The 135,264-nt window shown below is 42.5% G+C and overlaps 1 protein-coding gene across 1 annotated transcript; it reads right to left on the reverse strand.

The window, feature by feature from the left end:
• Positions 1–58,053: 58,053 nt before the first annotated feature.
• On the reverse strand, positions 58,054–120,325 carry Znf366 (zinc finger protein 366). The gene is made up of 5 exons (XM_013015949.1): positions 120,240–120,325; positions 77,168–78,546; positions 73,267–73,458; positions 62,041–62,215; positions 58,054–59,144 (listed from the first exon to the last, which is right to left on the reverse strand). The coding sequence occupies exons 2-5, from the start codon at positions 78,530–78,532 to the stop codon at positions 58,612–58,614; spliced, it is 2,265 nt and encodes a 754-aa protein (XP_012871403.1). The 5' UTR covers positions 78,533–78,546; positions 120,240–120,325; the 3' UTR covers positions 58,054–58,611.
• Between the last annotated feature and the right edge of the window lie 14,939 nt (positions 120,326–135,264).

Genomic DNA, 135,264 nt, shown 5'->3' on the forward strand with positions numbered 1-135,264 from the left:
GGACTAACCAGTCTACCTCACGCACCTACCATCCCTGTGTCTGTGGACATAGTTACACCCCTCACAGTATAGCATGGGCTGGAATCGCCAACTCATACTTTTTACTGCACTCCAAGGTTCATTTAATAAAGAGTGTTTAGCAACTATCTATTTACTTACTTATTTGTTTGCTAATTTATTTGCTGGTACCGCAGCTTGAACTCATGGCCTGGATATTGTCCCTTCGATTTTTCACTCAAGGCTGGCACTCTATCACATGAGTCACAGCTCTACTTCCAGCTTTTTTGGTGGTTAACTGGAGATAAAAGAGTTTCTCAGATTTGTTTGGCCAGACTGGCTAAAAACTATGATCCTCAGATCTCAGCTTCCTGAGACTACTGGCTCATCACTGCTTTAATTTTTACTTATTCCCTTATTTGTTTGTTTGCTTGTTGTACCAGTCATTGGACTTGAACTAAGAGCCTGTGTTTTGTCACTTAGTTTTTTTCACTTAAGGGCTGGTATTCTGCCACTCCAGCCATAGCTCCACTTCCGGCTTCTTGCTGGTTAATTAGATATACAGAACTTTCCTACATGGGCTAGATTTAAACCTCAATCCTCAAATCTCAGGGCCCTGAGTAGCTACGATTATAGGCACTCATCTTTATTGGGATTTAGTGATGATAATAGAAATATCTTTTCTTGGGGCTGGGAAGGTGGCTCAGTGGTAGAGCGCTTGCCTTGCATGCATGAGGCCCTGGGTTCGATTCCTCAGCACCACATAAACAAAAAGAAAAAAGCTGGAAGTGGCGCTGTGGCTCAAGTGGTAGAGCGCTAGCCTTGAGCTAAAGAGTTGAGGGACAGTATTCAGGCCCCACGACTGGACCAAAAAAAAAAAAAGAAATACCTTTTCTTCTTCGCCCTTAGCTATCAAACTTTCCCATCCAAAAAGAAAAAAAAGTGCAAAGGAAACAAGATCAAGTAACACAAAGTGAGCTTGGGGCTGGATTTGTTCCTGTCAGTTCCAATAGAACCACATGGAGTTACTAAGGACATTTACCCACTGGCAGTAACAACAGCACAGCAGTGAAGCAGTGGCTCAGGTTTTGAGAAATTTAACCTGCGTGCAAACACGTAACAGTGTTTTCCTGGCAATCTGCAGTTTGACAGACTAGGAAATGAAAATCATCATTATCACTATAAGCTTCCTTTTTATGAGTTTCCATTGCTGGGAGAGGTACCTCTGCTATTTATTGCCTGTCCCTCTCCCCTTCACTCTTTCCTTCCTTCCTTCCTTCCTTCCTTCCTTCCTTCCTTCCTTCTCTTTCTTTCTTTTTCTTTCCTTCTTTCTTTCTCTCTTTCTTTCTTTCTTTTCTCTCTTTCTCTCTCTCTTTCTCTTTCTTTCTCTCTCTCTCTCTTTCTTTCTTTCTTTGTTTTGCATAAACTTCAAATTAAAAACATGATTAAAGGTCTCAGGAGGGGCTGGGAAGGTGGCTCAGTGATAGAGCGCTTACCTTGCATGCCTGAGGCCCTGGGTTTGATTCCTCAGCACCACATAAGCAAAAAGAAAAAAGCTGGAAGTAGCACTGTGGCTCAAGTGGTAGAGCGCTAGCCTTGAGCTGAAGACCTGAGGGACAGCACTCAGGCCCAGAGTTCAGGCCCTACGACTGGACCAAAAAAAAAAAAAAAAGAAGACAAAGAGACAGCTTTTACTAAATCATCCATGCGTACGCTTTGGATTGTGCTTGCCCCTCAGCTTGAGAGGGAAAACCTGGGCCATACTAGTCCCGCTCTTAATCTTGCTGACCATCAAATCAAGAATAAACTCCAAAGTCCACATGGTACATGATCTTCACCACTGACCTCTCCAGCTGCAGCCCTCATCTATTTTCCTTGCTTGTCTTATTCCTACTACCCAGGCTTTCTGACTGTTCCTGAAAGACCTCAAGAACTTTGGGGTCTTTTCATTCTTGTTCTCCCTCAGAGCTGCCTTCCTGGATGACCCACTCTAAGTAACATTATCTCTGTTCCTTCTCCATCATCATGACCTTTGAAAAATAGAACATTTATGAGCCAGATATGATGGTGCACACTTGTAACCCCAGCTACTTGAGAAGTAGAGACAGAAAGATGGTAATCCATAGCTGATTAGGGAAAAGTTAATGCAAAGCTATCTGAAAAACAAACTAAAAGCAAAAGGGCTGTTTGGCTCAATTGATAGAGTTATTTGTCTTAACTGAAGTACTATACTCACAAAAAGGCATTTATTGCTCTAAATTTATATTTTTTGCCAATTAGTTATTGTCTCTGGAAAAGAGATTGGCAAAGTGCAATGTAAGGACCAAATCACGACTGCCTTTGGCATTTTTCAGCACAATTGTAGGGCTGAGTCACTACTGGCAATGTAGAGACTACATCGTCCACAAAGCTGGACATACTTATTATCAGGTCCTCTACCGAACAAGTTGACTAATCTATGGTCTAGAATGGAGGGCCCCTGAGGACAGGACTTTGTCTCTGGTTCACTCCTGTAGCTTCCATTCACAAAATATCCCCTAGTATTGAGTAGGTGTTTGACAAATATTTACTAAAAGATTGAACAAGTGGGTGAATGAATAAATAATTCAGTGTGTTTAGAAAATGCTTTTCTTACTTCAAAGGCTACTTAGTGAGCCCCAACTTACATCTGCTGTTGGACTCTGAGCAGAAGACACCATGATTATGACAGACCAACAAATTCAAAGCACTGTGAAGAATCCCACAGTACAGGCAAGTGCCAAGGACTGTGGGAGCTGTAAAGATGGAGACTTGCTCTAGGCATGTGCAGATGGTGAACTAAAGGATGATTCTCCAAAAGAAGCACGAAGGTTGCTGCAGGCAGAGTAGATGGAACTCTGTCCCGGAGGAGGCCCTATAGTTCTCTGGGGAACAACAGGCCATTTTGGATATGAATAATTGGAAGGAGGCTTGAACAATTTCTTCATAGGATTTCCATATCCACCATCTCCATTCTCCATACCTTGCTGACACTTCTTCTTTTGTTGTCATTTAAAATTTGGAAGATAATAATAATAATTCTTTTCTCCTGAGGCTTTCAGATCCAACACAATGTACACTTTATGCATCTTTTGAATGGACATCTGGGACTCCATAAGATCAAGTTTTCTCAGCCTTGGCACTATTGATAATTTGGGCCAAAAGATATTTTGTTGTGGGAGACTCTTTTGTAATGTGGTCTCAGTCTCTGGTCTCTGCCTTCTGGATGCCAGTTATATCCTGTAGTCATGACAACCAACAGTGTCTCCAGGCTTTGTTATTTGTCACAGGGGGTGCAATATCATTACCTCAGAGAGAGTGTCAGCAAAACACATAGGTAACTCACAGTTCAAGCTCTTAACAACTTGTAAAAGCTGGCTAGAAGGAGCTTTTGTTTTAATTTTGAGATAGAGTCTTGCTTGCTTTGCCAGGACTAGTCTTGAGCTTGGATCATCCTATCTGTCTCCTGAGTAGCTGGGATTACAAGCATGGACCACTGTGCTTTGGTTAGAGGGAGATATGAAAACCTGAGGTGCTGAGGCCTGTGCATTCTCTACACTTCTTTTGTTCTTGAATAAAATTTACCCATTCCTCTTCATCTCCCCATGATCACCCAACTATGACAAATATGACGAGCAACCCAAGAAATGGAAGAAAAGACTTTAGTTTCTTCCTCACCTTAGTTGGGTTACCTCACTGGTAGCCTTATACTTCCTAGCATTCATGGGATCTGTATTAATCTGAATTATGCTAATGTAAATATGCACTGAACAGTAAAATACTACTCAAGAATTTACAAAAAGAACTAGCTGAGAGACAGTCAGCACATGTTCTCTCTTATATGCAGAAGTCAGATCTAAAATATACTGGAATACGATAAATTATACAGGATTCTAGACCTGACACACAGGCCAAAAGAGGATACTCTTAGGGAAGAAACACAAAGGCACAATAGCTATGTGCCTCTTTATATTTATAGAAAGTTTAATATATATGTATATATATCAAAGCAAATTCTAAGATACGGAAATAAGAGATCTCTTTTTGTTGTTGCAGTTATTGGTTCTATTTTCTTTCCTTTCTGTATGGTTTATCTGTGTGTCGATCCATGGTGAGGGGAGGCACAGAACTCAAGGGGAAAGGGGTGAAAAGTGCCTCAGTGGAGCTCACTGAACACTGTGAAGAAAGTGAACTCTACAATTTCTGGGTAGAGATGGGAGAGAGGGACTGGGAGACAATGCGGGAAGGGAAGACACTGTACAAAAGGAAATGTACTCATTACCTGACTCAGGTAATTGTAATCCCTGTATATCACCTTTATAGTAACAATAAAGTAAATAAAAAATAGTTGTTGATCAACACAACAATATGAGTGACTCAGAGGGTGATGCTGAGGGAAAGATGTCATATTGTCTGATTCCATTTACTTGATTTTCCAGAAAAGGTGTGATCATAGGATAGATGAGGGACTGGGAGGGAGAGAGGTGGACTTTAAAGAGTGAGTAATGAATGCATCTGGGGTAATAGAAATGTTACATGCCCTTATTTGAATATACATATATACACATATATATGTATGTATGCATGTACATGAATTCACACATATGTTAAAACTCAGAAAATGAACATAAAATTATACACAAAAGCATAGTCTCTGAAGAATATGATGCACTTTCAATATTCACATGTTTTCCTCTAACCACAAAGTATTTAAAAAATACACCAGGTAGCCAAAGCTTTTACCATTGGTGATACTACTTGCACAGAGCTCAGGAGAGGGAAGAAGAGCAACATTCTGGAACTAAATGAAGGGTTGATGCTTACTTGCTTCAATTCCTCTTTCACATTCCATAGAGCAAGGTGATCTTCGTTTCTCAATCCCAGGTTACCAAATTTCACCCTGAAATTCTCTCAGCCTTCTTGCCCAGAAGAGGAGGAAAGGTTTCCAGAAATCTGATAGATATTAGAACAGATTGGCCAGGGTCACGAGGTAACCACAAGATCCCAACCTTGTGTCTGATACTCTCAAGCAGGTGAAAAAGGCTCAGGGAAGTGTTAGGTGGGGCTTTTCTGAAGGAGCCTGTGGGATTCTCTTTCCAAGGTTCTAGGAAAAGAACATCATGAAATAATAGTGGCTTGATTCTAAAGGCAAGTAATATCCTTTACGTAAATAGAACTCGACTTTTTCCATCAGAGCATGGCATTGCCCCGTTCATAAGGAAATAGAAAGATTTGGGGGAAAATTACATTAAGTAAAGTAAGGCAGACCTAAAGAAACAGAGGCTGCATGGTTTTCCTCATTTGTAATAATTCAATTGTGACTATAAATCTACAAGTAAGTCCAATCGATAGTAAAAGACAAAAAATTACACTTGGACATAACTAATTAAGCAGGACTCTAAACATTCACACAGTGAGACCAAACAACAGGATATTGCTAGGAGAGGATCACAAGGGCTCAATAGCCACGATCACACAAAATGATGCTAATCGAAATGAACTCCAAGAAAATGGAAACAAGAGGGTTTTTTTTAAATTGTACTGTTTGTGGTTCTTTTTTTCTTTGTTAGTCTTCTGGTTTTCCCCCCCTTTTGTCACTGTTTCGTATTTCTGTACCCGATGTCTTGTATGTAAGTTTATCTGATTTGGAGAGGGGAAGGGAAAGTACAGAACCAATTCAGCAGTAATACTCACTAGACACTAGACACTATTGGAAATGAAATATACAACTTGGGGGAAGGTAGGGGCCAGGCGGGGAAAAACTAGGAGAAAATGAAGGAGGGGGTGACACTGTTCAAAAAGAAATGTACTCATTACCTGACCTATGCCACTATAACCCCTTTGTATATCACCTTTACAATAAAAAATGAATACAAGGTTAGAAAAAAATCTTATGTGTATTATTTACGTGAATAAGGTCACAAGATGTATGTGTATTGTGATTAATCTGAGAGGGGATTTGTCTCTCTCCTTCCACGTCTCATCTTTTATCTACACTGAGGATTGTGAGAATGCTGGAGATATGTAGGAAGGTAGCGGTGACTTCCATGGGGCATGTGCACATATGTGTCAGTTGAGGGTACAACTATCCAGCATTCATGTCCCCTTTTAATTTGAGCAACTACACAATGTGGTAAAATGCTTTCACAGGAAAACATTATTCACTGCTTATGCAATAATAATAATAAATCACAGCATGATCATATCAGAAAAGAATGCTTGGCACCCCACAGAATGAAATACATGACAATGACAAGAGACATAAAGTGTCATCTACTGATGGTTGTCCTGAAAGAGCCTGCTTGTGGTTACTCAAAGCAAGCCATGGCATAATTATTGATATTATACTTCTTCCCTATTTTTTAATCATCCAGAATCTGAATCAGACAACTGGAGGTCTCTGAGTGTTCATAGGTAGCGAGTACATGGCCACCCTTGGGGAACTGTTGGTTCGTTTCCCTCTCAGGTGAATGTCTACTGAAAAGATGAGCTAGATATCTCAGCCCCTCAGTGTCTACACTGTTCAGGAAGAGGGGTTGGCAAAGGCAAGAGGTAGGTGGCAGAGCGTCTAAAGCTCATGGTTTGACATGGTTTCATGGGAAGCAGAGCTTTGAACTGCTGAGGAGCACATTGCATCATTTATCAAATTTGATCCTTGCAACTACCCTTCTCTCCACACCTCTAATGGCAGGAAAGACTTTTCTAGAAGCTGGAGACACAGCATATGTAGGAAATTGCCAGAAGCCACTCAAAGGCTATCGAGAAAATAGGATGTCTGTAAAACTTGAGTCTCTGGATTTCAGAGCCCCTGCCCCCCTTCAATCAATCACATGGTAGGTCACATAGACCACAACCTAGAAGGTGAAGATGAGAGCTTCCCTCAGAACTCCCACCACTACCTCAGTATCCCAGGCCTGGAGATAGGGAGCATACATACTTGAGAATGTGCCTGACCCCCTGAAGAACTATGTCAAACCTCCGCTCTCTAGGAAGACTGTTCTTGCCCACCAAGAACACTAGCTTTACATCCAGGGCTGTCTTTGTACATGAAAGTTTTTACATGCCCCAGGGCCTGAATCTTCCTGAAGTATATTCAGATCCTACAGCTACAGCAGTGCCTGAACAGACCCTGAACTTTATTCCTTAGAAGGAATAAACAGCCATTTATACTGTGTTCTGTAAAATTGAGGATCATAGCATAATACAATCCTTGCATGTATGGTGTTTGTCAAGGTACCTGCCTTATAATTAGCTTGTGATAGACGGTGGCTCTTTGGGTTCACCAGCTTCCAGGGTGGTCCCCAATGTCTTTCATCTCCTGTCACACATACCCTTGGGAGTCGTCTCTATCAAAGAAATGGCATCATCATAGGATGATTTCTGAGATGAGGTCATAAAAATGAAGGAAGCTTCTACCTTGCTCTTCTTGGATCATTTAATCTGGGGGGAAAAGACACTTAAGCATGAAGACCATGATGACACTTCAGCAGCCATATGGAGAAGTGTAGGTGGAGAAGAAACAGGCCCGCTACCAACAGCCAGCAATGAACCACCATGCATGTGAGTGAGCCATCTTGGAGACAAGCACTCCAGCCCCAGTTGAGCTTTCAGATGATTTAGCCCTCGTTGACAGTTTGACTGCTACCTTTTGTGAAACTCAGGGCCAAGTAAGCTACTCTTAAACTTCTGACCTATGAAAACTCTTTACAAAAGTATTGACTGCTGTTTGAAGGGAACTTGACATAGAGCAATAGATACTAAACAGGTTATAATTGTAATGACTGTGTGAGTATCAATAGATAGCTCATACATGGTTAGTTCTGTGTTTTGAACAATCTTAATTCACAAGAGGCAAGAGAGTTGGTTTCTCACAAATTAGGGGACAGGTGAGAAGGCGAGAAGATCCTCTTAGTTTTGTTGCAATAGTAGGCAAACTTTCAGAGTCTATCAGAGAACACCAAAGTGGATATTCGAACGTTAATGTGTCCACATAGTGAGACAATTCTGATCTTAACAGCTAATCTTGGAGTGCCCTCTCTATCCTCTACCATTAGCTAAGTGCCAGGACAATCTCTTGCTTACATTCTTGTTGTATCTGTAGCATTCCAAAATTTGGATGCAAATGGTTTTCTCCAAGTAACTACTACTGGACCAAGTTGACAGAAACTCTTGTTTCTTCTAGCCAGGCAGCCTTTGGCTGATGGGCACAGATGTATTTGGCTATGAGTTCCCATGTGGTTGTTTTTCTGTAACTCCAAACTCAAGTCCCCTCCCTTCCCCACTATCTCCGTGGAGTCTTGGGACTGCTTCTGGGGCATTCCATTTCCCAACAACTGGCTTCATTCTTGGCTGTCCCTAATTCTCCTACAGCCCCTGATCTGCCCTGTGTCTGTCAAAACTTAGAAGTTTTAGACCCCAGTCCCACACAATACAGTTCTTTCGGATAACCTTGAATTGTCTGATCCTTAAGTGACCCTAGACTTCTAAGGCCCCTAGAGACAAATTTCCTAGGCAAAAAGACATGGCTCTTTGTTGTACCCAAAACTATCCATTGATGGTGAGAAATGAGTGTCTCAGTATGAGAACCAACTATGTCCCTCCTTCACCCCACTGGGCAATTCTCTCTTTCTGAATGGTTGGCATAGCCTGAGCCCTCTTTGTTTTGCACCCCAAATTCCTGTCATTTTTGTTGGTTTTTATTGGTCATGGGACTTGAAATCTGGGCTTGAATGCTGTCCCTGAGCTCTTCAGCTCAAGGTGAGCACTCTACCACTTGAGCCACAGCACCACTTCTAGCTTTCTGGTAGTTAATTGGAGATAAGCGTCTCATGGAGTTTCCTGCCCGGGCTGGCTTTGAACCGTGATCCTCAGATCTCAACCTCCTGAGTAGCTAGGACTACAGGCGTGAGCCACCAGCACCCAGCTATTTCTTGTCATTTTTAAATTTGTTTTTTTAACCAAGGAGTTAAGATACCAGTAGTTATCAGTTCTATTGTGTCCAGTCTGCACTGAATTTCTAAATTCCTAGTGCTATCCATATATACATGAGACCCCATCATACTCTTCCTGGATATGAACTTGATACCAAATAGGATGATGCACAAAGTTTCCCTGAACTAAGTCAATTGTGTTTGATGAATGCTATTTCTTTTTCTTTTCTTTCTTTCTTTCTTTTTTTTGTCGGTTGTGGGGCCTGAACTCTGGGCTTGAATGCTGTCCCTCAGCTCTTCAGCTCAAAGCTAGCGCTCTACCACTTGAGCCACAGCACCACTTCTGGCTTTTTCTGCTTATGTGGTACTGAGGAATCGAACCCAGGGCCTCATGCATGCAAGGCAAGCACTCTACCACTGAGCCACCTTCCCAGCTCCTGATGAATGCTGTTTCTTACACTGTACTCTACCTGCACTGATCCAGTTGTGATGAGACCAAGTGGGGGACACAATGATCATAATCAGTAGAACATTGTAAGGAATCAGTTTGGAGGAACAGGCAACACCTCCTCTGTATCCACACTTGACAGCAGAGCCCCCGTGGCTTGTCAGCCAGGGTTAGCTTTTACATCTGCACGGTTCCCTGAACATGTTGGGGGGGGGATTGGTGGTTTTGTTTTTTTTTTTTGCAAGTCTATGTGTAGAGGTTAGTGGCCTATATTGTCAATGCTGGGAGTTCATGTTAGCACTCTGCAGAGAAAGTACTGGGTATCATGTACCCTTGGGGTCTTCAAATGGAATTTGAAATTTCCAACAATTCACCTCTGCTTTGACACCGATCTTTGCAAATATAGCATGTGGTTTCTCTGTCACTAAACTCTTAAAAATGTTGTGCTTCCTCCTAGCACATTGGCTTACCCATGAAAGGCAGCCAATTAAGGGTTTTGATTTAGGTTTTATTAATATTTCATGAGGTGAACGGATCACCCTCTTGACTTTTGCACAGGAGACTTCTTCCTGTATTTAATCAAAATTGCAAGTTAGTTTTATTACTTCATATATGTCAAGGAAGAAAGATTCCAAAGTTAGCCCGGGACCAGAGGAAGAGCAGATCCACCTGTCACCGTTGCTATTCACAGGATTCCTCAGGGACTTGGGTGAAAGTCTTTCACCTTCAGTTTTCTCACCAATAAAACTGACAAATGAACTCATCTCCAAACTTTATACCTAATCCCTGATGACAGAAAGAGATGTTTCAGTGCCAAGAGCATTTATGCTATTTGCATGCCCAAAGGAGATAAATATTCTCACAACTGCTGTAAAATGCATAGGGAAAAAAATTAAATTTGCTGATTTTCTTTCCCTTACTCTTCCCAAGTGCTGTTGCCATGTTGACAGATAGTTTTACATTGGAAAATGAGAAGTAGAAGGTGAAGTCCCAGGAACTTCTCCTTTATCTTAATCATCTTTCTTCTCATACTTGGAGTGACAGGAACAGAGAGTAAGGGTGGAAATGATATGATTGATACACATACAGAATCTCATCAGTGGTTGAGACTTTCAGGGGAAATTTAGACCACAGCCTCAGCTTCCCAGAACTTGCTACCCTCTGGAGTAGTTTTGTTTTGAAAAGTCAAGAATGAGCCAGGTGTCAGTGGCTCACGCCTGTAATCCTAGCTACTCAGGAAGCTGAGATCAGAAGATCATGGTTCAAAGCCAGCCAGAGCAGAAAAGTTTTTGAGACTTTTATCTCCAAAAACTACTAAAAAAAAAAAAGTCAGAAATGGCGCTGTGGCTCAAATGATAGAACGCTAGCCTTGAGCACATAGAGGTTCAGAGACAGTGCCCGGGCCCTGTCTGGCAAGCCCCATGACTGGCAAAAAAAAAAGAAAAGAAAGAAAGAGACAAAGAAAGAGAGAAAAAAGAAAGAAAGAAAAAAGAAAGCGAAAGAGAGAGAGAGAGAAAGAAAGAACAAAAGAAAGAGAAAAAAGAAAGAAAGAAAAAAGAAAACGAGAGAGAGAGAAAGAAAGAAAGAAAGAAAGAAAGAAAGAAAGAAAGAAAGAAAGAAAGAAAGAAAGAAAGAAAGAAAGAAAGAAAGAAAGATCAAGAATGCAATCTTTGGAAGTTTCAAGGAAGATTTACTTGATGCTACTTGGCAAAGACCAGTTTCTACAAAAATCCAAGATAATTCCAAGCTTGAGATCATCCTAAAGAAGGGAAGAGAGGACTTGGGAAAGGTTCCTTGGAAAATGAAGCTCCATTGTGAAACATTCTCTAAGATGACAGGGGCCTCCAGAGCTATTCATGCATAAATCACCTTGATCTTTTCTTATTCCCAGCCATCTGACAGCCTACCTCCAGACTAATCCCTCTGATCTAAACAGCTGTCCTGGAGACATCATGCCTGGCCTGGCTCGACTTCCTGGACTGTCAAAGGCCTCCAGAAATGTCAGCTGTTCCCTAGCTTGGTCTTTGAATTGTGGAAAAATCTGAATCTGGCTGCCTCTGAAATCTCATCAACTCTCCTTGCAACCTCAAAGGAATTGCCTGTCAGGTCAATGGTCTCTGAGACTTTCTATTTGCTCATCTCTACCCCTTAGCCTGTGGTGTTTTTCTCTCTCTTCAACTATCAACTCCAAGCCATGATACCAAGAGTAGAATTTGAAAATGGGAAGATCTGCCTTCTGTCTTGGCTCTTCCCACTGCCTCTTGGGTATTGCTGTGTTAGTGTCTTGTCTTCTCAGAGATCATGAAAATGAGACTGATCTTGGTAGAGGCCTAATAAAGGAAAACCTTTCCTCTATATGGCTGGTGATACATCCCTCAAGCCCCTAAGTTTTGTCCCATGGACTATAGAACAGAGTTTACAGATGAGAGTAAGGTTTGGGTACAGTATTCCAGAGTTTCTATTTATTTAAGATGTCATGAAGGAACAGGCTGGGGCAGGAATGCCGAGATCATAAGACTTCTCAGCACAGAGCTCAGAGGTCCAGGCACCTGGGGTTGCTCTCTGTTATTGCTACTCTAAAATCTCAGTTCCCAGGGAGGGGAGCCCAGTACAAGTTCTTGGTAAAGAGCCAACTGGCTCACAGATGGAAATTATAGCATCATCGTGACTCACTGTAAGATAGTTGAAACATATCCTGAATAACATATTTTTGTAAGTCATGAGAAATTTATAAAGGATGCCAATGAATAGATTCAGTTCTACAGCACTTGAAGCTTAAGATTAAAAAACAAAGTTTTAGGGCTGGGAAGGTAGCTCAGTGGTAGAGCGCTTGCCTTGCATGCTCGAGGCCCTGGGTTCGATTCCTCAGCACCACATAAGAAAAAAGCCGGAAGTGGCGCTGTGGCTCAAGTGGTAGAGTGCTAGCTTTGAGCTGAAGAGCTGAGGGACAGCACCCAGGCCCAGAGTTCAGGCCCCACAACCGGACCCAAAAAAAAACAAAAACAATTTTTAAACATACATACAGTGCCTCTACTGCTATTAAAGAAATTGTTCTACCTTATCCTCCTAATTTGCCAGTTCATTTACCATGTGATGGAATCTGTCTTTGGCTATATCAGATTGGTGTAAAGATGAGCTTCCTGGGATGTGGAATTGTCAGTGCAAACATGGTAACAGAAGGAGTGGCATGGTTGGCCCACTGTACTAGGTATGCCAGAAGATTATATTTCCCAAACTCCCTTGCAGTTGAAGAAAATTAGATGCCTAACAACTAGTCAACAGGTTGTGGGCGGATGTGAGAGCCTATGAAATCCCTCTTGACCCTCTCTGCACTCTTCTCTCTGTGTGTCTGAAAACAAACATCTCTGAGCAGGTGCAGCCATTCACTGGAAGAGCCCTCGTCCCCTCACCCTCACTAGAAGCTAAGCCTCACAACCTTTCTCCCATATGATGAGAGTGATGAAAAAGGCTTCAAGTTGCACAAAGCCACTGAGAACAATGTGGGGATTGTTTGTCTCTGCAGTGAGCTATACTGAGAAACAGCACTATATCCTCTGTTAGCTAACCTGTGCACCTGTTGCTGTACATTCAGATCTAGCCTATAAATAGTCATACAACCTTGGACCAGTCACAAAATATCCAGAGGCTTGATTTCCTTGTACTTTAAATTAAGATTCAATCAATGGTTCCTAAATAGCTTTGGGTCACACTCTCTAGAAAGTCTGACAAAGGGCAAAGCTTTAAGGGATTCCGTATTTACCTCTAATCTCAAGCTCTTTGCCACTCTCTGAAGCTGTTTCAACTAAGTCTCCCTGAGTGAGAGATAGGCTACTTTCAACAGGGAAACTGCCGCCCTGGGTGTAAGGAATTTGCTGCCATGCCAGCCACACCCCTCCTGCGGGCATTGGTCTCTAACATCACCATTTCCTTCCTCTTCCTCCCATTTTCTCTTCTCACTCCCTGCTGGACCCTTGCCTAGTCACTCATCTGAATCTGCATTTGCTGAAGTCATCAATGACATTTGTGAACCTATGTCTGCTGAACCAACATTCGTCCCTACCAGCAACACAGGACATCCATTCCAGGCCCACATCGGGCTGGTCTTGAGCGCACTTCCCACCCCCCCACTCCCCCACCCCCGCTGCCATGCTGCGCCCTTTGCATGCTATCACAAGGCCCTTTTTCAGGATGACTTGGAAATAAGGGGTTGCACATGTCACCAAGTCCATTTCCTTCATAGAGTCAGTCCATCTATCTTCCCACGTGCTCCTCTCCTCCTAGTTCTTACATCACAGCTGTTACCAGTTACCATGGTGTTGGGGCTCCTGGGGTCTATACTAAGAAACACTGTCACTTTCAAAGTTTAATTGTCAGAGGCCATTCATTTAAAAACTGTCAAATGAGCATAGTGGAGTATACCTGTGATCCCAGCTACTTGAGAGGCAGAGATAGGAAGATCATAGTTTCAGGCTAGCTCAGGAAAAGTTAACTTGAGACCCTAGCTGAAAAACAAACTAAAAGCAAAGGACTAGGGACATGGCTCAAGTACCAGAGCCCTGGCCTCACTGATGAGAAGCCCACCTCTGGTGCCATGACAAGAAAAACCACAAAGTATTCCTAAGTCCTTGGAACTTGAGGAAACAAGCAGAGAAAATGAGACTGGTCCATTCCTCGTAAAATTCACAATCTTCTTGTGTCATCTTAGTTTTGCATTCCCAGGGAACACCTGAATAATATTTCCCAACAGAAGCACATTTTTGATGGTAGAAAGAGCTCTGAGCTACGGAGTCAGAAAGATCTGAGTGAAATCGTACTTCTCCCATTTACCAGTGTGGTTTAAGTAGTCAATGAATTTAAGTCAATGACTCACTGTGGTCTCCTGGTATGTAATGGTAAATAACTATGGAGTGTAAGTGCAGGATCGTAGAGTAAGGATGAAAGATAATAATGCATGTAAAATCTCAGCAGAGAACTAGAAAGTTTAAGCACCTAATAAATGTCAGAAGGCATCAACTTATGGAATAACTATAAAATATCATAGTCTCTGAATGCCCTCCCCTTTTTAAAGGCTAGTCCCATCTTAAGGCTATGAAAGACACTCAATAACTCAATAACTATCCATTTGAATAGTTAAATAGGATTCATGGCAAGCCCTCATCTTAATCAGTCTTCTATTTTGTTGGTATCAACCATCATGGCTGTTTTTAATTTTTTTAAACTGTGTAATAGAGATAAAGTATATCTTGCAAGAATTCATACTTAATTTGCTATATCCCCATCAAATAATAACTCTTAATTTGGACTTTGACTGAACCTTCAAATATACACATAAATTTTATTATTAAAAACTAAAGCAATTGAAGCTCTGGAAGTATTTATTTGTATTTAACAAGCAATCATCATGACAGTGTACATGGGAAGGATACATTTGTGCCAATGTGACAGCAAGGTTAAAATAGTCTCCTTATTTGAGAGGCCAGATTACCAGTGATTCTGAATTTCTTCTTGTTTCACATGAACGATGACGCCATTGTGGAACACTTGATTTGGGTGCGAGAAACTATGCTTCTTCATCTGGCTCTGCTCCCTGTCCCCTCCTCTTTCCTCACAACAAAAATGGCTTCTATACCCCTCACATGGATGAAATGCTCCAGTAATCTGAACTCTTGTCTCGAATTGTCTGTTTTCTGTAGCCTAGCTTCCTTGCTATTGACTGGAAATTATCACTTGTTCAATATTTTTTATTATTTTTTTTATCCCAGTAGTTATACAAAGGAGTTTCAGTTCCACAAATCAGGTTATTGCTAGGTCTGCTCCCTCCTGGGCAGACCTAACAATTATGAGCATCTTGATCAATGTTACCTCTTCCTTCCATCAATCTACCTAATCCTATCTCTACTCTCAAATTACGTAGTTCAGTTTTTCTATAATGTACACTGAATATAATCACTGCATTTGCTTACCCTACCTCCCTCTACTCATGTGTTCTCCCTTTACCCTCCACTACTTGTTTAATTTTAACTGGAATATAACAGATTCTAGAACTGGGCATTGGTGGCTGGTGCCTGTAATCTTAGCTGCTCCAGGAGGCTGAGAGCTGAGGATCAAGGTTTGAAGCCAGCCCAGTAGACAAATCTGTGAGATCTTATTTCCAATCAACCAACAAAAAGTCAGAATTAGAGATGTGGCTCAAATGGTAAATCAGCAGCCGTGTGCAAAAAACCAAGCAAGACCATGAGGCCTTGCGTTCAAGCCCCAGTGCTGGTCCCAAAGATTAAGAAAATAGTTAACAGATTTTAGACTGTTGGCAAATTGTTGTTCCATGTGAACAGTATGGAATAAAAAATTCCCAGAGGATAAGTAACATTTCCCTTCCATAAGGATGTGTAGATTTGACTGATCAGTGTTTGTCATTTGCTCCACCCACTGGGCAGCCGAACCTACCCACATCAACCCCAAGCATAGGAAGTCAAAGATGGTGATGTCAAGTCCTGCTAAGTCAATTCCTGCTCTCAGTGATTAGCAGAGGCTCAGTCACATGACACCAAGCTGTCTTCAAATAGGTTGTACCACTGAGGGAAAAGGAGGAAAATCACTCACAAGTTATTCTTACAAATCTCCTGTGTGAGCATTGGTGCAGGTTGGAGAGTTCTGTTATCAAAGATGTATCAGATTACCCTGAGAGGGTGCTGTGAGTAAAGTGTGTGTGTGTGTGTGTGTGTGTGTGTGTGTGTATTAAAGTACCCACTCTTTTAATCGTCTGTGTATCATCATAGCTAGCTATAAACAAGGCAAGTTCATAGAAATTCCGTTGGTGAAAAAGATCAGAGGAAAGTGGCTTTATTTGGTGATGTAAGTATAAAACCTCACTACAATAAACTTCATGGAACACTGACATTTCTTGGCAGCAAATAAAGCAGGTTTGAAGTCAATGACTTGGTAAACTCAGAAGCACTGCCTTCAAGGCAGAACTCAGGCCTGTTCCCTACATAGTGAGTTAACTAAATAAATAGTACATTTAGGATTGAATCCAATAAAGAAAAAAGAAAGTTCAGAGCCTGGGCTGCACCTCAACCTTTAAACTTAACTTCCTTTCTCTTCTCTCACGGCCCTGTGGCTTGCTAGGTTTTGGGTAAGTGATTAAGATGTTTAAAGTGATTAAGATGTTTGAAGTGATAGGAGAGAGAGTGTGTGTGTGTGTCTGTGCACGCGCAGACACATATACAGGATAGCACTGGGACTTGAATTCAGAGCTTCATGCTATTGTTTGGCTTCCTTGTTCACAACTGGTGCTCTACCATGTGAGTCATACCTCCAGCCCAGCATTTTTGATGGTTAATTGCAGATGGAGATTACAGACTTTTCTGCCCAGGGTGGTTCCAAACCACAAACCTCCAGATTTCAGCTTTTGAGTAGCTCAAATTACAGGCCTGAGCTACTGGTGTTCAGCTTGTGATAAGATTTTTATCTGAATATTTAAAACTCATTGATTGATATAAACTGTAAATTACTTGAATTTGTAGAAAACTGAAGTCTGAAACACTAAGGAACCCATTCACATTCTCAGAACACTGAGCCGCCTGCCTAATTCTTGGGCTGGTGTCTGCCCTGAGGAGCCAGTGGGTGCCCAGTGTCTTCTGGGGATGGAGAGGATGCTGAGCTAGGGAAGAAGCTTGTTGTGGAGAAAAGAATTCAAGGAAAGGAGACAGGAAAGTGACACAAGGTCAAGGGAAGAGGGAAGCAGGGGGAGGGGAAGGCTGCTCGACCTTACCAGGCCCCGTGGAGATGAGAGAAGGCTCAGGAGTGGCAGGGGAACTGTGCAGGGCGAGATCCTGGTGCCAAAGAATCATTTGCTGCCAAAATAAAGTCCCAGGGAGAAGCCACAAAGTATTTCCATAGGAAGGACATTGTGAAACCTGGATTAGGTTCTGTGGTGGGTTTAAACATTGACATGACTCATGGCAGAATATAAAGGGCATGAGGCAAGCTAGGAGGAGAAGGATTTTCCATGTGGTTATTCTGGGATTTAGGTATGCCAGTAATGGTTAACAGAAGGAGATATATGTTCCTTACAGGCAAAATTACAAATGTGTGTGTGTGTTTGTGTGTGTGTGTGTGTGTGTTACTAGGGTTTGAAATCAGGGCCTTGTGCTCACTAGAAAAGTACTCTACAACTTGAGTTTTACCCCAGCTTTTGCTTCAGTTATTATTATTATTATTTGGGGTCTGGTTGTGGTGCCTGAACTCTGGGCCTGGGTGTTGTCCCTCAGCTCTTCAGTTCAAGGCTAGCGCTCTACCACTTGAGCCACAGCTCCACTTCTGGCTTTTTTCTTTTTTGCTTCTGTGGTGCTGAGGAATCAAACCTAGGGCCTCAGGCATGCAAGGCAAGCGCTCTACCAGTGAGCTACCTTCCCAGGCCTGCTTCAGTTATTATTTAGATAAGGTTTCATATTTTCACCTGGGGCTGGCCTATGATCCTACCTGTGTTTCCTAGTAGCTGGAACCACAGGCCTACGTCACCAAGTTGAAATGGGGTCTTGCTTATGTTTTTTCCTTAACCCTCTATGCTCCTGATCTGGGCTGATAGGTGTGTGACACCACACCCAGCTCAGAGGCCAGTAGTGACATTCCATTTTGCTTTTCTCCCAGATTCTGAGGTAGAGGTTGGGGTATCTTTTCATTTGTCTTCCACTCCCAAATACACTGTCATAGAGGCAACTCCCAAGTTTCTACAGTAGAGAAGCCAAGGACAGCAGTTTGGTAGAAGGGAAGGCTAGCGCCTAATCTTGGAGTTGCATCTATGAGGCAGGAAAATCATTTTTGCCTGCTACAGGTTATAAAGCAAAGGAAATATTTTTTAAAGTTTCCAAAAGATGTTTTGATTCACACTAAATAAAATGAAGAGTGAATCCATCTTCCTCTCCAACATTATTCCTCTTATTTAATAGGGATAACTTAGGGAATGATGAAGAGAAAGATGCTCTTGAGGGCAGGCCACAGTTTTGACCCTGTGCTACTCTGCCCTTTCCGTTTCCTTCTTATCAGAAAGATGACAACACAGCCATCTGTCACAGTGACCTCTTCTGTGGATGATGCAGGGTAAGAACATTCTGGAGAGACAGGCACTGGTGCTTTTAGCTGTACTCTTAAAGGGAAGAAATGAGGTTGCCCTTGGAAAGTTCATTCTTTTTAGTTTTTAATTTTCCCTTGGGGAAGTTAAAGAATAGGCTATGGTAGCAGTTCAGTCCAGTTGCTGATGTACAACTAACCCTTCTTTCCCAAGTAGACACGGGCCAGCAGGGATCAGCTGCTAGAAGCTGAAACCATTCTAAGTATTCTAATCAGAATGATATTGAATCCAAGGGATTTGATGTTTTGGACATTGTAGAAGGGTGGAAGACTGGATTTCAAGCCAGGACTATCAAAATGACTTTTGGAATAGGACCATGGGGTGAGTTTCCAGAGAAGCTGGCACATTAGCCACCATGCAGGGATGGGGAGTTAGGAGCCATCATCCGACTCTAGAACATGGATAGCCAAAGTCATCTCACCACAGCGGTGACCCAGAGGAAAGGCAACCTTTGGGGAGATAATGGTTAGCCCCTAAGCACCAGGTGGAGGGAAATGTCATTTCCAGTTCCTAGGCCTTGCAGGCAGTAGGAAAATTCCTCTCCACTTCCAGCTGTTCTGCCAACAAATCTTGTTGAGGAGCCCTCATCTGGTAGAACCTAGTTTGCATCTGGAATCCTATCTGCAAAAGAATGTGAAAGTCATTATTTTAAATTTTACAGTAAAGGAAGTACACACACACAAATACACAAAAGGAGATTGGAATTGATGCCGGTTCAATCGATGGTTCAGATAGAATTGAGGTGAATTCATTTATAAGATTATTTCTTTGTTGCTTTGTATGTCCCTCCCCCACAGTATAACCCCTGCTTTCACTGTATTTGATGTCAGTATAATTTGTGGAGGGGAAGGGGAAAAACAAATCGTTTAAATAGGGATACAGGTGGACCCATTGCAACAATGAGATGTACAAGTCGTTATGTCGAAAATGAACTTTACAACCTTGGTGCGGGGGTGGGGAGTGAGGGTGGAGGAAGGATGGGCTGGGAAGGGGAAACAAAGGAAGAGGCTACAATGCTTGATAAGAAAGGTACTCATTATCTTGCCCATGTAATTGCAACCCCTCTATACAGTATTTTCACAATAAAAAAATTGTAAATAAAAAAAAGAACTCAGGTGAATTCATCATAACTGGGAGGTAATTCCCCTCCCCTCAAGTTAAAAGAGAAGGATTTCAGAGACACTACTCAGAAAACCAGTGTTCTCTGCAGTATGTATATGTGTGTGTCTGCGTGTGCATGTGCACACAGGCACGTGTGGGTGTATGTTTATGCCAGTACTGAGGCTTGAACTCTGAGCCTGGGCACTGTCCCTCAGCTTTTCTATTCAAGGCTAGCACTCTACTTACTTGAGCCTCAGCTCCACTTCCGGTTTTCAGCTTGTTTATTGCAGAATAGAGGCTCACAAATTTTCCTGCCCAGGCTGGTTTTGAACCATGATCCTCAGATCTCAGCCTCTTGAGTAGCTAGGATTACAGGCATGAAAACATTAGCAATCCAGCATCCTTTACACTTTGAGAAGTTAGGGAAGGAGGGATTCTGGTTTTTGCTTGAGGAATCTACAAATGAGAGATGGTCCAGTTGCAGGGCATAAACAATCTTAGTGCTGCATTGTGACTGTTTTGTCCTCCCACAGTCCAAGGCTCAAGAAGACCAAAGTAAAAAGAAGCATGAGAGTTTCCAAAGGATTTGATGGCCTACACGTGAAAGAGAGCTGGATGGGCCTGAGTTGTGTCCATGGTAGTGGGTTCAGCCAGAAGAGGCTGAAGGTCAGCCATGGAATTCCTAGGAGCTGGGAAACAAGGCTCCACACGGAGCTAGAAGAGAGCCCAGCATTCATAAACATTCTCTCTAACAGAAGGGAGCCAGTTTGCTGTCTGCTCCCTCAGCTTCAACACTACAGAAGGTGCTGTCTTCTCCATCTCCTCTCTTCCAAGATCTTGTGGGTCAAAACTAGACAGGAGAGGATGGAGGAAGAGGTGCAAGGTGGTGGAATTGAACACTCCAGGCTTAATTGTGTCCTGCAAAAAAATGTGTCCTGTATTTGGAGATAAGACTTTCATGGAAATAATGAAGGTCAAATGAGATCATAATGCTTGATGTGATAGGACTAGCATGTAAGTTGGGGTTGTGGAATGAATCCTAGCCTAATTTCATCTATTTCTGGCTATTGTGTCCTTGCTTGAAATATTTGCCAAGGAGAGTTACCATGGTAGAAGATATATTTCATGGGTGAAGGGTCAACAGGTGTGCAGCACAGAGCCCAGTGATCACCTGTGTAGAAACATAGTTATGTAAATAATATGAAATAATTTCATTCTAATTGCTTGTATGTGTGTGTGCGCGTGTGCACATGTGCGTGGGTGCACAATCCTAAGCACATGTGTACCTCTATGCATGAATACACTGGTCCTGGGGCTTGAACTCAAGGCCTGGGTGCTGTCCCTTAGATCTTTTTGCCCATGGCTTATGCTCTTCCACTTCAGCCACATCTCTACTTTCAGCTTTTTGCTGGCTAACTGGAGATAAGAGTCTCACAGATTTGTCTGTCCAGGCTGGATTTGAACTTCAATCCTCAGAGCTCAGTCTCCTGAGGAGCCAGGATTACAGGCATGGCCTAGTAATGCCTGAATTTATTTTAGAAAAAAAATTATTGCCTCTTCCTGCCCATTTGCTATATCTTCACTCTGCCCTTCGCCACAGGCAACCATAATCTAATCTCAGTCTCTATAGATTTTGTATAAATGGAACACAGCATGTAGTATGATTTTGTACATCTGACTTCTTTCAGTTAACAGAGTATTTGGCCAGTATGGATAATCCTGCAATGAACAATGCATATGAGTCTTGTATAAACGGTTCCTCCCATTTCTCTTACACATAGATACAACAGAGTAAAGTCACTGACTTGTATGTAACTTTGTTTGGCTTTTTATGCAACTACCAGTCCACCATGCTAAGTGGCAGTACTATTTTTCATCCCATCAGCAAGCAGGAAGATTCCCATGTTCTGTGTCAAATATGTTATTGTCTGTCATTTGTGTGAGCCAGTGAGTACTTATGAAAAGGTCATATTTTGTGGCATGAATCTGCCTTTTCCTACTGAGTAATGACACGAAGCATCTTTACAAAAGCTTACTAAGCATTTCTATATTTTTGATGAAATATCTATTGTTCTCTCTGTGTGTGTGTGTGTGTGTGTGTGTGTGTGTGTGTGTGTGTGTGTGCTGGTACTGATACTTGAGCTTAGGATCTGGGCATTGTCTCTAACCTTTTATATTGAAGGCTAGCATTCTACCACTTCAGCCACACCTCCACTCCTGGCTTTTTTGGTAGTTAATTGGAGATAAGAGTCTCACAGACTTTCCTGCATGGGCTGACTTCAATCTGTGATCCTCAGATCTCAGTCTCCTAAGTAGCTAGGATTACAGGCATGAGCCACCAGTGTTCAACGTGTTGTTCATTTTTTGATTGGGTTTAGTTATGAGTTAGTTCTTTGTAAATTCTGAATATAAGTTCTTTACTAGATACATGATTTGCAAATATTTTCTCCCAATGTATGATTTGTCTCTTCATTTTCTTAGTGGAGGGGGTTCTCTTAAAGAACAAAAGTTTTTGTTTTTGAACAAAAATAATGTATCATCTGCACAGTATCTTTACAATAAATATATAGTTATAAAAATAATTTATCAATAATTTTATTTTGGTAGGAATAGTAACTGTTAACACTATTAATAAATTATGATTCTGATTTCACTTCATAGAGGACTTGGGCCAAGGGAGAGGGGCGGCAACCCAGCAGAAATACCATAGAGATCGGGGAAAGTCTAGGATCTGGGCATATTAGGGTAGGTTAAAAGTGCACAGGCAGGGCTGGGAAGGTGGCTCAGTGGTAGAGCGCTTGCCTTGCATGCCTGAGGCCCTGGGTTCAATTCCTCAGCACCACATAAGTAAAAAGAAAAAAAGCCGGAAGTGGTGCTGTGGCTCAAGTGGCTCAAGTGGTAGAGCGCTAGCCTTGAGCTGAAGAGCTGAAGGACAGTACCCAGGCCCAGAGTTCAGGCCCCACGACTGGACCAAAAAAAAAAAAAAAAAAAAAAGTGCACAGGCATCAGATCCCAGAAAACAAGGACCTGGCAACATTCTACATTCCTACTAGAAATCTAGAAGATGCTGAGAACAAATAACTCTTCAGATGTAGGAAAAGCTTCTAGGGGAGAAAGAAACCCACTGTGTGTGTGTGTGTGTGTGTGTGTGTGTGTGTGTAGTATGTGTGTTGGTCTTGTGGCTTGAACTCAGGGCCTGAGTGCTTTCCCTGAGATTTTTTATTTTGTCAGTCGTGGGGCCTGAACTCTGGGCCTGGGCGCTGTCCCTCAGCTCTTCAACTCAAGGCTAGCACTCTACCACTTAAGCCACAGTGCCACCTCCGGCTTTTTCTGCGTATGTGGTGCTGAGGAATTGAACCCAGGGCCTCATGCATACAAGGTAAACACTCTACCACTGAGCCACCTTCCCAGCCTCTCTGAGCTTTTTTGCTCACAGCTAGTACTTTACCATTTGAATGACAGCTCCACTTATGCTTTTTTGATGGTAACTTGGAGATAAAAGTTTCTTTCCTGGGCTGGCTTTGAACCACCATCCTCAGATCTCAGTCAGAAGAGTTTCCAGAAAACACTACAAGGTGGTTCATGGGTTTCCTAAGAGTGAAAGCAGTTTGGATGTAGTAAGAAAGCAAAAGAATCCATACCTTAAGATACATAGGCTCTGCTTCAAATTTTGCATATAAAATATGAATACTCTCATTTCTATATGAACCTAGAAAAGTTGATATTTTAGAATGTGCTCGTGGGGATAAGAACATGGTATTAGGTACCGTAATGAAATGCATAAAGATTTTGAGATTTGTAACTAGGTACTAGGGATTGGGAAGGCATCCAAAAAACAGATCACGTAGAGTCTGGGCTTATACCTGAGCTTGGAGGAATACTGTGACCCACATATGTCACCATGCAGTAGATGTCACTGAAAAGAATATTTTCAGAGACTGGCAATTTCCCCTGATTCTGTAGCCTGCAAATCTCATTATTAGCACCCAGCCACTTAATTCTACCAGCCAGACTTATTTGTGGCATACATTAACAGCTGTCACTGAGTTTTAAAATAGATGCTTCAATACTGGAAGGTGATGTATAAAAATATAACTACTTAAACAACTTAGACATTCATATCCATGACTGGATATTTTCTGCTCTCCTTTACTTGTCTCTACAAAGAGGCTTTTTGCCTGGAATATGGCCCAGTATGGATCATGGATCATGATGGGTCGTTTGCCTTCTGATTTCCTATGGAGACCCTGATATACAACATTTTTATGCTGGGCATGAGTAAAAAATCTTGCTTCAAGTCACTAACCTGAGGAGAATTAAAGGCTTTAAGAAAATGTGTAGTGTGTGTGTATGTGTGTGTGTGTGTGTGTGTGTGTGTGTGTGTGTGTGTGTGTGTAAGGGAGAGAAGGACAACACAAATAACTGGGCCTCTATTTGTAGTTAATTGCAGCCCTGCAAGAGGACCCTTTGTGTTGTGGGCACAGGGCTCTTTGTCCTCTGTTTGTGAAGTAATGACTGTTTTATTGTGTTGCCAGGTGCTGGAGGTTCATGCTTGTAATCCTAACTACTCAGGAGGCTGAAATATGAGGACCCAGGTTGGAAGACAGACTGGGCAAAAAAGTCCATGAGACATGTATGTTTCTCCAATTAACCAACAAAAAGCTGGAAGTAGCAGTGTGGATTAAGTGACAGAGTTCCAGCCTTAAGTGAAAAAGCCAAAGGAGAGCATGAGTACCAGCACAAAAGAGAAAGAGAAAGTTTTATTGTGTATTCTAATGATGGTAATACATACAAATTACAAAAACTCTACGCAAGTTATAAAATAACTGTATAAGGTGAAAACTATTTGTAATCCACTAATTAACACTGGCAGTTTGAGTATGTCCCTCCAGACCCTCTCCTTTTCTACGTGTGTTATGTGTATGTGTGTTTTCTTTGGAAGGGGAGGTATACTAATTACAATAACAATACACACTGATTTTGAAAGCATTCTGCATATATCATTCTGTATAGAGGAAAGCTTGAGAATTATCATCTTCCTTTGAATCAGAAGTTTCTGAAAGGACATTAAAAAATCTCTTATTTTTAGACAGCATCTCACTGTATAGGAAGTCCAGGCTGGCCTCAAACTCATGGCCTTCTGCTTCACTTCCCAAGTGCTGAAATTACAGGTAAAAGGCGCTTCAATGGCTGCTTTTGCTGGGTCCATGAATTGACTAAAAGCAAAAGGAAAGCTTGACATCCCTGCCTCCATTTCTGTATGTGTGCTTGCTCTGAACCATTCTGGCTTAAGTCACTTTGCATTCACCCTGGCTTATAGGAAGGATAGCACATCTATAAGGAGGAAGAGAGGAAACTTCCTCAAAAGAAGAGAACAACCAAAAGCTCAGGACTGACCTTCCTCCCCTCAGACAAGTGATGAATCCATAGCAACTTTTGCAGAACCTCTCAGAAAACAAAGTATGAAATAATGCTCAGCGAGGCTGCTTAATCACTAGGCTTACCTGCCCCGCTCCCATTCTCAATTTAAACCTATCACTCAGATGTGTACCCCAAGGATGGCCGAAGATGGTCTAAAGTACTATCTTTAGTAGCTTTCATGTTATGTAATAAGTTTCCTTCCTTGGCCCTTCACCATGTGTCTTTGTTTGGTACATTATTAGGGTGAATGACATGTAGAACTCCTAGATTTGGGGGCATAGGGCTAGAAGATCACTACATGCTCAGCTCAAGTAGTTTAAATATCTTATTTCATAGTGATCTAAACTCTTTCCTCATTCAGCCTTCAAAGTGTTAATCTCACAGCACATAGTCATCTACGCAGTCTATAAGCTGCTTTGCATAACACTTGTCTCCTAACTTTAGACACCCCCACACTGTTTCTTCTCTCCTTTCTTCAATGAGTCACACTAGTGAAAACCTAGATAATCATAATCTTAGAGGGTGTAAAGGCATTAGGTAAGAATTCTTTCCCTTTCTGAGCAACATAAAGATGTTTTCAAAGAAAAGAAATAATTTTTCATTATAAAAGTTCATTATATAATTACTGTAAGTTTCTAGTAATAGAAACGTAGTTAAAATCAAATATAACCTTGTTTAATTTTTAGAACCTAAGAAAGTTTACCAGTAAAGCAAAGTGAAGCAAAGTTGCGAAGATAGTGCACAACCCAGCCACGGGAACCGGCAACACTGATAATAGGTGCAAGGAGTGTTCAACATCGTGAGTGTTTATGATGAAAAAAGTTAAAGTTGAGGGTTGGCTCAAATTCACATTAACTAAGTGTTTGCCTTTGTTCTTATATTCACTTGGGTTCAGAGACTTGAAGATTGACCTACACGTTAAGGTTTGGCCATTGTTGTCTGGGCATCTCTTCGAAGAAAGATCAGATTTTGCCACATATTCCTTTTAAGACAGATACCCATCCTTGACATAACTAAAACTTTAAAACACACTGTGCCAAAAAGAATCATTTTCCCCTGGGCATGTTTTTCCAGATGAATGGATAACCTAGCTATATTTCCCATCTAAGAGCATTCAATCACTTTCATCAGTAAGCAGATAAAATATAGATTTTTCATTGATTCTTTCTTCTGTTTAAACCATCAATTGAATTTACTCACTTTTTTTGTTCCAGAATTTCCATGTGTTTCGTTTCTTTGTTCAGTTTATTTGGAGACTTTCTATTCTTCTATCAAGCAAGTGCATAGAATTTTTGTTTGATGTAATATTTAAACTTAACATGTTCTTCCTTAGGTCTCAAATTCCCTTATATACTTTCTTCCCCCTCCCCTCCAAGTTATGTTGTGTTTACTTGTTTTTGCTTCTTGGTCAGTTGTGGGGCTTGAACTTCAGGCCTGGGCTCTGTTCCTAAACTTTTTTGCTCAGGGCTAGTGCTCTGCCACTTTGGTGGTTAATTGGAGATAAGAGTCTTATGGACTTTCCTGCCTAGGCTGGCTCTAAATCACAATCCTCAGATCTCAGCCTCCTGAATATTATTTTTATTTTATTGTATTTTTTATTTTAAATGTGCCTGTTTTCTTCTAAGTCTTTATCCTCAAGTCACCCCAATCCCCACTTCTCATGACTCCCTACTGATGAAATTATATTATAAAAAGAACTGAGTATAGAGAGGGAAATCTCTTCAGATATCAAGACTTTTTTTTGAGTTGGAGGAGAATTAGCCTACATCTTGCCCATTTAAAATAGGCAGAGTGGGGTTACACCTAAACAAAATGGATTCAGGGTTAGAAAGAAACTTAAACATTGATGGCCAAAAGAAAAAAGAGGTCAAAGCAAACAACCATCTGGAGAGAAAAACTGTATCATAGAGAATTCAACTTGTTGGAGGGAAACTAAGAAGAAATTCAGTATTACCATTTTAAGAATTGAAACTTCCAGAGAGAAGTAGAGATAGAATGTGGTTCACACGGCCTGGAATGAGGAGGGCTTCTGCAGGGTGATGAATGTCTCCTCAGCTAGCGCTAGACATGAGGAGAGCTGGCTTTGGTGGTTGGCATTTGAATTTGAAGCACAACTAAACACAATCTATTTAGTAAAGAGAGAGAAAGGAGTGATGGGAGGGTCCGAAACAGTTGGATTTTAGGAAAAAAAAATATGAGTTGAGGATAGAAAGTTGATGTGAGAAGAAAGACCCGGTGACCCATGGTACATTGTTGTAATTTTAGGATTAAAGATGATGATTATATTTAGAAGGTGTGGCCAAGAACAACTAAGATGTTTACAAAGTAGTCCATATCTTAGTTTATGGCCATAAGAATCCCAAAACTTTCTAGAAATTTGAAACTGAGATCCTCTCTCTCTCTCTCTCTCTCTCTCCTCTTAATTAGTCCTTATATTTTTAGAGATCATTGAGTTGGCATTAGAGCGCCAAAGGCAATTTGCATGAGAAAAGAAAAAAAAGTGAGATCTTGCACCAGCTTTCACAGAACTAATTATGGACTGAGCCCATTTAGGAAAGAGAGACAAATCTTTAAGGGGAAGTGGGAAGAAAAATGAGGAACAATACTGCTAGAAAGAGGTAGAGGAGAGATGGTTACTGTTCACTAATTTTGTGCTATCGGTTTCTGAGTGGGGTGTGAAAATTTAATAGAGGATGATTGAACAGGAAGTGGAGAAGTGGAGAAAAAAGAATGAATTCTCCAAAATAGAATTGAGCTATTTCTGTTATTGTTGTTAAGTGATTAGTATTCATTGTGCTAGGTTTCTCTCCACTTTTTCCTCTTTATGTATAGGACTTAGGAGGATTTAAAAAATGGGTTAGCTGGAAAAACATTTCCTTGTTATTGTATTTAATTTCTTTCTCCAGTAAAATGTGTTGCCTCATTGGGTAGAAATGTGGCTTTGAGAAGTCAACAGCCAGCACCTGCCCTCGCTCTGGGTAGAGAGATGCTCAGCTGAGGAGAAAGGAAGACGGCAGAGCAAGTCTCTCCCCCAGAGGGCAGATGGAAGACAGCAAGAACAGAAGGAATAGCAGGAAATAACAGGCCAAAACTGAATGCTTCCACCTCTAGTCCTCAGTGGCTTGTTCATAGCCAGACTGTCAAAATGGCAAAGTCTAATTGAGCTCTTCAGCATAAACCAGAGGCTTAATAGCTGCATTTTTTATATTTATTTTATTTTATTTTACAGATAGTCTTGTCATGTAGCACTGACTGGCCTAGAACGCCTGGGCTCCCATGATCCTCCTGGGTAGCTCCCTCAGCAGGCTGCCTATCAGCTGTATTTGAAAAGATCAAAAGGCCTACTTGCATTTCAGCCTGTAAATATCAAGTGTCCTTGTTAAGGTTAGAATTCTTCTGACAGTAAGGAACAGCCTGGTCCCATGCTAGTACAGGAGGAAGCCCTGTTCTACCACCAAACTCCAGGGTAATCTGATTGCTGGGCTATGGAGAGGTTGAGAACCAAGGTAGTTTGTAGCTGGGGCTACATTCTTACTTCTGCCCTCCATTTTCTTGTCTCCTCTACAACTTCCTTTCTACCCTTTCTCTCTTCTTCCTTTCTTGGCTACTTCCTTCTTTTTTCCCTGTCTCTTGTTTTTTCTGTCTTTTCTGTCTCTTCTTCTTGATTTATAGTATCTTCTTTTGAATATCCATCTTCATTCCCTCTTTTGTTGGGACTTGCATAGGCTGCATGCTCACCTTGGACAGTTCCCTCTCCTTCTCTTATTCTGCCTAGATCCTCTCTGCTTGTTGAGAGTCTTCTCAGGTACAGCTTCTCTTGATGCCCAAGGCTAGGAGAAGTGAGCTCTATGGAGCTTTCCTCTTTGTACTATAACTGTGTAACTTCTGCAAGCCCCTGGAAGACAGGGTCTGTACCTTTTCCCTCAGTCCTTTGTACTGACATGCTCTAGTATAGTGCAGTACTCCCTCTGACCAGGATTTCATTAAATGCATTCGTTTTTTGAATGAATGAGTAAGAGAGTAATTGAATCTATCATTCCAGTTTCTGGAATGTATTGGTTTGCCATTTACCCTTTTCTTGCTATTGTCTGCATCAGATTAGCTCAGGTCTAGAATTTGAGTTTAGTATTCTGTCGTGCATATTATTGCAGGGCTGGAACTAAATATATCATCCCACAGAAAAGCTCCTGAGTCATTTCTCATCCTGGATCACTGACTGCGACTCCCGTGGCTGATGGATCCCTGTTCGCTAAGAAACAACACAGCTCCAGAGAAGATGGCTTGTCATGTTGGCTTTGTCCACATCCAAGAGTAGAGCTGTGCTTTGGATGTCAGGTGACTCAACTGATCTGTGTTCCTACTGAAAACCTTCACTCTCAACAGCAGAAATTCACAACGTGAAGGCAATCAGTGGCTTGTGATTCAGGGTGCTGTGATCTTCAAAAAATTCCAGGAGGCAGATATCTTTTCACAAGATTCTAAACTCTTGCTTTGGGTCTTCTGCTAGATTTCAGAAATTGATTTTTTTTTTTTTGGTCAGTCATGGGGCTTGAACTCTGGACCTGGGGCACTGTTCCTAAGCTGAAGTCAGCTCAAGGTGAGTTCTCTACTACTTGAGCCACAACACCACTTCCAGTTTTCTGGTAACTGGAGAGTCTCACAGACTGTCCTGCCTGGGCTCTTTGAACTGTGATCCTCAGATCTCAGCCTCCTGAGTAGCTAAGATTACAAGCACAAACCACCAGTGCCTGGCGAGAAATTGATTTTTAAGAATTTTGATTTGACTTAATCTTGATCTATGAACACCACACATTAGCCATGCCTAAAATGTAACAATGTTCGATTTCACAGTTACAGCATGTTTCTCCAAGAGTTCATTACCACCCACACCAACCTGGGCTAGGCTTATCTGCAAAAGGAGAGTAAAAGTGGTTTTGAGTCCTGACATATCTCAGTCTAGTACAGATAATCTCACTCAAGCTCTTTTCCACAAGCCCCAAATCCAACTTCTTATTCCCAATGGGGCTTATAAGAAATTCTTGGGATTCCAACATTGGGAAAAATCATGTTCTATTTCTAACTGGAAGTAGAAGAGATAATCTCCATTTCTTTGTTAAGAAGATTACCTCCACAGTTCATAAAGACATTGTTGCCCAACCTCATAGGTCCAAACATCTTCAAGTACAAGAATTTCATGTCTAGTGTTTGAACTCGGTATCCTAACTTGAAAAGTAGTTTCTACCTTGGCTAATTTTAGTGTCCCTGTCCTTCCTTCCTTCCTTCCCTCCTTCCTTCCTTCCTTCCTTCCTTCCTTCCTTCCTTCCTTCCTTCCTTCCTTCCTCCCTCCCTCCCTCCCTATTTCCTTCCTCCCTCCCTTCCATCCTTCCTTCCTTGGTTCCTTCCCTCCATCTTTCCTTCCTTTGTTCCTTTCTTTTTCTTTCTTTCTTGTTAGCACTGGGAATTTGAATTCAGGGCCTTACACTCGCTAAGCAAGAACTCCAATATTCTACCCTTCGAATCACATCCCCTGGCTCCTTTTGCTTTAGTTATTTTTCAAATAGGGCTTTGTGGGTTTTTTCCCTAGCCAGCCAAAAACTATGGTTGTCTTATATATGCTTCCCATGTTGCTGGGATTACAGGTGTACACCACCACACACATTCCAACAGAGATTGTTTCTCTCAAACATTCTTTACTCAAAAGAAAAAAATACAAAAAAATCCATGGAGTCCTGAAGGGTCTTGTGCTCAGGAGGAGTTTCTAAGAAGCAAATAAGGTTCTAGAGGGGGAAGGTCAGAGAGAGAGAGAGTCAGGTCAATCATGATTAAACATTGAGCCTCCCAAACAGGTAATTGCATGGAATTTTTACATCTAGGATAGGAAAGAGGATGGTCACTAAATATTTTGTTTTGTTCATTTCAATCCTAGCATTTAGTTCATAGAGCAGCATTTTGGAATTAGGCAGAAACTGAAGAAGTAACTTGGAGGAAGTTACTTCCTTTGGTAGTATAAATAACCCAATGGTAACATGTTGGCCAAAGGCCATCACCATTTGTGCAGGTCTTAGCCAAGATTTGTTCTTTCCTGGATTAGGAGTTTTCCAGAACCATGTTTAGGAGCAACTTCATGCTTCCCTTATTAAGGCACAAGATATAAAAGAAGGAAAGGAAAGGGGCGGGGTAGTCTGTCAACATGATCACTAAATATTCCATTCCAGAATGCCAACTGGCACTTGGTCAGCCATTCAGAGTTGAAAGGCCACAAGACACCTGGATCAGGTGTATCCTTTCTTCAGTTAATAGTTCAGAAGCACATATTCAAATGATACCAAGTGCCTCCCAAATTCCCATGCAAATCACGTATCAGGTATCAGCCAGTGCTAAGAATAGTTTTCTAGGCAAAAATATCTGTCCCACTTTCTTATCTTAGATGCTTGAAATACCACCATTAAAGATTTCTATCTTTGTATTAAAGAGATGACTAAACAAACCTGAGACTTGGGACCTGTTCTGTTGCTATGGCAAGTCATTTAACCCCTTCAGTTTCTTTCTTATCCATAAAATCTAACCAATAATACCATCTTTTAGGTTGGTTTCAGAGCTAAGCAAGATAACTTTGGTATGTGTGGAAATTGTCTTAGATATTTGTTAAAAATATTTGTTCTTAGGTCTCTTTCTGAAGACATATATATCAGCTTATCTTATAAGTATTAATAAAAAAAAACTACATACAAAAGCAATTGCTGTTAGCTGGTATTAGTGGCTCACTCTTGTAATCCTAGATGCTCATGAGGCTTGAAATCTAAGGATCATATTTTTAAGCCAGACCAGTCAGGAAAGTCTATGAGACTGTGATCTCCAACTTACTAGCAAAAAGCTAAAATTGGAGGTGTGGCTCAAGTGGTAGAGTGCCAGCCTTGGAGGTGAAAAATCCAAGTGAGAGCACAGTGCCCTGAGTTCAAGCCCCAGTGCAGGCGCACACACACACACACACACACACACACACACACACACACACACACACACACACTGTATTGTTCAAAAATTAAGAGGTTCAAAGGAGCAAGGTAAAAATTCTCCCTCCCACCATGACCCTCCCTAACTAGCCACCCCCTCTCTCCATAGGCTACTAAGGTTACTACTTCAGCATACATCTTTCTAGAGGTCATCTAGACATTTAATCAATGGTACACAGATTTCAGCATGCTATAGAATTTTCTTTGCTTTGTTTCTTAAGCTTACTATGTATTATCTCTCAAACCATTATATTGAGATACTCGATATAAAAGTATGAGATAATTATCCATGTGCCTTCCAAAAGAGTGTTGCCAGAATAAAAGAACATTCTCATGTAATTTGCTCTTGTAGGAAGTAGTGCTGCCTTTATAAGCTGCACCATGTCTGATTCTGCCATCTCATAGTGGTTTCCTTGCTGTTCAAAAGTTGCAGATGAGTAGATGTCCGTGAGGCTGGAGAAGGGAGATGGTCATGTACCAGCATCCCCCTTTCTCACCAGGAGTTGTCATGGTTTAGTGAGACTCACAGAAGATGTATAGATGCCTTCTCTTGTTAACAACACTCAAGAGTCAAGTGGACTTCTATTAGTTAACAATCCTGTCTTTCCACCAGAGGAGCTATCTAGGATGCCAAATTACTATCTAGAGGGTACTTAGTAAAAGTGGGCAGACCTGAGACATTGGTTGGTAATGTCCCTAGCCTTTGTCATTGAGTTACTCTTTATCTTTTGGCAAGGAAACTCAGTCTAGCTTTTTTTTCTGGTATAATTATGACTTAGTGCATGTTATATACCAAGTGCTGTGCTACTATTATTGCATTCAATGCTCACACAATGGGATACACCTTATTTATGATACAGATGAAGAAACTGAGGTTAAAAAGAGTTAAACAACTTGCCAAAGCTCCCATGCAACTCATCAGTTCACTCCACTGCCTGTTTATAATCTTAGGCAAATCTTTCCACTCCTTCATTTACTTTTCATATAAGCTAAAGAACCCTGAGAGTCACAGTTTGCTTTGTTATACCTCAGTTCTGATTGCTCACTATGGCTCTTTAGCAACCATTTTCCACCACCCTCTAACATCTTGTAGCTCTTCAGATGTGGAGATACAATGGGAAGGGACCCTACTCCACGGGGAAAGGAAGGAAAGAATACAATGAAGATGCCTTTATAGAGAGATATAGCAAACCTTACCTAAGGATGTCAGGAAATGGTTAAAAAAATAGCTAATGTTTATTAACACTTTACCTACAATGGGAAGTGCTTGGTGTTTTTATTTTATTATTTTTATCAACATTATCATTATTTTATTTAAGTTATTTTTGTGCTGGTACTGGGGCATGAACTCAGGGCATAGGCGCTGTCTGTTAGCTTTTTATGCTTAAGACTAGTGTTCTACCACCTGAGCTATAGCAGCACTTTTGGCTTTTTTGGTAGTTAATTGGAGATAAGTTTCATAGACTTTCCTGCCCAGGCTTGCTTTGAACCATGAGCCTCAGACTTCAGCTTCTGAGTAGCTAGGATTACAGACATGAGACACTAGTGTCTGGTTATTTTTAGTTTTCATTACACTTATTTAATCCTCTTATAACAATCCTCTGAAAGAGGAAGTATTATTGAGATAAACTTCTGCTGCTGATGGCCATAGGGCGCTCGTGTAACTGACCTCCATGGTATACAATGTGAACTAAGCATCGCTGTTGGGTATTTTCCTTACTTCAGTTCAGAGAATGACATGTGTGAATTCTGTGGTATCTTCCAAGATAACTATGTCATTATAGTTAATGCTTGACAATGTGACAGCTAAGGTAATTTCTATAAAGAAAGAATAAAACGCAAAACTATTCAAAGACACCACTGAGATTCTTTGAAATTGTAACTCATTACATTTCAGGACATGGATTCCATTCCTGGATTCTTTCTTCCCTCTCTGCACTGACCAGCCAGTTTTTGTCCTTTCAATGGGCAAAGCCCTACTTCAGGGCTAGTCATAGACTGTCTTCCCCAAACCAGTCAGTTTTCTCTTCAAACTGTAATAGCTGTCACAAAGGAAACTAGTCTGGGTGAGTCAAGACCTGTCATTGCCACGAGAAAAATAACCCAACCCAGAGCGCGTTGTATCTGATTTCCCAGTGTCTTTAAAAGAGTCAGAAGTAGCATGATCTCATTCATCCTAAAGGAGTTCCCTTTGGAAAGAGGATTTCACAGCAGCACAAAAATGAGCAAGATACATAAAATTCTATGCCCCACATGGGTGGGTCAGTGGGAGAGAAGACTCCAGGAGACTTTGTAGAATGGGCTAGTCTGAAAGGGGGCGTGGAGAACAGGGAAAGGGAAACCGGAATGGCTTATCCTAGAAAAAGACTTGAAGTCTGTTTTCCAGTTAAGAGTCAGGGAAGAGAGTACAGAGAATAGAAGCCTCTGGCAGCATTGTCTATTCCTTAAGAACTCGCCTCCATTCCTATGGGCGGGCCCCACATGCTAGTCTGATGCACATAAACATATTCTCTCGTGAACCTAGTCAGCACAGCTGATCTGAAGGGGCCAATCAGGTTTGTCTATGCAGAATTTGGAAGTTTAATGTGCTTTTGAATAAAGTTATGGTTTGATCCGTTGCTAATACTAATGTCTGAACCTGTCCTGAGTTCCTTCATCCCTCATCCTGGTTGTCCAGCTCTTTGCTTCCTTCCTTCTTTTTTTAACATATTTAACTTGACTAGTTCTGGTTTCTAGAATTTGAGATTAACACCTCTTCAGAATTCAATGGTATATTCTTAATTTCAACAGAAGGAAACAATTTCTTCTAAGTAAGATTAACAGGTCAATTAATTGGAAATTAAGGATCTGTTGAAGAGTGAAACAACCTAAGAATGGTAACCAAAAAAAGTGGATTTCTTCTTCCTCTTCTTCACCCATGAAAAGTTTGGCTATAAAACCAAACTGATTGCATGTGGGTAGGGTCCAGGAATCTATGTTGTAAACATGCTTCCTCATTAAGTTCTATATTCTTCATTAGGTTATTGTACATAAATATAAAAATAACCTTGGGAGGGTCAGTTCCAGGTCTTCTAAGAGATTTACAACCATTGGCTCACCATATTGGCTTTCTGGGGCTGCCTAAATAACCAGATGATGTAAAAGAGCAGAAATGTATTCTCATAGTTTTAGGCCAGGGTGGGAACCATTTTTCTGCCAATGGCCATTTTGACATTTACAACATCATTTGAAAGTATGTATTTATTACATTCTACTTTGAAAAAAAAGAAAACTCCTACTAGATTTATTTAATTTTGAGTCCAGCCCTCATAGGGCCAAAGCAAATGATTTTACAGGCCTCACTACTCACCAGCTCAATGTACCACACCCTGCTCTAGAGGCTGGAAGTCTGAAATCCAGGTGGGGGCAGCATGTGCTCCCTCTGAAGGATCCAAGGTAGAATCCTTCCTTGCCTCTTGTAGCTTCTGCTGACAAGCCTTAACTTGTGGCTGAGCCGCTCCAGTCTCTGCTTCTGTTATCCCTGGCCTCTTCCCTATATGTGTATGTCTCTATTTCTCTCTTCCTACAAAGATCCCGTCATTGTCAAGTGCCTATAATCCTAGCTACCCAGGAGCTTGAGATCTGGAAGATCACAGTTTGAAACCAACCTAGGCAGAAAAGTCCTCTAGATTTCCTCTCCAAAATAACTACCCCAAAACTGGGCTGGGGACTTGTCTCAAGTGGTAGAGCGCAAGACAAGTAAGCAAGTTGAGCAAGCATGAGGCCCTGAGTTCAAGCCATGATTACAGCAAGAGCAAAAAAAAAAATCAAAATTCATTGGATTAAAGCTCATTTTAACCCTGTATGAGTCATCTAAACTTCATCCATCTGGAAAGACCCTATCTTAGTAAGGTTACAATATCACAGATGGGGCATAAAACTTGAACATTTCTATTTTGGGGGGAGGGGTATGCATAATTCAATCCACAGTTCTTGCTGTTGGACACTTTTTCTCAAAAGATCATGTTATAATGAACAATACTTTCCTTAAGTCTTTGATGTCCCCATCCTGAGCTGTTTCTCTATGAGATTACAAGACGAGAATGATGGCTCACACTGAGTACCTATTAGTCTAGCCAGGGAAACAGGACACTCTCTTAAGGTTTTATAACCACACAGAAATAATTTTTAAAGTTGATTATACAGGTGCTAGAAGTCACTGTGGAGCCATCAGAGGAGGTGTAGCACCTCAAAATTTAGGAGCAAAGCCACTTTCACCCCTCTGAGCATTGTGGGTGATGGGGATCTGATGGGACGGGGCCATGGCCAGCCTTGTGGGCAGGAGCTGGATCCTTAGCAGTGACTTTCAGAGGTGTCACCTGAGCTAGAAAGTAGACTCATTCCCTTTCTCCCCTAATTCCTCAGCCTCCCAGTGGCACTATAACAGCCTTTCCCCTTGAATTACGAAGGCCACGCACTCATTGCGAAAATTTGGCAACTAGAAAAACCCAACAGAAATATATGTACATCCCATTTAACCTTCCCATTCAGAGACAATGATTATTAGTGTTATGTGTGTATGAGTGTGTGCACGCACACATGCACAGATGTATATGTGTGTGTGTATTTCTTCTATATAGTCGTGCCATTCTTTATTTGCTATTTGTTATCTTCACTATTTTGTTTGTATAAGATAAAAATCTCACCATACAGCCCACGCTGACCTCAAGCTCATGATCCTCCTGTCTCCACCTCCCAAATGCTGAGATTATAGGCACTCACCACCACCCCTACAAGTTCCCTTCCATTTGAATCTTATATATACCGAGGAAAAGTTTTTTAAAAATTGGCTTTGATACTAAATTGTTTGATGGCTGCTTAGCATTAGATCATATGGACAGGTTGAGATTTTATCAATTTAACATTTTATCAATTTAACATTTCTCAAATGTCTAAGCTTAAAGAAGATAGTCTTAGATAGTGCTCACTGCTGGGAGTCTGAAGCTTGATAAGAAGGTTAAGAAACCACTGTAGATTGGTCAGGGAAGGCCAAGAATGGCAAAGCTTTAAACATGCTCTGCAGTCATTTGTTTCAGCGTTGTTACTTGATGAAGCAGGTGCTGCTATTTCATCCACTTTCCAGATGGAGAAACTGAAGCACCAGTAGCACTGTACTTGCCTAAAGTCATGCCATTTGTGTGACTAAGACAAGATTTGAAAGACAGAGCCACCATCCTCTCCCCAGAAGTACTGTAAATAACTCCCAGAGCCTTCCTGCGGGCAGCTAGCTCCCCTGGGTTCACACCAGCCCTTACAACTTTGTTCAAACATCTGTCCAAACATAAGTGCATGTTGCTGCTGTCTATCCCTGCGTACTCAACACCATAGTATACACATCTATTTGAGGTTCTCATTTTACTCAAATATAATATTATTCAATATAGTATTTTATATTGACACAAAATCTGGTTCTTATTGGAGAGAAAGAAACTTTAATATGGATATTTAAGACAAACCAGAAACTCAGGCAAATGTGCTGTGAGCAGCCATTACCCACTCAGACCCCAGTCTCAGACTCTGCAGGGCTTCTGTTCCTTGCCCTGGGCCCTTTGGAGGACATCTGTGTGGAAATCTGAGAAGACCGGCAGGCCTGCCAAGCGCCCCACTCTCCGTGGTGGGTGTTTAGTGAGTGGAGCGACTGAGTGCAATTCTGCTTTTGGTGCCTTTCACATGTGAAATAAGAGTCATTCACAGCTGTCCTTTCTATTTCTGAAAGTTGGAATTTCTTCTGGACTTCAGATTTGTGCTCTGAAGTCAAACTTGTATCACTGGTAAAATACATAGAGTGATACAAAACTCAAAGATCCTCCAAGGAATTCCACAGACTTTGCCTTGTGATTCCCCATCTCAGTGACTCAGCTTTTGCTGGATGGTGTGCGTGCAGAAAACCTTTTCCCCTCAGCTTCATATACCAAGTCTTAGCTCAGTTCAACAGGCTCATAGGAGTTATATGTATGCAGTCAGCCCTCTATATTTTTGGATCCCATACGTATGAATTCAATTGGGTAGAAAATATTGGAGTAAATTATGTACTAAACATGTAGGGACTTCTCTTTGTTTTCATTCTCTCTCTGTCTCTGTCTATCTACCTCTCTCTCTCTCCCCCTTCAGTCTGGAGGCTTATATTCAGAGCCTGGGTGCTATTCCTGAGCTTTTTCCACTCAAAGCTAGTGCTCTACAACTTGAGCCATAGCTCTACTTCAGGCTTTTTGGTGGTCAATTGGAAGAGTCTCACGGACTTTCCTGCCTTGGCTTTCTTTGGGTGATACTAGGTATTATCTGTCATCTAAGGATTGTAAGGTATATTAAGTAGGTAGGTTTCATTAGGTAGATGATGAAAAGAACACCACACGCTATTCAGGCAGGAAAAGAAGCTTATTTATCGAACTAGGCCGGGCACTGGTGGCTCATGCCTGTAATCCTAGCTACTCAGGAGGTTGAGATCTGAGGATCATGGCTCAAAGCCAGCTTGGGTAGGAAAGTCTGTGAGACTCTTATCTCTGATAAATCACTCAGAAAACCAGAAGTGGCGCTGTGGCTCAAGTGGTAGAGCGCTGGCCTTGAGCTGAAGAGCTTAGGGACTGTGCCCAGGCCCAGAGTTCAAGCCCCACTACCAACCAAAAAAAAAAAAAAGTTTATTTACTGAACTGCTGCTTCGCTGTGCATGGTGGAAAGGCATGGTCAAAAGGGGAGACCCCACCCTCAGATCAGGACTTATGTAGGCCAGGGACAGTAAGAGGCGTGACCAGGTGGGAGAAAGGTGTGGCCATATTGGATCTGGATGAGACTTCAGGGCCTGGGACCCTCCTAGGATCAGATGGGAGGCATGACCAGAGGTAGCCTGGGATGTAACCTCGAAGGAGGGGGAGGTGACTATTTCCAGGTGAGTCAGTTACCTAGGTAACAGATACTGGGCAGACACTTAGCCAAGAGGTAGGGAGGTGTCTGCACAGGACCTGCATGGCCCTGGGCAGACCTTAAAAGAGTGACTTGAAGCCATCCTTATAATATTTGGGACAGGAATATAATGTCTATGGATATCAAGTGATGATTTTGTGTTTGTATATGTATGTATGTATATGTGTATGTGTGTGTGTGTTTGTATAAAAGAGAACGAATGTCTGAATGTTCTCTTTGCCTATTACTATCCTGATATAAACTGGAAAATAAAGTAGGATATAATTTTCTCATAGAATGCTATAAGAAAATCACTGCCCCTTGGTAATGTGCTCAGTAACAAACACTTGTCTCAAGATCTAAAATTCCTTTCTGGGGGGTAGTAAGGAGGCAACTTCCAAAGTCTGGGCCTAAACAGATTTCAAACTAAGCAATCCATTAATACCTGGAGGAATTAAACCAAAAGACCAATCCGCTTTCGGTACATAAAAGCTCTAGGAGCCTTCAGAAAGGAAATAGCAGAAGTGGGGCTCCTGTCCATGCAGGTCCATTAACCACAGTGCTGCACAAGCAGGCTCTCTCTGCCCTCAGGCTCCCTCAGGGCTTGGTATCAGAGGCTGACAAATCAAAGGCACAGGCTGCCTTCAGTTCCTGTTATTGGACTTGACTTATATTTCACTTCCCCACATTGCTGAAGTGATGATAGAAAGGGCCCATCATCACCATAAAGGCTCAGAAGCATTTTTCAGCTTTGTAGAACCTTTGAAATAATAGTAGACACTTGTTTTTCAAAAGGGAGGGGGCAAGCTCACCACCATGCTTGTTCATATGGTCAGAAAAAACTACGTGTTAGGAAGGATGGAAAAAAGAGAAAGGCTCTGTGTTCAGTGTAGGAAAAACACATTTTGAGTGTTAGGTCCAAACCAAGAAGGGCTGGCCTTTGTACCATGGATTCTATATTTATGATTTGTGGCTTTACTGAAGAAATACCAGTGTTTTCCCTTGATATTTGCCCTAAATGATACAGAATATCAACTATTTACAAAACTCTGTTAGGGAAAAGGATGGATGTCCAAAGGGCGGGGAGAATGAAAGCAAAGATACCAGCCTTGACAGACCAGAGCAACTTTAATGGAAAGTTGAGGAGGGATGCCATGGTGACCTGAAGAGAGTCAGGAGACACAAGGCATAACGGGGGCAGAAGAGGAGGGATCTAAGTAGAGTCTTAGGTGGGGGCAGAATCAAAGGTAGCTAGAGAGCTACAAGGAGTTCTGAGATGTGCCTTGAGAGTTTGCGGTAATAACTTGAAATGGCCTGGTTCCCAGAATCTACTGAGTAGATTAATTGCTTGGCCAGGTGTGGCCTGCTGGGAGGAACTCAGATGCCAGACAGGGGTAGGGGTGGGGAAGTGGGCTTTCACATTTACATTAAGATTCAGGGCTGGAGAAAGGGCTAGAGAATTTTGGGAAGGTGTCCAAGGGGGGAGGTTAGCCAGTGGGCCATGCCACAGGAGCAACATTGAGTTATGAGAACAGAGCAATTTCCCATCAATGTCTATTGCATTCAATATTATAGGTTAGCTACAGGTGTTAAAAGTATTCGAGAGGATGTACACAGGTTATGTGCAATTGCTACATCATTTTATGTAAGGAACTCGAGTGTTCATTGTTATCAGTATTCTCAGACATTGATGGTCTGAGGCATTATTGCATTTCCTAGGGAACCCGTGGGACTACTGCTGGACCAAACCAAACAAAACAGAACAAAAAAACAGAATCAAAATAGAGAACTCTTCTATGAGAATGGACAAGCAAGGAAGGATTATTTGTACTTCAAACATACTGAGCTGTTCTGGGCTCCAGTTTCTATGAGATTGAATTCATCTTCCTCAAATGGTCTAGTAATTGTGGCTTAAGAGTGTATCTTTTTTCCTTTCCTCCCTCCATTTTTAAGCTAAATTGGTTAATGGGAAACTTCAGCAATCAATGCCTACGTTCAGAGGCCCTGCCCCCAGCTCCACTGGGAGTGTCAGCACCTTTCCATGCCCTTTCTCACCTCAGTATCCTTGTGATTGTCACAGACTCCCAGAAGGGGGATATGGCTCATTTTCCTTGCTCTACCTTCTTGAACAGCACTGTTAGCCTGACCCCCACATACTAGACATTAAACAGAAACAAAAGAACATATTAGATTAGGCAAGTCATTTATTTACAAATCCTTATCAAGTTCTGATCCTGGCTCAGGCTTTGTTCCAGGTGTTGGTGCAGCAGTAAACAGAACACAGTCTCTGCTCCAGAGGCTGATGACCTAGTCAAGAGACACAGACAATAAAGAAAAAAGTAAATGTATGTATGGTATGTTGGATGGCAATAAGGACTGTGGTAAGTGGGGATGACAATGTGATATTTTATTTATTTTTTTGGGGGGGGTCCAGTCGTGGGGCCTGAACTCTGGGCCTGGGCCCTGTCCCTCAGCTCTTCAGCTCAAGGCTAGCGCTCTACCACTTGAGCCACAGTGCCTCTTCCGGCTTTTTTCTTTTTGCTTATGTGGTGCTGAGGAATCGAACCCAGGGCCTCAGGCATACAAGGCAAGGGCTCTACCACTGAGCCACCTTCCCAGCCCCACAATGTGATATTTTAAATAGGATGGAACAGAGAACCAAAGAAAGCAAGAACATAAGCCATTAGACACTTGGGTAAAGAATATTCTAGGAAGAGGACATAGTAGGTGCAAAGGCTTGTTCCAGAAACAGTGAGGAGCATAGGGAGGCTGGGATGTGGTGAGCATGGGAGGCTTGTACAGGAGCTCTACCTGAAGATAGTCCTGGCTTCAACCCAGGAGGTGGAGGTGGAGGTGGAGGTGATAGTGGTGGTGATGGTGAAGACATGGGAAGATTTATGTTATATTTTGAGGACAAAGCTTTTGTGGTTTGCCAGGGATATAAGAAGAATGGAGGACCAGTAGGTTGGAGGTAGGAGGAAATCAAGAATTAAAAAATATATTTATTAGTTTGTGTTAGGTTTTTAGAAAGAGGTAGCCGAGTAAGAACAGCAGCACGCACGTGGTATTCAGGTAAGGGGTAGATTTATTCATCGTTCCGGCTGGTACCAGGCCATCTTGGTCCTCCACGTGGTGGGGAAAGGTCTGGGAAAGAGAGCTGGGAGAGCTGGGAAAGAGAGAGAGCTGGGAAAAAGAAGGGAAGGAAAGAGCTGAGAGAGAGAGCTAGAGGAGGGAGAGAGAGAGAGAGAGAGAGAGCAAGCAGAGAAAGCAGAGAGGCAGAGAGAGGGCGTATGGGCCTGAGCTAGGCCTTATCTAGGGTACGGGCAGAGAAAGGTGTGGCCACATCAAATTCAGATGTGCCCTCAGCGGATGCAGATGTGACCTCTTCCAGGTGTCCCAGTTGCCTAGGTAACGCAGGTACTGGGTGGAGACTTTGCTGCGAGGAGGGTGGAGTCTGCTAGCCATCCAGGAGTGGACCTTACAGTTTGAAATCTCATGTACATATTCAATTGGACCAGTCAAGAAAGCAGTTGACCCTGGAGGTCTGAAATTTGGAGAAGATACTAGTTTTGAACTTCTATGGGCACACATATAGATGGGATTGAGAGTAGACAGAAGGAGTGACAAAGACTGAGCTCCAGGATCCCAACAATAGGAGGTCAGCAAGGCAAGAAGGGATGGGCAGAAGAATTTGAAAGGGAGTAAAGGAGAGAGGAATAGAAGGAAGGTAGCACTGCAAAGCAAGGGCATATTTCCAGAAGGTGATTGATACTCACTCTGTCCAAAGCTGAGAAGAGTCTACAATGATGCCAGAGGATAACGTAACACTGAGGTAATGGTGAAATGCACAGCAAGATTGTGGGTGGAGTACAGAGGAGGCTCGAGGGACAATGGAGGGAAGTTTTAGACATGAGGAAAAGCTTTGCTGTTCTCATAGCAAAGCTCCCTTCCTAAAACTTTGCTCACTTGGACAGAAAGTAAAGCAGAAGCTGGCAGAGACATGGGGCCAAGGGAGTGCTTCTTCATGGAAACCAAGTGCTGGTTTTTCTCTTGTTTAGTATTCATTTACTTATTTGTCACATAAGGAAGACAGATTGGTTGGAGCCACATTACAAAACAGGGATTAAAACACATTTTCAGAAAACAGGAAGAAGAAATTTCCTGAAGAAACTCTAATCCTACCATGAAGACCTATAGCCTCTATAAGCATGTCGTGACTTCTCTCTCTGCTGTGCAAGCTGTTAAGTAACCTACTTTTGAAAAGTATAATTTGAATATCTTTTCATGTCAATGTGCATTTGTATCATCTTTATTAAATGGCTCACACTCCATTTATTTGAATATTCTTAGATTCACTTAGCTAGCCTCTTATTGTTACACATTTATATTGTTTTCTTCCTTTCCCTATTAAAGGGTTTCTTTGTATATACATCTTTGTGTACCTGTTCAGTGAAGTCCTTAGAGCAAACTTACTTAAGAAATAGAGCAAGGCTGTATGAACATTTACAAATGCTGTTTAGTATATGGTTTTGCTTGTATCTGTTATCTGTATCTTATTTACTAAGACCCTAAATGTCAGGCTGTAAGGTACATTCTCTAGGATCACTATAAAATGGAAATTAAGTCTCAAAATTTTAAATGCAGAAATTAAACCAAAGGTAAAGATCACAAGGTTTTAAGTAGCAGTATCTCCCAAGCCCTACCCTTTCCTGGTATCTGATAAGAAACCTGTCCCCTAGGCTGGATGCTGGTAGCTCCACCTATAATCCCAGCTGTTTAGGGGAGTGAGATGTGAGAATCACAGTTTGAAACCCACCTAGGCAGAAAAGCCTGCAGACTCTTTTCTCCAATTAACCAGAAAAAAGTTAAAGTAGAGGTGTGGCTCAAGTGGTAGAAAGCTAGAGCGAGAAAAGACAAGTGAGAGCATAAAGTCCCTGAGTTCAAGACCCAGTGCTGGAACAAAAAAAAGAAAAAGAAAGAAAGGACAAAAGATAACAAAAAGAGAAGAAGAAAGAAAAAAGAAAGATCCTCTTCCTTCCTCTTCAAAACATGAGTTTCTCCATTTAGAAGCAGCTCTAATTTTTTTTTTTAATTTAAAGAAGGCCTTTGAAGCTTTCTCTCTCTTCCCCCTAACCTGCTCAGGGTGTGTGTGTGTGTGTGTGTGTGTGTGTGTGTGTGTGTGTGTGTGATATGTGGAGATGTCTCTGTGTGCGTTTTCACTGATATGTGTAAAATGACATTTCTTTCTTGAGAAAAGTCTAGAGTCAGAAGAACAAAACAAAACGGCCACACTCATGAGAACTTCTTTTCATACATATAAATTCACTCCACACTCAAACCAGCTCACATCTGCATTGAAAGCTGAAATTGATGTGGGCTAAGAAAAATGACATGCAATAAGGGGTACAGGAAGGTGTGTGTATGTGTGTGTGTATGTGTGTGAATGAAGCTGGCTTCATTAGGAGGAAATCAGGCTTGGGGCAAATCCACATACTAAAAGCTGGATTCCTAGGCTCTAAATGTCCCTTCCCCACAAGAGATCGGTGTCTGGAAGACTTTGCAAATGGTCACTTTATCTCAGACTGGAAATATGGAATTGGCTCATTCTATCACAGTGTGATTCTAATGAAGTTTAAGGTATTTACTTATCCTTTTATGGTGGAGCAAGGATTTGAACACAAGACCATACACTTGCCAGGTAAGTGCTCTACCACTTATGCCACACCTCCAGTCCAAAGTTCTTCTTTATCTTAAATTGAAAAATGTCTAAATTCCATGTTCACCTTAGTTTTTCTCTTTAGGAATATTGTGGAGGAAGAGCTGTCCTGTGTCCAGTTGTTAGCCTCCACTTCCTGGCTCTAAGTCCCCCATTTCCACAGGTGGGATTGCCTACTTCACTGCAGGCCAGGGAGGGATCCAGATAAAAGAATTCCTGAATTCCAGCCTCTTCCAAATCAAGCGGTTTTATGGGGGTACTAGTTCTCCTCCACAATCTAATATTGGTTATGAAACACTGTCTCATTTGTTTTATAGAAGTATGGGCCTTGGTCCACTTGATTTCATGGTACCCTAATGGGTCATGGCCTGGTGCTTCAAAAAACATTCCTGTTTATGCCATCCCTTAGTCCTAAGGCATAATTCAGGTGTTTGCCTTGGGTAATAAGAACCTCAAAAGCCATTGTTATCTGTCTACTAAATTTTGCTTTTCCTGTACAAGTTAGTCATTCCTGCTAAATGTAATGGAAGCAATGTTGTCATTTGGTGCCTGCTCTGGCAATGTGATAAGAGCACCTGGAGCTGCCATTCTGTTTGATTGCACCATCATCGTGGTAGGAGAGATGATTTCCTTGTAGGTGCCCTGGGATGGGTTTCAGGAAGGGAATGAAATGCTTGTTTGCCCTGGAAAGAACTGTCTCTCGCAGCTGATGTGGTTCTAGGCAGGGAGGAACAGATGTCTGTCACTAGAAAGAGTGATCTGCTCTGTGGGGATGCAGGAGAAGAAGACAAGGAAAGGGTGCAGACATGGGAGCCCTGGGATTATGATCTCACATTTGTGTGAAGGCCAGGTCTGAGATGTTGGAGGGAAATGACCATGGCTGGTGAGTCATCTGTGTGTCAGGCCATACCCTGGGCCTGCTGTCCATACAATAATAGCAAATGTGCTTTGAATTCTTATTTTGCATCAGGTTTTTATAAGTGTTGATATTCCAACAAGACTTATAGAAGGCACATCCTTGACCCAGGGCTTCATAGCTAGTGCAACATAGAGCCAGGGTCAGAGCCAATCTGTGCTTGTCATTCACCATCAACCATCATTTGCCTTATCTCTAGATTGCAGGTGGAAAGCCAGTTCAGAAAGAATAAGTCGGTGTGTGTTCAAAGTTCCACAGCTAAGAAGGGGAAGAGCGAGGGTCCATCCCCAAGTTGCCTGTCTTCATACCTAAGACAAGCTCTTCCCCTAGAACCATTCACTTCCATGGCTTCTTGGGTCCACAGTGATCTGGAAGAATTTAAAGAGAAATGTAATGTTTTCCTCAAGAGTGCAAATTTGAGTATGGTTCAGGTGAAAGATTCCAGAACAGCTATAGAGAAACATATATTGTAGAGTTAATACTCTATGTTTTCTTGAGTGGAGGGCAAGGAGGGAGCATCTTAGTTATTATGTACCTTTAATCAAGCTTGTGAACCTTCCTAAGCTCTCTAAGGATCAAAATTAAAAGTGTGAGAGAATTGAAATCTTCTAAGTTGAATGTAAATGTCAGACTTGACTTCTACCATCCCTTCCTGAACCATGCACCTTATCAGAGGCCAAGAGCAATGTACACTCCATTGCTTGGATAAGTAGAAAGAAACTGCTTATGGGGAGGAGACATGTAATAGGGTCTTTGAGAACTTATTAGTCAATCCTTTCTCTGCAATTACTCGTCAAGTCTCAGAAAAGGAATTTGTGACTGGGAACTAGTGGCTTACTTCTGTTATCCTAGCTATTCAGGAGGCTGAGATTTGAGGATTGCAGCTCAGATTCATCCCAAGCAGACAAATCTGTGAGGTGGTTAGTTCCAATTAACCATCAAGAAGCCAGAAGTAGAGCTATAGTTCAAGTGGTAGAGAGCCAGGCTTGAGCAAAAAGGTAAAGGAGAGCACCTGGTATTGAATTCAAGCCCCAGGACTGGCACAAAAAATAAAAATAAGAGGAATCAAAACAATTACTAACACTGGAGAAGACATTTACAATGAGTTGACATGGGCCACCTCTACTGATACAACTAGAGACATTTAAATAATCATAGTAGTTGTTAATATTATATCTAGTTAATCTATAAGAGTAGAATTCTAGAATCATTACAAGAACTTAATATTATACTCATAACTTGGGAACTTTCCATATAGCTGATGCATTGTTTATTTGGATATCCATACGAATGGTAGTTGTACAGAATGGTCTAACGGTTTCACCAAACTATCAGGATTTAGGACAGTAGCTGTGTCCACCATGTTCATTCTGGTATCCCCAGAAGCTCCTTAAGCACAGTGTCTGTCACTGTAAAATCCATACATCCAATGAGTGAGCAAAGTTGCTACTCTTCTTGTTCTGTTATCAAATGAAAAAGTCAGTTGTGGGGCTTGAATTAAGAATCCGGGTGCTGTCCCTGAGCCTCTTTGTACTCAAGGCTAGTACTCTACCACTTGAGCCACAGCTCCATTTCTGGTTTTTCAGAGGTTAGAGATAAGAGTCTCACAGGGACTTTTCTGCCCAGGCTGGAACCACAATCCTCAGATTTCAACCCCCTGAGTAGCTAGGATAACGAGCATGAGCCACCAGTGCCCAGCTAGAATTAATGGCAGGGTTTTTTTTGGTTGTTGTTTTGTTTGTTTTTTAATGTGATACTGAGGATTTGAACCCAGGACCTCATGCACTCTACCACATCAAGTTTTTTTTTTTTTTTTTGTCGGTCGTGGGGCTTCAACTCTGGGCCTGGGCGCTGTCCCTCAGCTCTTCAGCTCAAGGCAAGCGCTCTATCACTTGAGCTACAGCGCCACTTCCGGTTTTCTGGTGGTTTATTGGAGATAGGAGTCTCACAGTCTCTCCTGCCCAGGCTGGCTTTGAACCGCGATCCTCAGATCTCAGCCTCCTGAGTAGCTAGGATTACAGGCGTGAGCCACCAGCGCCCGGCCATATCAAGTTTTGATGAAAGAACGTCAGTGCCTATTTTAACTATGTATAGGTTTATTCTCATGTTGGCTCTTAGTCTTTAAACAAGCAAACAGATAAAAGCCCACTGCATGTTATTTTCATCTGTTTGCTTTCTCTTTGACATTTTTGGAGTTTAAAATGTGCAAGCTTAGATGAAGGAATAGATAGTTTCTGAAAGTTGAACCCTAGCTGGATGCATGTTCAGTTGCTTTGGTACAGACCACATCTCCATCCCCGTCGACCAATGTGGGAGAGCAGTGCTTACCACCTGCACAGCCCAGCCCTACAATGGATATATCCCCAGTCTCATCCATACAAGTCTAGTGAGATCAGCGAGGACACAGGGAATTTGCAGTAGCCGTTAAGTTACCCTGCAACAGGCAACTAATAGGATCCAGGGAAAACTGGGTCAAGGGCCAAAAAAGAATATAGAGTGGTAAAATTGATTTGAAGTAGGGTCCTTGTCTTTGGAAGCATCCAGAGTACAAAACAATAACATAGTAATAGGAATAAAAACCACGTAGCTGGACATAGCTGACTCACTCTGTAATCCTAGCTACTCTAAAGAGGCTGAGAACTGGAAGATGAAGATTTCAAGTCAGCCTGGGCAGAAAAGTCTGTGAGGCTGCATGTCAAATTAATCAGCAAAATGCCAGACCAGAAGCAAGGCTCAGGTGGTCAAGCACCAATCATGAGGAAGTCAACCAAGCAAGGGTGATGCCGTGGGGTTCAAGTCCTGGTACTGGCAAAAACTAGAAAAAAAAAACCAACTTTTGCAAATCATGAGATATCTAGTTGCTATCACAAGGCAGCAGCTCACCTTCTATTTTCAATTTTCATATTTATGGGAAAAAGCAGAGATTATAAAATTAACTATGGAGCTCAGCATGAACAGCAGAACATGTAGTTTCACTAGTTCAAGTAAAAATTGGGGGAAAGGAAAGGAGGGAGTTACATTATCCAAAAGGAAATGCACTCAGTGAGATACCCCTCTGATCCTGTTAGGATGACACGTATTAAAAAATGGAAGTTAACAGCTGTTGATGAGGCTGTGGAGGAAGCAGACCCTTGTGCACTGCTGGAGAAGTGTGAAATGATGCCAGTTATATAGAAAACAGTGTGCAGAACCTGGAGCTGTTGAACACAGACCCCAGGATTCAGCAATCCCACTTGTAGGCACATCCTTAACAATGATAGAACTGAACACTGGAACCCAGGTGCTATCCACAACAGTCAAAAGGTAGATACAACCCAGGTGTCATACATCAACAGCTGAATGGATATATAGCTAATGGACTTTATTCCTCCACAAAGGAAGACATGTCACATGGTTGCAACATGGACAGACTTTGGAGATATTATGTTCAGTCATATAAGCCAGCCTCAATGACATACAGTAGGATTCCTCATAAATAAGGTAAGTATCTAGGGAAGTCAAGTTCAGGGTCAGAAAGTAGCATAGGGTTATTAGGGGCTGAAGGGAAAAGGGAATTAGTGTTTCATGGGTTCAGAGCATCTGTTTGGATCATGAAAAAATTCTGGAAATGACTAGAGGTGACTGCTGTACAACATTGTGAATGTCATTCATGCCACTGACTTTTGCTCTAAAGTGGTTAAAATGGTATGTGATATGCATATGTGTTGTATGTAATAAATGCATGTGTATTATGCACATAACATGAAATATGTAATGTAATATTGAATTTTACTATAAAATGGCATGTTATGTGTTAACTGTTATACATTATATGTTATATGTACTATAAAATTGATTGCACATACAATGTAACATATATTATCATATTCAATATATCATAATATACAGTATAGATACATATATACATGTTATATATCAATCATGTTATACGTGATAAAACTCATTGTAAAACTTGACATGCTATATGTATGTGTATATATACTACATGCATGTGATACGTGTGTTATATGCAATTAAACTATATTACACACATAATGTAATATATTACACATATACCACCTAATATGCATATACATGTATGCATGCCATATGTTAATTGCATGTTGTGTATCTTTTACTACAACAAAACACATTGTAAAACCATGCATTTACTAATTAGTCCCAAGGTTGCCCAACCATTGCTACCAGCTGCCAGAGTCTTGATATCAAAGCCAGGCAAATCATTTACCCACATTCCCTGGTGGCTCAGTTGATCCAGAATGACTTTTGCCTGTTGAGGTGGGAGCTACCACAGAGCTATAGACCCACTGCTCAGCTCCCACCTGCAGAGCAGGACCAGACTTGGGGAGCCTGGCTATGATGTCATTGCGTCGATCTTCCCCGTGGCGCTGGATAGATGATGGCACCACAGCATCTCTAGCTGTTGAGCCCACTGGAACTGTCCCTCACCACATCAGGCTCAAGTTCCTTTGCCTGGCTTCCTGAAGTTGTGCTTATCTTTTCATTAACTAGTTCCTAACTTGTTGTCAGCTCCTTGGTTAACCCTCAGATTTTGACCATCTCTCATTTTGGCCAGTTCAATAGGTTTCCGTATGGAGGAGGGGTTGCTGGAACCCTTAAACTATTCTGGAAACCCCGCCTCACCCTCAGACTCTTTCCCATGAACTATAATGGAAATATGCATATTTTTGAACATCAACATTTTTCATAGGGAGCGGAAGGTAAGTTATATCTCAATCTTTCATTTGTGTATTATTTATCCTGGTAGTCTTGGGCCTTGAACTCAGGAGGGCCTCAAGCTTGCTAGGCAGGCAGCCTACTCCTTGAGCTATGCCCCTGTCCATTTTTACTTTTAGATTTTTTTTTAAAGCTAGGGTCTAGAATTTTTGCTCAAGACAGGCCTCAGATCACAATCCTCCTACCTATGCCTCTCACAGATCTGGGATTTAGAGACATGAACCACTGCACCCAGCTTGTTAGTAGAGATGAAGTCTCATTAACCTTTTGCTCAGGCTGGTCTCAAATCTTGATCCTCCTTATCTCCACTTCTGCATTAGCTGGGACTCAGGAATTAGCTATCACACTCTGCTACATATGTCAATCTTACACTCGTCTGACAGAGAAGCAGAGAGGTAGGGGAGAGAGAGAGAGAGAGGTTACACAGCATCTCTAGTTTACCCAAAACCTTGTGTAGATAAAGAAGTGGTGGTGGCCAAATGCTTAGTCCAGAGAGCTAACAGTTGGAATTCAACAAAGCATTTGAATAGAAAAACCTGGAAAGGAAAGTATAGATAGCATCACTGTGGGAAAGTAAGGAAATGAACACTGTGGAAATATTCAGAGCTTTTGGAAATAAAAGCCCTTCAAAAGTCCATAAAATTATATCTCTTCAGATAGGGGCTTAGAGTCTTCAGAAGGATTAGCCCCTGTCAGCAGGGCTGGCTTCAGAAAGATATACTGGACACACGTTTATTGAGTGTCCTCTAGGAGGTGACATTATAATAATCTGGTTCTAAAGTTCTGCATAATGTTGCCCTTTTTTGCTGGAGATTTCATATTTTTCTTTTCTTTCTCTTTCCTTTCCTCCTTCCTTCCTTTCTTTCCTTCTATCTTTCCCTCCCTCCCTCTCTCTCTCTCTCTTTCTCTTTCCTTTCTTTCTTTCTTTCTTTCTTTCTTTCTTTCTTTCTTTCTTTTTGAACAGCAATGAAAGGCAATTTACCTCATGCTATAGGTTCTGTTCTGCAAAAGCTCAGGTCAGGGTTGCTGTGTTACTTTGGCTTGAAGTGTTTTACCTTCCCTAGATTTCCTACAGATTGCAAAGAAAAACTGTCCTTCAAGAATCGTAAATGACACAGCCATCATCTCTGCAAGTATAGAATGATTAATAGGCATTACCTCATCTCCTACTCTCCCCTCCACCCCCAAGTCTGGATCGCACTTTCCTTTTGATCACTTTCTAGATGGAGAAACAAAATCATTTGCCAGCATGCTTAATATGATGAATTGCTACCCTGGAAGCAATAGCCGTGTGATTCTTTTATACGCTTCTTAATGCAAATACATCTCTCCATTTTCCTTCGGAAGACCATTTGTTTATTAAGATCCACTCTGAGAAGAGACTCACACTGCATATTCAAGCATCAGTTAAAGACTCCGGTATGATGCCAAGTATCTGAATGACCTTCTCTTTCATGTCACCACTGTAGTGGGGGGGGCAGAGGGGGTGTTTCTGGGGCTTAAACTCAGGGACTGAGCACTGTTCCTTAGCTTTCCCGCTCAAGGCTGGCACTCTAGCTTTTTGTTGGTTAACTGGAAATAAGAGTCTCACAGACTTTCTTGCCCAGCTGTCTTCAAACCATGAGCCTCAGATTTTAGCCTCCTGAGTAGCTAGGGTTACAAATGTGAGCCACCAGTGCCTGGTACCACTATGATTTTTGCAAGTTCCCCAAGCCTTCACACTTTCACAGCCCCCCCCCCCCCGCCTTGCCCAAGGGTGTCTGCATATCAAGGACTTTTGTTCCTCCAAGGGATTGTTTGGGTCAAGCTCAGAGTGTTCTTGTGTTTCTTTGATCATTGGATAACGATGGAGGGTGGAGGTCACAGGAAGCAGGCCTTAGAGATGAAGGGCGAATGGAGGTCTTTGATTCAAAGACTGTGGCTCCTTCACTTTCTCTGACACAGAAATCGATTCATCCCCCACTTCCTACAGCAAATCACTTTGGTACAACCTGACAAAGCAGCAGACACAGGCAGGCTTTTCCCACATCACACTACAGACAAAGCCAGCCTCCCTCTCCCAGAACAGAAGGAGCAGTGGACCTTCTACTTCCTGTCCATTTGTTTGAAAGATCAAGAGAACACAGTTCCATTTTTCAACAACCAAAAAAAAAATAAAATAAAAAGGAAAATAATTAAAAGAGCCAACCTCCTCTTAAAATTTTTTCCCCTCCCTTAATATATTGTTGCATCCAGGGAAGAGGAAACAGAGTGCGGCTGATACTGCGTCCCCAGGGAGCTCCGAAGGGTCACTCCCCAGCTATCACAGGAGCATGTCTCCCTCCCTTTGCGCACGGAGTTGGTGATCAGTGTGGAAGTCTCTCTTGGCCCTGCTTGATGTGCAAAGGAGAAAGAAAAGAAAAAAACAAAAACATGCCACTGTGTTTTGGCTGTGTGTATGGTATGTACCTAGTGTCACTGAGCAGAGGGTTTTTTTTTTTGGCTTTGGAAATCTGAGAAAGATTTGAAAAATCATTAGCTTGCTCCTGCTGGTCTCCACTTGTCTGGCTAGGAACTGTGTGTTCCTGAAAGCCAAGACAAATTCCTCCACGTTTTTTTTTTTTTTTATTCTTCTTAAAGTGAATTCACTGATGGCTTGGACCAGCCAATATGGGATTTGAAATATAACAACATCTTGCTTATGTACAGGTGTTAAGTAAGGTTGTGCACTAGATCTACTTTTCCTGGTGAATGGGCTAACACCCTTTGGGAACTACACATTTTAAAATGGCAATATATTTGGACTACACTGTGTGTGTGTGTGTGTGTGTGTGTGTGTGTGTGTGTGTGTGTGTGTTAGAATAGATGAGTTCTCCATTGGCAAGGCATGTTCATTATCTTGAGTGGATTTTACTGGCTGGATCAGAGGTGCCCTCAGGGTCTGTGGAGATCGGGGTCTCTAGTCTTGGGGTTTGGACTCTTTCCATGGGTTTTCTGATTTTCTAACTGTGTTCATTTGTCCTCTCTTCTGCCAGATCTTCCCAGCATCTGGGAAACTCTTGCCTTCTTTGGTCTTGGTCAATTGTAGCTGAGAGCAACCAGATGGGCTTACATCAACAAAGTGCATTACTCAGTAAGAGTGCGCTCTTGCCAATCAAAAAAAGAACATGGGAACTGGGAGCGCTAAAAAAACCTAGCCGATCCCTTTGGACTGTGTGAGATGAATTTTACATCAAATGGCATTTTATTCTGTACTTAGAAAAATATGCATTTTATCTTATTATTAAATTTGCCTTGAGTGTGGTAAGTCAACTGATCTGTGGTTGTTGTTGTCACTATAGTTCTTTTTGCAGTACTGAGGTGTGCACTTGCTAGGCAGGCATTCTACTGAGGAGCCATAGCCCCAAGCTCTTTGGCTCTTTGCTGTGTGTGTGTGTGTGTGTGTGTGTGTGTGTGTGTGTTTTGGTTGTCCCTGGGGCTTGAACTCAGGGCTTTTGTGCTCAAGGCTAATGCTCTACCACTTGAGTTACAAGTTCCACTTCTGGCTTTTTGGTGATTCACTGGAAAGTCTGACAGACTTCCCTGTCCATACTAGCTTCAAACTGCAATCCTCAGATCTCAAGCTTCCTGATCATGCCACCAGCTCCTGGCTGGTGTTGATCCTTAATAAATACTTTGCATGTTTGCTGAGTGTCTCCCAGATAAATGACCAAACCACAGTGGGCTATGTGCTTTACAGCAAGGGAGAAACTCACTAACTGGAGGATTCAGGGCAAGCTGCTTGTTCTCCTGAACTTGTTTCCTCATTAGCAAAAGAGAGATGTCTGCCTTGCAGGGATGGGAAGCTTCAGTGACACCAAAGCACTTATGCACACCTGGCAGAGTGCTCAGCACGGAGGGGCTGTATCCTGCACATTATAGTTTTGCTGAAGTTTTCAAGAGCAGCTGCTCCTTGAAATAATGCAAAGTTCTCCCACACTAACATAGCTGTGTGAGCTTTTGGATCAAGAGGGAGAACTGGGTGTTCAGATATCTGGTCCAAAATGCTTGTGCCTGAATCTTACACAAGTGTGAAATAGATACCTAGGGAGTGGCTGTGAATGTGTGCTACATTATTCAACCCACACAAGCAGCCAGTGAGGAAAGTGCAATGTCTAGTCGTTTTACAGATGAGGAAACAGAGCAGTCTAGGAACTGCTCTTGAACTTCAGTGGAAATAGGCGCTCTTACCTCCATTTGCCTGGGACTTCCTTCTAGAAAAAACTTTTCTGAATAGTAAAGAGAAAGAGGATGGGTAAGAGGACACCTGGTCTACAAGTGGGTCAAGCTTCATCCGTCCTTTGTGAAGCCTGGGCTGAGAAACCACCCTGGGACAGCCGGCAGCGTAAGAGCAGGAGTGGATGCTCACAATGGCAGTCTTGTTGTCAATCCTTAAGTATTTGCAAATACCCACTCAGTGTTTTCAATATGCCTTTATTTGCTTAAATTAACAGGATATATGTTTTATTTCCAGGTATACTGCCTTTTCACTCAATCCAAAAGCTATATATACAATTTGAATTGCTATTCATTTTAGCGTTTTCGTTTTAAAATACCCAGGCAGAGTTCTGTACAAAACCAACATGTGGTGTAACGTCCAAATATGTGAAGGATTTGAAGTGCTAGCACTGTTACATTTTGTTCCAGCAAAGCAGAGGAAGATCATCATTCAAAACACAACGTTAATATTTTATCAAATGCCTTCAGGGCTTAATATAGTATGCACATTAAGCTTTCTCACACAGATAGTCCAGCTACTTTTATTGGCTTGTAAAAAGGTCAGTTTCAGCCTCATAACTGGGGCAGAGCCAAGTTTTTAAAAAGAGAACTAAAGAGGAATGGAAAGGCAGCAAGAGGGGGTAATCGTAGGCTCCCCAATACAAAGGACAAAAGAAATATATGCCCCTTTCTATTCACTGGTTGGTCAAAAGCACAGAAAGCATTTGATGGTGATTGACTTTCAGGTAGTGAAGATCATGACCTTGGACTGCTGATAATCTTAGATGACTTTATTCCTTTGTCCTCTGATGGCCCCACCAGCCCTTCTTCAGGTTTGCATTCTGGTCCACCCATTTCAGCCCAAACGTGGAAAGCCCTTCCCTCAACTCTGTGCTCCTCTTCAGGGAGACACCTTAATGCATCACTCATCCTTAAATTTGTAATGAGCCTGGGGGCCACTGATAGAAACCCAGGTCACCCAAGGAAAACCAAGATATTAGAGAAAAGCAAGGCGTCAACCATGGTTCTCAGCTCAACATGTCATCCAGTAGGCTAGAACTCACAAAGTCTCTTATAACCAGTGTCAAAAACTATGAATAGGCCTTGGAACACACCCCATCCTGGAATTTTACTTTTTCCTATACTTCTTTTTCCCTCCAAATGAAGTTTTACATAGAATACTGTCCTACAATACACAGCAAGCCCAGCTGCTCTGAGTGATATGGACATGGGCACAGATGTGGGCTTTCTGCTCCCTGAAGTGGCTCTGCAGTGGCCCACCACAGATCTCTGCTCCTCTGGGAAACTCCACACACAACTTGAAAGCCACCATTTCACATCACATTCTCTCCTCTACGTTAACTGGTCCTTCAAGCATTCCTACAGGGTTGTTTTGCTTGGAAAGGGCTAGAGTTTATTACTCTAGGTTTTCCTGCCTTCTCTTCCACCTGGACATAGCCAGAAGCAAGTGGAAGTATGCAGCACATGTTGTTAAATACTGCACACAGTAGATCCTCAATGAGTGGCTGCCCAATGGATGCAGACGTGGAACATGAGCTTAGGAGAAGAGTGTCACAGAGCCCTGGGGCAGCTTCCTGGGCAATTTCATCAAAGGCACTAATGTGCTGTATATTCAGTGTGTGGAAGGAACTTGCTCACCTGAGGGCCTGGAACCATTCTCAGCTCAGGGCTGTGCTTGTCACCATAGAAACCGACAGGATTCCCTCTACAGGGGCTGCTTTCACCTCCAGATATATGCGGCAGTAGGAAACCCAAGCAGCTTTAGCACACTGCAGTGGCAGTGAGGCTCAAGGGAGAAATTTTAGAAAGGGAGTAGGAGAACCCAGCAGAGATGACCAAAGCAGAAAGGTAAATGAGGAAGACAAGTCTCCCAGAAAGCACCTGGGTAGACAGGGCAAGCCAGCCTCTCAGGAAATGCCCTGGGGAGTCTGGGAAGAGAGAAGGCAAAGTAATCAGCAATGCCCAGCTCTGTCCTCCTGAAGCTCCTACAGAATTTGGGGAAGGCCTGGTCAGCATGGAATCTGAAGCTGAAACAGAAATGGGTGGTGGAGGGGATTCTGGGAGATTCAGAAATGGATGAGGGCTAGTGGTGGCCAGAGACCAATGAATCTTTCTCAGTTGTGCCTACACAAAAGACTCCAGGGGCAATTTTGAATGCTGGAGGCTCTACTCTCTGATCAATTAAAACAGAATATCAGGGCTGAGGCCTTGGGTACTTGTTTTTCTTTTTTAACGGCACTAGGGTTTTAAACTCAGATGTCAGGCTTGTTAGACTGGTGCTATACTACTTAAGCCATGTCTTCTGGCTTGATTTTGATAGTTATTTTGAAGATGGAGTCTTTTTGCTTTTCTGCCCAAGCTGGCCTTGAACCTGGATCCTCTAGATCTCAACCTGCTCAGTTGTTAAGATTACATACATAAACCACCAACTACATTTGGTATTTTTTCCAGAAACCTCCTTAGGGGAGTCTCAAGTGTAGTCAGCAGTCCGAACTGGGTGCTGTTAGGTCATGCCTGTAATCCTAGCTACTCAGGAGGCTAAGATCTGAGGATCACAGTTCAAAGCCAGCACAGGTAGGAAAAGTCTGTGAGACTCTTATCTACAATAAACCACCAGAAAACTGGAAGTGGTGCTGTGGCTCAAGTGGTAGCGCGCTTACCTTGAACTGAAGAGCTAAGGGACAGCGCCCAGGCCCAGAGTTCAAGCCCCACGATGGACAGAAAAAAAAAAAGGAATACAGTCCAAGCCTGGTGTTGGTGGTTCATATCTATAATCCTAGATATTCAGGAGGCTGAGATCAAGGGACAGAAGTTTGAAGCCAGCCCAGGAAGGAAAGTCCACAAGATTTTTTTGTTGTTGTTGGTCATGGGTCTTGAACTCTGGACCTGGGCACTGTCCCTGAGCTCTTCAGCTCAAGGTTAGTGCTCTGCCACTTGAGCCACAGAGCCACTTCCAGTTTTCTGGTTAATTGGAAATAAGCGTCTTATGGACTTTCCTACCTGGGCTGGCTTTGAACCATGATCCTCAGATCTTAGCCTCCTGAATAGGTAGGATTACAGGCATGAGCCACCAGCACCCAGCCCATGAGACTCTTTATTTCCAATCAGCTACCCCCCAAAAGCTGTAAGTGGAGGTGTGGCTCAAGTGGTAGAATGCTAGCCTTGTGCAAAAAATAAAAAAAAACAAATATCAGAGACAGCATCCAGGCCCTGAGTTCAAGCCCCACGACTTGCACAAAAAGGAGTATCCTGCCGGGCACTGGTGGCTCATGCCTGTAATCTTAGCTACTCAGGAGATTGAGATCTGAGGATCAAGACTTCAAAGCCAGCCCAGGCAGGAAAGTCCATGAGATTCTTATCTCTAATAAACCACTAGAAAACTGGAAGTGGCATGTGGCTCAAGTGGTAGAGTGCTTGCCTTGAGCTGAAGAGCTGAGGGACAGCGCCCAAGCCCCAGAGTTCAAGCCCCATGACCGACAAAAAGGAGTATCCTTTCCCATAATTCCTCATCCTGCAGTATTTCTGGTATTTTACTATTTACTGAAGGCTATTTATATATACAGCTACTAATATTTTCTTCTATCTAGACAAAAAATACTGTAACTTCCACAAATTCAACTAAACAGTTATTAATAAGGTCACACGTCAAACACCAGTTTTTGTGGCTAGAAGAAAATTTACTATATGTTGAGTGTTAGTCAAAAGAAAACAACTTCTAACAGCACCTCAGAATCAGCTTACAATTAACTAGATAGCTAGAAGAATATGCATAGTTATTACATGGCTGCTGCATAAAACATCCTTGAAGACCCTGTGTGTGTTCAAAGTATGCAGGGCTGTAGATGCATTTACATTACCTGCTCATTTAGTCTGAGCCATTTGTAAAGATTGACGCCACTCTCCAATCCCCAGCAAATGACTATTCATGCAGAAAGCTGTATTTGAATGACCTAGTTCTCATTTTCCAAAGGTAATTTGAAAACTCTCCATTTTAGATACCCAAAAGCACTGCTTGTTTTTCCATTTTTCTCTCCAGTAATTCTTTAAAACTCTCATCTCTGTGCTTGAAGTATAAGTAATCAGAAAAAGAGGGGCCCCGCCGGGTGCTCTGGAAAAATGCAAGGCGCTCATCCTTGTGGGCACAGTCTCTCTCTTGGCTGCCCTCGGTGCCCTCAAGGTCCTTGTTCCTCTCCTCCTGTTCTTTGGGCCCATCCTCCTCTTCCTTGCAGGCTTCTCCTAGCCCCTGGAGACCCTGCTCAGGCTTGGTGGATAGATCCTGGGGTGCACAGAGCTGCTGGTTCTCTGGGGGCACACCAGGGCTGATAGGTTCCACCTCACAGCAGTTGTCACCATCATCATCTTCCTCTACCTCGTGGCAGGGGCTGCCCTGAGCACTCTCTTCATCCGAATTGAACAAGGGCCTCTTCACCCCAGGCTTCTGGGACAAGTCAAAAGGCTCCTCCTGCTCCAGATCCCTCAGGATACCCGCTGTCTGTGCCAGGGAGATTCTTCCCCTTCCCAAACCTGTGAGAGCAGAGAAAATTCAGCACCCAGGAAAAGTAGCAGCAGGCCAGAGAGGGCTGGGGACCAGGCAGTGGACAATACACTTGTTCATTGTTGTGTGTGTGTGTGTGCCAATGTTGGAGCTTGGACTGTCCCTTAGCTTTTTCAACCAAAGCTAGCACTCTATCACTTGAGACACTTCTACTTCAGCTTTTTGCCCGTTAATTGAAGATAAAAGTCTCATAACTTTTCTGCATGGGCTATGTTTTAACTGCCATCTTCGGATCTCAGCCCCCAGAGCAGCTAGGATTATAGTAGGCATGATCCACCAGTGCCAAGATCCCATTGTCTATTTTAAAATGGGTGATTGCCAATACAGACATCCAGGGCAGGCTTACTGCAGGCAAGCCCTAAATTTGTATAATCCCCTAAGGTGAATTTGGCCATTTTCACAAAGCTTTAAAAATGAAGTTGGCCTGGCAATGACCTTACTGGAACTCTCAAAAATGAAAAGTATCAGGAGGCAGGAGCACAGAATGTGAGGCTGCTGCTCACCATGGTTTGATTACAGCAGAAATGGGAAGGCAATTTTGGTATTTAAGTTGTGGCTCAACACATAACGGTCCATACATAAAATGACATATGTGTAGGTGACAAAGTGATTTACTTTATAAGCAGCAACGATAAACCAATGGCCCTATACTTTTGCCTGCAGTGAGCAGGGGGTCTATTCAGAAATCCTTGAATTCATCAGGGAGCCAATGGTTCATGCTTATCATCCTAGCTACTCAGGAGGCTGAGATCTGAGGATTATAGTTCAAAGTCCATAAGATTCTTACCTCCACTAAACTATGCAGAAAAAGCCGGAAGCAGTGCTGTGGCTCAAGTGGTAGAGCATTAGCCCTGAGCACAAAGAGGATCAGGGACAGCATCCAAATCCTGAGGCTCAAGCCCCAGGATCAGCAAAAAAAAAGAAAAAGAAAGAAAGAAAATTTTGAATTCTGCCTTCAAACTTGCTATCTGACCTCAGGCAGCTTATATAACCCATCTAGGCCTTGGTCTCTTATATAAGACAAGAATAAATGTCTCTAGTGGATTTGCAGAAGTGAGCAATAACACCCCTACATCTTTTGTCCTGCCCTTGATTATTCTCATGGCCAAAAAGTGGTTCATATTATTTTGTAAATAACCTATGTTACCAGCTTCACTTCTGCACAGACCAAGAGGGTAACAACAGGCCTCAGTCCCTGGGCTCAGCTCACTGTGTTGGAGAGAGCTGCATTTATTGCCTGTTTATCACAGCAAGGGTTGATTAGATGTCTAATCCAGTGAGTTTGGAACACGAACTCATAGCTGCCAAGGGCTGGGGGTTTGAAGAAAGGAGGCCACAGTTTTTCATTAGTTCAGTTAAGACTCAGTGGGGGAGACATAAAACTCTTCTGTGTAGGGGGCAATTGGGAGGAAAACTGTCCTTAAGTGAACCAGGAGAGGAGACCTAGCCTGTTAGAAACTTACTTCTGTGTGTTAAAAAGCAGAGCTGCAAAGCTGCAGAGCCAGGCCCGATGGCTCACACTTTTAATACTAGCTACTCACTGAGGAGGCTGAGAACTGAGGCTCATGGTTCGAAGCCACCCAAGCAAGAAAGTCTGTGAGACTTGTATCTCCAAAATAAACTACTCTCTCCCCGCAAAAAGTCAGAAATGGAACTCTAGCTCAAGTGGTAGAGCACTAGCCTTGAGTAAGATAGAAGCTCAGGGACAGCACGCAAGCACTGAGTTCAAGCCGTAGTACTGGTACAAAAATAAGAAGAAAACTCAGGTGCGGCTAGGTGCCAGTAATCCTAGCTACTTGGAAGCCTGACATCGTGGTTTGAAGCTGGCCTGTGCAGAAAAGTCTATAAGATTCCATCTCAAAATTAATCAGCAAAATGCCCAACTAGGTGCATAGGACAAGTGGTAGAGTACCAGCTGGGAGAAGCAAGTTAAGCAAGACTGTGAGGCCCAAAGTTCCATCCCCTGTAGTGGCCCCAACTCCCACCTCCTGTTGAAAATGAACACTTGCTTTTATAAAGGTAAAGAAAAGTTGGACATGGTGTTGCACTTCTGTGATCAGAGCGTCTAGAGGCAGGAGGACTCTGAGTTACAGACCAGCCTGGGCTATTTGGCAAGACCCCACCTCAAATTAATTAATTAATCTTTAATCAATCCATTCATTGGAAAGAAAAATCACATGCCCTCTATTACCAATATGCAACCAATAAAGATTGAGTAGAAAGGTCTGGGTTTATATCCTGACTCTGTCCATTTTCTGTTGAGAAATATTAGAAGCCTAAGTTTCCTCATCTGTCAATTAGATTGTTTATCCGGTCCAGAGTTGTATAAGACTTAAGAAGCTAAGGCACCGACAGAAGCAGTGTCTAGACCAAAGAAACCAATGATGGTGCCAGCATTATGATAATGCTCCAAACGTACTATCTAAGATTTTCTTTTACTTATATCCTTTCGATCTTAGACACCTTTGGTGTCTGTTCTTGCTCTTTTGTCGTGGTCTTAAAATTACATTCCTCCCCCGCTTTGGTGTGCCAGTGTAAGGCTTGAACTGAGCGCCTCATGCTCTCTCAGTCTTTTTGCTTAAAGCTTATTGCTCTACCACTTGAACTACACCTCCACTCCTGACCTTTTTTTGTGGTTGGTTAATGAAAGATAAGAGTCTCGTGGACTTTTCTGCCTGGGCTAACTTTGAACCTTGATTCTCAGGTCTCACCCTCCTGAGGAGTTAGTATTGTACATGTGGTGCCTAGCCACCCCCTCCCCTTCATTTTGTACATAAATGATTCCCAAGTAATGCTCCTAAAAGTGAATTTCCGATGTGTATCCCGCTGGCACTGCAGGCAGGGTGTTTCAGCTGTGTGTCATACCTTGAGAGTGGAGGCCACGCTCCATCACTCCATGTTTGACCTTCATATGGCGAGTCAGGTTTCCCTTCAGGGTGAACTTGCTCGGGCAGTAGAGGCACTTGAAGGGTTTGCTGTCCGAGTGTAGGTGCATATGGCCCATCAGGTTGTGCATCCGGTTAAATTCCTTCCCACACAGCTGTTGGGGACGAGGGAGGAGAACTCAGTGGTCCTGCCAGAGAGAAGCCACATCCGGGCCCACAGCGGGGATGGACATGGGGCCACATCTGATTCTACTCTGCTTGGATCTTGGCTCTTTAAACTGCTTCCAAAGAAAATCTCCTGGAAGTCAGGGAGGGGCTGGTTCTCCCAGCCTCAGAGGTGAGCAGGGAGGGACATGATCCAGGGATCTTTAAACTCAAAACAAAAACAGCACAGCTTTGAAAGCTCTTGTGACTGAGCTGTTCAAAAAAAAAGCGGCTGCCAAAGTGTATCTCTTTAATAATAAGAATACAATGACAAGCTTAATGTTTATGATGCTCTTCATCTGAAAGATGATGGGCTAGGGTATGTCTCAAATGGTAGAGTGCTTAGGTTACCAGACCCTGCCTCAAATTAATTTATTAATCTTTAATTCAATCATTCACTGGAAAGAAAAATCACAAGCCCTTTATAAGCAATGTGCAAAGGTTGACTAGGAAAGTCTAGGTTCAAATCCTGACTCTGCTCCTTTTCTATTGAGAAACATTAGAAGCCTCAGTGCCTCAGTTTCCCCACAGGGTATGGCTCAAGTGATAGAGGCCTTGAGCTCAAACCCCAGCACGGCCAAAAAGAGTAATAAGGAAGGTACTGTTCTACGTCAGTCAAGGAGAATCTTAATTCTTACATCAATTCTATTATATGGTCTGTCGGCAAACTTAGGGCTTAACTCACTTGGCCAAGGCTCCCAGTTATTAGAAACTGTAGTTGGGATAAGATATTCAGAGCACTGGATGCCAGAGACCACAGGACCAACCACCATCCATATTGGGTTCTCCCAACCTAGCCCTCTGCTACACTGCATGTAGCCCTGTTTCTCATTTTCACTTTGCTAATTGTTGGGATGGATTTCAAAGTCCAAGGAACAAAGAGACAGCTAAGAAAGAAATATGTCTTTTCTCTGGAAAGAGATTGGAAGGAATGAGAATATGATTTCAAAGTAAACATGTTGTATTCATTTCATCATTTCTGTTCCATCAACATGCTCATACGTGATAGGTCTACAGTGCTTCTCACACTCCTTCCTCAGGAGCAGAAAGCACAGAATAGATGCTCTGGGATGCTTTGTTCCCACACCACAGTTCAGTAGGATTTGAAAGCTCTAGCCCTTACATAGCTATGCTATGATCGGCAATGAAGGATTTTGTGTTTGTGCTTAGTGTGTTAATGGCAGAGACTTCTCTTTCTCCCAATCCCAGAGGCCGGCAGCAATAATGGTAAGAGACCTCACACAAGACAAGAAGTATGGTATTCCCTGAGGCTTTCATCAGTTTTCTGTCTCACTGAGAGACACTTTCAGGGACAGTGATGGGAATTCTAGATTGAATTTATTTTGCTGGAACAGGGTTTGAACTCCGGATCTTGTGTTTGCTTGTTTGGTTTCCTTGATCAGCTAGTGCTCTATCACTTGATCCATGCCCTCCCCCGGCCCAGCCTGTCTATTACCCTGGTTATTTTGTTGAAAAAGTCTCTTGAATTTTTCTACCCAGGCTGGTTTTGAACCTTAATCCTCCAGGCCTCAAGCTCCTTGAGTAGCTAGGATTTTAGGTGTGAACCACCAGCATCAAACTCTAGATGGAATTTTTATTAATGAAAGCAACATTTTCTTCAGGGAAATGAGAGCTGAGCTGGCCTTGGAAAGACAGGTAGATCTTACGAAGATGACCTAGGGAAATTAGCTGAAAGAACACTGGGTGGGGTTGGATGGGGAGAGGGTTGAACATAATACTTATCACAGAATAAATGATTGGCTCTGTAGTTTTTCAATGATTCATACTTAGGGATTCTAAGTATTTTTTCCCTTTGCTTCCTTACTAGTGAGAATGAATTTGGCATCCCAAATGGGTTCTATGCTTAGAATATCTGTACCTCACATGCATTTGAAAATGATAACTGAAGTCTTGGTTCCATGGTAGACCGCTTCCTACAAGTACATATGCATTCCATCCCTGCACCCTACCCCTTCCTTTCACCAAAATGGTGACCTAAGACAACAAAATGATTGAAGAGTTGATCCTACTCCAACTTTCACAAGAGAAGTGGCATGTGGGATGATGGACCCTTATTTTTCTCTATTCTCATTTCAAAGAAATTACTAAGATACCAATCTGTGGCTCAGTAGCATACATGAGGAAATGTTCTTGTGAAGTTGTATGTACTAGCTTGGTCTACCTACGTCTCTTTTATGGCTATGGACTAAAAGCTTTGAGTCTAGAGATGGTGCATTGTCTTTCCAGTCATTGGTCAATTTTATGAACAGTCTTATTTGGCCTTCGCAATGGCTCCTGGCTATGTGAAGGTCTGCTGCTGCTGCTGCATGACCAGCCCTGCAGCCAATACTGAAATATTCTCACCCAGTGACTGCTGCATTCACCATGGCTCTGCATGCCCTTCTGACATATCATGCTCAATGCAAGGCAGGCCCTCAATAAAAATCTGTTGAGGGAGGAAGGAGGGACACAGAGCAGTGGAGAATTAATAGAAGAAAAAAGCCCCAGGTGGTAAAGCACAGAGAGGAAAAGTGAAGCTGAAAGCTGGAAGATTTATGATGCTACTGCACTCATGGTCCTGAAGGCTATACAAACATCACTGAAAACACAGAATGGGTGCCTTTTGCCCTTGACTCCTAGGATGGGAGAAACTCTTTATTATTGAGATGTTTGAAGCTGGGCTGGTATAAAACGGTTTTGTAAAGAAGATGTAATTCAGCTTTACCTTTAAGAATGTGTAGCATGCCCTTGTTTTTGTCATTGCCTATTTCCAGACACTGAAGTCAACCTTTTGCCATAGGAAGGTGACTACTGCTGCTGGGTTAACAATGAACTGCTCACTGCTGACATGTTTACTGGGACTTGGAGTCAAGGTGGACCCTGCAATTCTCCTGCCCCTAACTCCACACACGTAGATATGCTCATCACAATGGCGACCCCTGGACGTCATCTAAGGTCTTCCTAGCCTCAGACAAGCTACCTTTTACTTCCCTCTCTCATAGCCCAGTTTTTTTCTAGTGACTTCCTGAACTTCTTGGGACATTTTAGTGGTACATGGGTACACTAGCATATTAAAAATGATATTGTCACACCTATGTCATCTAAGAAGTCCCACTGTAGGACATGTTGAATAACTATCTTTCTGGATTCTCATGCTGTTGGTAACTAATAATACTTGGATATTATATCTATTTGCATAATCTATGGTACCTTCATGGGCAGGCTAATGGAGAGTTTCTTCAGGGCAAAGTGGAGATGTGTCAACTCTGAAAGGTGTTTAGATTCCCAAATGGTGTCCCAGGTTGTCTCTAATGCAAGGGCCACCTCTAGCTTCCAACCTCACTATCAAACACCGGTGTGCACACATGGTACACATGAGCATCTAAGCATAAGGTTGGGATAACAAATAAAGAGGTCAGGAAAATACCATTTTTTCTGTTTCATAAAATTCTACAAAGCAGCCATTGTCAGTTCTCTTTTTTCTCACGAAACCTGTATGATTTAGTGTGCTAACTAAGATCCTTACTGGCAGAGGGAAGGAGCGAATTAATTCGGGAATTGAGCTACTTGGGCTCCTTTCACATCTCAAAGACAAGTACTTAGCTGCTTCTTCCCAGCCTTTGGCCTTCCCCCAAACCCTTTGTTCTTATCCAGGCAGGACACTTGGACTTCTTCACCTCAGATTTTTCTCCAGAGATTTTGTGTGTGTATATGTTTGTGTGTGCGTACCACACCTTCACTTCCAGCTTTTTGCTGGTTAATTGGAGATAAAAGTCTATCCGGTTTATGTGCCAAGGCTGGCTTCAAAGATCAGTCCTCAGATCTCAGCCTCCTAAGTAGGTAGGATTAAAAGTGTCAGCCACTGGCACATGGTTATATAGAGAATTTTTTTTTTTTTACTAATTTGTTTTGTCAGTTGTAGGGCTTGAACTCAGGGCCTGGGCACTGTCCTGAGCATTTAAGCTCAAAGATATCACGCTACCACTTTGAACCACAGTGCCACTTCTAGTTTTCTGGTAGTTTAATTGGAGATAAGAGTCTCATGGCCTTTTAAATAGAGATGTTTTTTCTAACATCTCTGTAACTAAGAGAAGGCTTTTGTATTGTTAGCAAAGAGGGAGGGGAGGGTCTGAGACCAACTAATGATGGCATCCTGAGGTAAAGTTTAAGCTCTAAACAAAATCACAGTGTATGGAGGAATCAGATGGGAAGGAAGAAGAAAAGCTGGGAGGGAGCACCAATCATCTAGTTTCTTCTCTGAGAAAAGAAACATTTAAGTTAAAACCGCCTTGTGAGATATAACACCAAGATCTGGCTTAAACCAGGAGTTGGTGGAATTCTGTCCTATCAAGGTCTGCAAAGTTTATCTAAGGTAGGTGTTATGCAAGAAGCTAATGGTGTGTTGGGGATTCACTTTCATCTTTTAGAAGGTCACTTCAGCCAGGTTCCCTCTGCTTGAGCTCTACTTAGCAGCACCATACCTTTGACAGTAAACTCCAGCTTGAGCCAGGCACCATAGGTTCATATCTGTAATCATAATGACTAAGTTCTAAGGATGGAGGCTCACAACCAGCTTGGGCAGGAAATTCTGTAAGACTATTATCTCCAGTTAACTAGCAAAAAAAAGTTGGAAGTGAAACTGTACTCAAGTGGCAGAACGCCAGCCTTGAGTAAGAAGGCTAGAGGACAGCACCCAGGCTCTGAGTTCAAGCCACAGTACTGGCACAAACAAACAATAACAAGCACTTTTAACAGTCCTTCTAAAATGATTTGCATGGGCCTCTAGATTCAGAGAGGTAGCAGTGAGTCAAAGGGAGAACTTGCTTCATTCTCTCTTCTGTAATATGTCATTAATAACTAAAGTTTCTTATGAAGATGTTGAGGGATCCAATGAAATAATTTAAGGAAACAGTAAAAAAAAACAACAAAAAACCTCACTAAATATTAGCTCTTATTATTATTACTATACAGTAGACTCTTTTTAACATTTCAGAAATAGAAAGATCTTTGAAGATGAGGTCCTTTTAAAAGCTAATTATTTGAAGGAAAACATCAAAGGAAGGAAGGACCCAAAGATGGAATCCTGTGTGAACACCAGCCAGGTAAGCAGTGAGGGGGCCTAACAGGAACACAAGCAGTTATGCACACCCAGCTTACTATGTAGATGGTAAGCAGAGATTCATCCTATACTGCAGACTTTGGGAGAGCCTGCCATCTGGCTCCACAGTCCTCAGCCTGCCCTTGACACAGCTGGCAGATGCTCTGCTTGCTCCAGGCCTCCTTGCTCTAGTCTCTTGGTGCTCTTTCTCTCCCAGATCCCAGGCCTAGGGGCACCTCTGGCAATCACTTCCCATGAGTCCTTGCAACAAGGCTGACAGCCAGCAGCTGCCACAAAGAGGTAGGCAGAGACAGGATGATGGCAGCAGCACTTGGCTTGGGCTAGAGGCCCAAAGGGCCACAAAGCATTACGACCTCTCTGCAGTCGCCTGAGGTGAGCTTCAGAGCTGAGATGCCCCAGGAAGCCCCTGCCTTCCTATTTGGAGAGAAAAGGTCAAAGAGCTTTAGCTTGCCATCCAGAAGAATGGCCTCCACTGAACTGCCCTTCCCTTCCATTCTTTTCCTTGCTCCCCACTCTTCTTTAGTAAGATGGGTGTTCCTTTCCTCAAAGGGACAGGGAGGGAGGGAGGGAGAGAGAGAGAGACTGTAAACTGTCCAAAAGGACCGTGAGAAAACAGGAAGCTTTGAAAAGTACAAGAGAAAGCAAGATGAAATCTATTTGCAGGAGGGCCCCTGGGGACATGTGAGGCATTGTTAAGCAGGCAGTTCATGCAGCTATATCCTTCCTTCTGCTGAGGACACTTTGCTGCCAAAAGGCTCCTATCTGGTCACTGCCTTAACCCTCTCCATGCCAGCCTGAAAACTCTGGCCCCAAGAACTGGGCTCCACAAAGTATCCCAGGTAATGTCTCTCCTTTTTTTTGAGCATCAAAGAACTTGAGAGGGAACAGAGCCAACTGGGCAGAGGAAGTGAAGACCCTTTTCAGGGAGACCTCACCCCTCTTCTGCTTTCAGCCCTCTGCCCCATGCTGCCGATGACCTGGTGATTCATCACTTAGGCAGCTCCCGGTTTCACCCATCTCCAAAGAGAATTTGTCCCGGAAATTCTGGATGGCTGCTTTTCCTGGACAGGTTTTCTAAAGGCGGCAGCTGGTTCTTTGCTATTATGGAGTGCAGCCACTACAAGGACAGTATCCAAATCAACCGCTGCGTGCTTACGCAGAATCTGGGAAGCACATTTCTGAAACACGGCTTAAGTGTATGAGCGCAGGTCTCTGGACTAACTCCAGCTGGCTCTGAGCAAGGAGTCCAGAAGTTTAACTATCCTTCACAAAAGAGTCCAGAAAAACAGTAATTTATATATACATATATGAGAGAGGTGTGGAGGGGAGATATGCTGGAAACCTTTCCTTTCCTCTTAATTTTCCATCCTATTGTCAATGTCTAATTGTGCAGTTCATGAAACATTCTTCTCTCTGAAGACAGCTGCGTCCACTGATCACAGAGCCAGAAACATTTTATGCTTCAAGAGAAGGAAGGATTTATGTCAGAAAGAAATTTTAATGGTGAGAATCCCAAGAAGCTAGAGTCTGTTGCTAAATAATCTTTTTTTTTTTCCTGGTTGTCGGGTGGAACAGAGTTAACTGTGCCACAGTGGGCTGCAACAACACCTGCTTCTCTCTCCCACCCATGTCAATTATGGGAAGAGAATAATTTCCCAGTTACCATGATCAAACTTGGGATTAGTTGTCTGGGCCTGTTCTCCAACATCAACATTGTGGCCAGCCAGCCATTTGTCTCAGTTGGCTTTGGATTGCCTAGCAATGAGCAAAAGGCCTCCTTCTTTCCCAACTCCCTATCCTCTATAATCTCCATCCAGGGCCTCATTTCTAAGAATCCAGCACAACATGGATGCAAGCAAAGTCCACAGAACACTTTCTAAAAGGTCTAGCTTTACAAACACAAAGAACTGGCTGTATTAACTCTAAACTCAAACATACCCTGAAAGTCTTTTGAAATGAACAAAGATAATGGGACATAAAGGATACCAAGTAAAGTGACATTATGAATAGAGATTAGAAGAGGGAGAAGGAGAGGAGAGATCTGATGGTAAAGGTAGAGACACTTCTGGTTCTTTCCAGAAGGCTCTTGATCAAGGTGACAACCCACTGTTGTTTCAGAGATGTCTATAAAGGAAGCAGGGATACCTAAGTCTGACAAAATTCCTTTAAGGTCCAGTTCTTTCGGTTTAATAGTACTCTAGTCTAATAATACTCTCTAGGCAGTCTCTTCACCTATAATGTGGCCTCTTCAGAGAACAGAGCCCCCAGAAGTGACCTTTGCAGATGACTAGTCTAATTCCTGTGCCAGGCCCATCTATTATTGTGAAGTATAAACTATGCATCATTCAAAGATGACATTCCACTTTATACATACTCTTTATAAGACCTAGTGATGTAAACTACACAGCCAGAGCCTAATCGGCTTTTAGAAAAGAGGTAAATCAAGTTTCTGAGCCATAAAGTTGTGCTTGGACCATGTATAGTGTCCTGTCATTGGGTGGAGGAGAGTTTGTCTGTGAGGGGAGCATGGGGTGTCCCGCTACTGGGCTCACAGCATCACTGTGCTCAGGATGCCTCATTCTGTGCAGCTTTTATGCACCACTGCTAGAGAGTCCTCTCTAGATTTTCAAGTCAAAGAAACTGTCCAGATCCTTGAGGGTAGAGAAGTAGAAATGTCCCAGTGCTCTCAAATCTTACATAGCCAGGATTGGCTCTACATGTACTTCAATTTCAGAGGTATTTTCTGCCTGGTTATATCACTACTGCTGGACCAGAAGGGGTGAAGCAGAAGCACAATCCAGCTGGATTGGAAAGATGGGGGGGGGGGAGCTTGTTATTGTTTTTAGGAGAAAAACTAGATAATGAACTCTTTCATATTTTCCCAACTTTATTCCACTATTTAATAATTAAGAAAAATTTAAAAAATACAGTCTATGCTTGAAGTCTCAAAGCAAATGCAACAAGGGAATGAAGACTAGCACAGAGACCCTGTTCACACTTCCATTGTAGCAGATAGTAACGCTTTGCAGGAGGTGGCAGCTGTTATGGGTGAAGCACTGTGGGGCTCAGTGGAGTAGGAAGAAAATCAAGCAAGGGCCTCCAGGCAGAGAGAAAAGCATCTCTATGGAGTCCTACAGCGTCACCTGTGCAATACAGCCCTCACTGCTTCAGAGCAGTGATTTCAGCCAGTGCCCTGATTTTACTATCTGGAATTATTTATTACTACTACTATTACTACTGCTACTACTATCATCATCATCAATGTTGGTCCTGAGGCTTGAACTTAAGGCCCAGACCCTGTCCCTTAGCTTCTTCATTTAGCTTCTTCATTCAAGTCTTGCACTCTACCACTTGGGCCACAGCTCCACTTCTTTTTCTTCCCCTTTTTTAGTGATTAATAAGAGATAAAAGGCCGGGCGCTGGTGGCTCACGCCTGTAATCCTAGCTACTCAGGAGGCTGAGATCTGAGGATCGCGGTTCAAAGCCAGCCCGGGCAGGAGAGACCGTGAGACTCCTATCTCCAATAAACCACCAGAAAACCGGAAGTGGCGCTGTAGCTCAAGTGGTAGAGCGCTCACCTTGAGCTGAAGAGCTGAGGGACCACTGTCCCAGAGTTCAAGCCCCACGAACGACCAAAAAAATAAAATAAAATAAATAAGAGATAAAAGGTTTATAGACTTTCCTGCCCAGCCTGGTTTTGAACCTCAATCCTTAGATTTCAGCCTGCTAAGAAGCAAGGTTACAGGACTGAGCTACTAGAGCTAGGCTTAGAATTCTTCATAATGTTTGAACAAGGGGCTTTGCATTTGTACTTTGCACTGGGCCCTGAATATTCTGCAGCCCGTCCTGCATGCTACTTCCTTCTCCTTTAGCTGAATCAAAATGGACAGAACTTGACTGTCAAATCACTGGGAACTTGGAGGAAAGGAGGGGAAACAGAAGTGAGTGGCAGGAAGAGGGCTGGAGAGAGAAGATTCCCTCTCCCACCCCTGGACAATACCCACATGGTCTAGGGAAGCTCTGGTGCCTGACCCCTCACCCTGTCCAGGAGTTGCCAACACAGGAAAGAAGTCAACTTCACAGGGGGTTCCTTAAAGTGGGAGCCTTACTGCAGAGAAGTGGAAGCAATATCAGTTTCTGGAAGTAGGGAACTCCACTTCAGGAAGATAGGTCCACAGAGTGTCATCTGCACCCTATCAGATGGAGGCAAGAGAGGAAATCTTCCATTTCAAACAGAAGAGCTCTACTGTTGTGTGTGATTTCCTCCTCCCCCCTCCCCCCCTCCAGCCCTCTGTTCATGACCGGGAGGACACCTGATGGAACAATCCTTAAATTAGCCAATTTGGATGAAGACTCCTGCTCATTTCAGAAGTAGAGACGAAAGCCTGGGGGAGGAACAACCTCGGGAGGTCTTGCGTGTTACAAATTTCTAGCTCATGTATTTCTTGGCTTAAGAAATAAAAAGCCAACCAAGGTAAACTGACACAAATATGAACAAAGATGCTCACTGCCTGTGACTATCTTTAGATGGTTATGCTCAGTTATTTCTTAGTCAAAACAAGCATTTCCGAGGTCTTTGCAAGACCTAACTTTGGAGTCCCCTTCTTCTCTTCTAGATGTATTTATTTATTTATTCATGAGGTACTGGAGACTGAACTCGGGTGCTCTAACACTTGGGCCATGCCTCCAGTCTTCTATATTTAAGTACATTTTAAATTGGCACATAAGACTTCTACGTATTTATGGGGTACAATGTGACACTTGGATTCATACACTCAGCATGTATCGAAGTAGTATTCTCATCACCTCAAACTTCTTTAATTTCTTAGTGTTGAGAACATTTAAAAATGCTTCCTCTAAAGGCTGGGATGTAGCTCAGTGGCAAAGCACTTGCCTAGCAAATGCAACATCCTGGGTTCGATTCCCAGTACCAAAAAAGAAAAGAAAAAACATGCTTCCTTTAGCTATCTTGAAATATAAATTCTTCCTATTTAATACTTGGCCGTGCTGTAGAATACTAGGACTTATTCCTCCTGTCTACCTGTAATACTGCAATCCTCATCAACCTCTCCACTTCTTCCTCCTGCTCCCAGCCACTACTCTACACTTCTGTGAGGTCAACCTATTTAGCTTCTGCTTACGAGTGCATGCAGTATTTGTCTTCCCATGCCTAGCTTATTTCATTTAACATAATGTCCTTCAGGCTTATCTATATTGTCACAAATGACGGGATTTCCTTTCTTTAGTGCTAAATAGCCTTGCACTGTATACACATACCTTATTATCCATCCATCTTTCCATCCATCCATCCATTAACCCATCCTCTGATGGACACATGCACTAATTCCATACTTTGACTACTGTGAATAGTGCAGTAACTATCATAAGGTCTAGCAATCTGCCGTTGACTAAATATCTAAAGAGAAGGGAAAGAGCATGCTACAAACGCTTTCCTCTTCTCTGGGAGGCCTGTCTTCAAATGATGAGGTTCAGCCCAAGGGTCAGACAGGTAAAGGGACAGAGCTGTACTAAAAAATTTCTCTGAATCTTTTCTAGGTTCCCCTCACTGGATTGTATGGGGTAGAGTGACACATCTGGTTTCTTCATTGTACAATAGAAATGTACCACATACCAACCCATCCTCCTGGTAAGTCCTACCCTGGGATCTTTCCTCCACTGATAAAAGAAAACAACCAGGGCAGGTTCTTTAGGGACCAGTCAAGAGCTGGTACGTGCACAGGTGTGGTGAAAGAGGAATAGATGTAACTTGAGATTGGCCACAGGCCCACGGTGAGCCTCTGAATAAACAGAGCAGAAGGGTCCCTGGAGACTCTTGCCCATTGGGCATTTGCTCTGCCCTCCGAGTCACACCTCTGTGCCCACCTTGCACTTGAAGGGCTTCACATCTGAGTGGACGATCATATGAGCCTTGAGGGTCTGCTTCTGCACGAAGCTCTTGTAGCACAGGTGGCACTGGTAGGCACGGATATTGGTATGGATCAGCACGTGTCTCTTCATGTTGGCCAGCAGGGTGAACTCCCGCCCACAGATCCCACATTTGTGCTCTTTCACACCCTAGGGAGGCAAAGTTCAAAGCAATGTATGGTTAATGGGAATGGCTTTCATGACAAAAAGCAAGAGTTGAAGTTCAAAGACAAGCTCCAAATGGCATGTTAGCTTTATTAAGTTATTACTTCCTTGAAAAGTGTTGATTACATAAATCCATTTTCTAAATTTTTGAGTACTAGCTGGGTGCCAGTAGTTCACACCTACAATCCTAGCTACTCAGGAGGCTGAAGTTTGTGGTTTAAAACTAGCCTGGACAGAAAAGTCTGTGAGACTTCTATCTCTAATTAACTAGCAAAAGCTGGAAGTGGAGATGTGGCTCAAGTGGTAGAGTGCCGGCCTTGAGGGAGAAAGCTAGAGGACAGTGCCCAGGCCTGAGTTCAAACCCCAATACCTTCCAAAAGGAAAAAGAAAAAACAAAGAGAGAAAAAGAGAAAGAAAGAGAAGAGAGAGAAAGAAGAAACAAAAGAAAGAATAATTAAAAAAAGAAAAACAAACAAAAAAACCCTAAGCACCTTATACTAGCCAGACCATTAATGGGGAAAACTGTTGTTTTTGTTATTATTAATGTTGGCAGAGTTCATTCTAAAATAACAGTTTGAGTGGATTAATAGGATTTTGGTAAGAGCACTGTAGATAATAAAGTGAAATGAGTCTGTAATCTAGCTTTCAAGGGAACAAAAAACTAAAACCTAACCTGACATTATTATTTCCCATAGGAAAGCCAGGTCCTCTGGACTAGAAAAGTCTCACAAAGGGACTAGAACATCCCAAGAAGAGTTATTTATCTTTCTGTCAATCAACTACAACCTGATCTACCCTTTCCAGCTGCCCTGGAGCTCCTCCAAGCCATGCCGACCTTGTGTGACATGCTTTTGGAGTCTCCAGAATCCAGTATGAAGAAACTTGTCAAGGGACAGCTTTCTGAATCAGAAATAGCACAGAAATTTTGCTTGTTTCCTTGCTATGTGTAACGTGTTTGAAAATGTGAATGTTCTTGCCCTCAGTGAAGAACATTCAAGGAGACCAACAGTCAGAGCAGAGTATTAACTAATCTTGACTAGCTGTCACTTCCTGAAACACTCTTTAAGAGATCCAGAATGCCCTTTGCTTTTTCACTTCCTTCCTCCTTCCATCCCTCCCACTACCCCTCCCTCTCTCCTCCTTTCCTTTTCCCTTCTTTTAAGATGGAGATTTCACTATGGTAACCAAGCTGATCTCAAATTCCTAGACTGAAGTAATCCCCCTGCCTCAGTCTCCCAAGTAGCTGGGAATACAGGTGTGTTCTGCCATGCCAACTTGTTTTCAAGGCAGGATCTCATTAATTTTTCCCTGTACTATCCCCAAACTTCAAACGTCCTATTACCACCTCCTGAGTAACTGGACTAGGGCTAGGTCTTTCCACACCCATCTGGTTGTTTGAAGAATTCTTTAGGAAGAAGGCAAGAGAATAGCAGCCGGGAGACAAAACCCTGGAGCATAAAGGAAGCTACTCTGTCTCTGATTCTATATGGGAAACATGGGTAGGGGGAAGGGATAGAGCAGGGCAAGTCTTGTGTTTAAGACTGAAGGGCTGCTGTTGGGATTCCTGAGTGTCCACCCCATGCCTTGGTGTCTGAGAGTTGTTGAAAATTAAAGAATATAAGGAGAAGCAAAGCAGCTGCTATTCAGTGAGCATTCAATAAATACAACTTCTTACGGTTTGCTGACACCTTCAATTAGAATGCATTTTGTTCCCTGAATCAAATAAAACCTGTTTCAGACACCAGCTGTTTCTCTCATTGGGGCTTCATTTACTAATGCATCTGGACTCCTTTCTACATGTACAGGAGCCCCTGAAATAAGCGACTAGTCCCCTTTGTGTCTGAGTCCAAGTCCATGTCCTTTCCTGATGGCTCCTGCCATTGGCAGGTGACTCCCCTCCATGATACCTACAGGTGCCTTTTGACAAGGTGCCTTAGACAAACAGAACTCACAAGGCAGCCTCACGTTTCCTCTCTACTGTGCAATCCTTTCTTTTTTTTGGGGGGGGGGGTCCAGTCGTGGGGCCTGGGTGCTGTCCCTCAGCTCTTCAGCTCAAGTCTAGCACTCTACCACTTGAGCCACAGTACCACTTCCGGCTTTTGTTTTTGCTTATGTGGTGCTGAGGAATCGAACCAGGGCCTCATGTATGCAAGGCAAGCACTCTACCACTGAGCCACCTTCCCAGCCCCCCTCTTTTTTTAATTTTTATTTATTTTTATTTTTTTTTGGTCCGGTCGTGGGGCCTGAACTCTGGGCCTGAGCGCTGTCCCTCAGCTCTTCAGCTCAAGGCTAGTGCTCTACCACTTGAGCCACAGCGCCACTTCTGGCTTTTTTCCCTTTTGCTTATGTGGTACTGAGGAATTGAACCCAGGGCCTCAGGCATGCAAGGCAAGCGCTCTACCACTGAGCCAACTTCCCAGCCCCCCTCTTTTTTTTTTTTTAATCCTAACTTGACAAATGAAACTCAGGAAAGCCCCACAGCGAGGAGAGGCATTATCTCCACTGGGTGAGGTCCTATGCTGATGTACTGGAACTGAAGAATGTTTTAGATACTTTTTCTAGAAGTCTTTCCTGTCAAGAAAACCACTGAAGCCAAAGGTGAAAGCAGAGGTGGGGGGGGGAGGGGGATACTTCCCCCTTGGCAGGTCAAAGAAGACACAGGTCAGATCAGCAAGGGGCTGATGTCATGGATACCAACCAGAGCCTTATTTGGTTCAGCCTGAAGGCCTCTAGGCTGGTGGTTACAAACTAGACTGAATTCAGAATACGGTCCTGCTGGGCCAGTGTTTCTCCCTGATAATCTTAAGCCAAGGAAGGCAAACTGGTTCTCCTAATATAACCCCATAGGCCAATGACCAAGCAGGCGGTGTCTCAACCCCAGAGAGGCACAGGCCCAGAAGGACTGGGCCAAGCTTTGTGTCCCTCACAACCACCTGAATGGGAAGTAGGCTCACAATGGAGTAAGCAAGCAAACCAAAAGGCGGCGGCGGCGGCTGCTGCTGCTTCAATAGAAAAAGACAGAGTGAATTCTCTAGAAGTCTCACTGGTGTGTCCCAGGCAAGGAGGTAATCTAGGTAGGGTCTGTTGACACACTCACTACTGCCCTGAATGAAGTTTCTAGAAACCAAATTCCAGGGATTCTTGGGGAACTAGGCAGCAACAGCTACAACTACCAGCTGTTTCCTTCATCCTTCCTCACTCTCCTCTCCAAATGCCTGCATTGTTCATTTTCAGGCCCACTTGAGACTCTAAGAAAGCTGTTGGGGGGAAGGCCTTGATTGATGTCTGTGGTCTTGCTGCTGGGTCTGTTTGAAGGTGGAGAAGAGAGTGCCTGGGAGCTCAGGTGATGTGAACCTCTAGCCTAGGATCGTACAGCAAAGCAGCCACCGAGATGGGAGATCGTACAATTTCTCCACCAAGGACCAGCTCATTCCCCCTGCCCTGCCCAGGCCCAGCTCATCTGCCCCAGCTTCCAGGCCCAGATCAACCCCCTCCCCACTCTGAGCCCAACGCATGCCCTCTACTTCCTTCTTCCAGGCCCAGTTCATCTCCCCTCCTCGCTACAGGTCTAGCTTATACCCCGCCCCCCTCCAGGTCCAGTTCCTCCCCCTCCCCCCATTTTAGGCCCAGCTCATCCCCCATCCCCCTCCGGGCCCAGCACCCAGCCCTGCCTGCATGGGGAGCCCCACAGTACCTTGTGCGTGAGCGAGTGCTGCTTGAGGTGGTGCGGCTGCACGAACTCCATGCCGCACTCGGAGCAGATGTAGGGCCGGATGTCCTTGTGCTTCATCATGTGGTTCTGCAGCTGGCTCGGGTACTGGAAGGTCTTGTCGCACTCGGAGCAGTGGTACTGGATGGGGCCCCGGTGGGTGGTGAGATGCCTCTTGAGCTGGGCCAGCGTGGGGAAGTCAAGGCCGCACTCCACGCAGATGTTCTCGCGCCCGCCCGCGTGCTTGGCCTCGTGGGCCTTGAGCTCGCTCGGGTAGGCGAAGCCACGGCCGCACACACGGCAGTTGTGCGGCTTCACCTCGCTGTGCTGCATCATGTGGCGCTTCAGGTGGCTGGTCTGCGTGAAGGCCTTGTGGCACACCTGGCACTTGTGGGGCCGCGTGCCCTGGTGCGTGAGCATGTGCGTGTGCAGGTGGCTGAGCTGCTTGAAGAGCTTGCCGCAGCGCGCGCAGGCGTGCGGCTTGATGCCGCTGTGGCCCAGGATGTGCGTCACCAGGTTGTACTTGGACGTGTAGGACTTCTCGCAGGTCGGGCACTGCCAGCGCTTCTGCGGGCCGCCCACGTCCACCAGGTAGCTGTCGTCGATCTGCACGTTCACGTCCACGCGCTGCGCCCTGGGCGCGGCCTCCTCACCCTCGCGGGGCTCGGCCTTGCGGGGCAGCGCCGCGGCGGTGGCGGCGGCGGCCTCGGCGTGGGCCGGGGCCGGCTTGGGCAGGAAGCCGAAGGGGAAGGGCGAGGCCGCCGGCACCAGCAGCGGGAACACCAGGCCCGCGGGCATCTTGGGGTAGTAGGGGTAGGGCGTGGGCAGGAAGGCGGGGGGCGCCGGCTGGGCCCACACGGCGCTGGGCTTGAGCGGCTCCTGCTTGATGGCTTTGCCCCCCAGGTGCTCCAGGGTGCGGCAGAACTGGAAGCCCACGTGGCACAAGTCGATCATCTGAGAGTCGCGCTTGGGGTGCGAGGCCCGCGGCGGCGGAGGCGGAGGCGGGAAGAGCATCGGGAGGCTGGGGGGGCCGTGGCTCTGCGCGCCCTCGGGCGGGAGGGCGAGCGTGGCTTCCTCCGCCGGCTGGGCGGAAGGCATCTTGGTGGGCATGCTCTTCCGCTTCCGGGAGCCACTGCCTTCGAAGACCCCCGGGAACTCGTCCAGGTCCCCGGCTGCCGGAAGCTCATACCGAAACTGGGAGAATGGGCCCCGGAGAGCTTCTGGGAAGGGGTGTTGGGGAGGCGCCTTCCCCCGGGAAAGGGCCGGCTGGAGGCTGTGGGGGAAGGGGGGCGCGCCCTCCGCACCCAAGCTGAAGTCCTCATCCTTGACCAGCTTCAGGGCCTTCTGCATCCTGGGCGAGTTCCCTTTGAACAGAAGGACACATCACTGGATGGGTTTTCTTTGTTTTGCTGTGTTTTCCGTTTTCTTTTCCCTTAGGATTTTGTTTTTGTTTTGTTTGCCTACGTAGATACTCATTTATGAAGAGTAATACTTGCCTCAGTCTAGGGTCTTAAAAAAAAATCACTGTTGATGCAGCACTGGATAAGGACGGGGCTCCATCAGATTGAGCTCAGGGTGAGTAAATTCAGTTACAGACCCATGGGCTGGGGACTGGAGGTGTTCGAGAAGAACTCTTAACAATTTTTAAAGATTCTGCAAGGGATGTGGCCAAAAGGGAGCCCTACTGCATTGTTGGTGGGAGTGTAAACTTGTTCAACCACTTTGGAAAGTAGTATGGAGGTTCTTCAAAAGACTCCACATAGAGCTCCCCTATGACCCCGCAATCCCACTTTGGGGCATTTACCCAAACAAGGCCATACTAAAGCTACCAGCACAACTATGTTTATCGCGGCATTATTTACAATAGGAAAGATATGGAACCAACCTAGATGCCCCTCAGTATATAAATGGATCACAAAAATGTGATATATGTGTGTGTGTGTGTGTGTGTGTGTGTGTGTGTGTGTATAAATTCTATGCCTCCATCAGAAAGAATGACACCACCCCATTTGTTAGGAAATGGATGCAAAGACTTGGAAAAAATTATTTTAAGTGAAGTAAGCCAGGCCCAAAGACACCTAGGTCCCATGGTTTCCCTTATTTGCAATAACTAGTATAAGTCTAGGACAAGCAGAAAAGGTCAAAAGCTATGTACATATGACCAGATAAGATGATTCTAAGCAAAATGAACCCCAAGATAGAAACAGAAGAGGTTTTATCTTTCTTGCTGTTGTTTTTAATGTATATATAATGTACTATGTGACTTTTTTTGTTTCTTTTGTATGTTCTTCCCCCATGGTATAACCCCTGTTTTCACTGTATTTGATTCTGGTGCCCTGCATCTTGTATATATATTTTTCTAATTTGGGGAGGAGAAAGGGAAGGATATAGGTTGACCCATTATAACAATGAGATGTACAAGACACTGTGTTAAAAACGAACTTAACAACTGGTGGGGGGAGATTGGGGAGGTGGAGAGGGAATGGATGGTAGGAGAAAAACAAAGGAAGAGGTAACAATGCTCAATAGGAAATGCACTCATCACCTTACTCATGTAACTGTAACCCCTCTGTACAGTATCTTTACTAAAAACTTTAAAATTTTTAAAAAGAATTCTTGCCATCCTTGTCTGGGTTTACAGTGAGAATGTCAAGGCCCAGAGAGAGGCAATGACTTGCTCAAGTCACACAGATATTCATGACAGAGTCACCAACACTGGAACATATTGGTGTCATAGCATTTCAATCTGAGGTGCAATTGCAGGTACTGATGGTGACTTAAATGTGTGTGTGTGCTGTGTGTGTGTTTTAGGATGCTTTCTTCCACAACAAAGCGGGTATTCACTGATACTCTTATGTTGCACTCAGATTTCTTATTTCTGACTCAGCAAGGTATTCAGCTGAGAAGGATTGAGTGGGCGAGATCCACATGATTAAGTATAAAGTATACTGACAACTGGAGGTTATAAGGCCATTTTGGCAACTTATTTGCTTTGATATTCAAGGAGAAGCATCTCCGTGGTTATAAATCTCTAAACCTGCAGCTTAGTCTCTCACAGCCTTTGGTTGTTCCTGTGATGGTCACCATATCTTCTAGTAGGCCAGTTACTCTTTCTTGGTGACCACATGAGGCATGGCGGAGAGAGCCAGTGGGACAGAAGTCTAGACCAGAGACCGTGCCCCTCTTAGTTTTCTTCCTTACATGGATCGTTGATGGGATGAGGCAATGATTGGTTCCACCTTCCTAGCAAAGGGTCTTTCTGTCCAAGTTTTCTGACTTTGATGGGCTCCCTTTGTCATCAGATACCCCCAAGGAGATAGCTGGCTCAATCAGATCTAGACTAGAGCCACTGGAGACAGGGCTAGGATGGCTCTGCTCCTGAAAATGGCAACAAACCAGGTACTTTAGGGTGAAGACTCTGGGTTGAGGGGACCAAAAACTTCCAGGACTTTCTATAGCCATTGGTAAGATACATGGAGTTTTCACAAGTGTCCAACTAATCCCTAACTGCATGGACATTTTTGAAGAGGTTTTGAGTAAAATTAAAACCAAAATAGATCCTTTTATATTTGATAACCAAGTGCCACATTAATGACCCAAATAAGCCCTTGTTAGGTGAACATTTGGTATTATTTAAAGCTGTTGAGTGCAGTTATCAGAGAACTTAAAAAATGACTATTGGAATTTGCTTTGTGCTTATCTGAGATGGAATGTGTCCCTACCTAGCTTGTCATTCTTTCCTTGGGCTGAGGGTTTAGTTATTAAGAGTGAGAGCTTGTGTGTCGAGTAAACTCAGGGCTTTCTTCTTCCTAAAATTCCAAATTGTGAATTTTTACAGCTATGAGCTCAGGCAATTATAGGAAGTGATGATGGCAGTAAGAGGAGGAAATGCCTTGGTTTATGAGATTGGGGGATGTTAAGATGGAAGTTGAGGTATTGCTATTGTCAGAAAACACAAGTAGGATAGGGAAAGCAAAGGCTTTTTGTGGTTCCCCGTGTTTATTAGGTGGTCTTTTGGCTTGTAGTTGAACATATTCTGGTCTTGAGACTCACTCGGAGTTATAGGAGGTGTAGATCTGGTCCAAGATTTTGCTGCATCTATTAAAAATAACTGGCTTTCAGACAAGGCTAAATGTGTCCTATTGAATTGGAAGGAAAATGGTAGATCCTTTTTCTGGGATTTCATCTCAGAGTCCCATTGGTTTTGCAACCCCCTAAAAGATAGGTTTCTTTTGGGGTCCCGTTGTGGGGCCTGAACTCTGGGCCTGAGCGCTGTCCCTCAGCTCTTCAGCTCAAAGCTAGCGCTCTACCACTTGAGCCACAGCGCCACTTCTGGCTTTTTTTGTTTTTTTTGCTTATGTGGTGCTGAGGAATTGAACCCAGGGCCTCAGGCATGCAAGGCAAGCGCTCTACCACTGAGCCAACTTCCCAGCCCAAGATAGGTTTCTTTTATTTGTTTGTTTGTTTGTTTGAAGGCTGCTCTGATTGGAAAGGGTCCTTCCAAACTGTGCCTGTCAGTCACAGCAGGATGCGCCTCAAATCAAACTGATCTTCTGTTTTATTCATGACTAATGATGTGTAATATTTTTAAGTCATGTGTTGTAGCTTATACTGGAAAACTACTTACTTAGTAGGAAATAGTAGCCCTAATTTTGAAGCTGAAGGTATTTTGGTTTATGCTCAATAGTATTGCCTTGTTTAACATTTCTGTTTTTAGTTTGACATTATCAACTAATTGATTCCTATTTGTGACACTCATAAACAAGCTAATCTCAAAAAATGTTTATTTTTAGTGTTTGCATTTTTATATTATCAGCATTAACCTAGTAAACTAAAGAAACATTTTTTAATTGTGAAAATACCATACAGAGTGGTTACAATTAAGTAAATTTCTTACCAAGCATTGTTGCCTCCTCCTTTGTTTCCCTTCCCATCCCTTCCCATCTGCCCCCCCCCACCAAAGTTGTAAAGTTCATTGTAAAGTTTGTTTTTCGACATAACAACTTGTACATCTCGTTGCAATGGGTCCACCTGTATCCCTATTTAAACGATTTGTTTTTTTTCGTTTTTTCCCTTCCCCTCCACAAATTATACCAACATCAAATACAGTGAAAGCAGGAGTCATACAAAGAAATCATCTTATAAATATGTTAGAAACAATCGCATGAAAGAAAAAAAATAAAGAAACAGGATGTGAGGTTTTAAAACACAAATGGTACAATTTTAGGCTTCCAAATGTAGAGACGTACACATACACACACACATTCTAATTTCTTGTTTCTTTAAGGTTTTTTTGTTTTTTTGTCGGTCGTGGGGCTTGAACTCTGGGCCTGGGCACTGTCCCTCAGCTCTTCAGCTCAAGGCGAGTGCTCTACCACTTGAGCTACAGCACCACTTCCGGTTTTCTGGTGGTTTATTGGAGATAGGAGTCTCACGGTCTCTCCTGCCCGGGCTGGCTTTGAACCGCGATCCTCAGATCTCAGCCTCCTGAGTAGCTAGGATTACAGGCGTGAGCCACCAGCGCCCGGCTTTCTTTAAGGTTTTAAAATGAATGCACCCCAGTTTGTGCTGTGTATATGATTATCTCATCTCTGAAAGAACATCCTAGAGTAAAATCAGCAACCCAGGAAGCTTAAAGAAGCATGGTATTCATGCATGGACCTCTGTACAGGTCTTTAGAACAGCAATTCCCTTACGGAAGAGCATCTCAGGGAGCATTGCCAATCCCTACAGAGTGTGGTCAAGGAGAACTTGCTATTTCCCCCTTGGCCTTCTTGGAGTGCAGTCAACTGTGGCTTGGGCTAGCTATTAATGTCCCTGTCTTTGAGCTCAGGAGAAGCCCTAAGGGGGGAAAGAACAGTAACAACAAGAAAAGCCAGAAAAAAACCTATACTAGGGATGGGGAGCTAGAAGCAGAGATCAAGGCAATTTATCTTCTAATCAGTCAAGTTACAATTCTTCAAAATGTTAATAGATTCTTAGAAAATTTCAGTGTGTACCAACTACATGTCTCAACTTCTGTTTCTAAAAATAGCCTCCCCTCCCCCCACACATCCAGGATACCAGTAGGATTCCTTGACAGAGGCAGCAAAAACTTGGAGCTCGTGATCTGGTTGGAAGAACTGTGCCTTCAGGAAAGGACCTGGAGGTAGATGGGGACAGCTCAAGCCCTTCCTGAGAGGCCATCTCTGGCTGTGCCTAAAGCTCCTGGAAAAAGACCCAGCAGGTTATAATACAGTGTCCCACCAGGGTATGTGGAAACAATACACAGAAAAAAGAACTGAAATGTTAGAAGTAGAAAGCTGAGGGAGAGTGGGAGGAGCATCAGTTTGGAAATTGGGATCTGGTCTTTAACTCTGGCTTTGTCTAATCAGCCATGGGAGACTGGACAAGTTGATCCTGAGGTCTGATGTTCTCATCTATGAAGCAAGAGTTTGGATATCCCTGTAAGTGTGTTACAGACTTAAAATAGTGTTGTGAGTCATTGTATTAAAACACTGGACAAGCCGGGTGGCTCATACCTGTAATCCTAGCTACTCAAGAGGCTGAGATCTGAGGATCGCAATTCAAAGCCAGCCTGGGCAGAAAAAAACCAGAAGTGGCACTGTGACTCAAGTGGTAGAATGCTAGCCTTGAGCTCAAGAGCTGAGGGACAGCGCCCAGGCCCAGAGTTCAAGCCCCACAACCGACAAAAAAAAAAAAATCAAAAACACTGGACAGTGGGTGCCCTTGGAGGGCAAGACAGTAGAAAGGACCTGCGGCCTGGTTGACATCATCTCTGTTTTCCAAATATGAACTTGGTTACTACTGATTGACATCTGAGCTGCTGCTTTGCAAGTTCAAAACCAAGACTACTCATTTACCCTGAATTACACTTGTCCCAGCAGTGTGAGAGAGGCTAATAAAGTTCTGTTGGCCAATAAGCTTTCTAGTTTTAAGAATACCCCACCCCCTTCCTTCCTTTCCATGATCAACATTCTTACAATGGCTTCTTTCCTTATAATGAAAGAGTCTCCCTACCTACATTGCCAACAGACTGCTTTGAGGAGTGGGGAGAGGGATCCATCACTCTTGTGAGCTATTTTTAGCCTCTGTGTGAAAAGTTAAAGAATTGTCCTTAATCTAATATTGGTAGTTACTCTCCTACAGATCTATGTGAAATCCAAAGCTGTAGATACTACACAGTGCTAAGTTAACATTAGACAGACTAAATTGTAAGAGCTGGGACTAGGTCTGGTCATTTATGTTGTGTCTCCAGATCTTCACCCGAAAGAGGTGGTTTAAGGCAGATGACTCAACTGCTCTGCAATGAAAGAAGAAATGAATTGTTCTTGTTTGTAAGGTTCCTATATGAAGCCTTTAAATGTATAATTTTATATGACATTATTTAGATCATGGGTGACTTTTGGTATGATGCTAATCAGATCATTAGCACCCTTATGAGTTCTAGTTGTTGTGGATACTCTGTACAAATGTGTTGTCCAAGCTTTGTGTGACCAGGACACCATTCTCTCAAAGACTCTTAGATTCAATGTAGTAGATCCTAGATACTGAAATGCTGGGGAGCCATTCTCAAAGTAACACACAGTTTTGCCATCAAGCAAATTCCTGGGAAATCCAGAGGGAGTAGGAGGAAGAGAGAAAGACTCCTGCTTTGACAATGAAACATGCAAACCAAGGCTGGGTGGTCACCTTATACTCTTCTACACCAAGGATGTTAGTCTACCCTTAGAATTTGACAAAGAAGAGGAGACTTTAAAATAACCATATATTTTCATCGCTATAATCAGGGAGTGTTCTAAGACTTCTGGCTTTCTATGTAATATACCCAATCACTGAACACAATGGGCTATAAATCAGGAAGCAGATAGTTAGAGGAAGAAAATACTGGGTTTTGATCTTTGTTAAAGGAGCCTGGGACTTTTCCATAACAGATTCTGTTATCTTCTATAACAGATCATGTCCATGAGAGCTGGTTATGAGGAAATAGGGAATGAGTGAATTTTTACAACCCAAACAAAAAAAATTTTTCAACCATAAAGAACTACAGAAATGCCTACCTAGGCTGAAACTACACTTAGTCTAGGGGGAAAATGCTTCTAATAATGCCCTTTAATTAGGAATTCACCTACTGCACCAAAAAAATAAATATTCCCCAAGATAAAATTACTGGTATTTTGTGGTTCTCCTTTGACTGCTAGGTCATTCCAGTAAATGCAGTTAAAAGAGTCATGGTGAGTCAGCATGCCAACAACACTGATTTCTTCTCATTCTGAGCTTCACCAAAGATATCCATTCTCATCAGGAAGATAGAAACAACAACCTTCACTCCATGAAGCTGTCCAATGCTTCAGAGGAAATGCTGCGTTTTCAGAGGCCCCGCTTCCCTTTTCCCATGAATGTGGATGCTCATTTACATAGCTCTCCCTGGAGCTCTGGGCTTGACAGAGATGGAAGCAGGGAGGAGGTAAGGCTGAGGAAAAGTGAGAATAAGAAGCCATGATGGGCACAGCAGGAAGGCAGGACACGGTGCTATAGACTGACTTATCTACAACAGGGCCTTCAAAAATGCTTTTGCTATAAGCACAGACGCCTCACTTGGAACGGCTATTCACTAAAAGTAGGAGAACATCTTGGCATCCCTGTCTCCATTTTAGATCTAGTTTTGCTTAGAGCTGTTCTCTTTTCATCTGATGTGGAATCTGGAAAGGACAGGACTGACTGATAACATCTTCAGGGAAACTATCCCCATGGAAGAAGAGTCTTCCCTCAGATGAGATCCCACACACATACCACTAGGAAACAATGACTTGCTTGTGACTAGACTGCTTCCCTCAAATGATGACAGCTATAACAACTTGCTAAATAAAGACAAACAAGACCATTCTTTGGCCAGAACTGTCTTAATAAGTATACATACCTTTTACCCCCTTCCCAGATTCTTTCTCTATTTCAACCTAAAGCTTATGTTTGTACTCAGAGATGACTGGAATTCTTGTTTTGCCTCTCCCTGGAGTATATTGCGCTATGTAATAATAAATCTCTTTTCTCTGTCCTCCATCATTGCTGGACCTGTGGCTGGACACGTGGAATCCCTGGAGATGGGCTTGTGGTATAGAAGAAGTCAAATTACATCTCCTCTCCTTGTTCATAAACAGAGCTTTTTACAAAGCTCCTTTGGAGTGGATTGGTTCCTCTGGTTCTTTCTGCACTTGTGATACAGTTGGTTCAAATGACCCAACATAGTTGTCTTAAATGTATGTAGTTGAAAACCCAGTAGTTTTCAGTCGTAGGCATTTGGCAGAAATGATTTGGCCCTGCACCCTTGAGATTGGCAGGGACAGCAGGGTCTATACCTAGCAAATGTTGTAACATAGTCTCAAAGAAGTGAATATTCTGCCTAGTCACTTTCTTGGTCAATGGTAGAGCCAAGAGGAGTTGATTAGTTGCCTGGTACAGACCCTATGGCCTTTCCAGGTGCCCTTCTGGTCCCCTACTTATTCAAAAACCTCAATTCCCCTTTTGCATTATGAAAAGAAATCCAGCTGTGGGCTGAGCTTGTAGGTATCCAGGCTTGTTTCTACATGAAATAGTCATCTGAACATATGAGTTTCTAAACCTGTACATAACACGAAGACAAACTAAGTTTTTTGTTATTTCAGATATCAGAATGAGCACAGGCATAGGTAATTCTATACACTTTTAAAGAAGTTGTTAATACAGATTTTTTTGAAAGTTCTTAATAAAGCCCAACATTCAGCTACTAACTGGCAGAGTTTAACATAGATGTGAGTTTCATTTAGGAAAGGTAAGCTTTTAAGGACTGTCTACCCAGGCCTACTTTCTGAAAAGCAGGAGTGACTGCAGTGGTTGGGTACCGGCAGCAGGGGTGAGTTGAGGTTATCGGTGTGCTCAGGCCCATTTAAAGGAAGGAAATGATTGGAGATTAACTTAGCATTCTTGTCCTCTGCCCTCAGTACTAATGCATCTCTTGTTCATGGAGCTATAACTGGAATGATAGAATTTGTCCCCAACTTTCTTTGGAAAAAATGTCCTTAGCATATGTGCTAGCATTATTTTTATGCTCAAAATGAAATAAATTAGATATATTTATTCATAGCTGAGCAGAAATACACATGCATGTTAGAAAGCTTCATTTCACCCATCCCTGGGAATATTGTAGAGAGGACTAAAAATATGACCCTCTGAGACTCGCCCCCCTCCTCCCAAATGAATCAGTATGATCATTTGTAGAAAGTTTATCTGAAGTTTATAGAAGTTTATCTGAAAAAAATGTAGCAGTATTATTTGGGGAAAGCATGATGGAATGTTTTATATTTTGTTTATGGTGGTGGTGATGGTGGTGGTTACATAATTCTGTCAAAGCATATTAAATTCAATAATTTTAAAATTAGTTTTAAAATATAAAAGAAATGCATTAAAATAAAACTCCGTGAATATTATTAAAAAGGGGACTGTGTAGCAGGGGATCCACAGGAAGGGAAACAGGAGTGAGGGAAATAGAGTGTATTAATTACAACATCAAATGCTATCTGAAAAGGGAGAGGGGCGAGCTTGTTCAGAATTCACTATGTTTATATGGAATTACCACATTTACCCTTGCATTATTAATTATGCTAATTCAAAAATAAAATAATTTTCATAAAACAAGTGGGATATTTGTGAAATGTTCTATATCAATAAAGATGGCAAAGATCCCTCAGTCAGTTTATAACTGTAGAATGGGTCCAATAATTTGCATATAGTATATAAAGTCAGAGATGAGCTGGATTGCAAGAATTCAATTATCTTAAACCACTGTTCGATCCAAAGGGAAAGCTTAACTATATTTTGTATCAATGTTGGGTATGTGCATGTATATCTATGTATGTGTGTATGTGTGTACATGTGTGTGTTCTATTCATCAAGAATATTCTAGGGCAGGGATTAAGTTATCCATCAATGTCTTCTAATCTTCAGCCCTGATTACACATGCAGTAAACAATCTTCTATAATTGCTCCAGGATTCTTTTAGATGTAAAGTAGTCTGCCGTAGGTGGACAAAAACACTTTGTAAATCAATAGTATTGATATTCAGGTCCACATATTACTCCTGTACATTTTTCCTCTGAGCCTTATTAACTGAGTTATCTTATAAAAATGGAATTCTTTTATGAATTTCTTAACCCAAGGGCCAAATGCTGAATCATGCAGCCTACCTAATCAGCCAACTGCTCCATTTCTTTAATGCCTTGCAGTGGATATATTAACTAGAGTGCTGCTGGGGAAGAAGTAGAAAGCTCCTCCCCCACTGGGCACTTCATGGGGACTTGGAGGTGAAACCTTCCTGCTCACCATAGCTGGAGGTAAGTTTCTAACCTCTCTAGAGTTTGATGTTTTATTTACTGGCAGGGCCCTATGCTGTTAGTTCTCCATCTCTATGTGTGGGAGTCCCCATTGCTAATATAGTCTGATTATAAAGTTGGAAATTTGCTTGGTGCTTTATACATGGCTGGGGACCAATAATTACTTGGGAATTTACTTGATAATATCATGGTCTAGCTTGTTCTTGTTCCCTGATACCAAGCAAGAACTTTGGTATTCTCTGAAAGAAGGCCTAACAGATTGACTTGTCCTGTCTCAGTCCATTCAAGCTAACCACAGGTAAGTTGACTGCTAGGGAAGGCTCCAGTGAGGAAAGTGGGTAATCCACAGGAAAGCAGTGACTTAGGGTAGTGCTCCTGGGAAGTGCCCAAGGTGACAGTAGTCAAATACCGTTGGTTTTCTGAGGAAGAGTGTCACCACATTTCACATGGCCACATTCCAGCACACTGCCGTGGGAGGACAGGCCACCACCACACTGTCTTATTAGGCAATGGCAATAGATTCTCTCAGGACATGTCACGAAAGTACCCAGAGAGTCCAACCTGGAAGAGCCTCCCATGAGCATCTACCCGGGAATCTCTTTTGTGCCTGCCCTTTGCTGGCTGATGGAAGACTATCTCATCAGGCAAACATGAGGCTCAACAAACTCAGACAATTAGGGCTAGATGTGGAAGAAAATGTAGGAGCTATAGTAGAAGATGTGAACTCGTAGTTTGATTTCATAAGTGCAACAGAATAAGAAGCAGAGCTACATTTCTTTAACATAAACTCATTTCTTTCATATATTCTTTTTGTTTTGTTTTTCATCCAGCCACTTGACAAAAGAAAGCTGGAGAATCTTCAGACTAGCCAAGGAAAACTTTTTTTCAAGTGAGGGGCATTAGGGGCAGAGCTTAAGTGTAGAGTGGCAGGTTCACACCTCAGCATTTGAAAATGAATTTTCTTTTTTATCATCAAAACTTCAGAACAACATAGAAAGGGTGTGTGCATACCTGAGGATGCAGGAGAAGAAAAGAAAACTCCTCCTTACCCAGCATCCCAACCTGGCTATTAGTGTTTTCTACATAGCATAGGAAGATTTGGGTGACTTGTAAATGGGGCTGACCTTGGATTAATTGTATCCAGAAAGCCATTTGTGCATAAGGAAAAATATACTTTTTTTAAAGAAAAACTTTTTACCTAGGACTCCTTGGCATAGGCTAAAATTTTCTTAAGAGAGACTCAGAAACACAACAAATCAAAGAAAGGTTGGACAAATGTGCGTGAAATTGCAGAGCTTCTGCATGGCAGAGGACATAGCTAGCAAGATCAATAGAAAACCCATGGATTGGGAGAAGATCTTCACTAGCCATACAAGGGACAAAGGTCTCATATCTAAAATATACCTGGGGTGGACGAAAAAAATAAAGTAAAATAAAATAAAATATACCTGGAACTCAAAAAATTAAATCCCCCAACAACAAATCCTCAAAGAAACAACAGCCCAATAAATAAGTGGGCTAAAGACTTAAAGAGAAACTTCTCTGAAGAGGAAAGAAGGATGGCCAATAGACATATGAAGAAATGCTCAACTTCTTTAGCCATAAAAGAAATGCAAATCAAAACAACATTGAGATACCACCTCACCCCAGTTAGAATGGCTATAAGAACTCTAAGAACAACAGATGCTGGAGGGGATGTGGACAGAAGGGAACCTTACTGCATTGTTGGTGGGAGTGTAAACTAGTTCAACCACTTTGGAAAGTAGTATGGAGCTTCCTCAAAAGACTCCACGTAGAGTTCCCCTATGACCCAGCAATCCCACTTTTGGGCATTTACTCAAATGATCACAAACAAGACCATACTGTAGCTACCAGCACAACTATGTTCATTGCAGCATTATTTACCATAGCTAAGATATGGGGCGGGATGCCCTTCAGTAGATGAATGGATCAAGAAAATGTGATATATATACACAATGGAATTCTATGCCTCCATCAGAAGAATGACATTGCCCTATTTGTTAGGAAATGGAAAGACTTGGAAAAAAATTAAGTGAAGTAAGCCAGGCCCAAAGAAACATAGGTCCCATGGTTTCCCTTATTTGCAATAACTAGTATATGTCTGAGACAAGCAGAAAAGGTCAGATAAGTTGACGTTAGGTGAAATGAACCCCAAGATAAGTATTCAAATGTTTTTGCTTTCATGCAATTGTTTCTAACATATTTATAAGATGATTTCTTTGTTGCTTTGTATGTCCCTCTCCCACGGTATAACCCCTGCTTTCACTGTATTTGATGTTGCTATAATTTGTGGAGGGGAAGGGAAAAAACAAATTGTTTAAATAGGGATACAGCTGGACCCATTGCAACAATGAGAGGTACAAATTGTTATGTCGAAAAACGAACTTTACAACTTTGGGATGGGGGGGGAGATGGGAAGAGATGGGAAGGGGAAACAAAGGAGGAGGCAACAATGCTTGATAAGAAATGCACTCATTATCTTGCCCATGTAATTGTAACCCCTCTATATGATGTTTTCACAATAAAAGATAAAAAAAAGAAAAACTTTTTACTACACCCAACCTTTCCTTGGAAGTTCAGATAAAGCTAGTCTAGTGTGAAAATTCCCAGTAATGACAGAATTACATACTGCAAAGATGACTGATTTATTTTCTCCATTCCATCCACCCTGGAGATACTCCTTGGCTCCTTTCCCAAGCTGAGAAGGAGGTCTGAGATACTAAGGGTGAAATCCTGGGACCTTTGGCAATGTCATGTCTTTCCCCAGGGGCCCTAATGTAGTTGAGATGCTTTCAAACTCCTTGAAGGCAATATAACTTGTGTGGGAGGGGAAAAACTGGAAGAAATGGTGGGAGGGGATGACACTGTTCCAAAAGAAACATACTCATTTCCTGACTTATATAACTGCAACCCCTCTGTACATCACCTTTACAATAAAAATTAAAAAAAGAAAAACTCCTAAAAAAATAAAGTTTCAATCTGTGATACTGCAAGTGCAAAGTGGGCTGTTACCCTTCCTTAGACACCGTCAGTCCCTTCCTCCACTCAGTTCCCGCTGTCTGCACGCACACAGCTCTGAGGGCGCTTCCTCCTAGGGCCCTGCAGAAAGCCACCTCCAGCCATGTTGGGTCTCCTCAAGGCATGGATTTTTTCCAAAACTTTTCTGCCTTGGCACTGTGTCTTGTGCCGTGACTAGTGCTTCAAAAGCCTTGTTTCTTCATTTTCAATTGCAATCGTTTTCTATTCTTAAAACATTTTATTCTGTTCTTTTATAATACAGCTACCAAAAAAAAAAAGTGACCTGTGGGATTTCTTCCTTTTTACTCTTCCTTTTTTGCTGTCATTCTAACAAATAGGCAGGAGGCTTTCTTTGTTTAGGATTAGCCATAAAAAGGAATGCAATTTCTTTTCAGACCTGATTCTTTTTCAGTAGAGATGTATTCTGGAGGTTTTTTCTAATGGCCTGCTGTGTCTATCATAGCTAGAGAATGTCCCCTCCCAAAAGATGATCACCATTCAAAGAAGAAACACATTCTATTCGAATCCCCTGACTTTGAACTTGACTCATCCTTTTCTATCCCTCTGAAGCTTTTTATGTGAAAATGCAATGATACTCCAGGATTTGTTATTGCCTATAACGTGCCTCTTATTCTTGACGTTTTCTTTATCAACTTCTTGATAATAAATTCTCATCTATGCTATAAATTTATTTTATCAATAGAATAACAACACCAAATAAAGAGCCAGAAGATCAATATCCCAACACCTTCCACTTTGGCTCTTCATTGCTGGCAGTTATCACAATATCTTCTGATTGCCCCTTAGAAATGACTTGTATTGTCCTCCTTTCTTCCATCATCTACATCACTTCCTGCAGTTTCCATCCATCCACATGGATACCCTTCCCCTCCTTCCACCTCCTGGCTTAGCAATGCCGGATCCATCTTTAAAATACCATCACTTTTCCTATGGTGTATAGAGATTGTTAAACAGTGCATAAAGCTTGCTATCTGCGGCTCCAATATCCATTTCCTCTTTTTCTTCAGAAACAAGACCCTGATTTTGCTTGTGGTGACCATGTACCCAGGAAAAAACATTTTTCTTCTCAGACATCATTTCAGTTGAAGGTTACCTTGTGCCACAATCTGGCGAACGACGTGCATAAGACTGCTAAGGATTTCTGAGAAAGCCTTCCCATTCCTCATGCAGGGACCACCACTTTATCCTTCCCCATCTTGTATATTTCTGCCTGGCAAGTGGAGATGATTCAGGAGATAGGACAATCATGTTGAAACACAAAGCAATGTGTTCAGTGGCAGTGCTACTCACCAGGTAAGGAGATGAGTAAAGAACTGGCTATGTGGGATTCCGACACCCACTTGATGCTGGTCTTTTTGCTGCTTGGTAAGATGAATCCTTACTCCATTAAACAAACTAAGCTCAGATTCTTACCTAGACAAGGGCAAGTTAAATGCTTGATAATCCAATCTATTCCCCTTCTCTCTAAAATCCTCTCAATGCAGTCACTTTACTTTTCTACATCCAGTAAACCAATCTCTACCTCCAGACTGGTTGATATTAATAAATATTCTTTTCCTTGATCCATTCTATTCTTCTGAATTGAAGTTCAGCTTTTTCCCATAAGCCTTTGCTCCCTACTCTTTTTTTTCCCCTGGTACTTGGAACTCAGTGCCTGGGCACTATCCCTGAGCCTTCTCAATTCAAGGCTAGCACTTCATGACTTAAGCCACAACTCTACTTCCAGATTTTTGCTGGTTAATTGGAGATAAATCTCATAGACTTTCTTGCCCAGGCTAGCTTTGAACAACAGTCTTTAGATCTCATACTTCTGAATAGCTAGGATGATAGGCCTGGGCCACTAGCACACCTAGCTTTTTCTCTATTTGTATACCCAATTATCTCATACTTCTTTCAAATTCTATTGCATCACTCTCTGGACCCCAACTTTAGATTAAATACACAGGATCTCCTATGCTTAAGTTTTGTTTCCTCAGACATTGCATAAACTCTCTGCGGCCTGGATCCCCACTTTTCTATCTCCCATTGCACCCTGCATTGTACTGATCACATTCAATGGCTAGGCATTGCTTGGTTGTGATTCTGTTGCTATGCATGGCTATATCTTTTTGTTTTAAAGAAAAAAACACTTTTGTCTATGGTTTTAAGAGTACATAAGAATTTAGATTGCATCTCCAGCTGGTAAATAAATATTATCATTTGTTGCAGTTCAGAATTTACTGTGTGGAGAAATTTGCAACAGTAAACATAATTATTGTGGGCTAAGTATTGCAAATTCTGTTGAATTTGCAAATTATTTATAGAGCATTTGTTGGTATTGGGGACCAGTCTGCAACCCTTTAAATCTAGGCTTTGGCATCAAGATGATGTAGATCATTATGGTGGTGCACTGATTTTGCAGCAGTACAAAGACTCAGTTAAAAGGCTCAGAGTTGTCTAATGCTAAGCTAATATAGAGCATCAAGAATCTCTGTAGAGTGTCCTGTCCCTCTGCTGATTGCAAAGACAGAAAGGAGAGGAAATAGTGGACAATGAGCTGCTGATTAAACCTCTGAGGATTTAGCCACTCTTCAATTAAATTGAAATGATCAGAATAAATATCATGGCTATTTATTTATCATCTGACTTGCCACATTAGACCAGAAAAGTGTTGACTATTATACCTCCCATAAGAGAGTTTGGCACATAGTAGCACTCAATAAATCATTTAGGGAGTTTTCAATATACAATGTGAGATTCTTGTCCTAAAAATTCCAATGCCTGGGCTCATCCATAGACCTCACACCTCTGAACTAGGGTTGAGACATTAATATTTTTAAGGAGCTCTGTAGGTGACTCTCAAGATCACTCAGGGCTGGGAATTACTAAAGGGAGTTGCTCAATATACCCTGGCTGAAGGTGATATAATGGAGCATTTGCAACAGGGAAATGTGAGAAGAAAGTCCGCAGAGGCGGCTTTCTGATGGAAGCAGCCCTGTGACTTCCAGTCATTTCTCTCCACCTCCCATCTAGGCCATTAAGGACATGGCATAAGGGTGTGGAGATTATTGTTCTTCACTCCAAGATTGAATTGATGGAGCTTAACTCATGGCGACGGCCATGAGCAGGTCCTGAGAAGGTCAGGCTAAACCTAGTGGCAGGGGTAGGTCACAAAGATACTGCCTGTATGCACACATCTTGAGCTGGAGACCGCTCCTCATCTCTTTACCTCCCTGCAGTATCCCCTCTTGCCATGGCCCTGCCCAGCCGCCTGGTAAGAAGTTGTGTTGGCAGTTTGCCCCACATGGATGGGTTTATTAATCTGCAAAGCTTAATGATGAGGAAGAAGGGCAGGAGAAGGTTTCTGTCTGCATGACTATGATACTTCTGAAAGGCTGGGCTGTGGGATTTTTTGTTTTTTCACTTCTCTCTTGGAAATCACCTCCATCTGTTGATGAACTTCCGGGTAAGACATCTTCCTTACACTGGGAAAGCATCTCCCATCATGTAGAAGAAGCAAGAGGAGGCTGCCAGTTTTTCAGCTTCCCTTTGTGGCTTTCAATACCATTTCTCAAAAGGTTAATTTTCTTTATTCTTTTTCTTTCCCTTTTCTAACAACAAACAAGTAAATGCAAAATCTTCCCTTATAGTTTGATTGACGGTTCACACTTTTTTGGGAATATGTAGTTCATATTTTTAGAAAGAAGCAGCTGGTACTCCTGACATTTAATTCCAACAAAATGCCTCACTCAATTTCCCCCTCCAGATAGGCCATGCAGACTACTGGAAACTAGTCAGTGACATAGAGCCAAACCTCCACATGACTTATGGAGGAATGGTAGCGTATGCTTTTGATGTTCTAGAAGTGGGGCAAATAGCATTGAAATGGCTGATCTTATGAAAATACATTTGCAGCAGAGAAGATTGGTTGTTTTACCTGTAGCTATTTGCAACCTTCAAAACTTAGGGAAGCACAGAAATGGTGGGGTAAAGGGTGAGCCAATTCAGTAGTTATACTCACAAGACACTATTTTGGAAATTAAATATACAATCTGGGGAGAAGGGGGATCAGGAGGTGAAAAACTGGGAGAAAATGAGGGAGGGGGTAACACTGTCCAAAAGGAAATATACTCATTACCTGATTTATGTAACTGTAACCCCTGTGTATATCACCTTTGCAATAAATTAAAAATAAATAAATAAAACTTAGGCCAGGAGGGTTTGCTGTCAACCACTGATATTATTAATAATCATGATTGTTATTGCTAGCCAATAATTTGTCACATGCAAAGCTTTCTCATTGATTACCTTGTCTAATAAGTATTATTATTTTCCTTACTAAATTTATTTAGGTAATTCAAGAAAGATTCTTTTTTTCTTTTTTTTTAAATTGTGAAAATACTGTACAGAGGAGTTACAATTACATGGGCAAGATAATGAGTACATTTCTTATCAAGAGATTCTTTTCTTTTTTGTGCTGGTACTGGAGTTTGAACTCAGGGCCTTGCATTCTTGCTTAGTTTTGTTGCCTAAGGCTGGCACACTATCACTTAAGCCCACCTTTGCCCCTGGCTTTTTGTTCTTCAATTGAAGATAAGAGTTTCTTGAATTTGTCTAACTGGGCTGGCTTTGAACCTCAATCCTCAGATCTCAGCCTCCTGAATAGATAGGACTTACAAGGATGAGCCATCATGCCTAGCTTGAAGGAGTTTTTTGTTGTTGTTTTAAAGACAGACTTAGTCTATGTAAGTAGGCCTTGAACTTGCCATAGTTCCACCTGGGTCTCTCAAGTGATAGGATTATGGGTGTGTTATATCATTCCTGGCCTATCTCTACCTTATTAGATAAAAAAATTTGCATACTGAATATAAACAACTTCTCTAAGGTCACATGGTAAGTAAATAGTACTTGGAATGAAAGCACCAGGTACCCACTCATGAAAGCAGTGCTGCAGAACTTTCATCTTCCTGCACTCCTGTTACTGCAAAGGTCTGGCTTGCCCCCTAGAGATCCTGGCCACAGAATAATCAGATTAAGTTTGTGAGAAATTGCTGCCCCCTCCTCCCCCCAGAGTCCCTTAAAAAGTAGCCCATAGTCCAGGAGCCCAAAGTCCAGGAAAAGGTTGCAGAGTCATCATTCAATTTCTAGTTACACAAATGACAATATAAACATGTAAGTCATCATCACTACTACCACTCCCTTCCCCCAAGTGCTTGTCTCCTACTTCAACTCTGCTGGCTTCAAAACAGCTTTTCCTCCTCGAGATGAATGTATATCCAACTCTTTCTATCAGACCTAACTAACCCCTGCCTGGTGGTTTCAACACTTCTAGAGCAAAATGTTCTGGCTTCATTCAAAGTCTCAGGTGCCAACTCATTGGAGGACAGGGCTTAGAGTGTCTTAGCTTTAAACCCAGGATCTATAAGAAAAATTGGCGAATGTAGACTAGTGAATAGCTTGATTATATAAGAAAAATACCATATATATTTTAAAGTAAGTGACAGATAGAAAAAAACACAACACATACAGCCATGCATGATATAAGGATATTTAGGTTAATCAGGCCACTCGTATGTCATCTGTCCCATTAGCTGATGGTCCCTAGTGGAGTTGTAGTCTCCCAGGTTGGTATAGGTACATTCAATGACACACATGCAATGATAGTTCCTTTATCACATCACAGGCACATGGTGAGTGAGAATAATTAATGTTATTCAGTATCCAAGAGCTTGTATAAATCAATTGCAAAAGTGACTAAACTGGAAAACTAGACAAAAACCCTCAAATGGTAAAAGACAACAGAAACAGGATACATTAAAACATTCTGGACCAGTTTTAAGTAAAATCAGATACGCATTATTACAGAACCACTACTCAAGGGAATGTTTAGACAAAAATATACAGGGATGGGGCTGGGAAGGTGGCTCAGTGGTAGAGCGTTTGCCTTGCATGCCTGAGGCCCTGGGTTCGATTCTTCAGCACCACATAAGCAAAAAGAAAAAAGCTGGAAGTGGCGCTGTGGCTCAAGCTAGCCTTGAGCTGAAGAGCTGAGGGACAGTGCCCAGGCCCAGAGTTCAGGCCCCACGAATGGACCCCCCCAAAAAAATACATACATATATATATATATATATATATATATATATATATATATATATATATATATATGGACTATCTGGGTGCTGGTAGCTCACACCTATAATCCTAGCTATTTAGGAGACTGAGATCCAAGGATTGTGGTTCAAAATGAGCCTGAGCAGGAGAGTCCATATGACACTTACCTCCAATTAACCACCAAAAATCTGGAAGTGGAGCTGTGGTGTGCTAGCCTTGAGCAGAAAGCTCAAGAATAGTGCCCAGGCCCTGAGTTCTAGCCCCAGGACCAGCATACAACACACACACACACACACAATTATATCATGTGTGTGTGTGTGTGTGTGTGAGAGAGAGAGAGAGAGTGAGCGTGTATTTTCTAGAGTATAAGTATGTGTGATCTCTCTGTAAAAACATTACACCAGCCTAAGACAGTTTGGCTGAATTGAGGGTAGAATATGGAAAACAGGATTTTCACACCTATAACTTAAGAAACAATGAACACACATATAGCCAAGCTTTCAACTCGGAGAGTTGGAATAAAGGGAGAAAAACGAAGAAGACACAAACAGACTCACAGAATTGTGCAGAAGCATCTGGAATGAGGCATATGAGGCTCAAGCTGATCTAAAACAAAATCACCAAAAGAAAATTCCATTCATGAAATGACATTTCCATTGTAAATGACATTTCATGAGTAGAGAGTAAAACCAAAGTGTGAAGGCCATTTTCCAAATCAATGCAAGAGTGAGCCAACACTGCTGGATGTAAATGGATTAAGAATTATGTGACACATTGATGAGGTAATGAGACTGACCCAGAACAGGACTAAGTTGAATGAGTGACTACATAAGAAAGTGCCTTTCTACTGAAACTGAGCAGCGCCAGGTAACTCATTAGGATTTATTTATTCATTTTTTAAAAATCTATGAACAAATTTAGTTCAATTTTTTTTTTTTGGTCCAGTCATGGGGCCTGAACTCTGTGCCTGGGCGCTGTCCCTCAGCTCTTCAGCTCAAGGCTAGTGCTCTACCACTTGAGCCACAGCGCCACTTCCGGCTTTTCTCTTTTTGTTTATGTGGTGCTGAGGAATCGAACCCAGGGCCTCATGCATGCAAGGCAAGCGATCTACCACTGAGCCACCTTCCCAGCCCCCATTTTTATATTTGTACATGTTTTCTAAAACTATTGGGTTTTCAGTGTAGGTAGCTAGTCTGTAGAAATTAATGGACAATTTATCGTGATAATAGGATATGCCTGCCTTTGAATTTAGTAAGGATTAAGCCACCTTTTAAGAATATCCCTTGGTCTGGCTTAGCTTAGAACAAATGAGTCCTGGGCTGATTTATGTCTGTGAACTTCCAGTGAAGGAATGCATGGGATTCAGAAAGGAATGAGAACCATATTTAGGCACCCTAAAACTGACAAGAGACTCAGCTCCCTGGGTATGAGAGGGCTGTCAGCAGAGAGTATGATTTAAAACCCACAGTGCATCATGGTGAGCAAAAGAACAAGAAGAAAGTCATAAATGCTGTGAAGATAAGTTGGCTATTGATAAGGACAAATGAAAGCACAAAATGTCTTGGCACCAGCATTAGATTAAGGGCAATGATTCTCCATAATTTATTTTTAGTGATCTTTAAAGTAATGTAAATTCATAACCATTGTAAAACTTAATAGTGAACTATCTAAAGAAGAAAATTAAAATAATCAATAATTCACAAGTGTAGCTGTGTTGGTATTTGGTTTATTTCTTTTGAGTTTCCTTGGCAGGAGTTTGTTTTCTTCTATAGAACTGGTTGTATCTTTTTTGCAGTATACAAATACCACTGCAGTAGACAAATTGCTCATAAATCCTTGCTGAGTATCATTTTCTCAGATTAAATTCTCTAGAAATAGAATTATGGAGTGAAAGTATATGAGTTTTCAGGCTTTAATATATACTAACAAATTGCTTTTTTTTAAAGAAAGGCAAACATAATTTATACCCAAATTACTCATTTCTTTAAGTGGGTCTTTTTATCTTTGGATTCTTTCATCTTACACTTGCGATCAAGTAAGCTCTTAAACTTGACCCAACATTGTAATTGGAATTCTTTTTTAAAAAACCTCTAGGCTTATTGGTTAAAATTACTTCATGATGTTGTGAAAACTTACACTGAAAAAATTCTCAACTCTTTCAAAAACTTTCATACTCATTATTTTTTGTTCCTACAATACCCTCTGAAATGAAAAGAAATGACAGAGTTTAGAGCAAAAGAAAAGGTTCCACTGTAATTTGTTCAAAATTAATGGGTGTTTCCATCCAACAGAGGCAGAGGGAAGATAGGAGAGTTTTAAAGTTCTAGAACCCATGTGTCTATAATCACAACTCATTTTTGACCTTTCCGCTAGATGACTGACGTTGACTTTGGCTTTGTCCCTATAAAGCTGTGTACCATTCTCATTACTCCACTGGAAAGTTCACCATCAGATTTTTCCCTCTCTTATGAGAGTAAGAAACTAGTTGGAAATCTGGGTTCATAAGCAGAGAAGGAACAATCTTGAAATGAGTGCTGTATCATGATGCAGATGATGACCCAGAACAGATCCCCTAAATTATGAATATGCAGGCCACAATGAGCCACTGAAATTGAGAGAGTGAACTTGGTAAACCAAACTGGTCAAGGGAAATTTAGGAAGATCAAGGACCAAGTTTACTAGATTCTGTTAACCACAAAGATTTCCAGATATTGGATTTGCTGAGACATGGTGGAGGTTGAGGGTGGGGGTGGGAGGGAACTACTCTTTTTTTTTTTTTTGATAATTCCCACCTGCTCATCTGACTCACACAATGTAAATGAGTTCTTTCGACAGGTAAGGGGAATGAGCAAAGCAAACTATTTATTTTCCTTCTATCTCCCTCACTGCCCCACCAAAAGAACTGAACATTTAATATTGTAGGTTATCATCTGGCTAATGAATGATAGAATTATACCACAATGCTTACAAGTTCAGATATCATACTGCTGATGTTTGACAGTCAATTTGTGTGAACTGTAATCAGCCAGTTGCCCCATTCTCCTCTGGAGTCCAATTTCTTTTATTTAGAAACATCATCATAGTTTTTCCATTCTGTGTGTGTGTGTGTGTGTGTGTGCACAATTTTAAATTCTGAGAAACTATTTCTTAAAATGCCTGACATTTAAGAAAACCTGGCACTGTATTGTTACCACTGAAGCCAAGTATCCTGTGTGTAGAAAGAAGCACGGTTTAGCATGACATGTGCCAGATTTTCCTTAAAGTTAACATTTGTGCCATATGTTAGTACCCCAAACTCAGCACTCTCTCGGCTGAAATGCAAAAGGAAAGCACACTCAGACTGTGTCCTGTTCTCTTTCTTTATAAATACTGTTTTAACAACACTAACAGCAATCTTGTTTCAGAAGTAAAATGAGTGTGTTCTGTAATCCTTGGTGGGAGCTCAAGCAGCCTGTGGCATGGAAGTTAGATATGAACTTATCAGGCAAAGATAAGTTCCTAAGTTCACCTGGGAAGGTCCTGTGTTCTTGACTTACTATGCAGCTATTCACCACACCTTGGGGAAGAACTTGGAGATGGATTTCAGCATCCTCACCCCATCATGATGTCTGAGAAATCCAGGTAGACAGAAACACACAGTTCTTCACTGAAGTTAGTGCCAGAATCATGCCAGAAATTCAGACAACTCCCTCAGCACTTCGGGCTTACAAGTGACTTATATCCATGCCCTTTTGTGAGTCTCTGATGCTGGACTCCTAGCCTTTGAGTCCCTTGCCCCACCTAACTCCACAGCACATTGCTTTTAAAATACAAAGAAGGGGCATTCTTTAGACCTGAGGGTCAAACGGCTGTACCTTGTTGTGTTTGCAACAGGTTTAGTCTAAGTCAATGACGTATTGCCACGCTCCCTGTACACCTGTGTGGTCCTGGAAGTCTGAGGCTCTCCTTGAATCTCAGCAGTGTAACCTTTCACTTTAAATGTTGATTGCAAACTAGAGCAAAGGGAAGGATGAGAGAGCAAAGTGATGCTATCATTAAGACTAAGTGTCTAATACCCCAGAAATATTTCAAGTATGGTCAGGATTTTGCACCTGGAGCTTCAGTCAGTAGCAGTACTAATAGTAGTAAGTAAGAATTGTGTGTTCCTGATGCTCAAGAGTATGTGTGGGGGGGAGGGGTTCATTTGTTCTTTCATTGTACTTTCATGTGATCTTTAAGGGGAACATTTGACATCCAATAAGTAAGTAGAATTTAAGAGAGTCTGAAGATTCTACTTTTAAAAACCCCTTTTTATTATAGAAAACCTCAAATAATGAAAGTAGAGTGATATAACAAATGCCCATATCTCATGCCTCATTTTAATTCATGACCAATTTTGTAGCAGTCTTATCTACCCACTCCCTTACCTCCCAATTGAAATGATTTGGAAGTTGATCCACAATATCATATTATTTCATCTATAAATATAGATAGCCCTTGGCATTCACACAATGTGTGCTCAAATCCCTTATATAAAGTGGCTTAGGATTTAGGTATAGCCTGCACACATCCCCCATATACTTGAAGCCAACTCTAGATGACTTGTAATATCTAACCCAACGTAAGGGCTACATAAATAGTTGCTAGATCGTATTGCTTAGAGAATAATGGCAAGAAAATGTCTGAACATGTTCAGTATAGATGCAATTTCAAAGGAAATGATTTTCAATCTCAAGTTTGTTGAATCTGTGGAGACAGAACCACAGATACACAGGGTTGACAGAAAACAGCCGAAATACTACAATACAACAAAAACATCAATAGTTTCATTAATTATTTAAATATCTAATCACTATTGAAATTTTCCTTTAAAAACCCAAGCTTTTTTTGTTTTTAACTTTGGAATGGAAAACACTCTTGGAATTCTGTCAGCTGACTTTTGACCTAACCAATCTCCTACCTTTCCAAAAATCACTTAGAAGCATGTGTCTCTTCAGTGAGCTTGTCAACAGGCGAGTATGACCACACCATTTGCCCAGAGGCCTCCAATAGCTTCTTATTAATCTTAGGATAAAGCTCAAAATCCAAAGATGGCCCACAAGTTTCACCTGGGCTGAGCCCCACCCACTCTTCATCCTTGCTCCTCAAAACCCTCAAGATTCACTCATGTCCTGTCGAGTGCCATGTTCCCTTCCTTTGCATGTACTGTACTTCCATCGCATGTACTGTCCCCACTGCCTGCAATGCTCTTCACCTCCTTCCCCTCCTTTTCCCAGGCTTCTGTCCTACAGCTCAAGCATGCCTCCCTTAGGAGCTCTAGCCAGGACAGACCCACCAATTCTGACAGCACGGTGGTTTTTTAGCATGTATTCACTTTGTTCCTAATTCCCTCAGGAGACTACTTGGTGAAGACCTGGGTCCTGGTAGTTCAGAGTCACTTTGTGCTGGTATACTAACCTTCCTTGGATAGGAAGAGACAAAGGAAGAATAAGAAGCTTACCTGCTGTCCCTCTCTCTCTTCTTTCTTTGTTCCCCTTGAATAGAGAGGAGTCGGCCCTCCCCACCATTCACAGCTCATTAACCTGTTCCCAGGAGACATCTGAGAACTCTCCTATAGGGATTAGCAAATTCTGTGGGCTGTACTTCCAATGTCTACCCAGAGTCCAACCACTGCCCACCACATTGACTGCCCCAACGCTGCTCAAACCATAGGAGCTTCTCTCCAGGAGTATTGCAACTGCCTCTTAATTCCTCTCCTGCCTTTCACATTTGAACGCCCATTGCTCTACTCAACCCATCAGTCAAGGCTGATTCTCCTAAGGTGGAAGTCAGGCCTCCTTATTGGTCCCCTATTCAAAATTCTCCCAAGACTTTCTACCCACTTCAGAATAGAAGCCCAAGTCCTCACTCACTGTGGCCTACAAGGTGCATAGCCCACCACACTCACCCTTTCTTATTCCATTCTAATTCTACTGGCTTCTGGTTGCTTAACAGATCGATTCCTGCCTCGGGGACTTTACACTGGCTGCTCTTTCTACCTGGATGGCTCTTCCTCCATGCCTTCATGGCTCTCTCATTCTTTTTTTTTTTTTCCTCAACAATCAACTTTTCAGTAAGGGCACCTTAACCTCATCCTCAAGCATTCCTTATTTTCACTCTTTCCCTGCTTTTCTTTTATTGGTATCTTCTAACTTACTGCGTGTTTTATGCATTGACTTTCTACTAGAATGTAAGCTTTCAGAGTACAAGAATGCTGTCTTTTATCTAAAACAGTGCATGGGAACAGGCAACTGCCTAACAGCTGTGCAATGAGAAACTGAGGCTCAGCCTAAGCTCCGGAAAAACATTAGCTATCCAGCTTCAACATTTGGAACTGCCTTGTGTCACCCAGGGGCTCCAGCTCAGAGACACTTCAGAAAACTTGGAGCTTCCCTAAACAGACTGGCTGCCCAGTCTCCCAGCTGCAGCCTGGCAATGGTCTGTGAAGCCCAAGGTAGCACTTTGGTCTCAGAGTGCGTCTAAATGGCTCCTCTCCACATCCTCCCTTCCGTCCCCTCCTCTACCCCACAGCACACAACCTCTTCTTCCCAAGGACACAACTCAGGTTATTTCTACAGCGGAGATTCTAATCCAAAACAGTAGCCAACATATCGTGTAGTTCCATGTACACAGGAAAAGACAAGAGGCCTCTGAGCAATTTCCTGACCCTATATTTTTCCATTCCAGTAAATGAGGCCTTCTTTAGAATCTTTCTATGACCCAAGCCAGTGTCTTCATGAGGCCTGCCATTTGCTACCATTTGGCCTATTTCTTTCTTCTTTTATTTTTGCATTCTTAGAGACCCACAACTGGGTCCCTGCTGTCAGGAGATGTTGATAATCAGTAACCAGTTCTACCAGGTTGGCTACTGGTTAAGGCACATAAAGTGCTACTGGAGAGTTTCCTTCCTAGATAGGCATTTATATTTAATAATGCATAATACCTAAATTGCACTCCTCACCTTCAAAGATTTTTGCAAACATCACGCTTCATTAGGCCTGGCAGCGCTAGAGTTATGGGACTGGATACAAGGAAGGTTAAACCATTTGCTTCCGGCTACAGCTTTGCTTCCAACAAAGTATTTTGTAGTTTTTAATGTGTAAAGAAAATATAAGTAATAAAAATATAGCTCTTTAAAAACTGTAAATTAGTTTCGCGATGTTTCCATGTGCTTTCTAGGGGACCACTTTTTTTTTTTTTTTTTTTGGGTCCGGTCATGGGGCCTGAACTCTGGGTCTGGGGGCTGTCCCTCAGCTCTTCAGCTCAAGGCTAGCACTCTACCACTTGAGCCAGAGCACCACTTCCGGCTTTTTTCTTTTTGCTTATGTGGTGCTGAAGAACCCAGGGCCTCATGCATGCAAGGCAAGAGCCACCTTCCCAGCCTGAGGGGGACCACTTTTTGAGGCACTTCTGGGCTGACTGGCTCTTCTATATCTCCTGAGATCATTTTATGGTTTTCTATTCTCTCCTTTTTCACCCTCCCTCCTTCTTCTTTCCTCCTCCTCTTCCCCCTCCTTCTCCTCACCCCCCTTGATTTTTTCCCCTTCTTCTAGGTACTCTAGGCTGTAGTGAGAATAAAGAGCATTCATCATACACTTCCAACATGACAAAGGCAATCCTTGTCTTGCTCTACAGAAACTCACTTTCAGATAATAACCATACTAGGATTAAAGGATGGACTAAAGTCCCATGGGTGGTAGAAACTATAGAAAAAGTCTTTGTGTCACTGGGTGCTCATGCCTGTAATCCTAACTACTTAGGAAGTAGAGATCTGAGGATTGTGCTTCAAAGCCAGCCTGGGCCAGAAAGTCTGTGAGACTCTTAACTCCAATTAGCCAGCAAAAAGCTGGAAGTAATGCTGTGGCTCAAATGGTAGGGTACCAGCTTTGAGAAAAAAAAAGCTAAAGGACAATGTCAAAGCTCTGAGTTCAAGCCCCAGTACACACATATTCTCTCTCTTTCTCTCTCTCTCTCTCACACACACATACACACACATACACATACACACACACACATACACACAAAGTCAACGTGTCTTATGGGCTATCAATTTTATATAATGCTGAGTAACTTAAAGCATTGTAGATGTAAACAGTAAGGGATATGTCATGGAGAAGAAAGCAAAAGATGCCAGCATATGCTTAAGTCAAAGTCCACCTGCACAGATTACTTCAGCTTTCTTCTTGAGATCTTTTTTTTCCTAGGAGTACTTTGATTAGAAAAATTTGAAAAGAACTAACATAACAGAGTATATTCTCTAGGCTCCAGGAAAGTGAAATTCTGGGGTTCATGTTCTGAAGGCTAGTAGAATCAGTCTTGCTGTTTTACTGGTTTTTGACAAAGCTTTTCTTTCTTTTCTTTTTTTCCCTGTAGAGTACTTTTACTGAAAATAATAAGGAATCATGAGCCCCTTCCCTCTGGATCTCGGGCATCCACCAATCAGCAGCCTCACTGATCTGAAAATAGCGTGGCTCTTCTCTCATTATTAAATAAATAAAATCAATCAGCAAGGAAACGTATAAGATTTAATTAATTAACTAATTAATTTGGTCATGGGGCTTGAACTCTGGGCCTGGGCTATGTCCCTCAGATCTTCAGCTCAGGGTGAATGCTCTACCACTTGAGCCACAATGCTTCTTCCAGTTTTCTGGTGGTTAATTGGAGATAAGAATCTCACAGACTTTCCTGCCCAGGCTGGCTTTGAACCACGATCCTCAGATCTTAGCCTCCTGAGTAGCTAGGATTACAGGCATGAGCCACTGGTGCCTGGCTCATTTAATGATTTCATGCTAAATGTGTTGAAGCCCTTGATAGAGAACTGAAATAGTTAAAATGAAAGATTGCAACAGTGTGTATTTGGCTTTAATCTAACCTTACCCAAGTGTGTGTGCCTATTCCTTCAGGCCCAAGAACTTTGTACCCCAGCAATAGCATTTGGGAAGGAAGTCAGGCAACATGTCTGCAACATGTATGCTCATGGAACGCATTCACTACCAAAGAGCAAAGTGCTCAGGAAACATCACAAAACCTGGTAGTGAGAAACAGCTCCTCCACTTTCCTGAGTTCCAGTTCCCTATCTACAAAACAAATATTTATAGCTCTCTTATGTGACTAGACTGCATGTCCTTATTCCCTTTAAAAGTGGGCATGGCCATGGGACTTGTTTTGGTCAATAAGATGTAAGTGCAAATGACATGTATCACTGTTTTGTGAACTATCTGAGTAGTCCACACTACTCTGCCATAAGAATCTGAAACCTTTAAGATGATAGTTGTCCTGTTGGTCTGGGGCCAAAGTTTAAGCCGATCAGGGTCAAAGCCACAGTGGATCTATACAATGGATACATAATCATGTGAGGAATAAATTCTCTTTCTTTTTTCTTTGTCAAGCCTTGGAGAATTGGGTCTTATTTGTTTCTGAAGCATAGCCTCATCTGTCCTAATATATCACTTCACAGATTCCAACGAAGATTAAAAGGAAGCCATTGATAGTTAATATGTATGGCATAAGGCAAGAACAGATACACCCTTGCCTATATTTACCAGCTGTGAAGTATACTACTGTTTAGCATACTTTCAATTTGAGAAGAATGAAAATGAATTTTAAGACCTTTTGAAGTGTTTCCTAATACTTTAAAAAAAATGGGAGAGTACCTGTATAGAACAGAGTTGGGAATTCCCATGCTGGGAAGAGAACTTTCTCTCTAAAATTTACAAAAGGCGCTGAGGGTCTTCTTAAGGGAATCAATCAGAAAGTAAAATCTATGAACTCTGGAAGTCTCCAGCCATGGAGAAGGTTCTACGAGGCAGCATCATGCTTCTCCAGTGATCTGGGATCTGGATGCAGGTGTCTTAGGTGCTCATGGCTCTGACTCTACCCCAATGAGTCATCTGTTTTAGAGACAGCTGGAGCCCTCGATCTGCTTAATATCTGTATTTCTTACACTTCTGCAAGAGTGATGGAGACCATCAGATGTCACATTTTAGGTTCCTCTCTGGCTCCTCTTCATTCCTCTCTGGAATGTCAATAGGGCCACTGGTATTGCTTTGGCTAAATCACTGAGAGTGACTCATCGAACATCTTAATCCATTAGGCCATCAAACTATGTAATACTTTTTTAAAGTTTTTAAATCTACTTCAGAGAAAAAAAGTTACCACCTAAAATTACTCTAGAAAGCCATATCTGAGTTGAAGTCAAAGAGTTAATCATAATCAGTTCAGGAGGTGCTCATTAGCGTGAAGAACCTCCAAATGGCTGAAAGTTTTGGGTCAGTGGGGAGAAAAGAGGAATGGGATATAGATGGGCCATTGCTGGAGAAGCCTCTACCTTTAAAGATGGTTTTGGAAACAAGAGGCAAGCAGAACCACTCTTGATGGGAGAGGACACATGTAGACACAGGAGTTGACAAAGGAGAGCAGTCATCCAAAAGATGTGTGCTAAGAATCTGAGCTGGGTGTGGAGGGTCAGTGGTGAGGAAGCAGTCATGCGCTTGATTGTCACACAGGGGAGAAGGTGATGGTGGTGGTGGTGGTAGATGAGTTTGCAATATGCCGTGAACATTGTGGTATGAATCACAGAACTTGGTCATCCCTGCCTATCACTAATCACTAGATACCACTAGTGCCCCTGGTCATTGTAATAACCAAAAAGCTCTGGGTGATCCTGAAGTGCCCCAGTTGAGGACCGGTAGCCTTGCTGTAGTTGATAGAACAGAGTTCACAGATGACCAAAAAAGGATGCCACTAATGGGAGGAGGAGCCAAAGTGATGCTGGCTTTGAGAACTTCTTTGTCGTCTGTATCTTCCCCTAATCTGTGGACTTAACAATCCAAAGGAAAGAAGTCCAGGTATAAGTGCTCAAATGATATCGAATTCAACTGGATGCTTTGTGGGTTGAATACAATCACTTGAAAAAGGAGGATAAAGTTCCAAGGCATGGAGTTTGTTTAGAAACCATTTTCAGACATTCTTTGTTTGTAATTGGCCTAGTAAATATTATTGGATTCCTGTAAACTGTCTGCTGCCAATAGAAAAGGAGGGTTTAAATGACTAAAGATACATCATCTTAGAATTCATGTTGTCTGGCTATCCAGGGATCTAGCACACCAAACTGGACCTCTTTTCTTCACTTTTAGGTTGAACGCGATTACTGGGGAGAAGAGGAAGGATGATGAAAGGGACATTCCTATTACATGTTTGGAGCACAAAGTGTTGATAAAGCCAAATTTCTGTTTTGTTTAAGTGTGTTACATTATAGGGACTGAGAAATATAGAAGGGACATAACCTTAGAAGTTAGGTAGCTCCTGAGTTCAATTCTCTCTCCTTACCAACTATAGCAAGTTTCTTAATCACTGGACCTCAGTTTTCTCATCTGGAAAAATAATAATCTTGCAAGATTATTATGCTATTTCATAAGTGAAATGAATAGTTTCTGAGCTAGGCCTTGGTGGCTCACACCTGTAATCCTAGCTACTCAGGAAGCTGAGATCTGAGGATCTCGGTTCAAAGCCAACATGGGCAGGAGAGTCCATGAGACTCTTATCTCGAATGAATCACAGAAAAAGCCAGATGTGGTGCTGTAGCTGGAGTGGTAGAGCACTAGCCTTGAGCAAAAAAGAGCTTAGGGACAGTGTCCAGCCCAGAGTTCAAGGCCAAGGATGGGCAAAGAAAAGTTTCTGGTACTAAACCAAAAAAGGCACTCAATAAATAGCAGTTACCTTTGTATTTGGTCCCCTGGAACAATAGTAAGTAGGTATCCTCAGGGCCATGCAAAGGGAAGAGGAGGGGGAAGAGGAGGACCTGAGACAAGATTAGAAGTGAAGGTCTGGGAAAATAATAGAGTAAATCAATAACTATCATTCCAAGTTTCTTGGTTTTTCACTCCCAGCTCCTTTACATGGGCTTTCTGATGGAGAGCCCTCATTGTGGCTGTGGCCCTGAAAATGGACCACAAAGAGGCAAGTTCTGCTCTTCATCAGCCAAAGCTTTGGGGTGGTAAGGGGGAGGTCAAACCCAATGGCCAGGAACAACTTAGAGAGTATGCAGAGGGATGTGACCTGCAGTGGAGGACACACAAAGCCTGAGGCCTGGATACCTTATATCTAAATATTCACAGAGCTAACACTTGGAAGAACTGGATTTGTCTCATGTGATCTCTGGGGATCTCATGACAAATCCATGTGAATGGAAGTAACAAGAAAGCCAATCAGTCTGTATTTGGTACTGCCATTAATTTTCTGGAAGATTCTAGATGGCTCAAACTGGATCTTATTCACTGTAGGGGCCATAGGGCAAGCACAGAACCTACCCCACATGGGGCAACCAAAGAACACTAGCCATAATGATGACTGCCTGAAGCAAGGAAAAGTAGTGGGTGTTGAGAAGCCGATTCTTCATTGACCTACTTGTCTCAGACTGTGTCCAAAAAGTCTGTATCACCCTGCACTAACTTCAGGGAAGTTCATCTTTTGAAGTCTAGCAGCAGATTCTTCTCTCATACATTCAAAACTTCAAACTACATGTCATCCATGAATGTGTTCTATTTTTATGTCTTTTGGGGCCGATGTAAGAAATAAATTTAGTCATTTAAACAGCCTCACTTTGCAATCACCATGATTCCAAAATCAACTGCATCTGTAAGGTGGTCGATGTCATAACGCTACAGAACTATCCTCAGGATGATCTGAAAGTGAAATTTTCAACTGGCTGAACATTGAGTTGGCCATTTCAACTTCCTTCTGACCCTCTGATAACTGTGGCCCTCAGCATTTTGGTTTGTGGCAAGACAGCCTTACTTCTCTGCTGCTTTCAGAGAGGCCAGTGGCCTTATTTCCCCTTATGGTTGGTGATGAGGGGTAAAGAACAGGCTTTCCATGAGCTCCAAGCCCATGCTCCTGCCCACTAGTTCAGAAAGGCAAGTGTCAATGCATGTCACACAGAAGCAATGGACTTGCAAAGTCTACTGAACTCAAAGACCAGAAATACCTTCATCTTTCCAGAGTGGGTTCACTCCAGCCAACTGTCTCCAACTTGGTATCTACAGAGAGTCCACTTCCTCACTGGCTGCCTGTGGCCCAGAGATGGGAACATCTGGAAGGACCTTTGCCTCCTCTCTACATTTTCAGTTACTGATTACTTCAACCCCACTTCCACGATGTGACCCACACAGTGGCAAGTGGCGCCTAACACAGAGTGCTTGCTGAGTGTTGACTATGGAACACGGAACGTGGGAAAGAGGTCACATGCCAACACTCAGGTGACAGTCACAGCACCCCCTGAGGGAGCCAATGAGCAAAGAACACGGAGGCTCAGCAAGCTGCCCACTGCCATAGAGACAGTCAGAAAAGGAACCAGATGTTATTTTGGAGATGGTTATTAAAAAGTAATTAAATAGCAACAATAAATACTTCCAGACTTTCTAGAGTTTGATTGAATACACAAACTACAAACTGGAGCAATTGAAGAATGGAAAAGCTTGTTGCCAACCAGAAGGCCTATTCCATTCAAAATGCCCCCTGCAATTAGTGAAAGTTCCTAGACTTCTCTGCTCTAGTATCCTCTTAATTTATTTGAAAAACACACCTATTTTAATCTGGTTGCTGGTGGCTCACACCTGCAATCTTGGCTACTCAGGAGGCTAAGACCAGGGGATCATAGCTCAAAGTCAGCCCAGGCAGGAAAGTTCATGAGACTCATCTCCAATTAACCACCAAAAAGCCAGAAGTGGCTGAAGTGGTAGAGTACCAGCCCTTGAGCCAAAATTCTAAGGGACAGCACCTAAGCCCTGAGTTCAAACCTTAGTATACACACACACACACACACACACACACACACACACACACACACACGCTTGTGACTTTGTGGTGGTTAATTGGAGATAAGAGTCTCACGAGCTTTCTTGTTTGGGCTGGCTTTGAATACGGTCCTCAGATGTCAGCTTCCTGAGTAGCTAGTATTATAGACTGTTTTTATTTCTTGATCAGTAAGAAGTTGGTTGGTTCTGAAAGTCAACCACTTGTTTGATTCTAAAAGCAAAAAGCCATCAAAATTAAAAATGAAATAAAACAAAATAAAAAGGATATGTTCGTGGGATGTGTTTGGACTCACAGAGGTTGTGAAGTCATATACAGAATGAAAACTGTCTTCAACATGATCCAGTGTTGTGCAACTCTTTTTCCTAAAGACTAGGCTCTCTGTTCATTCTCCAATATTCCCATGGGTATCTAAGGCCCATACTGAAGCCTGGAGATAAGAAGGACTCTGTCCTTGAAGGCCTGGCTCCACCAGAGATGTATGTGTGGGGGTGGTTAACAGCACTGGATGCTAAGAGGGCTGTGGACCACAGTGGAAATATACCCACTGTGTGCAGGATTCTGCACAAAAATGATGCTTGGGACGGTCTCCTCCACCGCCTCTCCACAGGCTGGATAGGGAGACTGGATAATCTAAGTGGCCTCCAGGGCTTGGTGTGGCTCCTCCACCTACAAAGTCCAGTCCCAGCAGGTCCCTGCAGGTCCTAGCAGGGCCCAACAGGCACATCAGGAACATCATCTTGATAGTGTAGTGTTGTGCTCCTTAGCACTCAAAACGTGTTCACTTTTAGAGCTAGGTGCTGGTGGCTCACACCTATAATCCTAGCTACTCAGGAGGCTGAGCTCTGAGGATCACAGTTCAACAGTCCATACTGCAAAGTCCATGAAACTCTTATCTCCTATTAACCACTAGAAAACCAGAAGCAGAGCTGTGGCTCAAAGTGATAAAGTGCTAGTCTTGAGCAAAAAGAGCTCTGGGACCAAGTCTAGGCCACAAGTCCAAGCACCACAACCACCACCACCAACAACAACAACAAAGGTGTTCATTTTTTTAAGGATAATGATGGATAACTCCTCTTCAAGCTTTTTGTTCTGAGAAAACTCTCTGGGTGTGGCTGTGGAGAACAAAGTGCTTCAGATAAACAGTCAACAAGAACCAAGGTGTTCTTACACTTAGGGCGGCACTGGTAGGTAGCTGTCCCACAGAGCAGCAGGCTTTGGAGCCCTGCCTTCCTGTGGAAGGGGGCCAGAGCCTCAGCTGAGGGGGAGAAGCCACCCTCTCTATCCACACAGAGGTGTCGTTGGGTCTGGGCTGCAACAACCAGCAGCTATTCCCGTCCTCTCCCTCTCTCCTTTCCGCCCGGTTTCCTTTCCCCACCCCTCCAACAATAGTCCTCTCTTGATTTCTGTTCAAGAGGGAACGGTGAGTCCCCAGTGCAGAGGAAACTCTAAGGATTCTTTCCGCACTGGGAGGAGGGGGGGTGTGTTCTGGCATAACCCCCTCCCTCCTTGGCGGAGACCCCAGGGACCAGGTCCTCCCTCCTTCCCCAGGGAGGGGTACAGATAGTAGGATTCTTACCCCTTGCCCATTCTAGAAGCATTTCAAGAAAGAAACTGGCAGAGCTCTGCTCTCTTTCTCTCTCTCAATTTTAGATTTTTTTTTATATTGCCAAGGATCGAATCCAGTGCTATAATTTTGTGTGTGTGTGTGTGTGTGTGTGTATGTGTGTGTGTGTATACACACCAGCCAGTCCCTGGGTTTGAATGAGGACGTAGGCACTATCCCTAAGCTTGCCTTTCTTTCTTCTTTCTTTCTTTCTTTTCTTTCTTTCTTTCTTTTCTTTCTTTCTTTCTTTCTTTCTTTCTTTCTTTCTTTCTTTCTTTCTTTCTTTCTTTCTTTCTTTCTTTCTCTCTCCCTTCCTTCTTTCCTTTCTCTCCCCCCCCTCTTTCCTTCTTTCATTAGTGTTCTACAATTTGATCCACAGGTCCACTTTGGCTTTTTGGCAACTAATTGGAGATAAGAATGTCACAGACTTTCCTGCCCAGGCTGACTTTGAACGATGAGCCTCAGATTTCAGCCTCTCTAGTAGTTAGGATTACAAGCATATGCCATCAGCCAGTGTTATAATTCTTAAATGTTATTTTTTAACTGTGGAAAAACTGAACTCCTTTTTAGGATTTGTCCCTCAAATACTCATCCCCTCCCCTCCCTGGGGATTCCCCTGCTCTGAGCCACTAACTGGGGTCACAGGCTGAGCCTGAGTTTCCTCCCCACATTCCTTCCATCTGGTGGGGGGCAGGGGAGGGAGGAAAGAACTGGGGTCCACACTAGGAGACTGATCATTGGTGTTGGTATATTGAGGTCCCTTGGTATGGAGTTTACCCATTGAGTGTGACTCCATGAATATGCCTAATGCTGCTCAGGGATCAATAGAATAGGACTGTTACAGCAATGCCTTTGTTAATAGAGTGCTATTGTCTTAAGCAAGGTTAAAGTTAACTCTGTGGAGTGGGGCCTTATATTCCAGGGTCTGTCTATGTACAATAGTTCAAAACCCTGAGAAGGTTTCACTGCTCCAACTTGAATGTAAGACTGAACCATGAAGTGATCTTGTTTCTGCTCAGTAGCTCTGGGATGGGAAGCTAAGTTTCTGCATTTCAAACAAGCTTCCAGGAGATTTGTGCTACTGCTCTGTGTGTGTGCTGCACACGGTCCCACAGGGAATGTTAATATTTAAAACCTTAGTAGCCTCAGATGAGCCTGCCTCCTCAACAGAAACCAAATTGCTGCTACCCACTATTTTGTCCACCTTCATTGCCTTTAATTAAATAAAGGAAAGGGTACCATGCTCAACAAGGGTTTCACATTCCTCTTCCTGAATCCACCCCCATGGTGTTTTGAAAACAAGTACTATCCCTTTAATCGGGATGCACAGCCTTGCCTACAACAAACCAGAGAGCGCTGTGTGTAAATCCTGGCTCACAGTGCTCTTATTCTCTCTCCTTCTCCCCTTTCCCTCTCCCTCCTCTCTCCTCCTCACATGCACCAGAACTCAGGGCCTGGGTGCTATTCCTTAGCTTTTTCACAAAAGCTGAAGCTGATGCTCTACCACTGGAGCCACTACTTCACTTTTTTTGTGGTTAGAGATAAGAAATTTTCTTGCACAGGTTGGCCTTGAACCCTCTGTTCCTCAGAGTATAGCCTCCTGAGTATCTAGTATTACAAGCATGAACCATTGGCATCCAGCTATTAAAGAAAACATTTCTTATTCTTGCATCTCCATATCATTGTTTTACGTAGAGGGACTTGGATTTGGACAGTCACTGAGGACAGTTGTCACTGGGCTAGCTGTTTCTGAGCGTGCACGTCAAAAATTTGTGGTCTCCGTTCCTGCCAGGTGAACACTTCCATTTCATTAAACATCCAAACTCTTCATCAAGTGATTAAGGTAGACAATAAATCAGGAAAATCAGAGTCACTTTGGCTATAAGGTTTGTGTTACTCTTCTTAACTTAAGTAGACAGCTTTTTAATACCCTTATCAGTCTTTTAGTCTTACCACCACTAAGGGAAAAGAACCTAATTTTTGAGACAGGCTCAGCACAGCACACATGCATTGTAAAACAGGTTACAGAAACAACACTTTAGGAGATCAAAACTATTAATGCTTCTTAAAAAGAACAGAAAACATAGACAAGAGAAAAGGATATATGCTCACTTGAAGGTGCAAATTATGTAGACACACGTAAATTCAAAAGTGCTATTCATGCAGAATTGTACTATCTATAAATCTAAGTAATTGATCTTTTTATGTGTTCTATAGTTGTCCCTCAGTGTCTATGTTGAATTGCCTCCAAGATCCTACAGACTCTGAAATTCATGGATGCTCAAGTCTGTCGCATAAAATGCAATGGCATTTGCAGATAACCTGCACATATATGTCTAGATCATTTACAATACCTAATATAACACACTTGCTGTATACTGTATTGTTTAGAGAATAATTACAAGAAAAAAAGTCTATGCATTCATCACAAAGGCAATTATTTCCAAATAATTTCAGTCTGTGGCTGGTTCAGTCCCTAGATACAGAGCCCAAGTAAGAGGAGAGGCTCGGATTTGTGGTTGTGGTGAGCCAGAGTGCTTCACAGACTAGGACATGCTGATTCCATACACTGCTAGCTTCTGGGATAACAACTGGTGTATTCAAAACTAGCTTCTAAAGAGAACATCCAGAAGGGGGAACAACTTACACTAAGCAAAAGGAAAGAGATGTACATATCACGATGTGGAAGAAATAGTTGTATTGTCAAAGTTTATAGAATTCACAAACTTTATAGACCATGATAATGACAATTTGCCTTGTGAAGGTTAAATTGTGTTTGTGACTTTAACGAAGTATCACTGTCCCACAATACTGTGAAATTTGTGAAATTTATGTTATCATTTAATCCCAATTAAAAACTATATTTAAAAAGAGAGAGAGAAAAAAAAACATCCAGTGCCACCTATAAGTGCCATTGAAACCAGGGCGCTTAGGGCATGCATTTATAGTTCACATCAATGCTTTCCTAAAGAAGAACAGCCAGACTGCTCCCTAGCCCTGTCCATTTGAGAGAATCACAGATGTCGGCATGGGTCCCCCAGATCCTCAGAAGAGGGAAAGGCAGGAGGAGAGAGGGAACAGGCTCCAGATGAATTCTGAAGCACTCACATGCACATCGTCTTGACAATCACTGATGGAATCCATTCCTGTTGTTTCAGAAAGAAAACTGAGGCCCAAACAAGTAAAGAAATCCCTCAAGTCACCAGGTGGGGGCAGGACTGCAGAGCTCTGGCTTCTGACCTGTTCTTCAGGCACCAACCCGCCCTTTGCATGTTGGCACTGAGCGACCTCACTCCATTTTTTTTTTCTCTTCCTAAGGTAAGTGGCCAAATGAGTCTATTGAATCAGAAACTTTTATTCTAACAAGAACCTCAAATGTTAGAGTTGGTCTTGGTCCATTTTTGGTCATATTTGCTGGAGCTTTAGGAAAGTGGGGGAAAGTTTAAGAGCTAAATAAAAGCATTATTCTTTCTTGCTTGATGAGCTAACAGGTATGTAGGTTTTCAAGTTTGTAATGGGGGAAAAAAAAGGCATTGGATTGACTGGGACACCCCTGGAAATGACATGATGTCCTGTTGGTAGGGACTAGTGAGTGGCTCCCTGCTGGAATGGTTGAGAAGAGGTCACTCTGAGTGGGCTCGGCCCAGGGTGATCAAAGGTCACCAGCAACAGAGAGCTCCCGATCCTGGGGAAAGTAGGCAAAAGAGGTGATGAAGTGTCTGCAGCATGTGTACATATGACCATATAAAATAATATTTATCGAAAAGAACTCCAGCAAATGGAAACAAGGGGTCTTTTTTTCCTTTGTTGCTGTTTTTATTTTCATTTCCTTTTGTCTTGTATTTTCTTTCATCTGGCTTTGAGAGGGTAAAGCGGGGCACAGAAATGATGAGACAAATGTGAACAAATGTTGAAAATGAACTATACAACTTGTGAGTAGGGACAGGAGGGAAAAACTGGGAGAGAGTGAGGGAAGGGGTGACATTGTCCAAAAAGAAATATATTCTTTATTTAATGTATGAAACCGTAACCCCTCTGCACATCAACTTTACAATAGCAATAAACATTAAAAAAAAAGAAATGTCTACAGCATTATTTAGGAAATTTCTACAGCATTATTTAGGTCTCTCAATACATTTGTTTGTTTCCAGAGCAGACGTTTTCCTGCGGTGAGCTCTGATGAATATAACTAGCCTGCAATACAACAAACACCGGCATTTCTACCCTAAACAGAGACGAACATCAATGCAGTAAACTCCCCTAGCTTTTATTTTATACAGGGATTTGAGATTCAGAGTATGTTTACTCAACCTCTAAAACTATGAGAATAATCTTTTTCTCCCCACAACCTGGGTATGAGCAAGAGTAATGATACAAGTTACAAAGGACATAGTATATCTTCTGGATTTGCAAAAACACAGTATTCTGAAGTGTTAACATATGACTCTTAAAATAATAACTGAGCTGGGTACTGGTGGCTCACACCTGTAATCCTAGCTGCTCAAGGGGCTGAGATCTGAGGATCAGGGTTCAAAGCCAGCTCAGGCAGGAATGTCCATGGGATTCTTATCTCCAATTAACCATCAGAAATGGAACGATGGCTCAAACTGATAGAGCTCTAGCCTTGAGCAAAAAAGCTCAAGAATAATCCCCAGACCCTGAGTTCAAGCTCCATGACTGACAAAAAAAAAAAAAAATCACAACTGACACCAATTGACTCCTACCTTTTCTAACCCTCAGCATAACGCATACAGAAACCCTGAGACTCAGAGAGGTTAGAGACCTGGCATGGAGCCCACAGTTGGTAAGCAACAAAGCTGAATTCAAGCCCAGGTTGTGTACTGACCGACTGCACTTTTTGGTGCTCTGCTGGCTCTCATTCACAGACAGCACACAGTCCTGCAGGGAATGTATGCTGACATGATTTATGCTATCCATTGTGGGGTTGGAGGGCGTTAGATCAGTGAAGGAGCGAGTTCTTAGTCTGTAAGAGGATGTGAGAGACCCTGGGTTCAAACCCTAGTAACCCCAAAACACACACAAGAAATTGGCATTTTAGTTGTGGCAGAAAATAAAATAATGAAATCTTGTGTGAGTTAAGTTCTGGATCTTTCCAAACTGGAATTCCCCTAGTGATACCACAAAGGATCCTCTAATGACCCCCAAGAAGAATCATAAGGAAGGTTTCCACAAATGCAGTAATGAAGTAGCTGAGGATGGTTTTTGTGTTCAGTAGCTGGACCCTCTAGCCCCAGAGTATCCAACAGATAGTACCTTGGCAATTACTTCACAGTATAAATAAAAATATTGAACTTACACACAAACACACACGCACACACTTTAAAAAAAAAAAAGGAAAATAGCACATTCTTCACTTCTCAATCTTGAGCCACAAGGAAGACAGATGCTCCGTCCTCATTGTCTTCCCACCTTTTGTCTTATTGTCTTTAGGCACAACGAGTCTGCATTATCTGTCATATATTAGCCTGCATTTGATGTTTGCATTCAACGTGTGAAGCAAGAACGCAGTCTGTGCTGTTGTTTTAATTGGGCACAATATTAAACAATTATCAAGGAGAAATGAAACTGAAAGGAGAAAGTCAGATCACAGCCCTGTGTATTTTTCTGGGGTCATACTTGCTGATAAATAATGTAAAATACCCAAAACATTAGATATGTTGGAAGTAGCTGGAGCAGGGGGGAAAGCTGCTAAAACCACTCACGATGGGTAAGAGAGTCATTTTGTCTGCCTCTTTGAGTAGTCAAACGCTAATCACATCCTTCTTGATGTTGTTTATATTATTTATGGCGATACTAAGAAAAAGTCTTTTGAAGACAGAAAGGAGAAGAAAAAAGGGGTCTGACTAATGGAACAAAATCTCCACTAATGGTCCCTTTTTAGAGTATGCTCTCAGCCTCATGAAGATGACAGTTCGGTTTGAAATAAACATCAATTTGATTGTGGTTTAGAGTAATCTGGCTAAATTAATTTTTTTTACAAATGTGGGTCTGTTTATTTTTATTATGTTCTTCCCTTTACCGGGGAACTTTAACCACTGAATTTCATTAAAACGAATATTTAAAAGAGTATGCATGTCCACTTTCTTTCACCCATTCAGCACTCCGATGAATTAATTATTACTGTTAGTAAACACACTGGTCTTTCGGAGTGACCTTGCTGACCTATTTTTGGCATGATTCTGGCTCTCTGATGGTTTGTCATGAGAGAGTTCTTGGGGATATTGTCCTCTCTGACAAACTCAATGGAAGCAAGACATTGAAACCCCGGTTGTACATAGTTTTCTACGTCTATTTGGTGCTTGGAAAACCAGGCACTGGGTGGATGTTTTCCAGATGCATCTGTGCCTTAGGATTTTTACTCCTACTGACACTGGTGATCAATCTTAACCCTCCCATTCCAGTTGCCTGTTATTCTCCAAAACTGAAGCTTAATGCCCTTAAATCCTTGCCTTCCTTTTATGAGGCAAGTGAGACACCTTCTAGGGACAAGAAATCCACTCAAGTCACAGGTGGCACCTGACCACAGAAACCTCCCCATCACTTGGTACTATTTTCAAGTGACATCTCCTCATTTTCTCCCTCCTATTTTGGCGATGCATTTAGAAATGAACTCTTAGAATTGTACTCTTTTAAGAGAGTGGAGTAAGGTGCCGAATGGAAAGAAAAAGGATCAGAGAACATTTTAATCCAGACAATATATAACCAAACCCCCAGAACAGAGCTCAGCGCTTATCATAACCCTAAGACGGTTCTAAGACATAGCACTGAGAAAGACAGAGACCTTCAGTGGCATCCATCATACGCTTCAACAGCTTGTAGTGAACCCCAACACCCTGTGCCAAAATTCAGACTTAACACAATGTCCTCTTCAGCCTAATGCAATTGTGGTGTTGTTTTGTTTTTTCCCCAGTTCTCCCAGCCTCTGCCCTGCAAAGCATCAGAATTCTTTTTTGGAAAAAAAAAAGTACAAGTTTAAATTCTAGGCCGTCCATAAGGCACACCCTCTAATTAAGGTGTTTTCTGTGGAAGCTTCCATCCCAGAGACACTAAAATGCAAGTAGAAAGGATTGTGTGGGTCACTTACCAGCTCCTAGGGGCTGAGTGGTTGCAGGAGCCCCACCGCTTTACCTGGTCCCTGGCTCTCTCTGTCTCTCTCTTTCTCCCTCTCTCTCCCTCTTTCTCTCCTGTACAGATTGCAGGGAACTTAAAGAACTCTCAGGGACAGTGTTTGAAATGACTTAAGAAGGAGAACAGGAACAATACTTCGTTCTCTTTTTCTCAGATGAGTACCTTCGGGAAGAAGGAAGGAAGGGAGGGGAGAGGGAGGAAGTCAACAACCCTTTGCTTTCCTGAAAAAAAATAAGGAAACAGAAGATAGACATCTCATTTTCTCTTAAACAAAATGTTGGAAGGGGCAAAAAAAAAAAGTCTTTGAAAAAAAAAAAGGAATTCTTCAAATATGCTCTCTGCCCTGGAAGCTTTCAGGAGATGAAAATGCCTCACTGGCCTGGCTTGTCCAAGCAAATGGCGTTCCAGAAAGTCAGGCTCTCCTGAGCTTGAAGCCTGGGGTATCTGTCTTGCAGAACCTACACAGCCCAGAGGGAACAAATCATGTCTTGTTGGCTCTGAGTGGGGAAAGGTTGGTCCTTTGCGTGAACTGAGGCAAACCTGCAGCCTGGGAGCTGGCGTCAAGCCTGGCCAGACAGACCTTTCAGCTTCCCCCAGGCCTTTTGAATCTCTACATTGCTACAATTCCTCAGCCCGTGAGTGCAGATTTCTGCACTGCTCCCTGAATCTTTTTGTAGTGGACCAAATCCAGCTTCCATCTTTGCTGATGGACCTAAAAGGAAAAGATGTCACTTAGCACAGCTCTACAGCACATAGTAGCTCAGAACAGTTGTTTATACAATCCTCTCCTTCATATTCCTAAGGTTTTTTAGATGTAGCTATCTCTGGGGAACTAGAAGGTGATTTATAATTTGGTTGCAGAATGCTACAAAGCATCATGGGTGTATAGGCCACTCTTTTTGAAAGTGGATGGGATGGGTAAAGAAAAAGAATAAAATAAGGGGGAACATCGTTTACCAAGGAAGGGAGCCGGGAGTTCAGGGGTAGACAGGAGGTCTGCATGAGGGGGTTTACATTTAAGAATAGACTGGGCTGTATTTTCTATCCTTCATTCATCTAGTGAATATCATTGTTACCACAAAAAGGAACCAGCAATTACATTGTCCTTTGTGGCAGGAAAAAAAAAAAAGCCGAAAGCTGCTTCCTCATTTTACCTAATTGTGAAGAAAATGGAGTAGCGAGTTTTACCTGATTGAGTTCTAACAAAGGATGACAGAGGCGCTACCCATGAGGAACTTCACTTGGGTACTAGGATTTATCACATGGAGTGTTTCTTCCAATGTTTTATCCTGCCTATGTGTCCATTTGTCTGTCTGCTGTCTGTCTGTCTGACTGGGCAAGAGCATAAGTATCAGGGAGAGTATGTGATAGTATTCAGTAGGTTGTTATAAGCCAGAGCATTCACCATGACCCCAGAATTGGCACAGCCCATAGACTCCTGCCATGGGTGACACAACCCCAATGACAAATGAGAGCATCAGTGACCAGCAAAAGTCTCTACGCTTTGTAGTTTCTCACGTTCATCTGCCTCGCAGTGTAATTCCAGGACTCTTGCCCTCTGCTGGCCTTTCTCTGTATAGCCTACCTCTGCAGGAATGGGAGGTAGGAGGTATGTGAAAATGAAAACCCCAGGAAAGAAAGGAACTGAGACTTTCTAACAGGCAGTGACAGAGGAAAAACCTCAGAGAAACGTTGAGGTGTTACAGCATGCTGCAGAAACTTCCAGAAAAAAAAATGTATCATGTGAGTGAGGTGAGGTGAGGTGAGGGAGGAGTCACAGGGAGAGGAGAGGCATCAGTCAGAGGACAGAAGGAAGGGACAGGAAGGGGCAAGGAAGCTCAGGCCACACAGCCTTTGCAGGAATGAAAGCTTCTCCCACCACCTGAAGAGCCAGCCCCCCCACACCCTTTCCCCTGTTGTTCTTCCTCCTGCAGCCTCAGGCCAGGCCAGGCTGAGCCCCAGGAGTCCAGGCAGAAGCCAAAGGCTTTCCCTTTCAAGTCTGCAGAATGTGGGGACTGTCACGTTGGGCCTACTTGTTTTCTCCCAGCCAGCTGACCCTTCCCCCAGCCCCCCAAACACAGGCTGGCCAGCCACACCCCTTCCTGTAACCCTGCCTGCCAGAGCCACACACAGGCTTCTCCCTTTCTCCCTGCACTGCCAATCACATGAAGAGTCTGCCCTGACACTTGTCACTTTGCTGTCCACTTTGCTCTCCCATTAGGCGTGGAGAAAGAGATTTGTAGCCAGGCCACTGAAGCTGCAGCTGCTCCTGGCTGCTCTGGATGCTGCTGAAAGCAAAGGCGGTGGTGTGTGGTGTGTGGTGTGGTGTGGTGTGGTGTGGTGTGTGTGTGTGTGTGTGTGTGTGTGTGTGTGTGTGTATGGCCAGTGAGAAGCCACCTGTGTGTGCCCGTGGACGTGGAGGTGGTCCTGAGCCCCTTGGTAAGTCCTATGTATGGCTCCTCATAGAAAACACTGGAATATGAGAGAAGGCTGTAGTTCTCTAAGACTGGATGAAAGGACAAGGGGAAAACTTGGTCAAAACAATGGCATCAAATACTAAGAACCAGCATCCCAGAGATACAAGCTCTGCTTAACATACTTTTCACCTCCAATGTACCCAATTTGTATGTCATCAGTTCTGGCAATCTGAACTCTGGAACCATCTTTCACTTCAGAACTAACTTGGAGGTGGGAGATGCGGGAAGGATTAATATAGAACATATGTTATATTTCAGAAATGTGCCCCAAAAGTCTGTGTGTAAGTCAGTGAAACTTTCAAATGAACACTGGGACTAAGACCCAAACCAAAGACATTTGTGGCCCTTCTGACACTTCCTGTCCTCAGGGGCACTGTCCTGACTTCTAACACACCTCACGTGAATGAGAAGTGTGGACGCCTGAGGTTCCATGAAAGTGGAATCAGTTTGTGTTTTCTGATTTGGGGTTTCTTTGGCTTGATCTTGTTTTGCAAGATTCATCCCATTGCTGAGCCAGGCTGTGGTTTATTCATCTCAGACTAATAACTGGATAGTATTCCTCTGTGAATCCACCCAGTGTCTGTGTCTTCTTTGCTCAACATGGATGTTTGAGCTGCTTCTACTTGGAGATGGACCGTCTTCTGTAGGCACCACTGAGGGACTCAGCTTTCTCTGGAAAGAGGGTCCCCTCCAGGGACTCACCACCTTTTCATTTGATTTCCTTTGGCATCCACTTTCTCTCACTAGGGAAGCTTGGCATTGGAGGGGCGTTGTTTTTGTTTTTGTTTTGTATTGTTGTCAATTCAAATGTCTTTGGCTTGAAGACATAGTCGTGTCTGGGAGATGCTGTCAGACTTCCTAATGAGCCAGAACTCACCATTAGGGGCATTCTTGTTACTTCTGGAAGCAACCTGCTCTGTGAGTCCCACTCCCTGACTCCTTCATCGCCCCTCTTCAGTCTTTCCTGCTGCTCAGGACAGCACAGGCACAGGTGAAGTTCTATTATATTAATGTTCAAGAGAGTGGCCAAGTCCTCAGCCCTAAACTGCTCTGAAGCTTCCTTTGTTTCTTGGATTTACTGTCTTCATCTTGCCAAAGTCCAGTATTTCCCAAATCCCAACTCTTAAAAACATGAGACTAGCCAGGCGCCAGTGGCTCACGCCTGTAATCCTAACTACTCAGAAGGCTAAAATCTGAGAATCGTGGTTCAAAGCCAGCCCAGGCAGGAAAGTCCATGAGACTCTAATCTCCAATAAACCACCAGAAAACTGGAAGTGGTGCTTGTGGCTCAAGTGGTAGAGCACTAACCTTGAGCTAAAGAGCTGAGGGACAAAGCCCAGGCCCAGAGTTCAAGCCCCAGGACCACCACTACCAACAACAAAAACAAAAAAGCACCATGAGAATATTTATTTTTTTTCCTTTTTAGTTTTTTTTTAAGCATGAAAAGTTAAAATGATAGATCCATATCAACAAGTTATGGGATGGGGGGAGGAAGGCTATTGTAAGCACCCAACTTCCTCATTGGACAAGCAGGGTTAACACCATATTTATACATAACTACCTTACTGTGGGCCAAGCACTGTTGTAAACATTTCTCATGTCATGATTTTCCTGATGGTCACAAAAGCTAGTGAAATAAGTGCCGTTGTCACTGTCTACCAACCCCTCCTCCCTTTTATAGATGAGGAAACTGAATCACAGAGATGATACACTACCTTCTAGGTCACAAAATAAGGTAGGGTATCTAACCCAGGGAATTCTAGCTCAGAACTCTAATATTTAACCATGGAACACACTAAACCTGCCTTGCCCCCAAAACAAATAATGACTGACACATAATAAAACCCAATGCGATCTCTAAAACTGGAGACCATTATGTTTTATAATGTAAAGACAAAACCATAGGGCCAAGAGGCTCACTGGGTAATCACTTAGTGAGTCTGTTGATGGACTAGGGGGCTCCTTGCTATGTGTAGTTAACATGATTCTGGATATTTTGCCTAGTAGAGAAGAGATAGCACTAAGAAAATCAAACAAATAATATTTGAATGCCTAAGCAGTTACCACAAAAACCCGTGTGCAGAAGAGGAAGTCCACGGTTCAGAGAGCATGCAGCAAGGTACCAAACCTGGATAAAGGAGCTGTGTCTATGTCATAGAACAAGAAGTAATGCTCTTATTTTTACACATTAAAGTGAATGTGTTTAGCAACCTCCTTCTTAACAAAGTTGGCCAATTGTTCTACATAGTTATTTTTTATGGATCCAACATCTTTTCTTTGGTAGTTACAGACCTAGGACTCATATTTATGACTCTCTAGGAAGACAGCACTGAGCCTTGGTCTGAGCTGGGTAATCTATAGTCTTCTAGGGTTGTGTTTCAGAGCTTAGTGTTCCATGACCCTCCAAGGTGGCTGGTTCTAAGCAGAGTACGCCATGGATCTCTAGGGTAGTTGGTTCTGGGATGAGTGCTCCACGGACCTCCAGGGTAGCTGGTTCTGAGCTGAGTGCTCCACAGACCTCCAGGGTAGCTGGTTCTGGACTGGGTGATCCACCATCTTCTAAGATGCTTCTGTATATGGCTCTATGCTCTAGAGTTAATATTTTCCACAGAACATGCACCAAATCTTTCAAGTCCTATTGCTTCATACTCAGATCTCCACAAAAGTGAGAGCTAGGTTGCTGCTACTCTAAGAAAACCCACAATGTGCATCATTTCTCAATCTTCTCAATTTCTTTTCTTCAACCACATTACCATGTCATTTGATCTAGATTTATTTAGAGCTAAACCCAAACTTTTAAATTATCCAAGCAGGTAGTATAAAAGTGTTAGACAAATGGCCATGTATAACACAAGAGAGCAAGGTGAGAAGCAAGGAAAACTGAAGAATTATGAACCATTCAAAATGGATCTTGACCATGTGAGAACATAGGTCTAATGTGACAAGATTTTCTTATTTTAAAAATGTAAGACTTAAATCTGAATTTTTATGCAAATATCCTAGCTCAAAAATTTTAAGACAGAAAATAGACTGATTTGAGAAGATATCAAGGAATTGTTAATTTTGTTGGATATGGCAGTTCTCTTTAAGAATATGTGCTGAAGTGGTATCAGAGAAAGTGATACTATATCTGTGATCTGTTCTAAAATTCTTGAAGGAAAAAAAAAAGAATCATAAATGGGAGGGGAACCTAAGGTGATGGTCTTGAAATAAGTCCACAATTTCTTTGGCAATCCTTTCATTAAAAAATGACATCTAATTCCCCACCCTTTCACTGTGGACTGAATTTAGTAGTTGCTCTTAAGGAAGAGAATAAGGCAGAAGTGACAATGAGTGGCCTAATAGGCAAGTCATAAAAGGCACTGAGACTTCTTCCCCATTTGTAGTTTCATGGGTTGCTTGTTCTGGGGACATTATCTACTTATAGGCAGACTCAACTAAGCTACAGAGAAGAACACATATAGAGAAAGGGGGGCCTCCTGCTGACAGCCGAATGAGTGCACCATCTTGGTGCTGAGTCATGCAACCCAGTCAAAACTTTCAGATGATTGCAATCCCTGCCATAGTCTGACCGTACCCCAGTGAGAGATCCTGAGCCCAATTGCCCAGCTACGCTGCTCTTAAATTTCTGATCACAAAAACTATGAGATTATGTATTGATTTGTTTTAGTCTATGTTTGGTTGCCCTGGAAGACTACTGAGACGGGAAAATTTACGAAGGGAAGATTTCTTTTCTTTTCTTTTCTTTTTTAGCTCCTAGTGCTGGAGGCTGGGAGTCCAAGACGGGGCAGCTGCATTTGGCCAGAACATTGTACTACATTATCCCATAATGGAAAAGTAGAAGAGGGGTGGGCACTCATGGGGTAGACAGTACAACTCACAGGTGTGTCCTCACTAAAGTGGGGACAACTGTTATCATCACAACCATTCTCGTGGTAGCTTGTCTAGTCCTGTGAGAATAGCATTAATTCATTCATGAAGGCTAATGCCCCATGATTTAATCATCTTTTATTCTTGGGGCAGTAATGGGGTCTAGGCTCAGGGCCCTGTGCTTGCCAGGCAGGTGCTCTACCACTTGAGCCATGCCTCAAGCCCTTCTTGTTTTATTATTTTTCAATAGGATTTTACTTTTTTCCCTGGGCTAGCCTGAACCCTTCCCTTCCCATTTATGCTTTCCAAACAGCTTCAATGACACGCATGTGCCACCACATCCAGCTTTTCATTGGTTGAGATGGAGTTTTGTAAACTTCTGGCTCAGGCTGGCTTCTTTAGCTTCCTGAGTAGCTAGGATTAAAGATTTGACCCACTGCCCAACTCTTAATCACCTCATTGAAGTTCCACTGGTTCACAGTATTGCCACCTTGAGGGCTAATTTCCTAATACAGGAATTCTGGAGGACATATTCAAATGACAACATTGTGGATTTACTTAGCTATTTAATATTTAGTAAGATTTGTTATGCAGAAAAGTAAAAATATATTTAGCATCTGGGAAGCAGCTAGTTGGCAACTTTTGGGTTTAATTTATTATTATTATCTTTAGTTGTACAGATAATTTGAATTTAATATATCAATTTATGAGTACAGTGCATCTTGATCAGTATCACCCCTTTGGCTTTAACTTTTCAGACACAAATCTCATGATAAGACAATTCATAGCCTTCAACACTAGAGTTGGAAATAAACCATAGCTGTTAACTATTAAGTCCACATTCCCCCACCTCATTCCAAGGGCATCAGTTTCACAACACTCACACATTTTCCACCTTCCCTATCAAATATAGGATAGCAAGTGACTGTGATAGTGACTCTTGTTAACAAATGAAAATCTTCTACTTGTATAACTAAATACGCTAATAAAAAGGATGATGATCCTTGGTAGACTGAATTATCAGGATTTAGCTCCCCATCCAAGCCATCAATTTGTTCCTTTATTTTTTCTCCATAGCTGCCAATGATGGAAGTGGTACCATCTAGACAAGTTCCTTTTAGGAGTGTTGATAGATTTTTCTTTTGATTTGGATCAGGAGGTCAGCAGCTAATTTACTTTATGTAGTGACAAGATCTATTGTATGTTAAGTTCTTAATGAGAAGGTGTTATTGCTCAGAAATTTACGTGTTGGAAAGTTGTTACCTGTCTTTTTTTTTTAAAGACAACCCTTTTACCTCCCACCCCCTCAAAAGAAATCTTCCTTGGAAACGAATACAAACAATAAGATACATGTTTCATGAGAATCAGAGAAGACTGGCCCATTGTCCTGTGCCCAGTATCTGGAAGTCACCCGGCAGGTAGAAGTTGCTCCATATGCAATTGTGGAATGAATGATTGAATTAAAGAGGAGATCCAAGAAAAGAGGCTCCCGGAGTTCTGTCCTTTGGGCATTTTCCCTGTCCCTCCTTTTCCTCCATCCCACTCCTGAGATGTGCTCCATCGCAGAGGTTCCTGGGAAGCAGGCTGGGCCTCTCAGAGTGGGAAGAGGACATTGTGACCAGATATGAGCATATCTGCCCACAGACCCTGCTCCTTCCACTTACTGACCACAGCTCCTTCCACTTACTGACCACAAGACCCTGGCAGAAGGCTCCATGATTCTTTTTCAGTCCTGATTTCTCCTTCGGTACCACTTTCTCTTTCTGCAAAAGATGGGAGCTTCCAGTTTTAATATCAGAGATTCATGAGTCTGTCCAAGCTTCTCCTTCTTTTAACACCCATCCCAAGGAGGCAAGTTTGCACTTGCTCAGATTTTTGAAGCTAGCAAACCGGAGACCTCAGAGAGGTGTGACTAGAGTCACACAGCTTGACAGGTACCTGCTGTGACTGATGTTCACAGCAGCCGGGAGTGAATGGGAGGCAGCCTGAGCAAAAAAGCAAGCCAAAAATATTAAAATGAGAAAAGTGAAAAAAGATGATAAAGGAGGAAGAGGAGGAAGGAGGGGCAGAGAAGGAGGAGGAGGAAAAGTCCGACATGGCAAGGCTCTGGAATACCCTCTTGCATCTGGCCTAACCTTTTCTACCCTTCTCCATCCAGTCCTCAGATGACCCCTTTCCTGCCTCCTCCAAAAGAGAAGTTAAAAGCTTTCTTTAGGAACAGAGTCGTTTGCTCAGATGGCTGCTGTTTACCTTTGATAGGACAGCCATTGGTGCTGAATTCAAACACAGGAAAAGACCTCTGGTTACAGGAAGTGCTGCAGACAGGCTGCAGGGCTGGCACCATGCCACTAGGGTGCGCTTTTCCCTGGGGTGTTCAGCTCTCTGGGATCTGACACCAGATCCTTATCTTACTATCAGGTGCCCAGCCTTGAGTATTTTCTTCCATCAGGAATAGTACTACTAAAATATCAGGATGGTGAAGGGTGGCCAAGGATGGGAGAGCAAAAAATACATGACAAGCCAAATCACCACACCTCTCTATAATACCTTCAATGAAATGAGGAGATGACATTCATCCAAACTGGGTCACAGGAAAGCTGATTCTACTGCTGTGATCTCCAGAACTCTGTGGTTCCTTGGTGAAAGGAAGGGACGCTGTCTGCTGTCCTCCATTCCTTAGACTGGCTCATGTGACCTCCCTGTCCCGGAAGACTGTGCCAAACTGTGAAGAAAGGAAAAGGGGCAGAAAGGAATGCTGTGGATCTGTCAAAAGTCTTCCGAGATCTCTCCCATCTCCCCCAAACTTCTTTCCTCTAATTCCATTTCAAAAATTCCCCAGGCTCTAACTAGACTTTCAGACATTTTCAAATTTTTCATGAGGACCTTGCTTCTCTTTCTCTGGCATTTGTTTTTTGTGTTTTGTTGTGGCTGTTGTTTGTTTTGCTTTGTTTTGTTTTGTTTGAATTGGAGACTAGCCTGGCAAAGGTAGTGAGATCCTACCTCAAAAGCAAAACTAAAAGTCCTGGGGTCATAGTTCAAATGAGAGAATGTCCTGAAAGGTCATGGTTTTAATGTCTAGTACTGAAGAAAAAAAGAAAAATCACTACTACCAACAACGAAATAGACAGATGCATAAATTCAGCTGAACTTTGGCCAAATTCCTAGTATCAAGGGGCAAAGAATCCTCTCCCAAGGTGAGGGTTCCAATGAGTTGACATTTCAAACTGGAATCCCGAACCACTGTCGCTTCAGATATGGTGAATCAGAATTAAACTATTCACTGCAGAGGATTTCTATTTGGATTTATGTCATCAGAGTGTTCCTCAAGACTATAAGTCTTTAATTTGGTTTGGAATGGAAGGTTTGGCAGAGGAAAATGAGAATCCTCTCTGAAGATGATGCCATCATAATAGGCCTCAAATTATTTTCACAAATACATTTTTAAAATACAATGTCCAATACACTGTCAGAAATAACCAGTCATACATGAAAACAAAACACAGAAACAACAGACAATACAAATAGACCCTGAGGCACTGAAAATCAGGTCTGTTGGAAGTCTTAGTCACACACTCTCAGACAATGTTTTGGGACATGAGAGCTGAGAATAACTGATAGATAAAGAACATCAAAGATTCAAGTAACTTAATAAATCCTACAAATGTAAAAAGCAGTATCATAGCGAAGCCATAAGAAACTAAAAAAAAGCTGAACTCTGTGTCTTGTGTACTATGGACAGCCATAGAAAAAAGACATACCACTATCTTCAAAGAAGCACAATTAATTTAAGAACTGAGAGTCACAAGACAGTATGATGCCATCATAGTAAAAGAAAACAATTGATTACCCAACACATTATTGCCATATAAAGATAGATAAATAAAGATAGATTCACACATACATATATACAGAGACAGACAGATAGATATACACACACAGAGAGACAAAGAGAGGCAGAAAGATAGACAGAGAGGGAGAAGAGAGAGAGTGGCTTTGGGAAATTCTAAAACTTGTATTTAAGAAAGAAGTAAAATGATCCAGAAGGAAAGTCTAAGATGCAGAAAGGAATGAAGACCAAAGGGAAGGTGGGGTACAATAAATTATCATGTGGAATTTAAAGGGTCTATAGAATTGTTAATTGTTAAATAGCAAGTTACTTGAAATATTAGTGAGTGCCATAAAAATGTTTTGTTTCTCAGTTATACAAGTCACTGCTAAAGATTAAAATTCATGTAAATGTAAATATAAATAAAATGTAAATGTAAATAATATTAATAATAGCATGCTAAAAATAAAATAGCAAAAAATAACGATAACTTAAGGTCAGCCACTGTAAAAAAATAATGTTCCCAAATAATAAACCCTCTAAAGTAGTTGAGAAGGAAAAAGAATAGTTAGGAAATAGTTTCTAAAAGAAAGTTGGGAAAAAATAGGAAAAAAATCATGAAAGAGGCAGGACATAACTTGAATCATCAAATAATGAGACTCTGAATCCTAAATTGATCAGAAATTATATTAAATGCAAATGGGCTAACCTTACTATTGATTTTTTTTTTTTTTGTCGGTCGTGGGGCTTGAACTCTGGGCCTGGGCACTGTCCCTCAGCTCTTCAGCTCAAGGCGAGCGCTCTACCACTTGAGCTACAGTGCCACTTCCGGTTTTCTGGTGGTTTATTGGAGATAGGAGTCTCACGGTCTCTCCTGCCCAGGCTGGCTTTGAACCGCGATCCTCAGATCTCAGCCTCCTGAATAGCTAGGATTACAGGCGTGAGCCACCAGCGCCCGGCTCTTACTATTGATTAATGAATGCACTGAGGAGGGATGTGAGGGAATAGAAAATTCTCTGGACTCCTGGTTAGCAGGCCTGAATTCTAGTCCTAGTTAGTCATCAGCAAACTAGAGGTTCTGAGCATACAGCTGGACTTCAATATACACAGAACATGAGGGCATCCAGTTGGATAAAGAATGAGCTACATATAGTTCTTTTATACTTACCAATTGCTTTTATGACCTCATTCCATGGGTCTGGGGTCTTTAGTCTCCTACTGCTTAAAGCTGTCACGTTCCTGTGAGGGAGCGCCCTCTGCTGTAATCAAATGGGATTATCTCAAGCTTCGGCCCTCTTGCTGGGCAAACATTTCTGAGCCTATGGAAATGAAGTGTGTGAGAGGTGGCCTTGAGGAGCTCTGGGAAGATATCTTCATTCTTTTTTTTTTTTCACGTATGTACACATTTTTTTTATTTAATTTATTTTATTTTATTTGTGAACATACTGTACAGAGGGGTTACAATTACATGGGCAGGATAATGCGTACATTTCTTACCAAGCATTGCAGCCTCCTCCTTTGTTTATCCTTCACATCCCTTCCCAGCCTCCCCCCTCCCCCCAGTCCCAATCCTTCCCCCCCAACATTGTAAAGCTCAATGTGGTATATATACACAATGGAATTCTATGCCTCCATCAGAAAGAATGACATTGCCCCATTTGTTAGGAAATGGAAAGACTTGGAAAAACTTATATTATGCGAAGTAAGCCAGGCCCAAAGAAACATAGGTCCCATGGTTTCCCTTATTTGTAATATCTAGTATATGTATGAGTCAAGCGGAAAAGGTCAGATAATGTGATGTTAGGAAAATGAACCCTTAGATATGTATTTTAATGTTTTTTCTTTCATGCATGTGTTTCTAATGCATTTATAAGATTATTTCTTTGTTGCTTTGTATGTCCCTCCCCCACAGTATAACCCCTGCTTTCACTATATTTGATGTCAGTATAACTTGTGGAGGAGATGGGGAAAAACCAGTTGTTTAAGGATACAGGTGGACCTGTTGCAACAATGAGAAGTACAAGATATCTTCATTCTAATAAGAGAGATAAGAAAAGGCACAAGCCCTTCCTTACCAGCTTTCTCTGGACATTGAAAATATTTGCATATGATACATACATTTGATGAAGGGCCCAAAAATGTAAAGATGTTTTGCATTCAATAAAAGAAGGCAATCAAAATGGGCTGATTTAAGCTATCACTTCATTAAATGAGCTATACTCACGGCCAATATATAGCACATGAAAAGATGCTCCATACCAGGGAAAGGAATTGAAGACAGTGAGATGAATCTACACGCCCACTGGAATGGTGAAAGTACTTAAAATACTAGGTAGGCACTAGCAAGGAGACAGGGAAACTAAAACTCTTACAGAATTCCTATTCAGTGATATAAAAGGCTTAGGAGGTAAGGACACTTGCTGCCTCTGTTTTAGGTGGACAGACTGACACAGAAATGGAAAGGTAAGATCTGGGCAGGTGGCTACATAGCATATTAACACCAGTGAAGCTGAAGTCACCACCTTGCAGGGTTTCTTTGAGGCTGACAACAGAATTGAGTGAACACAATGGTTCCTGAATACTAAACTGTCTTTGGGTCCAGCTCCAATTTTACATACTGCACTCGAAGTAATAAGATCTTTATGGGATTAAACTGATCTGGAAAAGGCTTGTGCTCCACAGCATGCCAGCCTCATTGGGCATGCAAATCCTTTGCCCTGGATTTCCTCAGCTGTGATATGGAAATCTAATCCTTGCCTTCTCTACCTCAAGAGTTGGCTGTGAGGATGAATTGGACACAGCATTTCAAAGCGCTCTGTAAACTACACATTCCTAAAGAGTTACAAGTCATTCATAAAAGGAAGCTTGGTGGAGGAATCATCTACAAATGTTTTCTTTTATTCAGTCTCACACTGAAAGAATCTTTAGGTACTGAGTTTACCTTAATAGATTGCACAGAAGGGAACCAACCAGCTAGTCCAGCCAGTCCTCTTTCCCTCTTTCTTTTCTTTTTTTCTCCTTCCCTCCTTCCTCCCCTTCTTCCTCCCCTTCTTTCTTTCTTTCTTTCTTTCCTTCCTTCCTTCCTCCCTCCTTCCCTTCCTCCCTTCCTCCCTCTTTCTCCTTCCCTCCCTTTTCCTCCCTCCCTCTCTCCTTCCTTCTTTCCTTCCTTCCTTCCTTCCTCCCTCCCTCCCTCCTTCCTTTCTTCCCTTCCTCCCTCCCTTCCTCCCTCCCTTCCTTCGTCCTTCCTCCCTCCTTCCCTTCCTCCCTTCCTCCTTCTTTCTCCTTCCCTCCCTTTTCCTTCCTTCCCTCCCTCCCTCCTTCCCTCCCTCACTCCCTCCCTCCTTCCCTTCCTTCCTTCCTTCCTTCCTTCCTTCCTTCCTTCCTTCCTTCCTTCCTTCCTTCCTTCCCTCCTTGCCTCCTTCCTTCCTTTCCTTCCTTTTTTCTTTTTCTTTCTCTTCCTCTCTCTCTGTTCTTTCTTTCTTCTTTTTGAGGTATTAAGGATTGAACTCAGGGCCTCATGTTTACTAGATAAGTGGCCTACCCCTTGAGTTCCAAGCCTCCAGTTCTTTTGCTTTTAGTTTGTTTTTCAGAAAGGAGCTGTGTTTAGTGCTAGTTTATGGTAATTACAGGAAGATGCTTCCATTCTAGCCTGTGAGCTTACAGACTAGTCAAAGGAAAATCAGATAGATGATACATGAAGCAATTTACAAACAGAGACTAAGAAGCTCCATTGGGAAGAATATCTAAGGGGTAACAAAATCCTCTGGGATGAAAAATGTTTTTAGAAAACTCAAGAAAATATCAAAGAAAAGAGCACTTGACATGCGAAAAGATAGACAAGATGCACAAAATTAATATTAATGTAATATGACTTTGCCAGGTGTTGGTGGCTCATGCCTGTAATCCTAGCTATTCAGGAGACTGAGATCTGAGAATTGTAATTCAAAGCCAGCCTAGGCTGGCTTCCAGAAAACTGGAAGTGGCACTGTGGCTCCAAAAAGCTCAGGGCCAGGGCTCAGGCTCTGAATTCAAGCCCATCGTTGAAAAGAAAGAATGAGAGAAAGAAAGAAAAAGAGAAAGGAAGGAAGGAAGGAAGAAAGGAAAAAAGAAGAAAGGAAGGAATAGAGAAAAAATCAAATATGACTTTGACACAATCTACAAGAAACCAAACAGTGATACTCACTAGACACTATGTTGGAAATGAACTTTACAACCTGGGGGGAAGGGAGGGATGGGAGGTGAAAAAGTGGGAGAAAATGAAGGAGGGGAGACACTGTTCAAAAAGAAATGTGCTCCCTGCCTCACCTATGTAACTGCAACCCTTCTGTACAGCACCTTTACGATAAAATTTAAATTAAAAAACACCCAATTTCAATCATCCTTCAGCTGAGAACACCAAGATCCAAAGATGCTCAGGTCCCTTGAATAAAATGATGTAGTATTTGCCTATAATCTACATGCTTCTTCCCACTTGTTTTCTACCATTTCTGGATCACTTGCCTTCTCTAATACCATGTCAAGTTTATGTGTGTAGTTGTTGTACTGTATCACTTAGGGAAAACTGGCAAGAAAGAAGTCTGTACATGTTCAGTACAGACACAATTTTGTTGTTGTTAATATTTCAGCGGTGAAATCTGCAGATATAGCAAAGCAAAGCACACCAGCCAAGGAAACTTGAGGTGGAAGAGTTTTGTTTTTGTTTTTGGGTTTTTTGGGGTCCAGTCGTGGGGCCTGAACTCTGGGCCTGGGCGCTGTCCCTCAGCTCTTCAGCTCAAGGCTAGCACTCTACCACTTGAGCTACAGCGCCA

Source organism: Dipodomys ordii, unplaced genomic scaffold (assembly GCF_000151885.1).
Source record: "Dipodomys ordii isolate 6190 unplaced genomic scaffold, Dord_2.0 Scaffold28, whole genome shotgun sequence".
Taxonomy (NCBI): Eukaryota; Metazoa; Chordata; class Mammalia; order Rodentia; family Heteromyidae; genus Dipodomys; species Dipodomys ordii.

Bases quoted from the DNA above. Each gene is read 5' to 3' on its own strand.
- Znf366 (XM_013015949.1), bottom strand. From the start codon at position 78,532: ATGCAGAAGGCCCTGAAGCTGGTCAAGGATGAGGACTTCAGCTTGGGT. The intron at 73,459-77,167 runs GTACTGTGGGGC...TTGCCTCCCTAG, and splicing joins AGCACTCGCTCACGCACAAG to GGTGTGAAAGAGCACAAATG. The intron at 59,145-62,040 runs GTATGACACACA...CTGCTCTCACAG, and splicing joins GCGTGGCCTCCACTCTCAAG to GTTTGGGAAGGGGAAGAATC.